The sequence below is a fragment of the Wolffia australiana genome, chromosome 15 (genome assembly GCF_029677425.1).
Source record: "Wolffia australiana isolate 7733 chromosome 15, ASM2967742v1".
Lineage (NCBI taxonomy): Eukaryota > Viridiplantae > Streptophyta > Magnoliopsida > Alismatales > Araceae > Wolffia > Wolffia australiana.
Genome location: NC_135849.1, coordinates 8326821 through 8450000, shown reverse-complemented (window position 1 = coordinate 8450000; position 123180 = coordinate 8326821). Strand labels below are relative to the sequence as shown.

General features: G+C 44.6%; 5 protein-coding genes across 7 annotated transcripts; 2 read left to right on the top strand and 3 right to left on the bottom strand.

Annotated features, from left to right (window-relative positions):
* Positions 1 to 1618: 1618 nt before the first annotated feature.
* On the top strand, positions 1619 to 4072 carry NTT (C2H2-type zinc finger family protein). The gene is made up of 2 exons (XM_078587825.1): positions 1619 to 2600; positions 3457 to 4072. The coding sequence occupies exons 1-2, from the start codon at positions 2049 to 2051 to the stop codon at positions 3892 to 3894; spliced, it is 990 nt and encodes a 329-aa protein (XP_078443951.1). The 5' UTR covers positions 1619 to 2048; the 3' UTR covers positions 3895 to 4072.
* Positions 4073 to 7667: 3595 nt separating this feature from the next.
* On the bottom strand, positions 7668 to 60020 carry LOC144712824 (ZIP metal ion transporter family). Of its 3 annotated transcripts, none has more exons than XM_078587157.1 (12): positions 59903 to 60020; positions 59112 to 59170; positions 58950 to 59042; positions 57709 to 57798; positions 57533 to 57617; positions 35266 to 35321; positions 17376 to 17432; positions 17085 to 17125; positions 16798 to 16865; positions 8561 to 8617; positions 7906 to 8023; positions 7668 to 7837 (listed from the first exon to the last, which is right to left on the bottom strand). In XM_078587157.1, the coding sequence occupies exons 1-12, from the start codon at positions 59964 to 59966 to the stop codon at positions 7792 to 7794; spliced, it is 834 nt and encodes a 277-aa protein (XP_078443283.1). In that variant the 5' UTR covers positions 59967 to 60020; the 3' UTR covers positions 7668 to 7791. The 3 variants fall into 3 exon arrangements, with proteins under 3 accessions (XP_078443283.1, XP_078443284.1, XP_078443282.1); XM_078587158.1 differs by having other exon boundaries at positions 57533 to 57614; positions 59903 to 60019; XM_078587156.1 differs by lacking the exons at positions 7668 to 7837; positions 7906 to 8023; positions 8561 to 8617; ... (5 more) ...; positions 59112 to 59170; positions 59903 to 60020 and adding an exon at positions 51575 to 55625 and having other exon boundaries at positions 57533 to 57614; positions 57709 to 57749.
* A 9502-nt stretch (positions 60021 to 69522) lies between these two features.
* On the top strand, positions 69523 to 70131 carry LOC144713247 (uncharacterized). The gene is made up of 2 exons (XM_078587778.1): positions 69523 to 69749; positions 69829 to 70131. The coding sequence occupies exons 1-2, from the start codon at positions 69557 to 69559 to the stop codon at positions 70056 to 70058; spliced, it is 423 nt and encodes a 140-aa protein (XP_078443904.1). The 5' UTR covers positions 69523 to 69556; the 3' UTR covers positions 70059 to 70131.
* An 18880-nt stretch (positions 70132 to 89011) lies between these two features.
* On the bottom strand, positions 89012 to 90009 carry LOC144713109 (thylakoid lumenal protein (Mog1/PsbP/DUF1795-like photosystem II reaction center PsbP family protein)). Its single transcript, XM_078587603.1, has 2 exons — positions 89445 to 90009; positions 89012 to 89374 (listed from the first exon to the last, which is right to left on the bottom strand). The coding sequence occupies exons 1-2, from the start codon at positions 89922 to 89924 to the stop codon at positions 89147 to 89149; spliced, it is 708 nt and encodes a 235-aa protein (XP_078443729.1). The 5' UTR covers positions 89925 to 90009; the 3' UTR covers positions 89012 to 89146.
* Positions 90010 to 109255: 19246 nt separating this feature from the next.
* Positions 109256 to 110173, bottom strand: LOC144712646 (uncharacterized). Its single transcript, XM_078586916.1, has one exon. It carries the CDS (start codon positions 110171 to 110173, stop codon positions 109256 to 109258), a length of 918 nt encoding a protein of 305 aa, XP_078443042.1.
* Positions 110174 to 123180: the final 13007 nt, after the last annotated feature.

Genomic DNA, 123180 nt, shown 5'->3' with positions numbered 1-123180 from the left:
CCGCCATGGGAGCTTCAGAGCTCCTCTGGGATTGGATATTTAGAGCCTCTTGTAGGCCATGCAAACCCTACAATACGAATACTGCGATGGCCGTCCACAGTGCCTCAAACATGAGCAACTGTTAGCCATTAATGGCGCTAGCGTGTGGTGCCACCGCAGACCAGAATGCCAGTAAGAGGACTGAATGAACAAGACCGTTGTTCCTCGAACCGCAGAGGACCCACGCTCCAAAGCTCCACACCCATTTCGTCATTCTTTCTCTCTCTTGATCAGCGCCTGCGCCGAGAAATAATCTGCGTAATTGACGACACGGCATGAAATTTCACGACCGAGAGCGTCGTAATCTAGTGTAATGGATGTCGAACTCGGTGAGTAAATGCCGGGGAAGAGAAACTCCGCGTCACGAAACTCTCCCTCTCTCTCTAGAAATGATAGAGATTTCTTCGACATTCTGCAACACATGGACCCCAGTGCCATAACCATCGGGCCAAGAACAACTGTGGAAGAGGCAGATAATGGCAACAGAGTCGATAGAAGGCACTGTTGGAGTTAAGATGGGGCTGGTGGCAGGAAACGATCCCCTTCCTGCCCCTTCTTGTCTTTCTCTCTCTAAATTTTTTCCCTCTCCCTATCTGTCTCCCCACGTCACGAAAACTCTGTCTGCATGTGTCTCTGCTAATGGCCGTAACTGGGGATAATCGCACCCTAAAACCTAGTATCAGGTGAAATAAACTGAAGGATAGTCTTGTATTGCATTTTTAAGAACGAGTCAAGTAAAATACAGATGATTAAGAAATTATCTGAGACCACTGAAATGGACTGATCATGAAGTATTTAGATCCAACAAGTTGGAACCTGCTTAATCTATGAGCGATGAGAGCTCCCAAAGAAGTTCAACGTTACATCTGACCCAACATTATAATTGGGATATACTTAGACTCCAAACACTGGTTTAAACCCATACAATGAAATTATCTTCATCCCAAATTTATCATTGCGAATCATTATCATAGGGATAAACTAATGATTAAGTATCTAAAGCAGTGCATATCGTTGTCCATTAGGGAATTCAAACTCAACACTCAGCGGATCACAGTGCAGAGCGGGAACCCTAATAGAAGCTGGAGAGGAGGGTCGATTGGACGGCGGAGTGTGATGGGAAAGGTGACAGTGGTAACAGTGGGCCGTGGGGTTTGCATGTTCTCTGAGGCCTTGTTGAGGCGATGGCGGAGAAGGAGAGAAGGGAAAGGACAAGAGAGAAGGATGACCTAGAGAGAGATGGAGAGAGAAAGATAGCGAGATGGAGAACGAGTGAGAGACGGATAGAGAGAGAGAGAGGCTCGCGGTGGTCGAGCCAAGCGACAGCGAAGCTCACCCACCGAAGCAAGTGCCGGGACGAGACCACGCCCTTCTCTCCTTAAGCCTAGTCATCGTAGCGCTTCACAACCCCTTTTTTTTTCTCTTGCTCTACTGTGCATTCTCATATCCCCCCCTCTCTCTCTCTCTCTCTCTCTCTCTCTCTCTCTCTCCCCCTCTCTCTCTTCCTAGAGCTCCAGAAAACTCTCTCACATTGTCATGTTTGAAGGGTAGGCAGAGTCCTAGGTCGAGTGCCAATATAGATCAGGGGAGTCATATCATATTTTTTCGTAGTCTTGAACATTATCCCGTACATGAGGCCGATTTATTATGCGCTCGTGTTGGTGGGTACGCAAAAGGTTCTGCAACTCTTGCTACTCTCTTTCTTTCATCTAATTCACGTTGAGAGGGGAATTAAATACTTTGCGCCCTGGTTGAGTTCTCTCCCTTCTGCCAGTCTCCCTCATTCATTCCCTTTGTCCATCTCCCCCTCTTCCTTCACTTTCTCCCCTTTTTGTCAGCCAGGTGATATGCTCTCCCCCCTTCAGTTCACCCAAGTTACTCTTTCTTTGTGACCTCTCTAATCTCTCCCCAACTTTCTCCTCTTCCTCTCTGACTTCTCTCTATAATACAGGGCCCTCTTGCCATACCCACAAACCTTTCTCCTCTTCTCTCACCTTGTTAGGGCGACCATGGCGGATCCCTACACAAACTTCTTCAGAGGTTACTTCAATTACTACGCTTTCTCAGCGAACCCTTCTCTTCCTCCTCCTCTGGCGCAGCCCAGCTACAACTTCTGCCCAGTGAATTACACCATAACGCCGCCAGCTGAGCCACCGTCCTCTCCACCGCTGAGAGAAGCCCTCCCTCTTCTCAGCCTCAGCCCTACAAAGAACCTCGACGACGAAGAAGACTTAGTCGGCGTCGAAGAAGTCGTCGGCGATGAAAAGACTAAAGAGATGGACGCCGAGACTGACGCGGTGACGGTGGCGCTTCACATCGGTCTGCCCAGCCCGAGCGCTGCTGATCTGATCTCGAGAGTTTCGTCGTCGGCCGCTGAGCCTGCCGAGAGCGAGGGCGATGGCGGCGACGACGGGATCTCGGCCACATACCCCCCAGCTGCGATCGGACGGCTCAACAAGGGCCAGTACTGGATTCCCACGCCGTCGCAGATCCTCATCGGCCCGACTCAGTTCGCTTGCCCTGTTTGTTGCAAGACTTTCAACAGATACAATAACATGCAGGTAACCATAGTTTCTTCTAATTTTATTTTGATAATCTTTCGGTTTCTGCGTGGCTTGTCCTTCTCCCTGCTTCGATCCGCTTTCGCTGGCGATCTCTGATCCGTATATCTCTCTCTTTAGCTTGGTTTTTTGTCTTCATTTCTCTCTCTTTCTGGATGTGGATTGAACAAAGCAACGCCTGTTTTCCTCCGTAACTTCAGAAAAACTGGAGAGATTTCTGGTGATTTCAGAGAGAGTCACATCTGATTTCTGCCAAGCATCTCTCTCCTTCTCTCACAGTCTCTCTCGTGAACCTGAGCCTTCACTACACGGAACAAGAGAGAGAGAGAAAGAAATCTGTCTTCTATTGTCTTGTGGGCAGGTGACTGACTGAAGAGCAAATCTTCCCTCTCGAAGGATAATGTGTCAGAAAGTGCCTAACTTTTCGCCGATGTCTCTAGATTTCATGTTCTTTGCCGCAATAATTTTTCACAACTCGGTGACTGCACCCAAGAGCCCCACAACAATCAGATCCATTTCCTGTTTCCCTCTCCCAAACCCTAATTTCTTCCTTCTCATCTCAACCATCACCCACAGAAAGAAGAAAGCAAGAAAATAAGACCTTTTTCTCTAGCAACCTGTTCTTTCCCGTTCAGAACAATCATCGTTTCGACGTTCATCTTTCTCATAAGATTCATCGTTCGACCCGTTTAGCGGAAGCGGTTTTATCGTAAAAATCTCCTCTGAAATCCCTCAGAAAAAAAAATCGTTCGACCGTTATCCGTTCAGCGGAAGCGATTTTATTGTTGAGTTCTTCATTTTTTTTATTTGGTGATACGGGGAAAACGGCTAAGTGTTTTTCCGGGTATAAGAACAGATGCACATGTGGGGGCACGGATCTCAGTACAGAAAAGGCCCCGAATCTTTGCGAGGAACGCAGCCGACGGCGATGCTCAGATTACCTTGTTACTGCTGCGCCCCCGGCTGCAGAAACAACATCGATCATCCAAGATCGAAGCCTTTGAAGGATTTTCGAACTCTTCAAACCCATTATAAGAGAAAGCACGGTATTAAGCCCTTCATGTGTCGCAAATGCGGGAAGGCGTTCGCCGTTAAAGGTGATTGGAGGACGCACGAGAAGAACTGCGGTAAGCTCTGGTACTGCATTTGTGGATCAGACTTCAAGCACAAGAGGTCTCTCAAAGACCACATTAAGGCCTTCGGCCATGGCCATGGCGCCTTCGGAATAGACTGCTTTGAAGAGGAAGACGACCCCTCTTCTGAGATCGAGCATGACGGGGATCAAGCTCGTTGAAGAACGTCTGATGAAGCTCGTTTCAATGTCTTGCTCTGTGCGCTTTGACAATTCGCACCTATCATATATTTCTATTTTACTCTTCCATTTCGTTACCCGTCTCTTATTGTATATGAATTGCTGGAGTTTGTCCGGTGCAACTTTCTCTTACGACTTTTTTATCCGCTTCCTTCCTAAACGTTAAGAAGATTAGAAGTGCCAGTGCTTTTAGCACAGTGGTAAGCGGCAGTCAAATGCTAACCGCAGGGCCTATTTTTCTGCTGCAAGAGAGAAGAGAAGTAAAAGAAGAGGAATAGTGTGAGAAAGAGAAGAAGAATAGTAGTGATAAGAATAAGAAGAAGAAAAGAACAGCAACGATAAGTTGCTGTAGCGCGAGGCTGTTGCAGCGATCATCCGTTTCCAAGGCTTCAATTTTACTAGCCCCGGCGTGCCTTTGTTTTTCGCTCCCATTGAATGCCTTAGTTTTTCTGGTTTAAGTCGCTAATCATGCAGCCAATAATACTACAAAATTCGTCGCACGTCGAACTTCTCTGATTCCTCGCCCATCCCTAACTGGTGATCTCCTGTCAAATTTCTCGCCTCGTCGCGCGGGCCGCGGCCATGACAGCGCAGCGACACGTCATGATTTGGGGGGTCGATCCCCCTTCAACTCCCACGTTCATTGCTTTCATCGATCTATCCCCATCACAGCGAAAAGCCTCTTCCTTCACGTCCCTTAGATTCTTCCGCCAGCCCATCTTTCTTCTGTCACGTTACAAGGCCACAATCCCATCTCTGATCTGACGCTCTTCAACTCCTGAATCCCGATCCATGGGTTTTCTACTTGAGTTGATTAGCCCAGGCGGGATGGCATCTCTCTCCTTCCAATTTTCCACGCTTCCCTTCTTCTCTGGCCATGAGAATTTTACGTTTAACAAAGAAATTGTTTTAGGGTTTCTCCGTCTTTAACGATAGGCAAATACCCTTGACCCAAATTAAAATTTTAATTTATTAGAACGTGTTTAAGGGTTTGTCGGCCTTTTAAAGATGGAGAAAGACCCTTGACTATTTTTTTAATTATGACTATTTTCTGGCCATGAGAATTTTACGTTTATCGAGGAAATTGTTTTAGGGTTTGTCCGTCTTTAACGATAGACAAATACCCTTGACCCAATTTAAAATTTTAATTTATTAGAATATGTTTAGGGTTTGTCGGCCTTTTAAAGATGGAGAAACACGCTTGACCAATTTTTAATGATGACTATTTACTCTTTCTTCGAACGCCATGAGAATGATTTTAGGGTTTCTCAGCCTATGAAAGTGGAAGAACTTCTTACAAACACGCGTATAATTCTAAATAATGGATATTTTCGGCTGCTTCTGCTGTTCATCCCGGGGGACGAAGAATTCAACGCACCTTCCACGGCTGTGGGCTTATCAATGACTGTAAAGGAGCGAAGCTTCAGGCGCAAATGATTCCTGGTTGCGTCGGGATGGTCGACAGACGTGATCCGTTTCATCCTTTGATGGACAGAACATATACTAGGTGACGTGTGATGCAAATCAAATGATTAGCTTACCTCCTGGAGAGCAAGAAGAGATAGAGAGAGAACACCAGAGTCATTTATGAAGTGTCATAACTGATGAATCCGTGTTTTCCGAGGTTCCGCAGAGTTAAAACGCGAAGGACGGATGAGTAGAGAGAGAAAGAGAGGAAAGAGAAGCCACGGAGAGGGAGATGCTGCAGTCAAAAGAGCGATGATTGGTCTTTTCAGTAGCTACGATCTATCCTCTCTGCAGGGCGACCGATGAATGTGGCAAGAAACCTGCGAGATCAAGACTCCCGCTTTCTGAGCCGGCCCTAAAATCTCCTCCTCGTTTACCCTAATTACTATTCCCTGTCAGTTTAAAACAGGGGTTGTTCTTCTTTGATTTTACGTCGATAATTAGGAAAAAAAACGCCCGTCTCTTCTCATTATCCCTGGAGGGAAACAGAGAAGAAGCCCTTTTGTGGTCGTCTGCGATGTTTACCGCGTTCGAAGTAGAGAAATTAGACTATTGCCAAGGCACGAGCAAATCAGGAGGAGTTCAAAAAACCACGTAGATAAACCTTTCAAAATTATCTTTTTTCTGAGTAGAGAAAAAAAAACTGATGAGTTGTGTTTGATTAGACTATTGCCCAAGGCACGAGCAATGGCAGGGAGAGTTCAAAAACCCCACGTAGATAAACCTTTCAAAATTATCTTTTTTTTTCTTCTGGTTTTTTTAGGGTTTCGAAGTAGAGAAAAAGAAACTGATGAGTTGTGTTTGATTAGACTATTGCCCATGGCACGAGCAATGGAGGGTAGAACTCAAAATCCCACGTGGATAAACCTTTCAAAATTCTCTTTTTTTTCTTCTGGTTTTTTTAGGGTTTCGAAGTAGAGAAAAAGAAACTGATGAGTTGTGTTTGATTAGACTATTGCCCATGGCACGAGCAATGGAGGGTAGAACTCAAAATCCCACGTGGATAAACCTTTCAAAATTCTCTTTTTTTTTTCTTCTGGTTTTTTAGGGTTTTCCCCATGCAGAACTGTGTACTAGAACAGGAGACTTGGCGTTCTTTCAAGGAGGACTGGAGGACAGGGTTGTGTGCTATTCAGTTCTCCTATTTCTTCTCTTCCTGCAGAGGGGAGGCAGCGATGTCTCCTCCAGTGTTAATCCTAATTTCCAATTGTAAATATGTATTTAGCACAGTGACAGGAAGCTTGAGTAGTTCATAAAACCCTAAACTCAGTTTCTTTAAACCTCACTCTCTTTCCCCCTCTCTGACGTAATTAGGGATGACCTAGAGTAAGAGGAAAGGACAGGGATGAGTTGTTTGATGGTTCCCTCGGTTGTACCATCATCTTTCTTCTTGCTCTATCTTGTTCACTTTGAGAATTAAGCTGGAGATCACAGAGAAAATAAAATAGAGAAATTATCCTAAGATCATACTTATTATTGCCTTCTATTGCATTCTTGAAACTAGATTGGAAATCAAGAGAGAGAAAATGAAGAGATCTCTCATCGGGCTCCTTAACTTACATCGCTCTCTCTCTCACTTGCTCTGAGAGTTTGAAGAGAGAGAGAGAGAGAGAATGATGAGTAGCAATTGTTTCTCTTTCTTCTTTCTCTCTCTTAATCTTTCTCTCTCTAGATTTCAGCTGGCAATCATGAAGACGGCGGCTGTTGGGGAGGACCTCACCCAACCTCCCCAAAACAAGGGGGTGAAATAAATGCGACGGCCGAGATCATCCCCTTTGCAGGGCCTCTGATCAGATGCTCGGTCGTGATCCCTAGATCTCCTCCGCCACGTGGCCACCTCCCATTGGACGACACAAGTACGGCCCCCCAGGATGGGACAAAATGCAAGTCAAAAGAATCCCCTACCCCCCTATTAAATGACTTAGGAACAGGCTAAGCCCGAGGGTACAACTCACCCCGAGTTAATGCAGACTAACTTACTCTGCCAGTCCTTTTCTCCTCGTAGTCCGCAATTCCCACGCCCAGAAGAGAGAGAAAGAAGAGAGAGAAAGGAACAGTTTAGGAGCAGGCTGATAATTCAGTTTGCCGAGCTCAGACTGGGCCGAGCTCGCAGGGTGGCAGAGATCAGAATTGAATGAGAAGGCCCACTAGGCCCATTATTGTGCTAACTCCTGCACTTAATGCCGTTCTCGGCCCATGCCTTTTTCTTCTTTGGTTCTGTCAGGGCATGGGTGGGGGGTCTCCCTCTTTCTCTCTCTACGCTTCTAGAGAGAGAGATGAAACATGAATGAAGAGAATGGCGGTATCTATCTGTTCCCGAGACAATCATGGAAAATGCCTCAACAATCGGAATGATTTAACGGGTGGGAATCTGAGGGTATGTGGGAGGAGGGGGAGAGAGATGGATGAGATTTATAGGGTGATGTCCTCCGGCAGGCTGATCTGCAACAGGTACAGGCTGGGGAGAAGAGAGAGAGATGAGAGTCGATGAGAGAGAGTGAGTGAGAGAGAGAAAAGTGAACGCACCTGGCGGACATGAAGGCCATGCCAAAGAACACCGCCTTCACGGCTTGCTTCTGACCCGCGTAATCGAAGGCCAGCGGTAGCATTTCGTGCAGAGTTAGGAATGCCATGACTCCGCCCACTGCACAGAAAGAGAAAACATGGTTCAGATTGATGCCATGCATCATCATATTCCCCATGATGTTGATCATCATCATCATCATCATCATCATCATCATCATCATCATCATTATCATCATCATCATCATCATCATTATCATCATCATCATCATCATCATTATCATCATCATCATCTTCATCATCATAATAGTTCAAAAAAAAAAATCATCAACATCATACATATTGTCTGTCACCGAGGCATCATCATATTCATCGTCACCCCATGATGATGATGATCATCATCATCATCGTTTTCAACGAATCCCCTCCTATCTTCATCATAACAGTTGTAATTTCCATCTATTACTTAGATCGTCATTATCATAATCAACAAATCCCCGTTCCTATCATCAACGTCATCATCATCACAGTAGTTATTTCCATCCGATGATGAACATTATCATACTCATTATGATCCCATGATCAACATTTATCATATTCATTAAGGTCGGGGCTAAATAAATGACCAAGATGAAGACGTGGGTGTATAGAACCGAACCAGATCCCAGTAAACCCTCGAGGATTTCAGGGCTCAGACTGCTTGGGAAGAGATATGCTGCAACCACAAGGAAAATAATCCAGTGAGAAACTCTATCAAAAAAAAAAAGATGTCCCATTAGTATCATCATCCAACACCAAATGCTGTTCCAAATTAAAAAAAAATGAATTTTAATGATTGTCGTTTCTCTGCGAGGTTGTTCAGTTCGTACATCAATAGACTTGTTCGCTTTGGATTGTTCTAATGAACTGTTTAGAGAGCATTAACCATTGCTTACAATAATAAACGATGCTTTCAAGTGACAATTGGGTAAAATTTTTACTCCATCTTCAAAATTCTGGGTTTTCATCATGCTAAGCTCTCCAGAAAAAAAATTTGAAAGGGGAAGATCACCCAGAACCGGTGATCAGCCCAATGCAATATAGATATAAACACATGTTACAAGCATGGACTAACTCATCCCTTCATGTCTTTCTAAACCAGTATGCAACAAGACACTCCACTTCGTGAATGACGCTGTCTGTCAAAGCTGACGTCCACTTGATAAGAAATATCATTACGACGCAGCAATATGACCCATAGCACTGCAGATATCTTTCCCACTCGGCCTATCTCGTGAATGTTCCGAACCCCAGAGAGATCAAGAAGGCCTTGTCTGAAGTAACAACCACCCCTGTAGTCTGTTGACTGGCCCACATCGCTCGAGCTGATGGGCACTGAAAGAAAAGATCTTCTTCACTATCTGTACACAGAGCACACGTGGTCGGAGTGTGCGAGAGTAGTTTATATCTGAAGATTCCCCTGACAAGCCTTTGCCTGAGTAGCAAACAATCAAAAATTCTCATCTTGGAAGGGAATCTTCCACTTTTGTATGATCTTGCACACGAGAAGGGTTGCCATGCCTTTCTCAGTCTGACCGTCTCTATGGTTTGTATAATCCCCCCTCCCTGTGCAAAAAAAAAGAGGCACCCTCCCACTCCCCCACTGATATGTCGAATACGGTTAAGAGAATTTTGCAGACACATGGGATATTCCACCCTTCATCCAACAGAGCCCCTTCAAAGATCAGATTCCACATGCCATCCCAGCAATCCCCAACCGTGGCTAGACGTGGTCGTTCGGTTCTTTTTGTGCGAATTTGTGTGAATTGTTCATTCTGTTAGGTATTTCGAACAGAACAAAAAACGAATTTGAAGAGAACATCGCACAGACCCGTGTGCAGTTCTTTTGTTCGCTTTGTGTGAATTTTGCTCTAATTTTGTTCGACTGTGCGAATTTTGTTCGTTTTTGAAAATAAAAAAAAAACAGAACAAGGCCCTGTGCGGTTCTTTTGTGCAAATTTTTTGTTCGTTTTAAACAAAAAGAACAGAACAACCATGTCTAATTGTGGCCATAGAGTCCCTGAGATGGCAAAAATCCGGGGATACTTTTCTTGCAGAACGCTCCTAGCCTACCAATCCTCTGGCCAATAACAAAAGAATAAACCATCCCCGAGTATGGCATTGCAGAACATCCAAACATGGGGAAGACCTACCTCACACGTTGCCAAATGCCTCTCTGACCAGAGCCACCCACCCCTCACAAGCTAGCTGTTTGCATGGTGTCCTTCAGGACTTTCAATGCCAGATCCTCCCCAGATGTCATTACTAGGCCCACCCACATTTTCATAAGTGCCAGGTTCATTTTTTGCGACTGCAAATCACCCAATCCCCCTTGGTTCATAGATTTGCAACGATATCCCCCTACTCTATCCAGACTATAAGCATTTCTGGAAAGACGTTCACATCAAAGCTTCATGATGCTTTCTTGCTCTTGCCTGTAGCTTAAAGATTGCGAGCAGTAATATAAGAAATGCAGAGAACACTGACCGCAGTAGCACCAGACCCTGGCCTGCCACCACTCCAGCCTCCTCTCTACCTTGATCGCTGTTTGCCAATCTATGCCGGAAAGTCAACTGCTCATTAATACCAGACCCAAATAGCGCATGGGCAATGTCCCAATCGTTATCCCCAAGACCTCAAAATAAAACGAAGGAAAGCTCGAACCCGTGAAGGCTGATTTGGCACTGTTATTTTCAACATCTGAGAAATCCAAAAAAAGATCCAACAGTGTGGAGAGATTCATAATTGTTGTCAGCATATTGCAGTTATAGTATACCCTTTGGGAAGTTTGCCGTGTGGAAACTCTTAATTGGCCATGTGGGCAGGCCTTAGTCATACAAATATCAAGGATGTCTACAGCTAGGACGAAGAGCAACGTTCCCACAGAACAGCACTGCCTAACCTCTCTTTGTGGGTGAATCCACCCTCCCTCTGGACGCCCATTTACCAAAACCGACAACGAGTGCAAGGTAATACATCTCCTGACCCAGGCTTCCATTCAGCAAAAACTACATGAAATCCCAATCCAGAGAATCATATGCTTTTGCAAAATCTATCACCTGAATTTCCTAATCCTCTTCCTCTGCCACGTGTTTATTATCTTTGCCCCCAATGATGAGGTATATGGAGTTGGACAGTGAAATGGCCAAAATTTTCTTTCTCTAATTTCCCCCAGTAGCTTTCACGGAAAGAAAAGTGTGTGGTTGAGTCTCTCCGTGTTATAATTGCCTCTCCTGCACTCTTCTAACATGGTCATCACCTCTGTTTTGACTAACTCCCAAAATTCACTGAAGAAATGCACAGGAAAGTCTTCTGGTCCTGGAGCCCCATCTCCATTTAACTGTTTGATGGCTGCCTGTACCTCACCTGCTGAGAATGGCCTCACCAGCTCCACCATCTGCTCCCGGAACATTGTGGCCCTCATTTGGAGAGGGTCTTAAAATTATCAACCAAAGCTCGACCAACAGCATGTATGCCACTGATAAGAATCTCTGGAGGAGGGATAAGGCTCTGACGAAGACTTGCCAAAGCAAGAGGAGACGCAAGACTGCCTCTGCACGTGCAATTTGACGCTGCACGTGCGACCTTTCTAATAAGCATGGGAGTCTCTATATAAAAGAAGGTGCCGGCATTCTATAGGGGCATCAAGAAGCAGTTAAGCGAAAAGAGCTGCGGCAGGAGATTCTCCACCGATGGAGCTGGCGACGTCCGATTGGGCCGCCAGACTCCAGATCTCATTTAGGACATTCTAGCACTTCCATTCCTCGTAATTGTTTCTACTAATCAAAATCTTGCAGGCGACTTCATCCATCTACTGGAAGATTGGATCTCCTTATCGGCGACTCACTATATCCAGATATCTCACAATTCCAATCTTGTATTTAGTCCATTTCCTATAACTCAAGATCTTGATAGTTAAGATTACTCCGGTATCTTAACAGCCACCGTACTCGTAACTTCTAAAATTATCAATATCTCATTCAACCATCTCCTGCCATTTTCTGTTAGACGAAAGACTCTCCTGTTTGCATGACTCTCTCAGCCACATCTTCCAATCCATCTCCACCTTCTGGTTTTCATATGGACCACATCTTTATATTCCTCTCTCCTTCGCTTTGTCTTCTGTTAAAGTTCTTGTATCATCCCTCTGTTTTATTTTGGATAAAGCATCTGTCCTGTCTATTCCTTCCTTCTCAAATATGCTTCCTAAGCCCAACGAGCTGCCTCTGTGGCACTATGATTTTCTTAGCCAACCGTCCTGTAGACAATCTCTGCTCGGATTGTCCAGATCACCGTGCTCCTCTGAGTATAAGAATCTATCTAGACGAGCAAGGGTGATGTACCATCTATTATCTTATTGTTTTTCTTCTTTTGTTCGAGTGAAATTGGCACCATTCGCTGTTATTCTGGATTCTAGTATGGCTTATGCCCTAGCGGAATTGCAATTCAAGATCTATTCAAGATTGTCGTTGGGCTTTGATACACTGAGTGTGTGTCACTCCTCAAATTCGCTGCCGCCACAAGCTGGCCTGTCCATGAATCCTCCTTTGAGAACAGTCTCTAATTCCAGGCAACCAGCAAGCCCCTAAAGAAACCAACTGCATACACAACCAAATAACCTTCTAGGAAGCCTCTACCCCCACATAGGGAATGGCACGTCTCGGATGTAACAGCCCAGGCGTGACGGGACAGATGACCTGTGGTGACGGACAAGAGCGCAACGAGAAGTTTGTCACGTCTCCTGTCCCGTCACACGTCCCAGGATTTTGAAAAAAATCCATCACATATGCTTCATGCATCACCACATCTATCGTCCCGTCACCAGACGCCTTCCCTATCACAGGTGACGAAAATATATGAATAGTCATAAGTAGTTTTATCGCCGGGAAGTCTGAGAAAAATTCAAGATATATGTCGGACTGCACCGCCTGCCGCAACGTGACATTCCGCTAACTTCTGAGAGAGGAAGATATAGAAGGAGAGGGGGGAGTAGAGAGACTTGGGCAGGAGGGCTGCTTCGTTGGTGAGCAGAAAAGATCATTTTGGAAGGTTTGGAGACGAAGTTGCAGAGCTGGATTTAGGGAAGATGATACTCAGTCAGGGAGGCGGGCCTGAGGACAATGAAGGGCTTGGACGGATCATGGAGGCACTGCTGCTCTACGGCGGCGAGATGTCGGGAGTCGCCAGTGGTATGGGGCTACCGCCGCCGCTGCGAAAGGGCGAGGATGGATGAAGTTTAAATTTTAATGATTTAAAATTTTCGTCACAAACGTCATCCGTGACGTACTTCCAGTCCATCACCCATCAGAGACCCTCTGTCACCGTCACGCCTGCCGTCACAGGTATTATGTCACCGTCACCATCACCGTCGCGGGTCCATCATCGTGATGAATGACGTGACGGATGACGTTTGCCGTTCCCTACTCCCATATTCCAATCTTGTGTCTTGCAACTCACTAGCATAATTACTAACAAACACACCACCGTGGACCCCACTGACTGTTACCTTCCTCTGACACCTCCTTTTGGCTAATCCCAAAGCCCCTAAATGTTCCACAAAACACACTTCATCAGTGATCCAAGTTCATCCCCCCTAGCACTTGCACCCTTTGCAACTTTGCTACCACTGTCATTACCACTTCTCGAGAGTTTTTGAAAGGATCCTCCTCCCCCTTACAATCCACCCCTCCGCCCTCAACCTACCATGCATCATTCACCATCTGGATTCCTTCCCATTTCCAGCCATGATGCATTATGACACCTTTCTCGGTATCCCTGTCTCTCAGATCCGCAGTCTTCCACATTTCCCAGCAACCACCCTAGCCTATACCCCCTTTGTGTCCCTCAGCCCCAATTTTCTCCTTGTGTACACTTAGCATGTGCAGTGCAGAGCTTGCCCCAATTTTCTCCTTGTGTACACTTAGCATGTGCAGTGCAGAGCTTGCCCCAATTTTCTCCTTGTGTACACTTAGCATGTGCAGTGCAGAGCTTCTTTTCAATTGGCCTGGCCCACCTGAGATGGTTGTAGTCTCCTGTGTCTGTGGCCCCTCTTCAACCTACACTTCACCATTTTTTCCACCACCAAGGAAGGCAGTTCTCACTGGGAGTCCGTCACCGAGCTTCCCTCTTGCTGCCCCATCAGTCGGGAGAACACGACGTCACTGTACCATTGCATTCTCACTTTCTCATTCCCTGCAAACCGCAACATATGCCACGATGGATACCCATCTAACGAACAAGGCACCTGTATCCCAACTTCGTTCACAGACCGCTCTGGACCTCCTCCCTTGGGAGACCACTCATAACGATCCCCACTAAGCACCCCCAAAGGAGGCTGCTGCATGGATCCACATCCCTCTCTACCACAGAATTGGCCAGTGACCCTCCGAACTCCCCTGTTCCTTCCACTTCTCATGGACTCTCTTCCCCTCTTGTTGTTCTCCCCTCAAGCATGCAAAATGATGATAGCCTACACCTCTACATCTCCGGCAGACCGGAGGGTTCAGGCAATCCCGTGTGTAGTGCCCCCATGCCCAACAAGAGAAACATATTTCAACCCATCCATGTTGTGGCATTGTGCCCTGATAAGATCCAAGAAGATCTTCCAAGAAATAGTAACCTAAACCAGTGATAGTCTATCTCCCGAACAAACGCTCGTTTGAAAATAAGCAATGTCGACAACAGACAGTGTCGAACAATGTTGTAATCCAAGTCACAGGGAGAAAGAAGAAGAGAAGAAGAGAAATGAATATAACAAAGAGGAGACAGGATTGGTTCTCCCTCATCACCAGATCCAGATAGCTCTTCCAAATTCCAGCCCGCCGAAGAGACAATCAACTTTTCTGGTATCTTCTTGACCAGGGCTTTCTTCCTTTCTTAGTCATGCTGGTCAACAATGTCTGACCCCACATATCCCAGATGGTTGTCATTGGAGCCAGGCAGCATTCTAGCACACTTGCTATGATACGAACGAGCAAGGTTCTTATCATGCTACTTTAGTCTGCGCATGTTACCAGAAATTGGCATGACCCTTCTTCACTAATCTCTCATTCACAATCCTTACAAATCCGCTGCTATATCTCTGAACAGCCCCCATGGGCTCATGATGGTAATGTCCAACAGGCTAACCCGGCCTTGCTTATGCCTGGCCCGCCAACCCTTACCTTTTGGACCCCTTGAATCCTGCGATCATTCCTGGCCAGCCTCATCATGATAAAGGGATCCCCACTGCCCCACCACAATATGTGGTTCTTTGCCAGTGCCAACAGCCCGAGAATAGTCAGGTTCTCCACCCCTGCCCTGACCACTGCTGCCACCGCTTAGTGTGGGGCCTCCCTTTGTTGTGGAAGCTATTGCCCCTATGACCCTAAGACCTACAGTGCTGCTTTGCCAACAGTCCTGCCCACCAGGAATACACTCTCAGGCAGTATCCTCTCCTTCGGTCTCTGCTACTCCTCTCCATTGTTCCTTCCTGATGCAGGACTTGCTTGATACAAACAGAGTGCTTCCACTGTGGGTTAAACCTCCAGGATATCATACCTCCTTTCAACCTTGAAGCTATGTGTTTGGCCGATTCTTTCTGGATATAATATTTGTCAAGGGTTCTGCCATCCTTGAGCTGTTTGCCAGAGAAAATGAGACATTACCGATCTTGGGGAATCCCTTGGCGTAGATCTTTGCCTCCACACTCTTGCTTTATCACTGCTCTTGACTACTAGAGTGATGGTCTTTCCAGTCAGCGTCTACAAGAAGATCTACATTTTCCCCAATCCTCCAGTTGCTCTGGTTGATTTGAACCATACAATTATAACAGTTTCACTACAATTCAAGCCAACCGACAGCTAATGGTGACCCTACTCTTTCCCAGGAGTCCACATCATTCTAAATAACCTGAAGGTCGATGAGTTTTTTCTACAGAGACTAGTGTCGAGTATACTGTTGGTTGCGTGGGCGAAAGAAGACTATTATCTAATAACTAATAAACAAGTTTCTCACAAACCCAAGCCATGGCCTTTTCTGCATAAAATATTTTCACAATACCCCAAGCTCTCACAGTCGTGTTGTTCCCTATAGGCTTGATGACGATTTTTAGATCTTCAAAGACTGCATAAAATAATCAGCTATTTGGCTACTGAAATTTGCGATATCTTGCCACCCCTCGACAATTGAAAAAGAGAACCACGTTCTGAAGGCGCAATCAAAGCATTCTTCCTGCCCTGAACCAACATGAATGCGAGAATTGACCTGTAAGCCATCCCGCATCCCTGGGTTTCCATACTCACCCCTGTTGTGTTCCCTTGGGATTGGACTTCAACAATAGCCCCACCCGCTTGATCCTCTCCATGCCAAAAAGCATCATCTGCTTCTGCTCTCACAGGCATGCTCTCGCACAGCAAGTCATGTGGAGGATGTTTCCCATCGACTAAGCAACATATACATGGAATATTGGGGGCGTGAGGCCACGGTGGTCAGTGAACTTGATGGGGTTGTTGATCTGCGATGAGCTAGGGACCACGGCGTTGCTTGGCTGAGAAAGACGCCCTGGCCTTGGCAATGAGCCACTAAATCTGAATCTAATGGTCTTGGAATCTGTAAAAAACAGCCACGTGCATAGCACTTTGCCAGGAAAATCATTATCAAGATGAACTGAGAGGCCCCCCATGCCTTGTCCAGCAGCCTCTAATAGAAATTGTGAATGAGCTCATGTACTTCGGGGACAATAATATTGGTCATACTTTTGAAAAATAGTATCTAGATTCAAGTCATAAAAATAATGAAAATTGTATTGACTGTTAAAGAGTTTTTTGTCAAAGATGATTAACGTATAAAGAGTTAGTTAGAAACATGCTTCCTTACCAACGATTATCACTCCTAGCGGTTCAGCAAAACCAGAAAAAGTTGCCAGTTTAAATGCCTGCCATTTACTGCAATAAAAAGATAAAATCAAATTGCAATAAAAAGATAAAATGTATGGAATAGGTTTGATGTAGTCAACGTATAGGAGTTGAAACCAATTTATCCTAATATCAGGACAATCCGCAGAAGTTCAAGGAAATAAAAGCAAATGTTTATGGATTGTTACTGGCCCGGAAGATTTCTCTGTATGTGAAAATCAAGGCTTAAGATTTGATTTCCAGCCTCACCTTTGGGTTGCAAAATAAACAGGAAGCGCAACAGCAATGCCCTGCAAGGAGAAAAGCAAACATGAACAAAATCCACCCAAATGATGCAGAAACTCATGAATGCTTCTTTTTAGATAATTTTAGAGTATTAATTTCACACAGTTCTATGAAATAAAATTTCAAAAAATTAGTCCGTAAAGACATTAAAATAATAACTCATATATTTATAATATAACCGGGAAATAAGATTCTACTTCATCTGAAAATATCCAGCTTTATACACATCATCAAAGAGAGTAATAATAGGAATACCTCAGGAATATTGTGCAAAGCAATGGCCAATGCCAGGTTGATACCGACTCGAATACCCTGAAAAACAAAACAACTGTATATCAAATGTATAAAATTCATGATAGTTGAATAATACGAAATCATTCAAAAGTGCAATGCCAGATTTCAGTAAAAATGAAAAAGTATATACAACCAAACCCCTGTAGGCACAAAATCTGGAAAGAGATATCCAAGATCACCGGAAGTTATCAGGCTGGTAACGTTAATGTTCTTCTGATGTAGATCTCCTCAAGATCCAATCAAATGACAATGATTCTTGAAAGAAACAATTTCCAGTAGAACATACTTCGAAATGTTGTGTGATCGTTGTCTTTACACAAAAGTAAATCTAAGTACTAAGCTGAGTTCGCCGTAGAGAGAGAGAGAGAGAGAGAGATATCGATACACATCAGATAATGTTGAATAGCAGGAGCTTGCCAGATCAGCTCCCTCCTCAATAGGTTTGGAGAATCTCCTCGTCTCCCCCCCTCTCATCCAACCAGGTAAAGATTTTCGGATGTCTTCCTGAAGGTTATCATCCCTCTTTATTTAAAAATTCGTGGGCCCTGTGATTAATAGGGGCCCACACATGCTCCCCCTCCTCCAGGCCCTGTGCTTGGCTTTTATTGACCACTGATAGTGATGGCAAAAAAAGCTAGACTTGGCAATCTGCCGTCGAAGGTGATCTGTTAAGACCCTGTTTCCCTCTTTACTAGGAGTAGAGATTTCAGGGATAATTTCAACTAAACCATTACGTTGCCACCCACAACGTTCAGAACAAAAGAGAAGAGAGAAGAAGATGTTCAGGGAAGGGAGGAGGGAATGAAGCCTGTGGTTCAGCGAGCCCATCTCCTGCGTAGCTAGTCTGCTGGCAGCTAAGATGCCTGGAGGAGGGGGAGGGAAACATGGAAATGAAGAGGATGGTTAGGGCACCAAGGGCCGGTTTAGGAGAAGGGGAAAGGAAAGAGTACCGATTCTTCTGCATCGCCATCCTCCTCGACCCCTCCTCTTAAGGTGGGTATCGCTCCCGTGATCTCCACCCTAATGGGCTCTGTTCCAAGTTGAGGGCCCAGATGTGGTGCGCGGCTTCCTCTGGTATACTCGTAATGGAGTCCTAACAATACTCCCCCCTTGAAGAGCCAACTTGTCCACAAGCTGGAAATCTGGGAAGCATTCATCAATCTTGATTGCATCCTCCCATGTTGTCTCAAAGTTCGGAAGGCGATGCCACTTGATAAGCACCTGGGTACCGGATACTGTTGCTTATAGCGAAGCAGGGCTTTGGGTGTGACCTGCCACTCCAGATCTTCGGAAAGTGTGGGGGAGAACTTGTTGTGGGGTCACTGCTGCCCCCACCGCGTTGCGGAGCTGGGTGACATGAAACACCGGGTGAATGGTGGTATGGGTCCCCAGGTCCAATTTGTAAGCCACGGGGTCCCACCCGCTGCAAGATGCAGTAGGGACCAAAATATTTTGGCCCAAGCTTCTCGTTCGGTCTGCGAGCCAAGGAGCACATGCGGTAGGGCCGCATTTGACGTATACCCTATCATCCACCTCGTAGGTCATATCCTGCAATGCTTATTCGCAGCAAGCTTCATTTGGGTCTTTGTGCGAGCGAAGTTAGTCTTCAGAATGTCCAGCATTTGATCGCGGCTTTCTAGCAAATGATCCACATCCGCTACTGGTGATGGGGGAGACCCATAACGAACAAGTGTGGGGGGTTCTCAGCCATAGACCAGTCAAAATGGAGAGGTCTTGAGAGACAAGTGATAGGCCGTATTGTAGCTATACTCTGCCCATGGTAACTACTGGTGCCACTCCAGAGGTTTCTCGCCAGCAACACAACGGAGATATGTCTCTAGGCTGCGGTTGACCACTTCGGTCTGACCATCAGTCTCCGGATGATAGCTGAGCTCATGGGGAGTTGAGTCCCTTGGTGGCAATGTAATTCTTTCTAGAAGGTGCTGATGAACACTTGACCTCGGTCGGACAACAAGGAACTGGGTATGCCGTGAAGTCAGACCACTTCGCGAATGAATATGACAGCAATGTCTTTTAATGTAAAAGGATGTTGAACTGGGATGTAATGGTTGCACTTGCTCAACCTATCCACCATGACCATGATGGAATTGAAACCCCCAGAGCCGGGAAGGCCATCTATGAAATCCATAGAGAGATCCTCCCAGACCTGGCTTGGAATCGGTAGCGGTTGCAGAAGACCCGCAGGGGCAAGATGAGATGCTTTGTTCATGAGACACATGTGGCACTGCTTAACACACTATTAGACATCTCGTTTCATGCTCTGCCAATAGAATTGCTGCTTGAGCCGTTGGTAAGTTTGCAGAAATCCCGCATACCCCCCTTCTGCCTGAGAATGGAATGCCGCCAAGATCGCTGGGATGAGCTTGGACGAGGATGATTAGACAATACGTCCCTTGAATAGCAGTAATCCATCTTTAATGTTGTAGCCTTGAATGGTGTGACTCGCGTCTTTGATATTGGTCATAAGTTTCTGAAGAGCTGTGTCTCTATATGACTCGCATCTTTAATGTCCAAATTGGTGTTGATATTGAGCACAGTGTAGCTTCTTCCATGGCTGGAGAATGTGATAATGCATTGGCCACCTTGTTCAATCTGCCTTCCTTGTGAAAGGATATCAAACGAAAAACCCATCAACTTTAAAACCCACTTATGAAAAGGACCTGGTACCTCTCATTACTCGAATAGGTACTTCAAGCTGTATTGATCAGTGTGGATCGTAAAACGCGGAAACAGAAGATAATGCCGCCACTTTTGTACTGCCCACACAATGGCAATGAGCTCTCTCTCATATGTGAAGCAGGCCCGTACTGTGATGGGATGCACCTTGCTGAAGTAGGCAATTGGATGTCCCTACTGCATGAGGACTGCACCCATGCCGAGCCCTGAAGCATCGGTTTCAATGCAGAAGTTCTGGGAGAAATTCGGCAGAATAGAGACGGGGGCTGACCAGAGTGCTGCTTGGAGTGTGACGAAAGCGTGTTGTCTCTCCTCATCCCACTTGAAAGCGTCTTTCTTTAGCAGTTGTGAGAAAGGCCAAGCAAGGGATGCATAATTTGCCAGACCGCCAGTAATAGCCGGTTAAGTCCAAGAAGCCCTGCAACTGGCGCATGTTGCAGGGAGTCGCCCACTCCAGAATAGCCACAATCTTGTTGGGGTCAGTCGCGACCCCTTGAGCGATTACCACGTGATGCAAATATTCCAACTGACCTTGGGCACAGTGACATTTCTTTGCATTCACATAGAGTTGGTGGTCTGATAGGACCTTGAAGATGGTGTGGAGGTGGTGCCTGTGAGAAGCGAGATCCCTGCTGTGCACCAAAATGTCATAAAAACAGTACAGACCTGCACAGGAAGGGCTGGAGGATACGGTTCATGAGGGCTTGGAAGGTGGCGGGTGCATTGGTGAGGTCCAAGGCCATCACGTGGAACTCAAAATAACCGTGGCGCGCGCGGAAAGTTGTCTTGGAAATGTCCTCCTCGTGCATGCATATCTGATGAAAGCCAGATTATAAATCCAGTTTGGAGAAAACAGCCATCCCATGGAATATTTGTATTATCCCCTTCGTGAGCTGCTCTTGAATGACACGCGCCAACTCATCCTTCCGAGTGTGGGAAATAGCAGTAGGGTTGTACATTGACTGGAGCTACTCTGGGGTGGAGTACGATGCGATGATCCACCTCCCGTGCGGGTGGCAGACCCGCCATCTCTTGAAAGACGCCGGGAAATGTGCCTCTTAGTGGGACCTCGATGGGATCTGTTCGGTCCTGCAAAAGGCCAATAGAAACTCGGGCCGTTAGATGGAATTCGGCAGGAGGTGCCCCCCCTGTCGACTTCACCTACAGTTTGTCAGTGCAGATGATACCTCGTGATCCCGTGCAGCATATGGAGTACACCGTCCATGCTAAAGCACAGCATCAACAAGTCATAATTTGCTTCCATCCATCCCAATATATGCAGCCATTGAATTCCCAAGATGACTTCAACCCCGATTCTTTCCAGTGGTAAGAAGTCTTGAACAACGATAAGGCCTTGAACCAAAACCTGCAGTCCTCGACACATCTGATGCCTTGTAGTCGATGTGCATCGCCCAAGACAATGTCGTATGGAGGAACGTCTGTCAATGGTGTGCCGAGGTCCTGCAACAATTGCAGACAAATGAAATTGTGGGTTACGCCACCGTCAATCAAAATCGCAACCTGTCGCTTCTGGATGGTCCCCATCACTCTCAATGTGCCCTGGGATGCTACTCCCAACAAGGCATTTAGCCCCGTCTTAGCTATAATGGGCAGATCCCCAGGTGCGGGACCCTTGGGAGTCTCGTCGTCATCTGACGAAGGGTGGAAGTCCTCTCCTTGAACCAGGTAGAGTCTCAGTTCTCGTTTACAATGATGACCAGGTGTAAATTTTTCGTCACAATGGAAACAAGGTCCATTCTCCTTGCGACTCTTCCATTCATCTTCAGTGAGTCCAACATTGCATGAGGATTCTCACATGTGTCCCGCCATTGCAGCGGCCGGGGTGGTGCAGTCCCTGTGGATGGACAATGGTTGACATTCCCGAAAGCCACCCTTCAGGCCCATAGGAAGATTATTTTGGATGCTCTCCATAACGCTGCCAGTTGTTCTGCTTCAGGTCGTCCATTCCTTAGGGAACCCCCTTCTCTTCATGGAGGCCCACAAGAAATCCCAATCGATTGTGTCATATGCCTTTGCAAAGTCGACCTTCCACATGAATCCCTTGGTTCTGTTCCGCTTCCATGCTGCCAATATTTCTCCCGCTGTTACTGCACTGTCCATATTAGTAGCCTACCGGGGATGAATGCTGATTGCGCAGGTTCAATCAACTCTCCTATCCTTGCCCTGAGTCTGTTTGCGAGCACCTTCGCAATAATCAAATAGATTGAGTTTGACAAAGAGATGGGCCGAAAATCTTCAATTTTTTCCCCCCTTTTGACATTTCGGCAGGAGGAGTAGATGGGACCTGTTAATCTTCTCCATGCTCCCTCGACCTTCTCGGAAGTCATCAATCTTGGCCATCACATCTGACCCGACCCAATCCCAGCATTCCTTATAAAAGAACACTGGGATGCCATCAGGTCCTGGAGCTCCCTCTCCGTTCAGCCCCGTAATTGCTGCCTTCACCTCCTCTCAGAGAAAGGTCGGATCAGTTCCATTTGATGCTCCCGACTCACCTTCTGTGCCCCCCATCCACACCACTTCCATCTGCTCTTTTTCCCTTTTTTGTAGAAAGATCGAAAATGATCTGCAATGGCTCGTCCCACTGCCTGCACTCCTGTGTGTATCTGATTTCCCACTTTTATCTTCAATATCTGATTAATTCGCCTCCTGCCATTTGCCACAAGGTGAAAAAATCTTGTGTTTGCATCGCCTTCACGAAGCCACAATTGTCTTTATCTCTGTCTCCAGTCCATCTCCAATTTCCTGTCTTCCTCAGCAACCACACCCTGCCATTTCTTGAGTTCTAGGGCCTCATCTCCCTGTAGGTTTCTGGTGTCTTCCAACTCATCCAGTTGTTGTATCTGAGACAGGACCTCATTCCTCTTCTTCTTCCTATTTTCCCGAACTTGGAGGCGATAACCCATCAAATGTTGGCGAAGACCTTTCACTCTCTCAGCCAGTGTCTCTATGTCCGACCCTGCTTTGTGAATTGCCAACCATGCATTCTCTATCGTCTCTTTGAACTTGTCCTCATGAAACCACGATCTATCCAATTTAAAGTATGTGGCCCGTCTGTGTCCTTCATTCGTTGCCCACACTATGGGAGTGTGATCTGATAGCCGCATTGGCAGCGCTCTTACGTCTGCGTTTGGGAAGTTTTCCGCCAACTCTACTGAGCATAGGAATCTGTCAAGTCTAGATTTTCTCCCTCCACCTGCCATGCTCCTCCATGTGTCAGTACAGTCCACGGGCCCCATTTCTTGCATCTGTGCTTCTGCAATGAGTGACCAGAAATTTGATGAGTCGTAATCTAGGCCTCCCCTGCCATTTGGTCTGTCTCCGGCCTCTAATGTCACGTTGAAATCTCCCCCAATCAGCATTGGCAGTCGAGCTCACCTCTGCGAGCTCCTCCCATAGCCCACTTCTTCCGGCTGGATTTGCTGCCCCATACACTAAGGCTATTACCATTTCAAAATCATCGCTTGTCCTTCTTAGTTTGAATGCTGCCGTCGCCTCCCCCGACTATGTCTCTACTTTAGAGAACACTGTATCATTCCAGGCTACCACCACCCCCCCTGATCTTCCAACAGCATTTATCGCCAGAAATCCCTCGAGACAACCTCGACCTACTGTGTTCCACACTCTAGCTTCGCAGCTTTCCAACATTGTTTCCTGCAAACAGGCTATTGTGACCCCCCACTCCATCATATAGCTTCTGATTATCCCTCTTCTCCGCTCATCGCGGAGCCCTCGTACGTTCCATGAGAGACACTTCATGACTGACTGTTTGGTTCCCCTCTCCCCCCTGGGTACGCTGCAGTCCCACTTCCACCGCAACCTCTTCTATCTGCTTATTCAATACTGGGTATAGTTAGGAAATTGATCACTGCCCAATTCTATTCCTTTGAATATCTCTCCAAGTTTGGGTCATTTCTGACTTCTCGAATGAGCTTTACCTTGTCCAACCAATGAGTCACATAGATAGACTTGCACTCCCCGTCGGCATTTTTTTTGGGATCTTGACAAAGCATCAGCAACTATATTCTTCTTCTCAGCTTTATATTGTATGATAAAATCATATCCCAAGAGTTTTGATGCCCATCGATGATACTGAATTGGTCAGAGAGAAATCATAGACTAAATTGGTCAGTGTAAATTGTGAACTTGTTGAACATTAAATAATTCCTCCATTTTTTAACAGCCCATATCAGCTCTCTTTCATATGCTGATTTGAATCTGGTTTGGCAGTGGAATGCTTCGCTAAAGTAGGCAACTGGGTGGTTCTCTTGTAACAATACTGCTCCTACGGCCCTATGGGATGCATCTGTCTCAGTACTGAAAGGTAGAGAGAAATTTGGCAATCGCAAAACTGGGGTTTCAGACAATGCTTGCTTTAATTTGAGAAATGATTTATCGGCTTCTTCAGTCCATGCAAAAGATTTCTTCTACAAAAGTGCTGTCAATGGTTGGGCAATGGCAGCGTACTGGGATACAAACCGCCAATAATATCCTGTAAGCCCAAAGAATCCTCTCAATTCTTTCACGGTAGAGTGTTTTATCCATTGCTTGATGGCATCAATCTTAGATGGATCAGTTGAAACCCCTTCAGCAGAGATACCATGTCCTAGGAATTCAATATAGTGGCACCCAAACTTGCATTTCTTTGGGTTAATATGAAGACTATGTTTTGAAAGTAATTCATATACAACGGCAAGATGTTGTTCATACTGTTGAAGATCCTTGCTGTATATAAGTATACCATCGAAGAATACCAGTATAAATTTGATAGGACAAAAGACATCACTCTGAATTCAAAATGTCCATGATGTGTTTTAAAAGCAGTTTTATTAATGTCACTCGGGTGCATTCTCACTTGGTAATACCCTGACTTCAAATCAATTTTGGAAAAATAATCATCCCATGTAGTTCATCAACCATGGGTATTGGAAATCTATTAGGAATGGTCATCTGATTAAGAGATCTGTAGTCAATGCAGAGACAGAACCCTCCATCTTTTTTCTTGACTAGTAGGGCTGAGCTTGAGAAACAACTAATGGAGTGGTCAATAACAGTTATCTCCAGAAAATTCCTGAATCAGTTCCTCCAAAATATTATTGTGTATGTATGAGTATCTATAAGATCTTTTGTTGACAGGTTTTGACCCTGGGATCAGATGTATCTGGTGATCACAATCTCTGGGGGTGGTACAGTATTCGTTTGCTCAAAAACATGAGGATAGTTTCTTTTTATCCAATATAAGCAGTGAGCAAGTGAAAGAGCATGTACCTCAAGCTAATTTGTGGTTGGTTGGCCCTTGAGATTGTTGATATGGTGAATGGACTCCTCCCACTCTGGGTGTGCTTGATCTACATCAAATTGAGAAGATCTGAGGACATTCAATTCTGGGCCAGATTGTATGGTATGTATCTTGTTAGTGATATATTCCTATATCGGGCTAATGGGCCCTGTTCTATAAGCCCATTAGCCCTTTATCTCTCTTCTCTCACTTAGGGTATATATATATACCCTCTTCTTGTAACATCTTTGGTACATTATTCTATTTTCCTTCTCACTCCATCTCTCTTGATCCACTTCCCCCTCCTAGGGTTAACATGGTATCAGAGCCAATGGCTCTCTAAGGAGTGAGATCCTCACGGACGAACATTCCCGCGCAGACTATCTTCGCCACGCGAACTTCGTCTCCATTCTCTTGCGGAACTTCCCTTCCGCTTCGCAATTTCTTCTTCATTCCAGTCATTTTTTCGGTTTAAAATCGCCTCTTCCGATTTTCATCCTCAAAATCTTCCATACCGCCTTCCTCCTTCGATTTCCGGCGTCTGACGGCCGTTCCGAGCCCGCAGCCGGCAGCCGCAGCAAGCGCCGAACCGTCATCCCGGCGCGTCATCCCGAAGTCGATCCGTCAACCGATCCCGTCCGAACCGTCATCCGATCCCGTCCGACCCGCTATTCGATCCGATCCGATCGATCACCGTCGAACCGTCAACCGACCCGTCGAACCGTCATCCGGACGATTTTTCCGTCATCCTCTTCATCTGTGCGTCATCCCGAGACTGTTTTTCGTCATCCATTCCGTCATCCGCCCCTGGACGGCCCCATTACGCCCTCCAGGCCCTGTTCTGGCTGTCTGCCTCCGACGCCGGTCGCCTCTAACCGGTTGCCGCCCCGCACCCAAAACTTGACATCATGCCGCTCGAAGATGCCGATTTCCTCGAGAAGCCTCTCTCCTACAAAATTGTGAGTCCTCCCAGCGGTCCCCGAATCTACTCTTCTTGGGCCCGAATCTACTGGAATGGACCCGCACGCCCAAACCACCCTGGAATCACGCTTCCTGTTCAAGCACTGCACCGAGGCTCTGCTCCAACCGACGCATGTCCACTACGCCACGTGGAATGCGGAAGAGAAGTTTGTCCTGGGGTGGTTTCTACACGCATACGCTGTCCCATGATTTTCGCAGCGCTTTTCCTTACCCGACGACGGTGAAGGGGTTCTGGGATCAAGCGAAGACGCGTACTGTGGTCGAGACAACGACTACTGGCGACTGTTTGCGTTAGTGGGACAGGCATACAACCTTCGCCAAGACACAATGAGCATCTCCGACATGCCTTAGCCCACAAGAAATTGTGGGACGAAGTGATCACTACTTACCGCCTGACGATGTGACGTGCAAAATTTGGAAAGATGTTCTTCTTTGCGACTCATGGGGTTCCTCAATGGCCTCAACCGCGAGTATCATGACATTCGCCGCAACGCCCTACATCGCAAAGAAGGCTTCCCGACCATCGACGAGCTCCTCCGGAACTCCTAGAGGAGGAAAGTCATTTTGCACTCCATGGGACTCCGGCGCCGGCCCTTGACTCGGCGGCCCTCTTGGCGACACCTTCCGACTCCACGACTCGCCCCAGTTGTACCTACTGCAAGAAGGTGGGGCATACTCGTGACCGCTGCTGGAAACTCCATGGTGTTCCCCCGAAGTTCCAGCACAAGCAGAAGAAGAAGGAAGTCGCCGACGGACAGGCCCTGGTTGCCGCCACGTCCACCAGCACGAGCAGTTCCGCTTCCACCATCGATCAACTCCAGGCTGACTTCACTCGTCTCCGTGACCAAATGGAGTCCCAGATGGCTGCCCTTCAGACTCAGACCCAGACCCAGTCCACGTCCTACTTCGGCGGTTTTGGTGCGTTTCAGCCCTCTCCTTCCTCTGAGTGGTACTGTGGTCATACGGCTCTTCACTCACCTCTCGTCTCTGATACTACGTGGGTTCTTGATTCGGGGGCCACCGAGCATATGACCCCCTTCAATGACCGGTTTGTATCGTACGAGAGGCATCGTGAGAGCCGTACCGTTCTTACGGCGGGCGGTGGACGTCTCCGGTGGCGGAATCGGGCAGTTTTTGTGGATGGCCTCGGTGGTCAACAACGCCCTCCATGTGCCTGATTTGCGGGCCATTCTCATGTCTCCGCAACGCCTTGTTGATGCCCTTATGTGCTCCTTTCACCTCCAACCTGACGGCATGTTTCTGTCTGACAAGGTGGGAAGGACTACACCGATTAGGCGGGAACATGGACTGCTACTGTTGGACGACGGGGCGCTCTTCTACTTTCTTGGTGCACCGGCACTTCGACCAGCCGACGAGCAGTGTAGAGGACGCCTCCAGTTGGCTCACCAGCGCTTGGCCACCCTCCTTTTTCTACTATGCAGCGAGTTTTCCCTTCTTTATGTACTGGACTCGACTTATCGAGTGTTGTTTGCGGCCTGTCAGTTGGCCAAGCATCGCCGATCTTCCTTTACTCCTCTGAAATGCATACGAAGAGTCCGCTGTATCGGGTTCACAGTGATGTTTGGGGACCGCCCCGCAGCCTAGTCTGAGGGGGCACCGCTACTCGTGATTTTTGTGGATGAGGCCACCCGGTATCGTGGGTCTATTTGCTGACCACGGTCAGAGGTCACATCCACCGTCCGACATTTCTGCGCTATGGTCCAGACTCAGTTTGGTCGTGGTATCCAGCGGTTCCGGTCGGACAATGCCCGCGACCGCCAATACCGCACTTGCCTCATTTTTGCGGATCGTGGAATCCTCCACGAAACTTCGCGTGTAGCTACGCCAGAGCAGAACGGTATGGCAGAACGCCGCATTGGGTATGTCACTTCCACCGCCCGACGCTGTTGGTGAACTACCAGGTGCCTTGGCAGTATTGGGGTGAGGCGATTTTGACGAGTACCCACCTCATCAATCGCCTTCCTTCCCCTACATTGGAGTTCTCCTGCCCCTGGACCGGATGAATGCGACTTTTTGGATATTTCTCTGCGGACGGTCTCCTTCCTCGGTCTTCGGCTGCACCGCCACGCCCACGATACCTCTCCATCACGGACGGTTCGATGCTCGTGCTCTGAGGTGCATCTTCGCCGGCCACGCATCCTCCAGAAGGGATACAGGTGCTACCATCCGCCCACAAGGCGTTTCTTCATCTCGGCAAATGTCACCTTTGCCGAGCATGAACCCTATTTCGGGACTACTCTTCCTCATCCCGCCTCCCGTTGGATGAGGCTCCTTCGGCTCCCACTTGGGGCCTGTTCAGTGTGGAGCCCACTGCTCCAACGCCACCCTCGTCTCCATGATCCTTTTCCCGTTGATGTCCTTTCTTCTCCGCCGGTGACACCTGAGGGGTCCTTGGACGTGCTGTCCACTCCTCCTTCGCCTCGGCACCCTTGCCGCCTCCTCCCGGGCATTCTCACTGGCCAGGATTCTCCAGCTCCGTCCTCACAGGATCTCCTCTTCGGGTGAGTCCTCTTCCTCTCCTCCCGGTGAGTTGGCTTCTTTCTTCCCATCCGAGGATGATCCTATCCTCCCTTGTGCGGGTGACTCCACTTCCCTTCCCGCACCTTTGTCTCCCCCACCTCTCGCTTCCGCTCATCCTCCGTCGGACGATTCCGCTCAGCCCTCTATCGATGATGAGGAACAGCTGGGTTGGCCTATCGCCTTCGGAAGGGGGTTCGCCAGTGCACTCGCACACCCCGCTATCCTCTATCTCATTTTCTCTCATTCGACCGCTGAGTACTCCCTACCGGCTGTTTCTCACTGCATCGAGTCGGATCCCATTCCTCGCCGTAGCCGATGCTATCGCTTCTCCTCATTGGAAAGCGGCGATGGACGAGGAGATGCAATCTTTGCTCAAGAACCACACGTGGGATGTGGTCCCCTTCCTCCTGGCAAGAGGGTGGTGGATTGCAAGTGGATCCACACCAAGAAACATCATGCGGATGGCACCCGGGAGCGGTACAAGTCTCGCCTGCCGCCGGGGTTCACCCAATCATATGGAGTGGATTATTTCGAGACCTTTTCCCGGTGGCGAAGATGGAAACGGTTCGCCTTCTCTTGGCATTGGCAGCTCACTTCCATTGGGGGATTCGGCAGGTTGATGTGAAGAACGCCTTCCGACATGGCGATCTGGAGGAGGTGGTGTATATGAAGCAGCCCGAGGGGTACACCCTTGGTCCTCCCGGCACCGTCTGTCGATTGCGGAAGTCCCTCTATGGACTGAAGCAGTCACCTCGGATGTGGTTCGCCGCTTTCTCCTCCGCTCTGAACGCCGACGGGTATACTCAGAGCAACGGTGATGCCTCATCGTTCTTCCGTCATCAGCCGACCGGTGTATCTCTCCTGGCAGTGTATGTCGATGATATTTTGCCCACGGGTTCCGATGCTGCCGCAGCCGTCCGTCTCAGTGCTGCCCTGGCCAAGGAGTTTGAGATTAAGACTCTCGGCCTCCTCAGATATTTCCTTGGCCTTGAGGTGGCTTATTCCCCGGGGATCTTCGCCTCGCAGCAGAAGTATGCCGTTGACCTGCTCACCCTGACTGGTATGACTGAGTGTGCTCCGGTGAGCACTCCATTGATCCCAACATCAAATTGGGCAAAGGGAGGACTCTCCACTGGTGAATCCTTATCATTATCAGCAGCTGGTGGGGAAATTGCTCTATTTGACACACACTCGGCCCGACCTCAGCTTTGCAGTCAGCTGACTTAGTCAGGTTGTGCACTCGCCGCGTGAGGTGCGTCGCCAGGCCGCCCACCGGGTACGTGCATACCTAAAGGTTGCCGGGAAGGGACTGCTCTTCCTCGGAGTTCGGACAGAAAAGTGAAAGTGTACACTGATGCAGATTTCGCTGCTCGATTGTGGATTGCCGATCCACCACCGGGTACTGCACGCTCATCTTTGGCAGCCTAGTCAGCTGGAAGAGCAGCAAGCAAGACAAGGTATCTCGCCTGCGCGAAGCTGAGTTCCGCGCGCTAGCCGATGGGGCATCCGAAGGTCAGTGGATTTACGGGATCCTTCACGATCTTCGGGTGGAGTATTCCCGTCCCATCCATTTTTACTGTGACAACAAGTCAGCGATTGCACTGGCCTTAAATCCGGGCCAGCAGGGACGGATAAAGCACATGGAGCGTGATCGCTACTTCTTTAAGGAGCGTGTTGACGAAGGGATTTTTGATCTTGACTTCGTTGCATCCGCTGATCAGGCGCGGACGCCCTCACCAAGGGACTTTCGCCCACTTCTCCAACGCAGGGTGTCCAAGCTCGGTATGGAAGACATCCATACTTCGCCATGGGGGTGTTAGTGATATATTCCTATATCGGGCTAATGGGCCCTGTTCTATAAGCCCATTAGCCCTTTATCTCTCTTCTCTCACTTAGGGTATATATATATACCCTTTTCTTGTAACATCTTTGGTACATTATTCTATTTTCCTTCTCACTCCATCTCTCTTGATCCACTTCCCCCTCCTAGGGTTAACATATCTGTCCCTCCCAATAGACCTTGAGCATCAAATGATGATAGTTGTAATGCAACCATCCTACGGTCTTTAGCCAAGGAATTCCCAAAATCATATCACAACTGCCCAGTGGAAAAGGAATAAAATTTTGTTTGAATGTAAGTCCCTGGAAGGTTATAGGGATATTAAGGCAAATCCCATCTGTTTGTCTGCAATATCCGTCTCCTAACATAATGCTGAATTTGTGATATGGATAAATCAGTATGCTGAGCATTTGGATTACCTTCGGACTGATAAAATTATAGGTGACTCCCCCATCAATGAGAATCCTTACCCTGTGGTCAAACAGAATTTTCCTCAGTGATCGGTTGATCTTCTTCATCTATGTCTTCTTGAAGCATGCAGATACTTAGCTTCTTATGGCATCAATGACCAGGAGTTTACTTTTCATTACAGCTGTCACATAGACCTTTTTCTTTTCTTTGCAAAAACTCCTCTGTACATAACCTGATGGTCTTCTTCTTGTTCCCTCTTTGAGAAAATTCATTCCTGACCGGATTCTGAGTAATCCGGAGTTGTTGATTCTGAAATGAGCTATCTCCCCGATTTGAATAAGTTGCTCTCTGCTGGTTATGGTGGACGATCTTGGAAGGTACTGTAGTGATGAGAGCCTGTTGATCCTGTTCATCCAGGATGGCTAAATTACTCTCAGCTTCAATAGAGTAATCCATGATTTCTTGAATACCATAAGGTCTGTATTTGTTCACCTCTACCCTGACCTCTGGTTTCAAACCCCTTAGATATGCAGTTTCTCGAACATCTGCCAGTATATGACAAAGAAAAGCAGCCAGATCTTCAAACTCAGATTTATGCTCTGACATGGTGCCTGTTTGTTTGAGGTTCATTATTTGTGTACATAAAGATCTTGAAGAGAAGTTGTACCTTTTCTCAAAATGCTGGCAGAACACTAGCCAGTGATCAAATCCAAAATTCTTCTCTGTATATATGAATCACCCTTGTGCTGGCCCCTCCATATGCAACGAAACCAATCGTAGCTTCTCTTCATCTGTTAACCTATTCATTTTGAAAAACCTTTCTACACAATTCAACCACATTTTCACATTCAATCCATTAAAATATGGAAGATCTCCTTTACAAAAGAAACCTTTCTGCTCTGACGCAGAATCTTGAGTCGTTAGAACATGGCCATACCTTGAAGAGTCCCTTTGGACAGCTCTAGATGTGGATGACAGATTTGCTTCTAACTTGGAATTCATAGATTGAAGTTGCTGAAGAATACCAGATAATATTTTGGCTGTAACTGGCATGTCATCACTTCTTGATTTTCCTCTATCAACTTGATCTCCCATGTCGATGATCAGCAAACGACCTCGGCTCCCTCCCGATCGAAGCGGAGATCTGATACCAGATTGATACACCACCTTGGTATCAATTAACAATTCTAATCAATTTCCAATTGTTCTGATATGGAATCCAATTTGAGTTCAGTGCTTGACAAATGTAACTTGGTAAAAGGGGATGGGGTAGATCTGGACGGCTCTTCCACTCTCCACGGCAAAGCTACTTCATCAGATTTCGGGTGGCTCCTCCTTCCCTGGCGAAGCCCCTACTTCCAGATCAGCAGACAACGACTCCTCCCTGCTGCCCCAGCCTTGCCGACAGAATAACTGTCGGACATTTCTTTGCAAGAAAGGAATAAGGTGACTTACCAAATTTTCCCATCATTATTTATAGGGAACTGTCTCTCCCCTCCGTTCTTGGTCAACACATACAGTCAACTACCCGTTGACCCGCCCTTTGTTTTCCCCTTCTATTGTACTTCTTTGAATAGAGACTATCAGATTACCGTTTGAAGTCATCCCAAACCTGGAATCATACTCAATCATCCTTGAAGTAGAACCATGCTAAAGCGAAGCCCTCCAATATGAGGAAAATGCTCCAAAGTTGTTTCCCTTTCATGCACCAGGTATGGCCAGAAATGATGCCCAACCTTCTGCACCAAAAGTTATGGGTCTCCCCCGAGAATGAGGAGATCTCAGAATTATACAATCCTGGGCGGTCACCATTCCTACAATCCTGGGTGTTCACCTGAATAGGAGAGTTAGACCAGCTTGAGATCCAGCAAGGGAGGGTGTCTGATAGATGCAGTCTATCAATGTCATCTGTGGATGCAAATATCAACAAAGTGGAATACGAAAAAAGATAGTATTGTACCGCCAAAGTAGAGTTCTGACAATCACAGTTGGGAACAGAAGTATAAAAGAAGTATATTGAAGGACCGGTTGGGAGTAGCCTGAAGTTGCCCTTGCCTTCTCCCTCTAATAGTGGATCACTCCATGATCAGCCTGGGTTGTGTCTGACCCTTTCCTGAATGGGAACCACCTTTTCTTGCAAAGGATTCTGATCTATATTCCTCAGACTTTAGCCATATATATAGGCTTGCTACATGGGCCCCGTCATGTGCAGGACCTGCTCACAGCCTGGCAGATAATGCTTTTTTTCGATGATACGTTCTGGTAAAAAACTTATCAGTGTCCTGGGAGATCCAAGGGGACAGATGCAAGTGAAGGCTAAAACTGCACCTTCATTTCACACTTCTTTGCTGCCCTCCTTGGGGGAGGCCTGCCCAACTTAAAAGGGAAATACACAAAAAAAGACTGAAATTCCCCTACAGAGCTGAAAAGTAAAAATATCCTTAGGAAAAATGGGGATAGTATCATGCACCCTGGAAGAAACCTTGACTTAAGTTTTTGTCAATGAAAAGGTTAGAGGGGTTGAACGGAGGTAGGGACCAATCCAAGATGTTCCACCCATAAATGAGGTGAGGGGTGAAAATCAATTGGGAAAGTAATTGCCGAGGGTTGAGGGATAAACTGACTGGAGAAGAGTAGGGATTGACTGAGGACAACCCACCTGTAGATGTGGTGAGCGAGTGACAGCCTGATATGATACTCATACTGTCACAGTATCTTATAGGTAACAATTTCTTGTAGAACTGCCTTTCAGAAGTTCAGGATCACATTGAATACATTTGAGTTCTTGAACAATATCATAGAATGGGAGAGAATAATGGAAGAGAGATGACAGATGCGAGAGTGGAGAAGAAGATACAAACAGAAGGATCAAAGGATCATTCCCTCCAGGCCCAGGCTTCTCCTGCTCTGCAGCCGTATCTCACGTTGCCAGAACGAGACCATTGACTTCGTGAAAGGACAGTTTATTTCTTTCACCCCATCCTTATCCATACGATGTAGGTCTTTCTTAACTTGCTGCATTCTGATGCGGTTCTCCTCCATTTCTTGGTTCACCTCCGGTACTGGACCCGAGAAACCCCAACCTTGTAACAACCCATCCTGCAATTCAATGTGGTGGCTTCACAAGGAGAAGAATAGCCAAGAATGAACTGTGAGTTCTCAAGCTCTCCTTACCATATCTCTCTCTCCTCACGCTGTGAACCCTCCCACGGCGATTCTGCTTCTCTATGGCCAATCTAACTGCAATGTGAGGCTCAGGTCGCTGCTTGTTTATCAACTTCTCCAGAGCCAGTCGTTGTACTTGGGGCCAAGTCTGGGAGATCTTACAAGTTGCAGCAGTGGAGACTTTCTCCTACAGCTCAGTAATGAGAGACTCCATTTCTTCCATGGTTGCATTGGTCACACCCATGGTCGCACAGCTTTTCTCAGGGTTATCCGGGCTCTGAAACCTAATTGATACAACCCTGTGGTTGTATCAATGCACATCAGTGATCTATAATATACTTTAATGCAATGCTCAAGCCTTCCAATGTTAAGATGAACGAGAGGAACAATCAGAAAGAGTATGAGGATAAAGGATGTCAACTGAAATGACATGGCTGGGACAAGAGGAGCGGTTTGTGCACCAGGCTGGGTTCATCTATCCACCTGCAGGAGCTGGGTGCCTAAGCTCTAAACAATATGTCCACATGGGCTTTGGTCCCCTTTCTTAAGCCAAAACAAGCAGGTGCCTCTAATAGACCCCTCTTGCTATAGTACCATTTTCATCAATAATTAATGAAAACTTTGGCATATTGAATTTCCGAATCACTCCAATGAACAAGCAGAAAATGCAAAAGACCATGTTACATGCATGAGATATGTGTTAAAATGGGCTTCGCCCATGTACGTAGAGAGTTATAAAAAAATAAAAATGATAATCAAATCGGAGATCAAAAAATAAAATGACATGAGATATTTGACAGAGATTTTTCTTTTTTGAAAGAAATATTTGACAGAGATTGAAGATTGCCTTTATCATCTAATCGGACTAAAATTTCGATTGCAGATGTATTTGTGTGAATCACAAATCAGGAAATCACCTTAATTGATCCAAGAAACACAGCCATTCCCTCAGGAAAATTGTGCAAACTTATCCCTAGAAATTGGAAAAAAAAACAAAACCACATTTATTAGAACAGGAAATCAGGGTAAAACTCTGAATTTGAAATGACAGAGCACCTCATGTAAGAACATGAATGATATTACATCACAGTTATTAAGAGGAAGAAGACTGATACAATCCCGATACAGATGTTTTTTTCCCTGAAATACATCCCGATAAGGATGTATCGAGATGAGTCAAAAAAAAGGAAAACAGAGGATAAAAGTGGGTAGTCACCCCAATCAGTACGTGATGAGGGTACTGATTGTCTATAAAGATGAAAGGTATCACTATGAAAAGGTTAGTATCACTTCCTGCCTGTTGAATAACAACACCCTGCTTAAAGATGAAAGGTAGCGCCCATGCTATCAGCTATAGCTTTTAGCATAGTTGGTAAGCACTTGAATCCAACATGGTATCAGAAAAAGTGGCATGTTTAAGTCTAATATGTTCTCAAAAAAAATTCTTCCTGTTGCCCCCTGGGGGATGAAGGAGTGGACACGACGGCGATCCCCCGCGGTGACGGCGATCCCCGCCGCGGCCTGCGACGGCGGTCGGGACAGAAGAATACCCGCGACGGAGGGAAAAAGGCCTGCGACGGCGATCCCCGCTGCGGTGATGGAAGGAGCCCCCGCGGGCGACAGAAAAACCCCCCCGCGGGCGACGGAAAAACCCCCTGCGGGCGACGGAGAAACCTCCCGCGGCGATGCCTGCGACGGAAAAACCCCCGCGGCGATGACTGCGACCGCAACCCCTGCCGCGGTGATCCCCGCGGGAAGGGGGAAAGGGAGTAAGCGTGCGGCGGCGATTCCCGCCGCCGCACAGGACGTATTACTCGGGCGGATCCCCAACCTCCCCGTCCCTACTCCGGCGACAGCGGAATCCCCCGCCGAGCCCCACTCCTCATCCTATGGCCGAAGGCAACAGCGACGTCGCCGGCGTCCCCGACCGCGTGATGTCGCCCGCGCGAGAAGCGGTCATGGGGCGGTCCTCGAGCACCCACGCCACCCGGCGTGGGCCACGGTGTCCACAGCGGTCCACGTGCCGCGGGCCGGGGCGAGACAGGAGCCGACCGAGCATAGTCCTCTCGCCCAGGGACCGCGGCATCGCAGGCACAGTCCCTGCCTGTGTCGTGGCCGGAAAAGCCCGACGCGTAGACAGGCACAATACTCAGCTTCGCCGCGGCGACACCCGTCGCGGAAACGGCCATCCCCCCCGACGACCGTGGCACCTGATCGGGCAAGGCCAGGGCGGCGACAAGCCCACCCGACCCGGCCAAGGCGATACAGTCCTCTGGCACCTGCACGCAGCCCTTCGCGTACACGTCCGCAACGCCGGCCTACACCGCCCTCCGCCCCAGCCGAGCGCACCGGGGTAGTTTCGGTTTCAACCGCCGCACCGGCGCAGGCGGTGTCATCACAGCGGCGTCAATCCTATGCAGAAGCAGCTAGTGCAGCCCTGGACATCGTGGGCGATGGGGACGAGGAAGCGGGATGGACTAGAGTACAACGCCGTCGACGTCGCCACCCGCCGGTCGATCTCCGGGTGTTAACAGAGTGGGCTAACAGCGATGTTTTCGGTGCTTCTCACGGGGTCATATGATCCGGGAGTCCGGGAACCGGTTGTCTACCGCCTATGCCTCCGTTCGGGGCACTGCCAGGCTGCCTGCCCGCACGCGCGGATACCCCACCTAGCGCCTGCCTCGATATGGCCCCCACCAGACCTGCCTATATTCTGTCTGGTCGGGGTGGTGCTTAGTGGCCGACAAAAGGAGGAAAAAGTGCTGCAACACCTCCAGTCCCAATGGCCAGACACGGAGAGCGCTGATCTTCATCAACTATCCTCAGGGGATTTCTTCCTGCGCAATCTGACGAGGGCCAGCTTCCAGGCATTACGGGGACGGGAAGAGGAAGTCAACGGAGGCGGCCGAATTCTCTGGCGCAAGCCGACTCCTGCTGATGGGGCGAACAAACCCAGCCAACATACCGTGCATCTTGAACTTCGGGGGATCCCCTTCGGACGCCGGGCATGGGTGCACTTAGAGAAGATTACACGGCCTATTGGCTCCCTACGACGGATCATCTCCACCGGCCTCAAGTCAGGCGACCCGAACAGCGTTGCGGTAGAGATTGCAGTCCCCGCAGGGGCGGTCATCCCGCCAGCAGTCGCCATTGAAGGAGATGAGACCGCCTTCATGGCTCAGATTGTAGTACCCCCTCCCCCTCCGCCGCCACAGTCAAGACCCGGTCGCCAGCCTCATCTAACTCAAGCAGCCCAAGACTGTGGCCCCCTGGGCCAGTCGCTGGAGGCGGACAGTTCCATCTCCAATGGGAAGGGAGCAATCCCACCCCTGCGGCAACTCATCGGAGCAAGACGGCGGCGCCCCATAACACCCCGACAACAGCGACCTCGCTTCCAGCGGCTGCAGTCCATACACCCCGGACGGAATCGTCGCCACTAGCGATGGACCAGTCGCCGCCCGTCCAAGTGATGCAGCAGTATAGCACGGACGCGGTGCGAGTGACTCCCGCTCCATCAGCCGTCACGGGTCTGTCGGCCTCCCCCACCACGGAGACTGAGATCCCCATCGTCGCCAGGGGGACAGTAATATTGGAGGGGGGCACGGTGACGGCTCCCCCACGAGTGCTGCCGCCGGCACCTTCGCCGGGGCCAAGCTCAGTCCTTGCTCCCGGGGACTCGGACCATGCTCAGCCCCCGGTGATGGTCAGCGATCAGAGCCCCGCGTCGATCCAGCCAGCAGGCTCGACCGATGCAGATGAATGCCTCTACGGGGAGGGTCGGGACCACGGCAACAGGGTCATCCGAGCGGTGAACGTGGGGCACGCAAAGCGAATGCTAGAGGCGCAGCATTGCTTCTACAAGCGAAAGGGCAGCAACAGGAAGCGGCGCACGATCATGTCATGACAGGAAGTCACCACTTACCTGGAAGAGATCAACGGGACCACGGTCCCGTCTGCAATAACTCCAGGCGCGGAAAAGATCGCTAAGGAGGCAGGGGTACACCTGGTGCCCCAGGTCGACGAGGTCTGACCGGTTTCTCTATGAAGTGCGTCTCGTGGAATGTTCGTGGGCTCCGGGATGCTCGAAGGCGAAGGATCATCGGCCAGTATCTCCGGGAATGGGGAACTACAGCAGTCTACCTTCAGGAAACCATGCTGGAAATGTGTGATCCGCACACTTGGAATGCCGTGGGGCAGGGACATCTCCAGGGCTTCGCGGCTCTACCGGCCACGGGCCGAGCCGGAGGTGTGATGGTGGCATGGTCAGAGGACCATTACGAAGAAGCTGATCAGTGGTGCAGGCGACATCTAGTGGCTGTAAACTTGACACGCCGCACGGACGGATGGCAATGGGTGATCATATCGGTGAACGGTCCGGCGTCTCCATCCAACCGAGCAGAGCTATGGGAGGACCTGGAGTTGGTGGCGGGGCGATTCCGGGGGCTACCCCTACTCTTCGGGGGGGACTTCAATGTCACCTTAGAAGCTGGAGATCGGCCGAATGGCGGGGATGGGCGCGACTACGGGTCACAACAGCTCTGGGACTTCATCTCCACCGAAGGGCTCCAGGAAATGGGCCCGTCAGATTGCACATATACGTGACGCAGCTTGGCCCAACCACACTCTCTATCGAGGCTGGACAGATTCCTCTGCTCGACGGAACTCATGGAGACCTACCCGTCGGCCGGAGTTGTGGCGTTGCCACGACCGTTGTCCGATCATTCGCCTATTGTGTGGCGGCCAAGGGCGGATGGTCGGCAATCCACGTATTTCAAGCTCGATAGATCAATGCTACGAGAAGACGGGTTCCGGAGCGAAGTCCAGGGTTGGTGGGAGGCATGGCCGCACCCCTCAGTTGTAGCTCGGGATCTCTCTGCCAAGCTGCGCGATCTCCGCTCGTTTCTAAAGTCGACTCAGAGGCAGAGTAGAGTGGAACGGAGCCGCCGTAGAGATGCATCCTTGGTACAGATAAAGCAGTGGGATGCCATCGAAGATAGCAGGCCCCTCACGGGGGAGGAGATGCAGGAATGGCGCCAGCACAAATCCATAGTGACGGAAGAGGACTACAAGCAGGAAATGGATCGGCGGCAACACTCGAGGCAACTTTGGCTAAAAGAGGGGGATGCTAACACTAGATTCTTCCACATGTGCGCCAGTGGGCGGCGGAGGAGGAACCGGATCGCCAGAGTCCGTGTGGGGGGCACGATACACACAGAGGCGACAGAGATAGGCCAGGCTCTTGCACGCCATTTCTTCGCCGTCTCTCGAAAGGGACCTAAGTATGTATGGCGATGGTCGGGCCGCGGCGCAGCCACGCTGACGGAGCCCCAAAAACAAGGGCTGACCATCCCATTCACGTAGGTCGAAGTTGTGGCGGCTATACGAGGCCTCAATGCCGAGGGGGCCCCCGGACCCGACGGCATTCCGGTATTTTTCTACAAAGAGTTTTGGCCAACTGTTGGCCCGGATCTGATGCAAACCATGGCACAATTCTGGAGGGGGGAGGCCAACATGGCTCGGCTTAACCGATCCCACGTCGTGTTATTGCCTAAAAAGCAAGGAGCGGAAGATATTGGTGATTTTTGGCCCATCTCCCTCTCTAACTCCATCTATCTCATCATGGCCAAAGTGCTGGCTAATCGCTTGCGGGAAGTGATTGATGGACTCGTCAACCCCTGTCAGTCCGCCTTCATTCCGGGCAGGATGATGACGGACAGCACCGTCCTGGCGGGGGAAATAGTGGCGGCATGGAAGCGCTGAGGAACCACTGCATTCCTATGGAAGGTGGATTTCGCTAAGGCGTATGATTCCTTGGACTGGGGTTTTTTGTGGCCGGTGCTGCATCGGCGAAACTTTCCTGAGATGTGGATCCGGTGGGTGAAAAAATGCGTGACAGCTCACTCGTTCTCCATATTGCTTGACGGGCGACCCGAAGGGGGCTGGATCCAGTCACAACGTGAGGTTCGACAGGGATGCCCGTTGGCGCCACTGCTATTCGTCCTCGCTGTGGACGCCTTAGCCGTATGCACTCAGCACCTTTGTGGGAGGGGATTGCTCCGGGGATTCCAATCTCCTAGCCAGGCCCAGGGAATCCCGCTATTGCAGTACGCCGACGACACGATATTCTTCATCGAGGGATCGGCTGAGGCGGCGGAGACCGTCTCACCTTTACTTGACTTATTTGCTGATTTTGCAGGTCTTCGTCTCAATCAGCTTAAATCGTCGTTTGTAGGATTTGGCATGACACCGGAGATGGAGCGAAGGTGTGCCGCCACCCTCGTTACCGCCATCGAGACCCTCCCCATCCGCTATTTGGGGCTTCCGCTCTCTGGGGGGCAGATCCGGGCCCGAGACTGGCAACCAGTTATTGATAACATGGAGAGGCGCCTGGAAGGATGGAAGTCAAGGCTGTTGTCCAAGGGGGGGTGGCTGGTTCTCATCAAGGTGGTGCTCTCGGCCATCCCAACCTTCTACTTATCAGTATTCCGAGTCCCGGGGGCTGTTCAGACCCGCATGGAGTCCCTTATGCGGCGATTCTTCTGGAAAGGAAGCCAGCCAGGGGATTGCCGGGGAACGGCGCGGGTGGCTTGGAAGGAAGTATGCCGACCTACCAGAGCCGGAGGCCTCGGCATTCGAGACCTGCAGCTCTCCAATCAGGCACTCCTGTCTAAATGGGTATGCCGGTTGCTCCAGCCATCGGAAAGTCTAGCGCCTCAGATCCTTCGAGATGCTTATTGCACCAGCCTGGATTGGCACAACCTGGGTGGCCGCCAACGCAGGCCGTCTGCGTTCTGGCGAGGTGTGGCACAGGTCGCTCAACTGACTCGGCAGTACTACGCCCCCTAGATTGGCGATGGGAGGACATTTCGATTCTGGCTCGATGATTGGTCGGGTCAAGGGAGGCTAAAGGAGACATACCCCCGTCTGTTCGCACTAGCACAGGAGCCGGGTGCTACGGTCCGGGAGTGCTGGCGCGGGGGGTGGTCGCCGACCTTTCGAGGGCAGCTGTCAGATCAACGACAGCGGGACCTCCTCGAGCTGCGGCTCCCTTTGGGGCAGCTTACGCCCATTGAGGACGAGGCTGACCGAGTCGTATGGCGGGGAGCAGTTTTTTCCGCAAGAACGGCATGCACACGACTATGTCAGTCTCAGTCCCTGACTGCCTCAAATCTCCCTGGTGGGTGCAGTCTAGTATGGAAGCGGAAGATTCCTCTGACAGTGAAGGTATTTGGATGGCTGCTGCAGAGATGTCGACTCACTACGCGCTGTGTAAGGCAACGCTGGCTCCCACGGGAATCAGCCGAGTGTGCCCTGTGCATGGGTGAAATTGAGGACTGCGACCATCTTTTTTTCCGTTGTCCCCTGGCACAGGAGGTGTGGACTACGGAAGACGTCCCTGGAGTGGTCACCCGATCAGTTGAGTCCTTCTGGACATCGCTCCGGGGAGGACCATACCGGAGTGAAGCTGAATGGCAAAAACTTTTTGCCATCCTATGGGCTTTGTGGCTTCACTGAAATGAGGTCATCTTTCGGCGTCGCCCACCAGTAGCTCTGGCTGTCTTACAAAACGCCAAGGCTATTGCTTTGATGTGGCATCGCAGCATGTAGCCGTGTTTTGGTTTCTTGTTTTGCCGTACAATGTAATGATTTACATCGTAATGGCAACGGGGGCACTGATTTACTGGTGACTCCCTTTTTCTATTCAAAAAAAAAAAGTCTAATATGTTCTACTCAAAGAAATATAAAAGAAGGAATAAGAAGGAAGCTGGTCTACAGCCGTTGACCGCATGTGCTGACTAAGGGGGGACGAAACCCCTATAAATAAGAGAAGAGGAGAGCAGGAAAGGCAGGAGGTCTATTCTTGAATCAAAAGCTGACGGTTACGACCCATCAGAAGGCTGGAGCAGAGGGAGTCGGCCTCCTGATCCAGAAGAGGGAAGCTCCTATTTGGAGGGGAGGAACCTTCTCTTTGGCTGTCTCATTCTTCGTATTGATCTAGTCCAGACCTACATTGATGGAGGGCCATCCAGCTTCGAAAACCCTGTCGAACCAGTTCATCGAGCGAGGGCTTACGCGCGAGACCCAGCCTTCATAGTCCCGGCCTCGTCAATGGGCCACAACATTTTGATGTTATCTTTCCTTGCATTTTCCTTGTTTAGTAGGCCATGTATGTCGGCTGCGTATGTGCTTGTTTTTGTTTGTTCGCACGTGGTTAGACTGCTGTATGGACTTACACGTTTGCGCGTATGTGAGCCCATGTGTGGCCGTGTTAGTGGGTTTCTCTCTCCTATTAGGGGGCCCTAATTACTCTTAATTTAGCATTCTCTTTTTTATTTCTAAGGGATAGGCCTATATTTGCCCGTATAAAAGGTGGGGCCTGCCCATAGGAAGAGATGAGAAAAACAGATTGAAGAAAATGTGATTTTAAGGATTTTTCCTGTTTTTTAGTGTTTTATTGAGTTGTTGCCATATTTACGAAAATGCCACCGCACGGCCGTCCTTCGACCACCCCCGTAGCCGCCCTCTGCCGCCCTCTGCCGCCCGCACTGCCCTGCCTCGGCTGCCCGTGCGGCCACCCTTCAGCCGCTCCATGGTCGCCCAGCACTACCCATGGCTGCCCTTGCCGCCCTAGGACGCCCTCGGCCGAACCCAGCCGCCTTCAACTGCCCGTCGCCTCCCCGCGCTGCCTTTGGGCTCCCCGCAACCGCCCAACGCCGCCCTTGCAGCTCCCACGGCCACCATCGATTGCCCTCACCGCTCCCGTGGCCATCAGCGGCCGTGGCTGCCTTTGCTGCTTCTGCGGATTCATCACCGCTCCCGTGACCGCGAGCAACTGCTTGTGCCGCTCACGCTGCTCCTGCAATCACCATCCACCGACCGTCACCGCATCGTCGCTGTTGTTCTATCATGTTGCCACGCCGCCGTAATGCCCGTTGCCACACTATCGCGCCTCATCACGTTGTTGCATCCGCCTGCGGCATCATCGTGCCTACGTGTGGCTCGCCACCCGCTGCTGCCAAACTAGTCATCGCCTCGCCAACTGCTACTGGTATGCTCATAAAATCCTTCTCGACGTTATATTATTTATTTTAGTGCCTCCCGAGCATGTCTCCATAGCCGGGCTTTGTTAGTGATAGATAGGGATATATCAGTGGGAATAGGTTTCCATCGGTACGATCTTGGTTGGCTCTTTGAACAGTGCACGCACGAGCGACAATACTCGTACTCGCACTGTCAGCCCGCACCCCGTCGTCTGGGTCATCGGGAGCCTAGTGGCATTCCCAGGTCACACTTACCGTAGCTTAGTGGTCATTGGTGTCCGTCAACGTCGGATTCATTTTTTTTTTTTTTCGAATTCATACTTCTCAGTGATTTTATCATTGCATCCTCACTTGCACTAAGTCCCCGTTAGTGGTCTCCACTTCACGACATGACTGCACTCGTTCTCCCTGTATATAACACGAGCCGTTCAATCCCGATGTCCATCGTGTTACATCATACATTGTTGATTTCTAGTGTTTTCTTGAATTCGAAATTTTGAAATATTTCATTGATAATACCAAGGTGTATCAAAGTCCCAGAAGCAACACATTGCATGCTGGGGTCAATAGGCCAGCGGCAATTGTTGTGGGGAGGTGTAGAAGAACAACATCATACTTAAAGATGAAATGTAGCACCCATGCTATCAACTATAGCTTTTAGCATTTATGGTAAGAGCTTTAACACTACCCAAAGAAGGCTGTGTCAAGCATGACATGACTGCACTCGCTCTCCATGTGTATAACACGAGCCATTCGATCCCAGCATCCGTTGTGTTACATTATGCATTGTTGATTTCTACTGTTTTCTTGAATTCAAAATTGAGAAATATTTCATTGATACTACCAAGGTGTATCAAAGTCTCAAAAGCAACACACTGCATGCTGGGGTCAATAGGCCAGCGGCAATTGTTGTGGGGAGGTGTAGAAGAACAACATCATACTTAAAGATGAAATGTAGCACCCATGCTATCAACTATAGCTTTTAGCATTTATGGTAAGAGCTTTAATCTAACACTGCCCGAAGAAGGCTATGTCAAGCATGCCAAGGATGTGTAGTGCTCTAACACCGCTCCTGTGAAACCCTAGAAGGGTTGAGGGAGAGGAGAAGATCCTAGATTGAAGGAGGAAGAAGATAATGACATAAGGGACCCAAAGGGGTACATAGAGGGTATTTATACCCTAGGAGAGTAAGTAGGAGAGAGAGTACATAATAGGGAAGAAGTCCACACTAACACCCCGCATGGCGAAGTATGGATGTCGTCCATGCCGAGCTTGGACACCGCACGTTGAAGCAGGGGCCGGGACAGTCCTTTGGTGAGGACATCCGCGGCTTGATCCGCGGAGGCAACAAAGTCAAGGTCGAAGATGCCTTCGTCCATCCGCTCCTTGAAGAAGTAGCGGTTGCGCTCCATGTGCTTGATCTTTCCCTGCTGGCCAGGGTTCTGGGCCAACGCAATCGCCGACTTGTTGTCGCAGTAGAAATGGATCGGGCCGGAGTACTCCACCCGAAGGTCATGGAGAATGCCGTAGATCCATTGGCCCTCAGAGGCCCCATCGGCGAGTGCCCGGTACTCGGCTTCAGCACTGGAGCGGGACACCTTGTCCTGCTTGCTGCTCTTCCACGTGACAAGACTGCCAAACAGAAAAATGCAGTACCCAGTCGTGGAGCGATAATCCACAATCGAACCGGCGAAATCAGCGTCGGTGTACACCTTCACTGTCCGATCCGTACTCCGTGGGAAGAGCAATCCCTTCCCGGGGCAACCTTTAAGGTACGCAAGTACCCGATATGCTGCCTGGCGATGGATCTCCCGCGGTGAGTGCATAAACTGGCTGAGAAGGTTGACGGCGAAGCTGATATCCGGTCTGGTGTGCGTCAAATAGAGGAGTTTCCCCACCAGCTGCTGATACTGGAAGGAATTCACCACAGGCGAGTCGTCCCCTGCACCCAACTTCACGTTTGGGTCAATGGGAGTACTCACTGGCGCACACTCCGTCATGCCCGCAAGGGCCAGCAAGTCAACGGCGTACTTCTGCTGAGACACAAAGATGCCCCGGGGGGCGTATGCCACCTCAAGGCCGAGGAAGTAGCGGAGAGGCCCAAGGGCCTTAACCTCGAACTCCTTGGCCAGAGCAATACCAAGGCGAGTCGCCTCTGCAGAATCGGAGCCGGTGATAAGAATATCGTCAACATATACAGCCAGGATTGAGACGCGGCGGGAGAATGGCGGAAGAACAGCGACGCATCGCCGTTGCTCTGGGTGTAGCCCTCGGTCTTCATCACGGAAGAGAACCGTCCGAACCACATCCGCGGAGACTGCTTGAGTCCATAAAGAGACTTCCGCAGTCGGCAGACGGTGCCAGGAGGGCCGAGGGCATACCCCGGAGGTGGCTGCATGTAAACTTCTTCCGTCAAGTCGCCATGGAGAAAAGCGTTCTTCACGTCGAACTGTCGGATACCCCAGTGGAAGTGAGCAGCCACTGCCAAGATAAGACGGACGGTGTCCATCTTCGCCACGGGTGAGAATGTCTCGAAGTAGTCCACGCCGTAGGACTGAGTGAACCCTCGGGCCACGAGACGCGACTTGTAGCGCTCGAGGGTGCCATCAGCATGATGTTTCTTGGTGTGAATCCACTTGCAACCCACCGCCCGCTTGCCAGGAGGGAGTGGGACAACATCCCAAGTGTGGTTCTTGAGCAGGGACTGCATCTCCTCGTCCATCGCCGCTTTCCAATGAGGAGAAGCGATAGCATCGGCTAGGCGGCGTGGAATGGGGTCCGACTCGATGCGAGTGAGAAACAGCCGGTAGGAAGTACTCAGCCGGTCGAAGGAGATATAGTGGGACAGGGGATAGCGCGGAGTGCGGGTGCACTCGCGCACTCCTTCCGGCGGGCGATAGGCCATCCCAACTGATCGTCATCATCGGGAGGAGACAGGGAAGGATCGTCCGATGGTAGAGCGGAAGCGAGTGGAGACGGAGACTCCTCGGGGAATGGAGAAGAATCCGCAGGAGGGAGAGAGGGCGACTCCCCAAGAGGTGTGGATGACGACACACCGGGGGAGAGGGGAGCCGCGGGGGAGGGAGGTGTCGGCGGTAGTGGCGGAACCGCTAACGGGGTAGGCGAGGGTGGCAAGGATGCCGGGAGGGGCAAGGGGGAAGTGGAGGGGTGCTCCGACCCCGTAGGAGAAGAAGCCACTGGAATGGAAGGCCGATCAAGTGGGGGAGAAACAATGGAGGAGGGCAAGGGAGCAGTGGGCCCCGCAATAGGAAACGGCTCTAAGTGGGGAGCCGCAAGAGCCTCATCCAACGAGAGGCGGGATGAGGGGTCACCGAAATAGGACTCATGTTCGGCAAAGGTGACGTTTGCCGAGATGAAATACCTCCGAGAAGGTGGGTGATAACACCGGTAGCCTTTTTGAAGGGAGGCATAACCCACAAACACGCACCGGAGGGCACGAGCGTCGAGCTTCGTGCGGGAAGGAGACGTGTCATGCACATAGGCAGTGCAGCCGAAGACGCGAGGGAGCAGGCCGGTCCGAAGAGGCACGCCGGGGAAGGCCTCAATCATCCGATCAAGGGGACTGTGGAACCCCAAGATATCGGAGGGAATGCGGTTGACGAGTTGCGTGCTCGTTAACACCGCATCACCCCAATACGACCAGGGTACCTGGTAGTTCAGCAAGAGTGTCCGGGCCGTGGAGGTGACATAGCCAATGCGACGCTCAGCCATGCCGTTCTGCTCCGGGGTCGCCACACACGAGGATTCATGAAGAATACCCCGTTCGGCAAAGTAGGAGGCGAGATCGGCATTGACGAAATCGCGGGCGTTGTCGGACCGACCGCTGAATGCCGCGGCGAACTGAGTCTGGACGACGGCACAGAAGTGACGGACGGAGGCAGGAACCTCAGATTTCGCCGCCAGCAGGTAGGTCCACGTGTAGCGGGTCGCCTCATCGACGAGAATCAAAAAATAGCGATGGCCCTTTAGGCTCGCCTGTGGGGCCGGTCCCCAAACATCACTATGAACGCGAAAACGGGCGCCGAGCTGTGGGACACAGACGGAGAAACGTGGATCGCCGATGCTTGGCCAACTGACAAGCCGCAAACAACGGTCTGTAGGTCTAGTCCAGTACACAACGACGGAAATAAACGCTTCAAAGTGGAAAACGGAGGATGACCCAGGCGCTGATGAGCCAACTGGAGCCGTGCACGGCGCTGCTCGTCAACCGGACGGAGGCTACGAGGTACCAAGAAGCACTGCGAGCGGCCCCCATCGTCCAACAGCAGCAGCCCATTCTCGCGTCTAATGGCTGTAGTCCGCCCCCCCTTGTCAGAAAGGAACATGCCGTCAGGTTGGAGGTGAAACGAACAAAAAACTGAATCAACCAGACGCTGCGGTGACATGAGGACGGCTCGCAGGTCGGGGACGTGAAGGACGTTGCGGACAACACCGAGGCCGTCAACATAGACTGCCCCGATACCAGCCACGCGGAGACGTCCACCACCGGCCGTGAGAACCGTACGACTCCCACTATGCCTCTCGTAGGATACAAACCGGTCGTTGAACGGGGTCATGTGATCGGTAGCCCCCGAATCAAGCACCCAGGTTGTATCCGAGACCAGAGGTGAGTGGAGAGCCGTATGACCACAGTACCACTGATCAGACACCGGAGAGGAGTACGCACCGAAACCGCCAAAATGGGCGGAAGACTGGGACTGCATGGCGGCCAGCTGCTCGCGGAGAAGGGCCACATCAGCCTGAAGCTGATCCATGGGTGACGTGGAGGACGGAGTGGCTGCGACCATGGCCTTCGGGTCGGCTGCCTTCTTCTTCGTTATCTAACTTGGCGCCGGCAGAAACGACTGCGGTGGCGGGCTTGTTGCAGTAGTTGCATACCACTGCGGAGGCCGGCGGATCGGAAGTAGAGGCGGAAGAGGAAGTGGAGGAGGAAGTCGATGGCCGAGTGAGAAGAGCCGTCGAGTCGGGAGAGGGCTCGACGGAAGCCTGCTGCAGCTGGAAGTGACTTTCCTCCTCCTGGAGTTCCTTGACGAGATCATCGATTGACGGGAGTCCTTCGCGTCGATGGAGGGCGCGACGACGAATGTCATCGTATTCTTTGTTGAGGCCGTTTAGGAATCCCAGGAGCCGGATGCGGAGTGTATTCTGATAGGACACGGAAGCCGGGTCATCCGTTGGCAGGTAGTAGTCAACTTCCTCCCACAGCTTCTTGTGGGCCAAGGCATAGTCCGAAATGGACAATTGGCCTTGACGGAGGTTTTGGGCGCGCTGGACAAGGCTAAACAGGCGCCAGTTGTCGCCATCACGGCCACAGTAGGCAGCGGCCTGGTCCCAAAACCCTTCACAGTCGTCCGGTGCGGGAACTTGTCACGGAACTCGGGAGCAAGAGTGTGAATGTACAGCCAGCCCATGATAAAATTTTCCTCGGCTTCCCATGCCGCGAAGTGTGGATGGGTCGGCGGTAGCGGTCCGGCTATGCAGTGTTTGAACAATTGGCGCGCCTTGAGGGTGGTCTCGATGTACCGACGCCAGTTAAGGATGTTCGGGCCGCGGAGAAGGGTCGACTCCGGGACCATCGGGAGAGGATGGACCACCTTGTGCGACAGCGGTTCCCGCTGAAAATCAGCGTCGGAAAAATCACTAGCAGGCGTCGGCACTAGCGGGGCCACTGTGGTGCTGGCATTGCCGGAGACGGGAGGGTCAACACTGTCGTCCGCCATCAGGCAGGCAGTTGACTGTCAGGGGTCCGCTCGGGGCTGGCTGCTCAGGCAGTTCCGCGGTCGGGGCTGCTCGGGCTGCTGGACCGTGCAGGTCTGGCTGCTCGGGCGGCTGGTCCTCTCGGGTCTGGCGGCTCGGGCGGCTGGTCCGCTCGGATCGGCTGCTCGGGCTGCGGGACCGTGCAGGGCTGGCGGCTCGGGCGGCTGGTCCGCTCGGGGCTGGCGGCTCGGGCGGCTGGTCCGCTCGGATCGGCTGTTCGGGCTGCTGGACCGTGCAGGGCTGGCTGCGCGGGCGGCTGGTCCGCTCAGGGCTGGCGGCTCGGGCGGCTGGTCCGCTCGGGGCTGGCGGCTCGGGCGGCTGGTCCGCTCGGATCGGCTGCTCGGGCGGCTGGTCCGCGCGGGGCTGGCGGCTCGGGCGGCTGGTCCGCTCGGGGCTAGCAGCTCGGGCGGCTGGTCCGCTCGGATCGGCTGCTCGGGCGGCTGGTCCGCGCGGAAGCGACTGGTCCGCTCGGGCTGCTGGACCGTGCAGGGCTGGCGGCTCGGGCGGCTGGTCCGCTCGGGGCTGGCTGCTCGGGCGGCTGGTCCGCTCGGAGCTGGCGGCTCGGGCGGCTGGTCCGCTCGGATCGGCTGCTCGGGCGGCTGGTCCGCGCGGAACTGGCGGCTCGGGCGGCTGGTCCGCTGGGCTGCTGCTCGGGCGGCTGGTCCGCTCGGATCTGGCGGCTCGGGCGGCGTTTCCGCGGTGGGAGACGGTCTTCGGCAAAACCGGTGGTCGTCGGTGGAACCAGGGTCGATTCTGCAGGAAGTTAGGGTTTCCCTTCCTGCAGATTCGAACAGGGCTTTGGTTCACCGGAGTTCCGCCGGGATTAGGGTGATGTCAAGCCCTATACTCAGATGCCCAAGGGCTCTGATACCATGTGAAACCCTAGAAGGGTTGAGGGAGAGGAGAAGATCCTAGATTGAAGGAGGAAGAAGATAATGACATAAGGGACCCAAAGGGGTACATAGAGGGTATTTATACCCTAGGAGAGTAAGTAGGAGAGAGAGTACATAATAGGGAAGAAGTCCACACTAACAGCTCCAAATCAGAGCTTTAAATCAAATGCACAGAGCTTTGAACCGACAATCCACCCGAAGCCTTGTGAAGCATCAATCAAGTGTATTCATGTGATTTCAGTTTATTTTGTCTTTATACCCTATGCTTTTATATCAGTGTAACTACCATTATGAAGTTAACGTTCAAGGTGTCCCTTTGAAAGGCCCAGGAAGGACCATTCGATATGAGAGGCCCCCAATGTAACCCTACATATTTTCATAGGGACCTTTTAGAGTGGATGAGATCATTTTTCATTTCTTCCCACTGTCAGATAGGGTTTCCGCAGGTTGCACCAACAGAGCTGTTATTACAGATTCCAGCCATTAACACAAATACACCAGCTGTCTGAGCACCAGAATCAATTCCAACCAGAGCAAGAAGACAAGCCTGGATCTCCGGTATGTAAACTACCGAGTTCTATGAAATAAGCAAAGCAAAGCAAAACAAGTCAATGGTCACAATATAATTCCATAGGCTGTAGACAAGTTAATCCAGCACTTAATGAGAGTCACGAACCTGATATGTTCCCTAGCTGTCTTGAGGGGCAGTTTCATCTTTTGACCATTCAGGGCATTTAGGCCCCTCTCCTTACATGTTTCCTTTAAATAGCATAGCCCTCCCTTTAGGAGGACAGAGTGGAAGTTGATAAATTTGAGAATCCAGAGAGAGAGAGAGAGAGTGACCAGGATGAAAGAAGAAAGATAGTTAATTTCACTCAAAAAAAACATTACAATGTACACTGTTTGGAGTTTATAAAGAGCTGTCTAACGGCTATTTCCTAACGGCTGGTTTGACTAGCCGTTAGCTAGCCATAGTGGGCCCGATAGGAAGTCAAGTAGGGCCCGATAAGCTTGGAGAATAAACCCGATATGCCCGCATCTTTTAGCTTGTATCTTCAACACTCTCCCTCAAGCGCAGGAATGTATATTTACCATTCCAAGCTTGGATTGCAGATATTGAGTTCGCTTGATCGGCAGACCTTTGGTAAAAATATCAGCACACTGTTCTTCAGAACTCACATACTCTGTCTTCAAGTTTTCTTGTTCCAAGTGGTCTTGCATATAGAATCTGTCAATATTAACATGCTTCATCCTATCATGATCAACTGGATCGTGAGCTATGCTAATTGCTGATTTATTGTGGCAGCGGATAATAATTGGTCTTAGAAATGTGATCTTCAAATCTTCTAATAAATTCTTGATCCATATTGCTTCGTCAATTCCTTTTGACATGGCTCGAAATTCAGCTTCCATACTGGATTTTGATACCACGCTTTGTTTTTTACTTCTCCATGTAACCAAGTTCCCTCCTAGCATTGTGCAATATCCAGTAGTAGACCTGTAGTCAAGTCGAGAACCAGCAAAGTCAGAATCAGTGTATAGGATAAGGTCAAGTTTACCTGTTTTTCTGTGTACAATGCCGAGTCCTGGTGTTCCTTTTAGATACCTGAGGATTCTGTTAGCAGCTTGAAAATGAGAGCTTCTAGGTGAGTGAATGAATTGACTTAAAACATTCACAGCATAACATATATCTGGTCGCGTGTGGGATAAATAAAGCAATTTTCCAATTAGTCTTTGATATGAATCAATCTCTATCTTAGGGTCACTTTCACTTAGAGTTAACCTATGATTTACGTCCATTGGTGTCTCATTCACGTGACAGTTTGTGTGTTTGGTTTCTCTTAAGAGATCCAAAACATACTTTTGTTGTGTCATTAAAATACCCTCACTTGATCTTGCAAACTCTATGCCTAGGAAGTAACTTAAGGGTCCTAGATGTTTAACTTGAAAATTCCTACTCAAGTGTTCTTTGAGGTTCTTTATTTCTTCTAGGTTGTTCCCAGTAATTATTATATCATCTACATATACTATTAAAATAGTTAGTAAATCCTTGGAAAAATGTTTAAAAAACATAGTGTGTTCTCCATTACTTTGCTTATATCCTAGTATTTTCATGGTTTGGGTAAATCGTCCAAACCATGACCGAGGTGATTGTTTTAACCCATAAAGGGCCTTTCGAAGTCTACATACTTTTCCTCTGTTGTGTTGATTTTCATACCCTGGAGGAATATTCATGTAGATTTCCTCCTTCACGTCACCATGTAAAAAGGCATTTTTGATATCATATTGATTTAGTGGCCAGTCTAGATTCACTGCTAATGAAATTAGGATTCTAATAGTATTAATCTTTGCAACTGGAGCAAATGTCTCCTGATAATCAATCCCATAGGTTTGAGTATATCCTCTAGCTACTAGTCTTCCTTTATATCTGTCTAAGTTTCCATCTGATTTACTCTTTATAGTAAAAACCCATCTACATCCCACAGATTTCTTATCCTTGGGTCTATCCACGATTTCCCAAGTATTATTCTGTATGAGGGCCTTCATTTCTTCATCCATAGCTTCTTTCCAATTAATATTCTTCAGTGCTTCCTGTGGGGATTTGGGAATAACTATTTCTTGAATTTTCGTTAGAAACAATTGATATTGGGTGACACTTTTGTGTAATTCAGGTAGTTGGTCATTGGATATAGTGGGAGTTTCACACACTTTCGGGTACCCTTTCTCAGGGCAATTGGCCAATGGCTTTCTTCAGCTTCTGACAAAGTATTAGTTTCCTCGTCAGATGCTACTCCCCCTTCAGTGGATACTCCTTCCCCTCCATTAGGCTGCTCTCCCCCTCTATCCAAATCCATGACCTCTAACTGTTTGCCCTTGTTCCTCCTTTGGTAATACTTCGGATATGGTGTAAGTTGGGATGATTCTCCAGTTCTTTCAGCTGCTTGCTCTGTTACCGAATCAGGTTCCTGCAAATTATCCTGAAAAGATGTGTCTACTTTGTTTTCAAATGACTGGTACCTGGGAGTTCCAGATTCCAGTTCAGATTGTGGCTCAAGTAGTGTTTTTTCACTATTGAGTATAGATCTAGTGTCTAAATGTGATTCAGTGCCCCTTGGTTTGTAATAAAAAGACTTCTCATCAAATATTACATCCTTAGTGACAACGTATTTGCGAGTAACGGGATGATAAAATTTATAACCCTTTTGTGTAACTGAATATCCCACGAATACACACTTTAATCCTTTGGTAGACCATTTATTCTGTTTGTGTGTATGATTGTATACATAACCAACACAAACAAAGATTTTAGGAGGTAATCCAGTTTTCAGTCTCACATTTGGATAATATGATTCAAGTAAGTCAAGTGGACTTTGAAAGGATAGACTACTTGATGGGAGTCGATTTATAAGATGTGTAGAAGTCATGACAGCAAAACCCCATAAATTTGTAGGGACATTCCCTTGGATTAAGAGTGTTCTTCCTGTGTCCACAATGTCCCCTATTTTCCTTTCAGCAACTCCGTTTTGTTGTGGAGTGTATGGACATGATGTTTCATGTTTTATTCCTTCAGTCATGATAAACTCAGCAAGTTCATTATTGAGGAAACCCTTTGCATTGTCTGTTCTCAGTCCTTTGACTTGATCACCAAACTGTCTTTTGATAAGATTACATAACCCTTTTAGGTTCTTTGTAACCTCATACTTGTGTTTTTGTAAGAAAATCCAACTGTATCTACTATAGTCATCTGTACATACTAGAAAATATCGATTTCCTAGTATATCTGTTTGGGGAGATGGCCCCCAGACATCACAATGAATGATCTGAAAAGGTCTTTTCATTCAAGTATGACTTGGAGAATATGTTGCTCTTTTAAACTTGTCTAATTGGCATGCTTCACAAACTAATTTTTCAACAAGGATGTTTTCAAATAAGTTTGGGTACAAATGTTTAAGAAGGTGATAGGACGGATGACCCATTCGTTGGTGAGTCTCTATAATCCTTTCCTCAGGAGATATCTTCACTGCTGCCACCTTGGATCCATCTCCTGGGCATTCCATAGGTAAGTAGTAAAGTCCTTGATGGACTCTAGCTAGTCCAGTCCTCCACCCGAGCTCCTTATGACATAAATAAGCATCCGAATTATCAAAAAGAATATTATACTCCCTACATTTTGCTAATTGCTGTACCGATATTAGGTTTATAGATAATTTAGGAATATGCAACACATTTTGTAACTGACCAATTGGCTTAACGTTCAATTTTCCAATGTCCATTACTGGAAGTACATGTACCATCGGCTGTTTGAACGTACTTGCCAGGATGAACTTCCTCTTATGTTATAAAGAATTCCTTTCTAAATGACATATGGTCAGTTGCACCGGAGTCAAGGATCCATGCTATAGATGGACCCTTAGCAAGTAAGGCTATATTATGAAATATTTCTTTCATACCAGAGTTGACCAAGGAAGCTGATCCAATGACTGCTCCAGAGTTGATGAATGACTTGATACTCTGTAGTTCCTGCATCATCTTCTGGAAGTCTTGGAGTGATGGTGTACACCTCTGAGAATTTGGATTTCCACTTCCATCTCCTGCTTGTAACATATGCGCTCTGGCAATGTGAGGTGGCTTGCCATGAAGCTTCCAACATTTGTCCTTCATGTGTCCCTTCTTTTTACAATAGTTGCACACTATGTCTTCCTTGCTCAGTTTGCCTGAATCGTGTTTTTGTTGATTCTGAGCTTTGGCGACATAGGAGGTGTTTTCAATAGCTCCTTTGGTGGAGTTAAGCCTACTTTCTTCCTGCATAACTTTGGAAACAGCTTCATCAAATGTAGGCTCTTCTTCTCGGTTGTAGAGTTGACTTCTGACCATTTCAAATTCTGGTCGAAGTCCTTGTAGAAATTGGCACAATCGATTTGTTGCCTTGTGAGCTCTTGCCACTGGATCATTGGAGGGTGGCCTACAATGATCCAATTCATTATGAATATCTCTCAACTTATTTGAGTAAGTTAGCACATACATATCTCCTTGCTTGAGAGTGTAGCATTGTACAATGAGATCAATAATCTTACCTCTGTCATTCTTCATGGAATGATTCTGATGAATAGCTTCCCACAAAGTTCTGGCTGTTCCATAAGAAGAATACTGAACTAGTTGCTCTGCAGAGATGGAGTCGAGCATCCATCCAAATACATACTCTTCTTCTACTACCCATCTTGGATAGTTTGGATGAGTCTCTTGTGGGCAATTTTCTGTAAGATGATATGCAAGCTTTCTTGGCTTTAAAGCAGCTTGAATCGTTCTTTCCCACAATAACATATTATTGCCGTTGAAAATATTGCATTTAGCAATAACTGGAAGTGTAGTAATCCATCTATCGGTAATAACTAATTGATTTCCCGATGATGGCGTTACTGCTTCAGCAGAGATCTTAGCCATGTCTTCTGCCATGACTTATATAACTAATAATACCAAGATACTGACCTTCAACAGGTTTGAACGAGTCCTCCCAGGGGATGAACTTTATGCCGACGAGCTCTTCAGATGATTATGTCGTAGGCTCTGATACCATGAAAAATTTGAGAATCCAGCGAGAGAGAGAGAGTGACCAGGATGAAAGAAGAAAGATAGTTAATTTCACTCAAAAAAAAACATTACAATGTACACTGTTTGGAGTTCATAAAGAGCTGTCTAACGGCTATTTCCTAATGGCTAGTTAACGGCTAGTTTGACTAGCCGTTAGCTGGCGATAGTGGGCCCGATAGAGCCCGATAGGGAGTCTAGTAGGGCCCGATAAGCTTGGAGAATAAACCCGATATGCCCGCATCTTTTAGCTCGTATCTTCAACAGAAGTTATCATATTTGGCTACTGGGGTCCTCCTCTCTTATTATGTCCTAGCTCTGTCTTCCCTCCTTGATCCTCGTCCTTGTGATCGCCTTTACCTCACACCGCATCTTCAGGCGGCTCATCCCCGGCCGATCCCTAGCCCTCTGCTCGGCCTCTTCCCCCCACTCCCGTTCTTCCCTTCCTTCTCGGGAACCTCTCTCCCTCACTGATCCTCAGTGAACATTTGGTGGAAGACGTGAATTATCATTTCATTTCGAACAATTGAGTTAAAGCAACCCAATTACGATCTGGACTGAGCAGGACTGCATCAGAACCCAACTGACTTGACATCAGAGATGACCCATAATTCAAGATTCTGCATTGACACTCGAGCGAACAACTACAGATTACTTAAATACTTAATGCTCTTCTTTGATATGAGGTTCACCCAAGGAAAACACAATATTAGGAAATCAGTAGCTGAAGTTATGTAGTGGGCAGTCAATATAATAGGATCCTTGATAGGATCCTCAACCTATCTAGGGGTTAGTTTCATCATGTTCGCCCACGACGGCATTTTTGTCATTTGGCTATTGCGTATTTCCTTTAAATAGGGATGCCCATTCTTTAGGAGGGCAGCCAAGAAGAATGAAGTAGATCTATTGTCTCCCCTCTCCACGTCCAGGTCTCCTCCCTCTCTCCCTCTACGATCCCTGTCCCTCGTGATCATCTGTTCCTCACCGCATCTTCAGCCGGCTCATCCCCGGTCGATCCCTGCCCCATCCGTTCGGCCCTTCCTCAGATCATTCCCGTTTCGCCTCTCAACCCCTGGAACTTCTACCTTGCCTCTCCCTCTACTCTCCTTTCGATATGGACCTAGATCCGGGAATTGTATCAAATAGCCAAACGACTGAAAGGCCCTTGTGGGCTAACATGAGGAAACTACCCCCTAGATAGGTTGAGGATCCTATCAAGGATCCTACCACAACACAAGATTATTCCTTGAGTCTGAGCTTAACAAAACAAGGCGCTGATAAGGTGCCCCTCGAATAAGAATGGATTAGTTATTTCCCTGGAACCATTTCTTGGATGATCAACCCTGTGTTTGACCTGGGTTTAAGTCAGGATACTACCCATTTGCCTCATAAAGAATTGCCTGAGCTCAGGAGGACACACTTCATATCAGAAAATTTGGTGCCCCTTTTTGTCCCCTTTCTCTTTGTCTCCCGATTTCTGACTCAATCCTTCTTCTCCTCCTGATCCATTAGTGGACCAGATTTCTTGACTTGGTGTGCCGGAAGATTCCCTTTTCCAGATCGTGGTATGATCAAGCAAGAAGATCGTGCAGGTCATTTGCATAAGTTTTAAAAGGGAAAAACACAGTTTGACATTACCATTACAAGAAGCAACCATATAGTGTGGGCCAGAGCTTACTGCGCTGTGATTATTGGTTTACCGGCAGTCATTATAACTCTAATGGTGTTAACATATTTCTGATGTATAATATTTATAAATCTTATGTTTCAGAAGACAGAGTGTTATATCTTAACATTTTGAGGAAGCCAAAAGAAATAAATCGATTTGAATGACTTCTTAGGCATGGATACAGATGCCTACAGAAGAGAAAAAAGACAAGGCGTACCTATTGCTGTAATAATTCCGCTGAAAAGAACTTGACGCCGATGTTTTTTCATTACATCCTTATCTGATCCATCATCATCTTTCTGCTATCATAAATTACAACCTCATAAAAAAACATTTAAGCATGGTGGAAATTCAATCAACAAGCTAATGAAACACATGTAGGTGGCTACTAACCTTTTTTGTGCTTACATGATTGTTTGAAAGAAGAGTAGGCTCTGGAATAAAATTCACAATGAACGCAAAAAAGAGGACTCCAGCAAAAAACTACGAGAAGAAAAATGGAAATTAACCGAGGAATTTTCAGTGCAAGGGATAGAAATAAACCAAATAAACCACAAAGATAGAATACCAATGGCCCAAATACAAGATACTGTCATCATAACCAGACTGATTTCACAGATAAAACACCCTCATCACAGAAGCGCTGGTTTTAGCTCTACCAAACATATTAACAGCATCCAGAGGAATTTCGCTTTATGATTTTTTTAAGAAAGATAGGAGAGACCACCCAAAATCAGTGATCCTCCCCATTTCATTTTGATTAGTATTTCAGCAAAGACGTACATTAGGAGAAGGTTCTGAAGGGCGGGAAAAGGAATGGCACATGCCATTTAAAGAAGAGTCCAGCTATAAATAACACTGAGATGGAGGAAGACAGTTATGCTGGTCTTTTTCTGTCTTCAAATGTCCCATTCGCAGGACGGGAAGCTGGAATAGTTAAAAGGTAAATTCCAAACCGCCAGGAGGGAGATCCAGATTGGATCTCATCCCGTTTTTTTTTCTGCATCTATTCTCTGGACGATTGTATGAAGATTCTTGTGTTTCAATCGTGTTTGTCAAGTTCCATCTTACACCATAACAGATAGACAAAAAGTTTAAGATATTTAAACAATATTTAACATCAAGCCAAAGTTTTTCAAACGATATTTTTGTACCCCAAAATTGAAAACGTAGACAATTTTTAAACAGTAATGTATTTCATTAAGACCCCACCAGAAGAGTGTCTTGAAAAGAGGGGAGAAAGAGAGGAACATTGGAACGATTCCAATTCTATAACAGCCATCCATCGTTTGGTCCTTGATCTTGTGCTCACAGCAGGTGTACCTCTCCAGAACAATCTAACTTCTCCAAATATCCAACCCCATCTTAAATCGTGTTCTACTTCCTTTATCCGTTGTTCCCATAGATTATGCCCCCCTGACTTGGCTGGCCCTTAAGATAAATTTGACTTGGATATGGTTATACTGATTTATCTTTGAAACATAGTTTTCATAAGAATCAAATTTTTTTCCGCTCAATCAGTTTACACCTAAGACACAATATTCTCCAATCCCATCGTCTAGCATGCCGAACTTTGGCATTCTGATCTAACCCAATATTTATCTTTGAAGAAAAAACTAAAGAATGTTGCTCACCCAAAGGTTGCCTTTTAAGAAGCCGAGAGAATTAATGGCATTGTGAGCCAAGTCAAAAAACGAAATACTCAGCATCAGACCAGAAGCAAAACCCTGAAACAAGTGATTACAATATTATATAGAATAATTTTGGAGAAAAAAATCTTTAGGAAGGAACTAAACCTGTAAGAGGCCTAATGCCTTCAGGTTCGGAGCTTGATTTATCACAACGAAAAGTGCACCTACGAAAGAAGTATCCAGGTTATGTTCAGTTCAGATTGTTTACTCCATACGAGATTTCTGAGGGAACCTACAATTTAGAAAAATCAAGAGCTAGTAGATTACCTGACTTCTTCAAAGTCTCAATGGACTCAGAAAAAGTAACATTGTGATTATTTCTAGGAAAAAAGGTGCAGAATTTTCTCAAATATACAGCCTCCAATTGTACAACTACGCTGCTTTTTCGGTTATAGTTCTTGTGAATTGGTGATCGACGATACGTCTGGCCTCTCTATGCGAGGAAGACGGAAAGTTATGCACTATCAAGCAAAACCGTCCGGAATGTTGCGCGATCTCAGCCAAGGAAATTTGGCATAATAAAGGGCAACATTCTATATCGGACACGCTCGGATAAAATCTTTGCTAACCCAAATTCATGGATTCCTCGGATAACAGGTAAATCTTTTAAAGAGGACCGCGATCGAGCAAAAACGTATGAGAGCAACACCGCCCGAGGTAGAACGCGGATTCAAGGATTTCAGCAACAAGTAGAACCGTCGTAGAGAAAAAACCAGGCAGACTCCCTAGATCAAAATCGAGTTGAAATCTCTCTTCTGGGAGGCGAGGCCAGAAGTTAATCACAATTAAAGCCTTTGCTAAACTAATTATCCTAAGAACGGATTAAGGAACAGAGTATCAGTCTAATTTGAAATCAGGTGATATTGAACTTTGGCACCGATTAGAAATTAGCTCACCGAGGGAAGTGCTCAAACCGCCAACGAGGGAGAGACCGAGCGCGACGAGAATCTGGGAATCCATGGCGAAGAGCAAGTAGGCGGGAATCTCAACTAAGATAACAACTTAAATAGCCTCGCGGACAAGTGGAGGTGAGAGTAAGCGGTAACGGTAAAGAAGGTGACCGCATCCCCGACATTCGGTTGAGATTTGGATGGGACTCCTGGCCCGATCTTTCCTATTTTAATTACTTTCTCTAATTCGTTACCTCCCATAATTAGAGCTGTAGGACGGATGATGTTTCGTCATCCGTCCGTTCAAAACGTCATCCGTCGTCCGTGCGGTGGACGGATGACTGAACGGAGAGCTTTCAGTCATCCGTCATCCGTGACGGATGATGGATGACGAAAATGACAAACGGATGACAGAACTGACGGATGACTTTCAGTGGACGGAAATATTTATCTCTCAGTTGATTCCTATCCCTCTCTCTCTATGGCTCCCTCTCCTCTCTCCTTCTCATGATCACTCTCTCTCCCTCTCCCGCTCTCTCTCAATCGCTCACTCCTTCTCCCTCTCCCTCGATCACTCCTTCCTCTCTCTCTCTCGATGGTTCCATCTCTTTCTCCCTCTCTTTCTCTCTCGATCGCTCCCTCTTCCTCTCTCTCTTTCTTTTTCTCTGGATCGCTCCCTCTCCTTCTCCCTCTCTCTCAATCGATCACTTCCTCGCCCTCTCTCTCTCGATCTCGATTACTCCCTCGTCCTCTCGATAACGAAACCTTGACAGATGATGAAATGGACGAAACAAAATTCCCTGGACGGATAATGGAACGGAAGTCCGTTCAGTCCCATCCCTCTATTAAAAAACGTCATCCGTTTTCGTCCAACAGCTCTACCCATAATATGGTTCTGCTGGTACTTCTTCGTAGTCGTGCTCCGTACTTCTTTGTGATCTTATCAGTGGGGGCCATGATCTGGCAGTTCAGATCAAATCTCTGGCCAGATCTATCACATGTCTAAACTGATGTAATAACCAAGTGCTAGATTATCTCTCTTCTTCATCTCTTCCTCTCATTATATCTCCCTCTCTCTCCCTTGGTAGTTCTCTCTCCCGCTCTTCCTCTTTCCCTATCTGTCTTGTTCGCTCTCCCTCTTTCTCTCTCTCTCTCTCCCTCTCTTCCCCTCTTCCCCTCTTCCTCTTTCCCTCTCTCTCACCCTCTTCCGCTCCTCTTTCTATAAGAATTCTTGGAGAGGGATGAGGATGAAGAAGGAGACAGAAGAGACGGAGAAGAAGAAGTAAGAGAAGAGACACTAAGGTTGTGATAAGAGAATCCTTGTATTTCCTCAAGCATTATTGTTGACATTGGTTGGTAATTTATAGCATCATATAGTAATATAATTATATAAACTTACCATTTTCAACCATAGACATTATAATGGTTATAACGGATATATGTGCAACAATCCTAGCCATTAGTTCTGCATTTTAATCATGTCTGTTATAACTAGTTAAAATGAACATGTTTATTTGAATCCAGACCGTTGATGTGTTTCCTATCTACGATTTAATCCTAGCCATCTATCTTTTATCCTGTCTATATTTGAACTTATATTTAATCCTGACCGCTAAATCTCATAAAGTGTACAGGGGTACGTGTTGAATTCCTACTAGCTAATCTTGTTAAGTCCCTATCGATTTGGCTGTTGACGAGGCCGTCAACGTGGCGAGTTGGCTGACTCATTAGAGGAGTTTGTTGACTCCTCAACACCCCCCCTTAAGCGCAACGACGAGGAGGAGATGTTAAGTTTGCTTTGTAGGAAGTTGAATCTGGTTGGTAGGAGGGCTTTAGTGAGAATATCAGCTAGTTGCCCTTCATTGTTGACAAACCGAATGGAGAGCAATTTGGCTGCGACCTGTTCACAGACAAAATGGAAGTCTATCTCAATGTGCTTCGTCCGTGCATAAAATACTGGGTTTGCAGCAGGTAGGTAGCTCTAATGTTATCACACCACAAAGTTGGAGGAGATTGAATCCATAGGACTTCAGTAGCTGCGTTTGCTAATGCCTTGTACTAAGCTTTGGTACTGCAATGGGCTATAGTTGGCTGCTTTTTGGAGCTCCAAGAGATTAGATTACTGCCAAGAAAGACCATGAAGCCTCTTGTAGATCTTCTGTATCTTGGTCGTCTGCCCAATATGCATCACTAAATACACTGATGGAAAATGTTGACTTGTTATGAATAAAAAGACCATGTAAAATTGTTCCTTTCAGATATCGAATAAGATGTTTTAAAATTTTCCAATCATTAATTGTGGGGATGTGCATTTTCTGGCACACTTTATTCACAGCAAACGAAATGCCATGTCTAGTTAATGTAAGGCATTGAAGAGATCCAACAATTTTACTGTATAGAGTGGGATCAGAAAAGAGGTCAGTTTGATAAGAAGACTTGGAAAAACTATATGGAGTAGAAGATGGTTTGCAATTTTCCATGTTTGTATTGTGAATAATTCGAGAGAGATATTTAGACTATGACAGAAGATAACCTTCACTATGTTGGAATAATTCAATGCCTAAAAAGTAGTTATCTGGTCCTAGATTTTTTATCGCAAAATTATTTTTGTAATTGTTGAACTAAGTCGCTAATTATGGACGAAGAAGGAGATATGTTAAGTATATCATTGACATAGATTAAAATAAAAATGGGTTTAGTTTGGGATATTTTGAAGAACAATGATATATCAGTCTTAGATCCTATAAAATCAATGTATTAAGGAATTGAGTCAGCTTGGTGAACCAAGCCCGTGGTGATGATAAGTCCAAATTTAAGTTTTTATGTCGTTGTTTTGATTCAGACTTAGCCAACAACATTTATGAAAATTTTCCACTTAAATACTCTATAATCAATATAGCGAAATTAAGGGGTCGATCCCTAGAGAGGCAGAAATTAAGGGGTCGATCCCCCCCCCCCCATTGGGCTGGCCTTAGTGAGTCAGCCCACTAAGGCTTCGCCCAGTTTGGCTAAGTGGGGACTTAGCCAAATGGGCTTAAAGCCAATTGGGCTTCAACCAATGGTCAGGACTTGACTGATTCGGCTAAGTCCTGCACAGGGCTACCCTGTGCCCTGTGGTCGTGTGCGCTGCCCCCGCACAGACCGGTGGGCAGAGAGCTGTCCCTGCCGCACAAGCACCGCACAGCAGCGCACGACGGCTGCTAGAAGAGGGAAATTTGATTTTTGAGATGATAAAAAGCGATATTTAAATGCAACTTATTTTGGGATTCAAAGTGGGGAATGCCTGAGTGTCTGGAAAGAGATAAGGAGATATTTTAGAGGGAGAAATAAAAGTGTTTAGAGAGAGAAAATGTCGAAATGAGAGGATAGAGAGAGAAAATAAAGAGATAGAGAGAGAAAATGATGAGATAGTGTAGAGAGAGTTTGAGAGGGAATTTGAAGGTTAAATGAAGGTTTTTTTATGAAAAATTTAGGGGATGAACTATGGATATTGATGAAGGTCTAGAGAGATAAATAACTAATTCTAGAGAGAGAAAGGGCCAAAATGAGGAAATAGAGAGAGAAAATGAAGAGAGAGTGTAGAAGGAGTTTGAGATAGAATTTGAAAGTGCAAGTGAAGAATATTTTTTTATGAAATTTTTAGGGGAGGTACTAGGGATATAGATAAAGGTTTATTGAGAGAGAAAACCTATTCTAGAGAGAGAAAGTAGAGAAAATAAGTGTTTAGAGTGGGAAAAGGATGGATTTTAAGAGTAAATGGATGGGAAATGAAGGAGAAAGTAGAAATCTAATATCCTAAAGCCTCAATGCAAGCTTACTGAGCCCTCAATGCTTCCTCTCAAGTGCTTATCCTTATATTTTGCTAGGATCAGGTTTTTTTCAATGCAAACAAGAGATGAAATTAAGAGAAAACTTCAATAAACTTACATTAAGCAGGTTGAACAACCTGGATTCTGAAAAATGTCTTGTCCTGCTGGCCAGCTGCTTGCTAGAGCACATCCAGAATGAGAGGAAATGAGGGAGAAAAATTCTATTTAAACATTGGGAGAATTATTAAAAATACACGTTTGGGCTTTTTCTATTATCTTTCTTGTCATTTTGCCTCTTTTTCTCCATTGGTTGGGAGCTTCCCCTTGTAATCTTTAGCTTCTTTCTTTATAAGGCTTTTGAGAGCCCAATGGACAGGTCAGGTAGTGGCCCATATTCCTCAAATTTCTCTTTTGAAGGTCAACAACTCCACTTGATCCTTTCAAGCCTCTTTGTAAAATCACTAAGTTCACATAAATTATCCAACTCTTTAAGAGTTACCATCTTCTCATTCCTTTAAATTTCTGTACATGTGAAACTACATAATACTCATCAGTACTACAATTGCTTGACTTCAAAGAAGTCAAGGAGTTTAGTAAAAAATAACCGCAATGTGCAAAAATTAGAATTTATAGCTGGTGCATAAATATTTAGTTAATTAGAGTGATAACATGATAATTTATAAATTAATAATACCAAAAATATCTAAAATCTATGAAAATATACATGCAGTTATCACGTTCTCAGGTGACTGTTTTAAACCATAGATAGATTTGCGAAGGCGACAAACATGATCTGGAAGATTGTGATCTTTGAAGCCCATGGGTAGTTCCTTTCTCCCTCTTGTCCTCACTCTCGTCTCTCCCTCTGGTTTTCTCACTCTCATTCTCACCCTCTCTCACAGACTCCCTCTCTTCCCCCCCCCCCAGTCTCTCCCTCTTTCCCATCCTCTCTCTCTCTCCCCCCTCTTAATTCTCTCTCTTCCACTCTCCCACTCTCCCACTCTTCCTCTCTCCTTTTCTCACTCTATCCCATTCTCCCTCTCTCATTCTCTCTCTCTCACTCAATCTCTCCCTCTAGCATCGCCTCCTTCTCTCTCTCCCATTCTCACTCTCTCCCTCTCTCTCCCATTCTCACTCTCTTCCTCTCTCCCTCTACCTTGCTCCCTCTCCCTCTCAAACTTGTTCCTGTCGCATGCTCCCTCTCCCTCTCTCAGTCTCTCACTCTCCCTTCCCTCTCTGTATCTCTCTTTTTCTCACTCTCTCCCTCGCTATGTCTCACTCTCTCCCTCTCCCCTTCCTCTCTCTCTGTCCCTTTCTCACCCTCTCCCTCTCTCCCTCACTATGTCTTGTTGGTTTTAGAGGCCTAGATCTGGATGAAGAAATGGAAACGATCCGCAACGGAAGACTTAAGAAAAATCGTATGGCATTGATAAAACCATGAAACGAAGTACCTTTGCACATATTGCATCTGTGATTCTTTGGATCCCGGAGTAAGACGAGTCAAGCTGCTAAAGTGTGCAGCCTCTAGACATATTTACGCAATCCTCGGCACGTCGAATCTCCTCCTTCTCATTGACAAGTCCCGTTCTTTGTGCATTGTTGTCGTTTCGTCGCATCGGGAGTGGAGAGGAGTTGTGGGTAGAAGGGCGAAGAAGGAAAAGGCCCCTAAAAAATTATGACCTGGGTGAATTTCGTTCATGGCCTTCCCCTATTTATAATAAGTGGGTATTTTTTTTATAGAAACACCCAAAACTTAAGTATATCTTTTGACATCCAAAAGACCATTAGCTTGTGACCCTCTAGGCCCATGTATAAGTCTAGTTAATGAATCCATCGGCCCAAAAATCTTTATTGGCCTTATAAATTAATTAATTATATCATCATATAGATTATATTAATGTCAGATCGATTTAACTCAATCGATAGGTCGAGTCTCCAACACATGGGGTGCCAAGCTACACCTCGTGTTCTAGAAGATACAAAGGAGTGTGCATCGACTCACTCATAAAAACTGTTTGTCATCAATTACCATGTATGTATAGTCCCTCATCCACTTGATACTCTTTTGACGACTTAGGATATGGTCAACTATCAAACCCTAATCGGTCATCTGAGTTAGTACGGATGCATTCAGAAATCATCAGAGAACTCTTTTATAATATTTCACTTCCTTGGCCAAGGACTTAATTGCATCATCTTCCTTGAGCTTTTATCTCTTATATCGAGGGTGAACGATCCCATCTTGACCACTCAATCGTCTTCGTGAACTTTTTGATGCACCAGAACTAAGACCATTTAGAATCGCATGATTAGAGACTTATTCACCATAATCAAAGCACAATCGTCCATCCACAACACGTCTTTGGTGTCTCACGTCTAAGGACCACTTACACAATCGTGACGTGACTCAACCTGATTGACAGTTTGGTATAATATATTCAGGAATTTATACAGATCAATTCAATGAACTCTCTCCACTAAAGAGCACCCACTATCTATCCTTAGTGTCTCCACAATAATGGTTACAGGACCGGCCATACTCATCGTATGAGTGAGGCTTGATAGTGTTATTCTATCTAGATACTTTGATGTCCTTCTTGTGTATCCTTCGAATAGGAATGTTTAGAACACATGCTGAAATACTAGTGATCTCCGTATTACGATCTCATCATAATTCACTAAGTCCGATCATGTATTCGTGGACTTCCTTTTAAGCATCACACGTGCACTATAGTGAATATGTTCTATTAATGAACATGGAACGAGATGTGGAATGTGTGATTAGTTTGCCGGCCACATATATTTCCACCATGTCTCACTCTCACTCTCTCCCTCTCGTACTCCTTTCCTTTTGCACTCTCTCCAACTCTCAATCTCTCCCTTGCACACACTCTCTCCCCCTCACACTCTATCTCTTAGTATCACCCTCTCATTCTGCCCCTCTCATATTCTCTCCATCTTGCTCTATCTCAGTCTTTTTCATTCTCCCTATCTCTTTCTCCCACTATCTCTGTTTCTCACTGTTATTCTCTCCCTCTTTCGCTCTCTCACTCTCTCGTTATCTGCCTCTCACCCTCCATCTCATTCTTTCCCCTTTTTACTTCCCTACTCGCTCCCTCTCTCTACACATACTTTCACCCTCTAATTATAGTATTGTCACTCTTTCTCTCTCCCTCTCTCACTCTCTCATTATCAAACACCACTTCGGCACCCATGGTGACATTCAGATGGGGTTTATTTAGATGCATTGAATAGAACAAGACAACTTGACATTGATTTTCACATTGACTAGTCAAAAATACCGGCTGAGACCTCACCAGACCGAGACCGAGACCAAACCAAACTTCAGGTCTAGGTTTAGGTTTCAGTAAAACCAACCTAGATCGGACCGTGTTCTTCCTTAACTGTGTGCATGTAGGTCTTCGGGAAATGATGCACTCCAATACCTCCTCCGGATATTATGCCTGATGCGCAACATCTGGAGGTTGTCATTAGGGTCTGTACGTCTGATATCTGGTATCAGACATTCGATATCCAATATCTAAAAAAAACGGCGGTGTCTGCTATCGGATATCAGATATCAGACGATATCCATCTGATAGGTGAAAACGGATATCGGAGACGGATATCAAATGGGTAAAGACAAGATTATATCGGATACCGAATATCGGATTTTGATATTTGGATATCAAAATTGGTATTCGAATATCGATAACCAATTTCGACATAAAAAATAAGTATTGAACATCATTTTTGGTGGTTTATGTTAATTATGCCATGTGTTTTTTATATGTATCTTAGCTCGTTTAATATATACAGATTAAACCTTTTGTTTTCTTCATTATCCCATATGGAAGAAAACAAAAATATTGGGTTGTATATGCGAAACGAGCTACTTCATAACTTGAAAAGCTCTCTGCTTACCCGCTGGCCCACTTAATTCCTCTCCAAACCATTGCACGATAACGATTACGATGATTAAATTATATTTTTAACAACCCTTCTATATTGGATATCAAAATTTGATATCCAACTCCAATATCCGATATCGTCATCCTCCCCAACACACGAAGGCGGATGACGACATCGAGACAGATAGCAATATTGGATATCGATATTGTAGTAACCGATATCTGATATTGTTATTCGATATCCAGATATCGGAAAAAATGACTACCAAAAATTTGATTTCCAGTATCCAGTATAGCATCCGTCCCGATACCGTAATCCAGTGTCTGTATTGGGACCGGCGATCCCTAGTTTTCATACCGAGCCTGAGGTCTCCCTACCCCCATATGCCGATGCTTTGTGAAAATACCAGCATCTATTGGGTAATTTGTTGCCAATGTGGATGGGCATCATCACTCAGACGTTGTGTGCTTGCGTATGTAGCCCACGCACATGTCCACCATCAGGCATGGTGTGCCTGTTGTTACTGATATGAACTAGGCACATGCACATTCCTGCAGTACATGTACTACAATGTTGACCACCACTATCACCAAGAGCGTGTGTAACGTGTCTCTATTGTGAACTAGTAGCAAGACACCATGTTTGTGTGGGATGCCTCCAAGAGTGCGCCTAATTGGCGCCTTGTCGCCATTCACAATGCTGTCAGAGAGCGTGCTTGTAGGCAACCCAAGTTCCTGCGCAGTCGCCGCACCGTTGGTCCCTTACCTTATCTCTCTCCAAATATTCCTATCCCTTCCAATCTCGTGATGATTCTCACTCATCCTCTGTTGCTCTCAATCTCTCTATCCATCCTCCCCTCTTCAAATTCTCTCACTTTGGAATCTGGTCTGATTGTTCGAACATTAATGTTCGTTCATGTCAAGCATTTAGTCAGGCAAAGACATTCCTCAATCATTAGGGGCCAGTACTCAATTCAGACAAGACCAACCATTGGTTTATCTCGTTCAAATTCAATTCAGACACAATATGGCCCGATAGGTAGAATTTAAAAACCTGCCCCAATTTGTTTCATGCCAAACTGTTCAAATCACATCAGGTCAAACCTGGTCTACTCTCTCTCTCTCTATTTGTCTCTCTTTAAGTTTCACTCTCAGTTCAACATGTTCAATTTGTTAGAATCTGTTTGAAAATATCAAGGATCAATGTCAATTGCACTGGGGGATTGTTGGAGTAATTCAATCGCATCTAATCAAATTGGATTCGGTCAATCAAATAATTTGACCAAAATTTGATCAATTAGGCTCAATTTCAATTCCTGGTGTATACTGTTTTCGCCCCTTTTCTCCCGTGCGATCTATTTCTTTCTCTTCAATTCCTGGTGTATACGGTTTCTGGTCTCCTTTTCTCTCCAGATCTATATGTCTCTCCCACTTTCAGGTTCTATTATCCCTTAGCTTCTTTTGATTTTATCTATCTCTCTATCCCTCTCATGTGCTCTCTCTATCTTTATTTCTTTTGATACTTACATCTTTCTCTTGTTTTGTCTTTTTCTCTTGATCCCTTTCTATTTGATGCATGATGGATATTTTTTAATATTGTGCTCTTACTCTGGTTCTTCCCTAAATTCACATCCGTTTATCTTCATATCTTCCACTAAGATACTTTAATTCCCACTGGCAAGACATTTTCTTGTTTATTTTACATGTCAGTTACTACAGTTCTTTAATACAGTTCATTCAAATTTTATTTTTTGAATGAAGGTTTAATATATAATTAATCCCATCAGAGTAGTCATAAATGAAACCATCTGCCATGAATACTCACAACATCATTAATCACATATATTTAATTGCATACATTTCTCTAATTGAAATCCTTATCTGAAGCCTACACGACTATAAAAGCGGACACGCTCAAGAACTTCAGATATTCACAAAGCATGGCTTCCTTCAGCGTGGCGTCGTGGATTGCCCTCCCTCCCGCTAGGGCACGGCGGAGAAGAGAGATCAGATCCTCTTGTTCTTCTTCATCTTCTCCGAGAGGAGCTCAGAAGCGTTGCCTGAGATGCAATTCTCTCTACTACGAGGAGGAAAACTCTCCCACGGCGTGCTCCTTCCACGGCCACATCACAGGTACCGGAGTTGGCGATCGATCCGAGCTCTCCACCGAGAGATGCGGCGATCTTCATCGAATCTTGCGAGGTTTTTGCAGGCGAGAGAGGGCTTTTCGCCATGGCGCCTCCACACCAGGGGATCGACGGCGAGTGGACTGATGGCAGCGGAGTGATCGTCTACAAGTGGAACGACAAGGAGCAGAGGCCGAACACGGGGCGGGCCAACTGGAAGAAGAGGTGGAGTTGCTGCTCCGAGTACGACGAGCTCGCCGTTCCCTGCCGCCGCGGGCATCACGTCAGCTACGACGACGGATTCACCCTTTTCTAGCTCGATCAATCCGATGAAATCAATCTCATTCTCGGATGAAATCAATCTCATTCTTGGAGTTGAGATTGTAGAATTTGATCATCCGCGACGCAGAGAGTCAGAGACGGAAGCTCAGATTAGGGATAACGAAAACGGTTGAAGTCCACGAACGGACGACCAAACAATGAGGATGCGTCATCGTCATCCTCGTCGTAAGACAGTCATCTGAGTCTTTGTTATTTCATTGTCTGCTGGCGACACTGGTTGACGGATGGCAGACTACCAGACCAGGGATAATCCCTTGATCAGACTGGACTAATTTTGGATGATGGACGGTTGACGGAGACCACAGTGATGCATTTGGGATATACTAAAGGGTAAATAGCACGGTACATCCCAAACCATGTCCAAAATCTGCGAGTCAACCTTAGCTTTTTTTTTTTGGCACGGTATATCCCAAACTCGCTAAGTCGACAGTGATATATCCCAGTGATGACGTGGAATCCATCGTGGCTGCCAGGTGGATCTCCGGCCAGATTTTGACCTGGCGGAACCCACCTGGCAGCCACGCTGGATTCCACGTCATATGGGGATATGTCGACCTGCCAAGGGTTTAACTTAAAGAGAGAGAGAGGCATTCTAGAGAGAGAGAAGGAGAGAGAGGCATTCTAGAGAGAGAAAGAGAGGTGTTCTAGAGACAGGCGTTCTAGAGAGACCTGACCGAATCAAATCACGCAGGAGAGTGAGGCGTTCTTGAACAGAGACATAGACAGGGACAGAGGGGAAGGTTATCGGCGATCGTCGTAGATATTGGAGAGAGAGAAAGAGAGTGAGAGGGGGGGTTCTGCCAAGAGCTCGCGGGCCTTGGCGGCCGGCGGCAGAGGTGGTTTCGCCTCACTCTCCTGTGCGATTTGATTCGGTCGGGTCTCTCTAGAGCGCCTCTCTCTCCCTTTCTCTCTCTATAGAACGCCTCTCTCTCTAGAACACCTCTCTTTCTCTCTCTAGAACATCTCTCTCTCCTTCTCTCTCTCTAGCCCGCCTCTCTCTCTCTAGAATGGCTCTCTCTCTCTCTCTTTAAGTTAAACCCTTGGCAGGTCGACATATCCTATGACGTGGAATCCAGCCTGGCTGCCAGGTGGGTTCCGCCAGGTCAAAATCTGGCCGGAGATCCACCTGGCAGCCACGATGGATTCCACGTCATCACTGGGATATATCACTGTCGACTTAGCGAGTTTGGGATATACCGTGCCAAAAAAAAAAAGCTAAGGTTGACTCGCAGATTTTGGACATGGTTTGGGATGTACCGTGCTATTTACCCAATACTAAATACCAATCTCTGGACGGGATGTTTTTCTCGTCCATGGACGAAGAAACTGTCCCTTCCAGAGCACTTGACGGTGGACGGGACAAGGCGAGACAGGACGAACTGGATGATGCAAGTTACATTCATATGGAGTGTATTTGGTCTTCAATTCTTTGGACTTTAAGAAGATATATGTTGGTGTATCTTGTTCTATCTAGTGCTGTGCTACTTTGTTGAAAATTTTGACCCAAATGAAAATGGTTTGCAAAGGATATTCATAAAGTTCCATACAAAATAAAATTTGCACAAGGGTGAAAGTCAAGGGTGGTTCTAGGAAAACTTGCAATTTCAGTATTTACTTAAAACCCACAAAGCAATCTTCCAAACGAAGGGGAAAGAGAATAAATGAACAAGTGAAGAACAGAGAAGAGAAAAAAGAAGAACAGTGGAATAAAAAAGACGGAAAAACTGGAAAAATGAAAAAAATAATAAATGAAGAAGGATAATAAATGAGAAGAAAAAGATGGAAAGAATAAAAATTTAAATTAAGGAAGAACAAGAGAAACAAGACAGAAAGAATAAACAAGAGAGCAAAAAGCTGAAGAACAGAAGAAAAAATGACTCAGAATTGCAAAAGAAAATAGTATGTGAAGGGGAAAGAGAAGAAATGAACAAGTGAAGAACGGAGAAGAGAAAAAAAAGACCTGGGGAATAAAAAAGACAGAAAAACTGGAAAAAATGAAAAAATAATAAATGAAGAAGATGGAAAGAATAATAAATAAATAAAGGAAGAACAAGAGAATAAAAGAGAAGACTAAATCCGTAGGAATGAAGAACTCTAGATGAAAATAAGAAGGCAAGAATATGAAAATAGGAAGTGGAGGGAGATGGGAGAGAGGGGAGGGGAGAAAAAAGAAGATATGAAGAAATGAATAATGAAGAAGGAAAAAACAGAAAATAAGAAAGGCAAGAGACAGACTGAAATATGTTTGAAACTATGTGTCGCATCCCACACAATGCTTTCTGAGTGATCTCATTGGTTACTCTGTTGGATGGAATAACAATTACTCCATGGAGAAAAATAAGCGATTAAATGAAATAACCAATGGATTGTATATAACTTACTAGGACGTAAAATGTCTTCATCATTACCATTGTCATCAGAATCTGAGGAGCATTGGTCAAGACGATGAAACCGTGCACGGAACATCATCAGAACCTCAATACTTTCTACATCAAGGCATGATCTGCAATACATGGTGATATCTCGATCGATGCAAAATAGTTGTTCCACTAGTGCGCTTGTCAGGCTCACGACAAATACTCAAGAGCAATTTTTGACAACTTGGAAAAGCATTGTGTCACGACCTCCTTCCACCATCTTCCTCCTTGCTAGTGCAGGGGATGTTGAGGTACTTCTCCTGCTCCTGCAGGAGTATTGATTGCAGTCGATGACGATGGCCCAACTGCAAAAGCCGGTGTATAGAGTTGACATATGTTGTTGGTCATCAGTCTTGTGAAAGTTTTCCCTGGTCGTACTCATCATCGTCTGCATCTAGGTCTGATGGATACTCTAAGATATTCCCAAGATAGGAGAGCAAATTTTGGTGGCACGACGGGTCCACTGTGTCCAGTTTTGAAAATGGATCCAACATAACAGCACTAGCAAAGGATTGATTGCGCCAAAGCATGTTTGCATATTGCATGAGCTTTTCATGCATTACACTGCACGTTGTCCTCAATGCATCCCTCTGATCTAATGTCAATATTGCTTTTAAATTCCACCTTGCATCTTCAAGGTGGGTTGTGAGTGCACCGACTAATGATGTCACTTTAGTGATAGGTAATTTTTTGTTGAGTAAACAAATTCTAACTCATTGCATAGTGGATGGAGAATTACGACATATTCATCAAGCATGGCCTAGTCGTTGGGACAAATGACGTAGTCCTTCATTTGTGTATCTATGTACCATAGACCCATGTTCTCAAGGACTTCCCTCTTTGTGAGCACCCTCTAACATATCAAGTGTGGAGTTCCGATGCATTGGACAGTCAGTCACAATTTTGTTAGAATTTGTCATTTCAAACTTCTGGCAAAGGTCGACATATTTTTTCATTCGTTGCATAGAGCCCTGAATGGCATTGATGATAGCTCTCACTTGAGCAACAGTTGATCCTAAAGGGGCCAACTTTAATGATGTAAGCTCATCAATGGTGATTCAAATGGATCTTTGACATATCATATTGCTTCTGTATTTTGATCTCGTGCACAGAGGACACTGCTTCCTAGTGCCTTTGGATTACATATAATCTTGAGTCTAGCCTGGACGAAGAGGTTGAGGATGTGGGTGATGCAAACTACATGTCGCTCAATGAATCCATAATAGACGCTAACATTGTTTTGTTATTAGATGCATTGTCCGTTGTTATGGAACATATCTTTGACTCAATGCCATACTCATAGATGACTTCCATCACTATCCGTGCAAGGTTTGCGCCGCTATGTGTTCCTTTGATTTGTCATATGCCAAGAAGAATCTCACAAAGCTTCCACTCGCATTCAATTCAGTGGACTGTGGCCCCTAGCAAGGCGATTTTGTTCCACGATGTCCAGGCATCTACAATGAGAGAGACGCTATGGATGCCAGCAAAAATGGTCACCAGTTTTCCTTGTAGCTCTTTGTACATCCTTCCCACTGTTTCTTTCTCTACATCCAGACCCATGACCTCCCCCATCAATTGTCTCCTGTAGAACCACAATTGCTGGAAGAACTTCTTCTTGACAAGTCTCCATGGTAGATCATTATCACAGATAAATCTAAAAAAATCCTCCTTTGCTTGCTTGTAGGTGACACCACAAAGATACAGCTTATTTGACTGTAATTCATATTGAAACAATGTTACTTGATTGTTCAATACACCCTGATTTCATCCTGGAGTTTATGGTGAGCTTTCTCCAAATGCCTCTAGAACATGTATGTGCTCTTATCCGTATGTCTCTTGATGACAACCTTGTGGGTGGGGTTCTGCGCTTCAACAAAGTACACATCGGTACTCATCTGGGCCCATCTCAATGAACTTGTCCAAAATTTTGGACTGAGTTCACCTAGTGGTTCGGGAGATGTTGTCATCAACATCTATCCCCATGCATTCACCCAATACTTCGGGCGTAACCCCCTGTGATGCTGGACGTCGTCACGACGTCGTCCGGTCGTCACCGAGGGTATGGGTTCGGTGTCGTATCGCTAACTAATCGGACTACGTCAAAGGACGTCGTCCGATGGATGCGAGTGAACAGGTATAAATGACGATATGAATGAATGAAAGTCCTAATATCGTACGTGCGTGCGTCGACAAACAGTGATTGCCGTTCCAGAGAAATGACAGGTCGCCTGAGTGAAGCCCGACGGGCCTCCTGAACCTCGCCCGAGAGGGTCGAGGGCGAGTACGTCACCGAACGGGAAATTCCCGCTGAAGTGCTCACACACGTTGGGTGTTCCCGACTCGTACCGGACGGGTAAAGACTCTCGTGAAATGTCGTCGTTGTCTCAACCTGTCTCACGCTCAACTATCTAACCTGAGCGCGGTAGAGGCAAACCGAAAGTGCACTGAAGAAGGTAAAGGACGTATGGAGAGCGGGTGTAAGGGATACCTTCGTCGCGCTGGCGACTAATATTCGTAGTCTGGATCTCCATAGGGAAGTGGGAGTCTGAGGCGGCAGGCAGATGTAGGCGAGGGTGCGGGCGTTGGAGTAGTTGTCGCCGGCGGCAGCTCGAACGCTGACGGGGTCGCTCGATCGATGCAACGCCGATCGCTGGAATCGAGGATGTGGCACGGAACCGCGCTCACTAAACGTCTGCCAACCGGAATGGGTCGCCACAGGTGGGAAGATGGGGATATCGGTCGATGGCGTGTTCGGCGGTGGGATGGGCCGGAGGATGGATGATGGAGGGGAAAAGGGCGATGCGGCAGAAGGGGTGAGTAGTTGGCGAGCATGGGGGGAATTCACCGGCGGGTGAAGGGCGCGCGCGCCTCTGGGAGGGGGCAGATGGCAGGAACGGACGGGAAATGGGGAGTGAGAGCGCGACAGGGAGAAGCGGTAGAAGGGGTTAACGCGGCGGGGAAGAAAGGAGGGGCGCGAGAGCGAGCGGCGCGGGGGAGGGGAAGTGGTTATGAAGCCAGAGAAGTGGAGTGGACGACGAGAGGGAGGGGGAGGGACGATGACAGATGCGGGAAGTGGACAGAATGCACGGCCGAGCGGGTACAATGGCCGCGCGGGGAGGGGAAGGATGAGGAACGGAGGTACGGCTGCGGGATGAGAAAGAGGGCGGTGATAGGAGATGGAGAGGGAGAAGGGGCGGCGGTGGGACGTGCGGGAACGGCGGGGACGGTGACAAAGCTGGCAGGAGCGGCGCCGGCGGTTTCTACGGCCGCGGGCGGCGGTCGGGCGGCGAACGGCGGTGGGCGTCCGGCGGGTGGTGCTCCTCTTCCTCTTTCTTCCTTTCCTCTTCTCCTTCTCCTCCTCCTTTCCCTTCTTCTCCTCCTCCTTCTTCTCCCTTCTTCTTCTTCTTCCTCTTCTTCTTCTCCCTTCTTCTTCTTCTTCCTCTTCTTCTTCTTCTCCTTCTTCTTTCCTTCTTCCTCTCTGCGAACGTGACTCTTCGACTCCACGTAGAAAATAACTTCCCAATTTGTTCAAAGAGTGGTCTTGGACGCCCACCTCTTCCCCTTATATAATGGGTGAAGGTGGGCCCCCCTTTCAACAACAAAGAAAAAGATAAGAAAATAGGAAAAGAAAGATAATGGGCTTGTCAGGCCCATGTGAGGGGAAGATGTCCTCATATGGGCTCTTCCCCTCACTACACGACGACACGTAAGACACAGAGACGAAAAATAAAAGATGTAAAGAGACGAAAGATAAGATACGAAACGAAAGCGAAGGGGAAAAGTGGGCTGCTCCGATGATGATGTGCGCGTACGTCATGCCGAGTATTTGAACTCGGGGTCGCGCGTCGCTTCGGCGGCTCGTCGTGTCGGCTGGACACGTGACGGTGGCGGGCTCGATGACGATGGTGGCTCCTCGCGATCTGGCTCGATGACGTCCGGTGGCTCCTCGCGCGCTGGCTCGATGACGTCCGGTGAGGCTGCGCCATCACCTTGCCGGTGACGTCCGGTGAGGTACACGATGTGGCCTCCATTGGTCTATTGTGTTATGATGTAAGACAATACGTTGAGAAATTCAGATTCAAGAATTTTGTAACCTCAGACATTCAGGATCAATGAAAATTGTACCCATCTTATAACCATTTCATATATGATTTAGGAGACAAGTCATGTGAAAATGGAAATAAGTAAATCAAATTATGAGATCTTATGAACACCTTAAACAAAAAGCTTTTCAAGAGGCCAAAACATATTTAATTCACCTAATTTAGCAAAGGGTATGAAGAGGGATGGAGAGATTGGACAGGTGGATAAAGAGAGAAGTCAGAGAGAGAGCTAAGCACACAAAGAAAGACATTTAAAGAGAGAGACACGCAAAGGAAGAGAGACATGAGAAGGGGAAATGCTGATAGATTGGTGGGGAAAAAAGATGCAGGGAGTAGAGAGAGCGATGCAGAGACAGAGAGCTATGTAGAAAGAGATTCATATAGGAACGGAGAAATATGCAGGGGATGAGAGAGGTGTAGAGCAGAGATAGATATGGAGTGATGAAGCAAGTGGTATGGAGATAGATATGTAGTGAGAGATGAAGGGAGCGAGAGAGAATGAGAGAGCCATGTAGATGAAGTTATTACTCACCATATTGCCCTTAATTACTAAATCTAGAAGGTCATCCTAGAAGAGAAAGAGAGGGAGAGAAAGAGATTCATTCAGAGACAGAGAGATATGCAGGGAGTGAGAGAGATGCAGATCAGAGAGAGATAAACAAAGGGAGAAAAATACAGAGTGAGAGAGAAAGAGATGGGAAGACTAAAAGAGAGAGACATGCAGGGACTTCCTGCCAGGGAGAGAGATGGAAAGACACACATATGCGGAGACATAGAGTTTCAGAACGCGAGAGAGGTAAATATAAGAATGAAAATATAGTTGTTGAGAGATATGGCATATATGTAGGGAACCAGAGATGTAGATAGGAAGGTATATAAGAGATATTTAACGATGAAAAGAGAGTGGGAGAGATACAAAAAAGCGAAGAGTAAAAATACAGACTATCTATTAGAGAGAGGGCCGCAAACAGAGAGCGAAACAAAGATGCAGGGAGAGAGAGAAGCAGAATTAGACAGACACGTAGAAAATGATGAGAATACCTGAAACAGAAATCTACAAATGCAAAGGCAAGGAGAGGGAGAGAGAGAAAAGCAAAGAGAGTGGACGAGAAAGGGAGTTGCAGAGAGAACGAGGGAGACATAGATGCAGGGAGAGAGAGAAGGAGAATTAGATAGACATGTATAAAATTGTGAGAGAAACTAAAACAGAGAGCAAGAGATGGATCGGCAAGGAGAGGGAGAGAAATAAAAATAAAGAGAGTGGATGAGAAAGGGAGTCGTAGAGAGAGGGCTGCAGAGAGAGAGAGAGAGAGAGAGAGAGAGAGAGAGAGAGAGAGAGAGAGAGAGAGAGAGAGAGAGAGAGAGAGAGAGAGAGAGAGAGAGAGAGAGAGAGGAGCATTAGACTATAGAGTGAGAGATAGGTAAAAAGATTTAGATATATGCATAACGAGTCAGTTTATCAGATATATACATCAAAAGATAGAGAGGTATAAAGGAAGAGAGACAGAGTTTCATATATATATATATACACACAAATCTATATGTTCATATTTATCTAGAACGAAAGAGAGCAGCGGAGAGTCAGAGACACAGGAAAAGAGAACACATGCGTGCCTCTCTGTACGTCTCTGCTACGAATGAGAAACTGAGCAAAGAATGAAGGAATAGATAAACAAAAAAGAGACAGTGTAGAGTGAATATTTGGGGAGAGAAACATGCAGAAAGGCAGAAAGACGGAGAGAGAGAGACATCCAAAGCAAGGATATGTGTCGACACTCGATAGAGAACTATGGAGGGCTAGGGAGATTTGCAGCGTGTGAGAGAGATACCTGTCCTAGGAGATAGAGAGATATGCAGGGAAAGGATGAGAGATACAGAGGGTTAAAGAGCACTGTAGGAAACAAGAGAGACATGCCATAAGAGGGAGGGAGACAGCAACGAAGAAACTGAAAGAGATATGCAATAAGAGAGATGGAGACAGAGATACATCGCCCATGGAATCCACAATTGACGCACAATGAGTGAAATATGCTAACAAGATTGAGTGTTGTCATCAGTATCAAATATGCACACCACGCAAAATATGTTGAGCGAGAGAATCCGATCACCAACGAGATCAATGCCCATACGAGAGATAATTGATGGCAGTAAAAACTCAAAGCTAATAGGAGGTTACATATACTCACCGATAGTCTAAATCTGAGAGAAGAGGATCTCATGCAAGAGCAAATCAAGAGCTGATCATCCTGGAGCAAAATCGTCATGAGAGAGAACCAGAGAGGTTGATTGTCTGACGACTCGGGGGCGGCGGGAAATGCTTGTATGGGCGAGATTCATGAACCATTATTTACATTGTAACTAGTAGCCTATTTTACTGTCTCGGACATCCAACGGGATGATACTCCCCCGGACAGGACAACTTCCGGACGAGATGGGACGTGGAAAAAAATCTCCAGGACTGAGCAAAGTTGGATGGGATGAGGCGAAAAACTGCTAAAAATGGGACATGGGATGGGACAATGTTCATCCTGTCCCATCCTTCATCCACGTCCTGGATGATTGTGCACTATAGTGCCAGTTGCCCAACGGGCTGGTTCCTTGACCGAGTGGTTTCCGATGAGATGATTCCTGAATGAGGTTGTTCCAGACGGGATGGATCTGGGATGGGACGGTTTTAGACAGCCCCAAAATAGAAAAATAGTATGGGATGAAAACCGTCCCAAACTGTCGAACAGTCACCAATTAAAACTATGATTTTGGATGACACAAGGTTGACCGTTGATGGGTGTTGGGAATGATTGATGCTTCCTGTTAATGTAAGATATTTTTTTGCTAAATTGTGTTTAGATGATGTAAATTTTGAGATTGGACAGAAGAACATAGGTCAAGATGACAAGAATGGAAAGGAGAGAGAATCTATCATGACCATAGGTCTGAATAATCTTGAAGGTCATTGAGAATCTATCATGACCAGTCTATTCCTCTGTGAAATTCAAAGGATTGTTTCCTTAATCGGTCGTGTCATCTATTGCTCATTCTAGAGTTTCTTTAAATTAGTCATACAATTCATTACTTGACATCACATCCATTAAACGTCATTATTGTGTTGTAACAGGTACCGCCGACCCCGGTAGGACTCGTATTACATCAGAAAATTTTTCAACTCAACGAATGTTTCAAGGTTTTGATAATTATTTTGTATTTATGATGTTAGTGATTTTGAAATATAAAAAGTTTTAAAAGAAAATAAAATCAAGCAATGAAAATATATCAGTCTTAAAATTTATTTCATGGATTTTCATACAGGATTTGGGGTTTTAAAATTCTGAAAATCCTTAAAAGGTTTAAGGGATGTCAATCAGCTGTTTTACTATATATAAATATATCATACCGATACATCAAAATAACTAATGTTAGATCCAAGTAAATTATTCATAGAATGTTGTAAAGTACAAGGGCATGGATCTCCATTGATATGATCTCTCCCTAATTCTTAATGCGATACTTACCTCATACCCATGTTGAATAATTATTTGGTGCCATTTTTTTATTAAATGACCTAAAATCTAGTTTCACATTGATGTTTTGTTTGTATTCATTAATACAAAATATATCTTCTTTTTTTCTTTTTGATTACTTCCATTGTTGTGCCTCGTGGCATGGAAGCATCCATACTTTTGAAATGGTTCTTCAGTATTTTTGATTGGATAAAAGTCCCCAATCACATGGTTCTTAACAAGTCCATAAATATCATTGTGGGATCAATATGGAATCAACTGTCCTAGGTATAATACGAGACATATGCAAGGAAGATGATGTGATGAAATCCCTGGAAATAATAGTGGAAATATTATATTATTATTATTCATCAATTTTCTATACATCACCCCCAAATTAAGTAATGATAAAAAGGTTCTGTAAAAAGGTTAATTAAAACCCTTGTATCTTTTGTAACACACGGTGTAACCTGTCACTACACGTGCTGGTGATTTGGCCCACTAATTTTAGTTAAAATCAATATGTGATTAATCACATATATGTTGGATATAGTTAAATAACGTGGTTAGCCAATAAATAGATATTGGGGTTGCAGAATCATTAACTAGACTGGCACATGGGACAAGAGGGTCACATGCCCAATGTTTATGATATGTCAAAAGAAAAAATATGAAGTAGAACAATGTTTATAAAAGGAATTAAAGTCCCAATTGAGAAATGCCCATTGCACATTTCTCATTGGATTCCACTTATTTTCCTTAATTTCTGAGTCTCTTCCTCTCCTGGTGTGACTGGAATGGTGAGAATATCTTTTCAGATATATCACACTGAACACAAAAAGGATGAGGAGATCTAACATGCCACGGACAATGTGGATACATCTCAAGGCCAGGAATATCTGAGGTTTGAGATGACCCATTCAAGGATTTACAAATCTGTGGATTTGAATATATGCGAGGTAACTTAGTCCTCAACGAAATAAATCTTTGTATTAAATGTCGTATTCTCTTCAAGTTTCTTCCTTTACATGAATATTCTCTCAAATAATTGATCCTCACAATAAACAAAATTGTAAAATAAACCTCTTAAATTGGTTTATTATACCTATTATTAATCAATATATGACAGCAAAATTTAATTAATTTGTGTATTCAATCAAGGGTTTTACTAGGATAAGAGAGTCATTAACTAGACAAGTAGATGGGCCTAAAGGGTCACATGCAAAACTTCATAACAAAAAATCTTGAGTGAAAAATGCCATTGAAATTTTCTACTTTGGTGTTCCCTTTTCTATCTTGAGAACCCTCGCCTCCTAGTCTGACCAGAATTTCATATCTCTGGTGATGCTTATCAATAATAAGACCACAAGATTATACATATTGAGGACTACACGGATATGTCTAGAGGCTTCAAACTACACGTCTTAGGAGGAATTTTGATGGAACATGCCAACCCGTTCCACCGGAGACGTCTTCAAAATCCCCATCGTTTTCATTGACAGCCCCATCGGTTCGTGTCCAGCCCGATCAGCATGCCAAGGCGCACGTGACGACACCCGGGTTCAAATACCCTGGGTAGAGCACGTCTGCATGTGTCCATTATGATTGTCATTTTATCGAATTCGTATTAGTCGTGCTCGGTTTATCATGTTCGTGTGTTATGTTCTTGTCATGTCTGTATCCAACCTGTCGAGTGTTGTGATGTTTTCTTATCGTAATGGATTGCATATCGAGTCATTTTATTTTCATTTTGTGCTTTAAAAGGGGTCCCTTTGTATGACCCCTTGTTAGACCAAGCTTTTGGACCCTAAGTAAGGGCCCATCATGGCCCTATATTTTAGGTCCAGATCTGGATTTTCTATTGTGGAAGTTACGTTTGTCCAGAAGTCACCAAGAAGAAGAAAAAAGAAGGGAAAAGAGGAGGAACCACTGCCTATTTCTCTTGCCGTTGGCACCCTGCTCGTGTGCGTGCATCACCGGACCTGCATACGGAGTTACCGAAGACTTTGTCTCCTTGCACCGTTCTAGTGCGCACATCTTTCCTCCCCACGTATGGTTGCACTACCTGCCTCTCGACTACCATCGCCGGCAGCTCATCACCGTGGGTGTGCCGCCTCCCCGAATCGCCTCCCTACCAGCGGATCACGACCGCACCACTGCAGATTCTGTCATCATGCGTGGAAAAGCCTAGTCACATGAGCGCATCACCACCTTCCGTGCGTGACTCCATCTCAGCACCGGGGCCCATCGGCGGTCAACCCTCATGCCACGAGTGCCCGTGGTTGCAGCCCTCGCGTCAAGCCTCCACACGTGTCATGCTGCACGGTTTCCACAAACCTGGTGTGGCTGGGAGTAACCTGTTGGAATGTCATGCGAGGACCACGACAGAGCAAGAGCGACTCACACTGTGGTCAACGTACATAGGAGGGGGAAGATATCCCTGCATCCATTGAGCAATCCACAGTCACGTACCGCCCTACGACCACACTAGCCGCCTAGGCACCAATCATCTAGCTGATACACCACGATGCCAACTTGCCTGGTCATCGCGATGATCTGTGCTCGTGCATGTGCCGCATCTACACCACAACATCCGTAATCGCTATTGCCGCCACTATACTTGACCTTGCTGAAGAAGTACGTGACAACTGTGCCGCATTACGATACGTCCTCCGCCACGCTCGACCATGCCTCTACCCAAAACGGTTGCGTCCCCGAGTTTTGGCTGAACCCAAGTCGTCTTTCTTGATCCACCTCTTGGCCTTGAGCTTTGCCTCTTGCCATCGGCATCACGCCCTATGTCATGACACCGCCGCCAGTCAACCAAGCCGTGCCTGACCATGGCACGCCGCCACCTTCCTGCCCGCATCGGCCCATGCATCAACGACAATCCCGCCACCGACAAGGTACGTTGTTCCCCTTGCTCATCAGTTAAATTACGTCTTCCAGTATATCTTTCGACTGCACTCCACCGCGCTCGGGTTAGTTTAGGTGAGAGAATATATTGAGAAAACTATGAATTGAGTTAATTCTTTGGTACGGGCCGAGCCCGTCCATTACGTGTGAGCGCGAACGGAATTCTTCCGTTCGAGGCCGTAGTCACCATCATCGCTCTAATGAGGGTCAGAAGGTTACTGTCACCGTCACCGGTCGTCCACCCGAAACTTAGAGCTTGGCGAATCCCCACGAGTGGGGGCCTGCACGTACATCCACCGAGGGTTCACGTCGTCACGTAGTTACATATCCAAAGAAATTTACTCATCGGACGACGTCATTGATGACGTCCGACATCAAATTGTTTTAGGAACCAAAAAATATAGGATTTTATTGCTTTAATCGTCAAGGTGTTCGAGTTTCATTTTTAAAGGTTCAGTTCAATTCATATTTCTTTCACTGCGTGAATTTCTTCTTGGAAGTCAATCATGATAAAAAACAACAATATAAACAAGGAATAATGAATGTATATTAAATATTTATTTGAATGAGGGTTGAAATATCAACACATATAAGCCACATGCAATATTTTGTTGAGGCTAGAGGCTAAAGCTATTCAAGAACTATGACTCTACATAATGAAAGCCTTTTTTGCAAAATACATGAACTTGAATCTAAAGTGACTTATACAGGATTAGATACATGAAATAGATTTTTATGTTAGAATACTAGAATCCAAATTCAAATTTCCCTGCTCACTTATTTTAAATGCAAATAAAAAAAAATAATAACTATGACAGGTGATAGATAAGGGAGAAATTTGATAAGGGTTGCATTTTATCTTTTTCCAGATGTGCAATATTGTATTTTTTAAAAATATATATGCACATAATTTTCACAAAGCCAGAGTCGCCCTAAATAATTTTTGTTTCAAAATAATTATAAAAAAGATTTCGCTTTGTAGGCACGGAGGGATGTGGGCTCTACCTAAGAAACCTAGTATGGATTAAGCCATGAATACTACCAAGAACGATGTTCATAAAACTCCCAAATATGGATAATAGTTTCCTACCTTTTTCTCAATTATAATTTAGGTAAAAAATATAAATATTCTTACTTATTTTCTTTACTTTGTTGTTGGTTGATAATGAAGTTAACTCCTATTGAACATGAAGTAATGCAAATAACAGAAGAGGTAGGGCCATGATACTATCAAGTGAATATGAGATCTTTGAAGACTTTTAGATGACTCAAGGGGGTTCTAGACTTGAGATGAGGACTTCTGGTGGGTTTGTGTTGTGTAGCTTTTGGTTTGGTTCAACATTAAGATTGTAGATGTATATTAAAATTCATTAAAAGAGAATGTAGAAGTTATAGACTTGATACTTTGAATTTCAAACCTTGACATATTTTGAAGTTTTTCACTATTGCTAACAAGAAGCCCTTTCTCTAGATAGCCATTCATTTGGTTTTCATTTGAGATTTGATTACTTGAGGATATTTTGTAACCTTACAGCATCAATAATGTTAAAACTGAAAATATGCCTACTCACAAATTGATTTGCTTGGGATAATTTATGTCATTTATCTAGGTTTTTATCTTTTATAAAATGGAGATATATATCCTTCATTTAAGTCATGCCTCAATTCATTCTTACTCTTGATTCAAGAGGGATGACTCGGCATTCGCTTTATATATTTTTGCTAGATTGTCTTAACGAAAAAATATGTGGCCGAAAAGCCAATCACACATTCCGCATCTTTTTTATTGTTCATTAATATGATGTATTTATTAGTGTGGACATGTGATGATTATAATGAAGTCCATGCATACATGATTTGACGTAATGAATTATGATGAGATTATAATAAAGAATCACAAGTCTTTAAGCACATGTTCTGAATATCCTTTTTCAAAGATAGTTGATAAGGACATCAAAGTATCCAGATAGAATAACACTATATATTCTCACTCGTATGATGAGTATGGCTGGTCTTGTAGCCATTAGTGTGGAGACTCTAAATATAGATAGTGGGCTATCTGTATTGGAAAGAGTTCGTTGCATTGATCCGTACAAATCCCGTAATGATATGATACAAAACTGTCAATCAGGTTGATACACATCACACTTGGGTAAGTGTTCCTTTAACTTGAGATACCAAAGATGTCTTGTGTATGGAAGGTTATACTTTGATTGTGGTCTACGAGTTCCTAATTACGGAATTCTAAACATTCTTATTTTGGGCAAGCAAGAAGTTCACAAAGATGATTGAGTTGTCAATATGAAATCATTCACCCTTGGTATAAGAGGAGACAACTCAAGGAAGAGGATGTGATAAAGTCCTTAGCCAAGGAAGTGGAATACTAGTGAAGAACTATCCAATGATTTCTAAAATGCATCAATACTAACTTCAATGACCTATAAGGGCTTGACAGTTGACCATACCCTAAGTCATTCTAGGAGCATCAAGGGGATGATGGACTCTACATACACCGTAACCGATGACAGACATGTTCCATGAGTGAGTCGATAGACACTCCTTGGTATCTTCTAGAGAACAAGGCGTAGTTTGGCACCCCACGGGTTGGATACTTGACCTATCGATTGAGTTAAATTGATCTATCATTAACTAATATACATAATGATATAGTGATGGAGAACGCCCATCCAAGATCACCGCCACATCATCGAAACCATCATCATCGTCACTGACAACCAGCCGGCTTGCGCACCGCACGACCAACATGCCAAGGCTATGGTGAAGAATCCAGATTTAACACCCTGGTGTGAGAAGTACGACCACGCATCGACTGATTTGAATTTCTTGTCGGCTCGTGCTCGCTTCATTCGTCAATTTATCGCGTTTTCATTTTTGTCGTCTGCATCGTCATGTTCTTCAGTATCGTCATGTTCGTATCCATCTGTATCATTTATTTCCACGTCGTTTTAATTTACCTAGTTCCTTTATTTGTCTGTAAAAGGGAGTCACTTAATGGACCTCCCTTATTAGACTCTTTGTAAGGGGCCCATCATGGCCCTATATAAGGCCATGATGGGCAACAATTCTCGTCAGATTTGGTTGTTTTGTTGGCAGCTACGCATTCCAGGTCTCATGAGAGAAGTAGAGGGAAGGAAGAGGAGAATGAAGAAGAAGGGGGGAAGAAAGGAGGAAGCTTCACCGTGCGCCGCCTAGGTCTCCGTGTACCACCATCTGGTGGCCCGTTGCACACCCTCGACCTATCGACAGTGCGTAGAGAACCTGTGCCTGCCTCTGGCATCTTCGCTGACCACTCGCGCTTGCCGACTGCACCACGCTACAATGGTTCGACCGCTCGCGCGGTTTTCGCCATTCACTGGCTGATCGACGTGGTCCTCCAGAGACTGCACCTCGCCCATAACATCGTCAAGGTTGTCAAGTGCTGTTCTCCTTCGGCTCGTGGGGCTCATGACCAGTCGATGATACACTGCGACCGTTGCGCTACGTCACCGACATCCTCACGAGCCATCCAAGCTCACTGACTGCACTGTACCGAGATACATCATCCGCCCCACGCGGTCAATGCCCTCCACCGGCTGCCTCGTGCAGACTTCCAGTGCCTCCACCACCCCTCAGCGTTGCTCGATTGAACCCATTGGAAGGTCTCGCCCATCGCCCATGCGAGAGGCCTACCTTTGCGCATGCACGTCCCCTACGACGAACGTACCCAACTGCTCCTTGCGCTTTGCGCCGCTGTAGGCTACATGTGAGTTACCATCCAACCAAGACGCATCCCTGCGGGATTATTGCACGCCTCTGCGCGCCGCCGAATGGTCACACACGCCACGATGACGATGCGGGATGCCACTGCCTAGCTGTTGCCCTTGTGCAGCCACGCAACTGGTTAGTTGTGCTATCGCGCCACCAACTGTGTGCAGCTACACCAGCCACATAGCGTTGCGATCGGCTAGTCACACGTTCACGCTGGTCACTCTGCTGAGCTCTTGAACAGTTGCACCGCCACGAGACGTGCCGACCATCACCAGTGCCGTAGTCGCTAGGTGTGTTCCGCACGTCGCCACCACACACGCTCGTGCTCTCCAAGTGGTACTCCATGCTGCGTTTCCCGTGTCGTAGACGACGCGAGCTGCAACACTGCGCCGCTCATCGCCATTGCCGCCGCGTGTGCTCCTTGAGTCATGTCGGCAACTGACGTCGAGTTCGTGCCCCAACCTCGCCGGTGCATTCCCGCTCTCGGAGTCCTTTTGCTGTTCCTCCTTCCACTTTGCCCTCGCCTTCCAATGTCACGCTCCAGCACGCGCCTCCGTCGTCCATCGGGCTACACCATGCCCACCTCCGGCACACCTCCACTGCACCTACTCATATCTGCTGCTGCATCGACGAAGGTCTTGACAACGAGCAGTTCACCGACAAGGTGCGTCGCTCGCTCGCTCACTTGTTATACATTGATGAAGATAATATATCTTCGACTGCACTCTTCTGCGCTCGGGTTAGAATAGGTGAGAGAAATTATAGAGAAAACTACAAATTTGAGTGAATTCTTTGGTACAGGTCGAGCCCGTCCGTTACATGTGAGCCTACGGAATTCTTCCGTTCGGCTTCGTAGTCGCCGTCGTTGCTCCGACGAGGGTCAGAAAGTCACAGTCATCGTCATCGGTCGCCTGCTTCGGTGCTCAGAACTCAGCGAATTCCCACAGTCGGACCTGCACACACACTCCGCCTAGGAGTCATCGCATCACGTAGTTACATTCCCCACTAGGGAATTACCCGTCGGACGACATCATCGACGACGCCTGACATCATATAGGCAAACATTATTGAGCAACTAGAATTGTTAACTAGACTCATACATGGGCATAGAGGCTCATACGCGAATGATCTTTTGGCATCAAAAGGTATACTTAAAGTTTAGAAGTTTCTATGAAAAATTCCCATTAAATATAAATTGGGAAAAGCCTTGAAAAATTTAGCCTATGACAAATTGTTCATGCGCCCCATTCTTATTCTTCCTTCTCACCTCAGCTCATCTTTTCTCTTTATGTAATTTGAGCAATGTAATGATGATGATGGTGGAATAACAGGATTCATCAAGGTAGAGGATATCTGACAGAGTGGGGGTCGCGTGGATACATCTAACAGCTGGACACTTGAACTACTCAATCCATCTCACTTGAGGGACTGAGAAATCACAAATTTGAGCAGTTTTAGAATGACATTGCAATACTGAAAGTACTCTATCTTGTTGAAGCTCTTCAAATATTAAAGTGAAAATCAAGGTGCACTGTAGCTAGGGACTACTACACTGACTTTGCAGGTTGAAGCACCGAGGCTGGGAGGCCTATCTCAGGAAGTCTCTAAAGAGGATTGGAGACATTGAATCTTCAAGGACCTTTAACACCCTAAGCAAATAAGGAGCAACTAACAATGCCAATGGAGAATACTCCAAACGGAAGAGTTGAAGATGTCCCATTTATAGAGAAACCTCAGATTGTGTTGTAAGACAAGTGTGCTAGGTACAGATCTAATCTGCAGTCTCAGTCGATGATAGCTTTTGACTAAAGATTGTTCAAGAGTCTTAACCAGTCTTTTTGGCTGGATTACAGAACCAAGTAGGCTGGTTCCAGAACCAGGGTAAATTATAAACATCCGATAAAATTAGGACCCTCCAACAATAAATAAATCAAATACCCATTCCAGAAGAGTGGTGAGTGTTGATCCATGAATATAAAAGCTAAAGCTAAAAACAAAAATAGAGAATCATTAACCACAGAAGACACAAATTCAACCCCCTTCTTGGTATTCATTCACTACCCATGGATCCAAAATGCTCAACAGTTCCCATAACCCCATCAGCAACCCCCCAACAAGCTAAAAAAAATGTTACACAGACAATCATACACATACCATTAGACATCTATATAAATATATATCCAAATACTTTGATATTCCTCTATACGAGCATCAATCGTCCCCTTTCACCGTCTTCAAGCTATCCGTCTCATTCATGGAGTTCCAAGTATGGATTCAGTACAACACGGGTGAGAAATCAGGCGAGGAAGAAGAAGAAGAAGAAGAAGAAGAAGAAGGAGAGATCCGAGCTCGAAATCTTCAGATCGTGGTGAAGGATTCGTGGATCCGGCGAAGAACAGCCTCGTCGCGATCCCACTCGGGCTTCGGCGCGTTGACGAAGTGCGCGTAGAGCTTGTTCCGCGCGCAAGTCACAGAGATCAAGCTATGCGCGCCCCCTGCGCCTTCAATCTCGTAAACGTAGTACAGCTGCCCGCTCTCGCTCCGGCGCTCCGTCGTCTTCACGCTCTCCGCGCTCCCGATCAGATCCTGCAACTCGATTCCCCTCAATTCCACCCCCGATCACGCTCAATTTCGCTCAAATTGGGCGTCGATCTACCTGCAAATTGACGTCGGAGAGGGCGAGATTGCCGAGAACGGCGTCGACGGGGGCGAGGCTGCGGAATCCGGAGAGGAAGGTGAGGTACTCCTTCTCGGATCGCTTCTTGGGGTTGTAGAACTCGCTGTCGGTGCCATTGGTGCCCTTCTCGACCTTGGAGACGAGCCGCTCGGCCCAGCCCTCGGGCACCTCGTAGGTGTACTCGGCCGAGTCCTTCTTGCTGGAGTTGCCGCCGTAGCCGCCGTAGTTGGCGGCGCTGGCCGCCGTGCCGTAGTAGAGGCGGAAGGCGGGGGAGTCGGCCACGGCGGCGGGCGGCGAGGCGAGGACGACGGCGGCGGCGGCGGCGGCGGCGGCGGCGGCGGAGGAGAGGGATCGGAGGCGGAGAGAGACGGGGTGGGGGGGTTTGGACGTGGGTTTGGGGGAGTTTGAGGAGGCGGAGGAGGAGAGCACGGCGGTGCAGGGGGAGAAGGCGGCCGCCATGGCTGAGCAGGGGAGGCTTCTCTCAAGCTCCTGGGTTGTGGTCTGTGAGAGTCCCTGGCTGATCTTGTTATCCCAGTTGTGGCTTATTATTACTGGGCTATATGGTATGGTAGGCCTGCCCTCCAATGAATAATTTTGGAGAGATTTTTGGTATGAATTTTGGGGGCATCTAGTGTTTAAGATATGCTTGATATATATATATATATATATATATATAGAGAGAGAGAGAGAGAGAGAGAGAGAGAGAGAGAGAGAGAGAGAGAGAGAGAGAGAGAGAGAGAGAGAGAGAGAGAGAGAGAGAGAGGAGTGTGTGTTGGGATGAATAAATTTGAAGAGATTTTTGGGATGAATTTTGGGGACATCTAGTGTTTAAGATATGGTTAAGAGTGAGTGTGTGTGTGTGTGTTTTTTATGTTGTGTGGGTGTCCAAGTTTGTGTTGTTTATGATTAGTGGGCATAGGCTTTGGCTTGGATAGTTTCTTGTTGTTGAATTTGCTTTGATCTGTGAGTTGAATTTTCTTGACATGAGGGAGTTTAGTTTTTGCTCTTCCTATGAGATTGTGTTGATGGTAAATGTCAATAGTTGTTATCTTATCCCAGTTGGCGATGGTATGGTAGGGCTACCCCCTAACTACCCTCCAATGAAAAATTTTGGAGACATTTTTGGGACGAATTTTGGAGGCATCTAGTGTTCAAGATATGCTTAAGAGTGTTTGTGTTTTTTTTTCTGTTGTCTGGGTGTCAAAGTTTGTGTTGTTTATGATTAGTGGGCATAAGCTTTGGCTTGGATAGTTTCTTGTTGTTGAATTTTCTTTGATCTGTAAGTTGAATTCTGTTGACATCAGGGAGTTCAGTTTTTCCTTCCGCTAAGAGATTTTATTGATGGTAAATGTCACCAGTTGTTATGTTATCCCAGTTGGCCTATTACTTGGCTATGGTATGGTAGATATTTTTGGAGAGTTTTTTGGGATGAATTTTGGGGGCATCTAGTGTTTAAGATATGTTTACTCTGTGTGTGTGTGTGTGTTTTTTTTTTTCTGTTGTCTGGGTGTCAAAGTTTGTGTTGTTTATGATTAGTGGGCATAAGCTTTGGCTTCGATAGTTTCTTGTTGTTGAATTTATATTTGATCTGTGAGTTGAATTTTGTTGACATCAGGGTGTTCAGTTCTTGCTTCCCCTATGAGATTGTATTGATGGTAAATGTAAATCTTTTCATGGTATCCCGGTCGGCTATGGTATGGTTAGCTACCCCCTAACTACCCTCAAATGAATAATTTTGGAGAGATTTTTTGGATGAATTATGGAGGCATCTCGTGTTTAAGATATGCATAAGAGTGTTTGTGTGTTTTTTTGTCTGGGTGTCAGAATTTCTGTTGTTTATTTGGTCACACTTGGTCTTGATTAGTGGGCATAAGATGGGGCTAGAATGGTTTCAACTCCTGTTGTTGAATTTTTTTTTATCTGCGAGTTTTCTTTTCCAATGCCATTTTATTGATTATAAATGTTGTCACAATGATAATTGGATTTACTCTTGAATTAACGGTAGGTACATGTGCACAATAGAGAAACTGTGCCTTCACTGTTAAGCCAAGGGGTAGTTTACTATTTTATCCACAAAATCCAAAAAATCAATACAAAATTAACTTGCATGTGGTTTATCGGACTCAAAAATTATTTTTTTGATATGTTAAATTATAAAATTGCATCACTATTTTAACCCCCATTCCCTCCAATGAATAATTTTGTAGAGATTTTTATGAAATTAACTCGGCATTCACATTTTGATTTCATGATGATCACTTATGATCTGGTTTTCACACATGGTTCATATCCTGATGGTATATGTTTTAGCCATCAAATTTTGATTTGATGAGTATGCTTTGTATTATGATTTTTACCACCTATTTAAGTCTGTACAATTTTGAGCCCTGACATGAACGTATTATGATTGGCTTCCACACAATGTATAATTTTTAATTCATTATATTCAACATTTTTTTGTTCACAATACTTTTTTACAAATTATTATTTTAGGTCGCAAAATTAGAATGTTACTGATAACATAGCATGACATCCACATATATTTTTAAAAATTCTCATTATAACATGATTTCAATATACATCTTAGAATAAGTATTAGTGATTTTTAGTCTTAGATAATTAATTTTTGTTTTGATAATTCACTATCTTTCGCATGGTTATTTTAAACTTACTTGGACTGAAGCCCAATGAATATATTAAGTTTGGATTCCACATATTATATTGATGTTATATATATATTTGTACATCAGAATATTTCTCTCGTGATTACATGTATTATCTTAACCTGCTGATCCAAAGCATCCCAGTAGAGAATTCATCTCTCAAATTTCAATAATTAAATTATGATAATTTACTGTTTTGGAGATATCTAAGAGAAGAATGAATTTGGGGTGCATCAAGTTGGGGGAGATTTTAATATATAGTCATAACTGTCATAGTTTTAATGTCAAGTTAAGATGAAAATGGAAATTTGAAATTCAAGAAAATATGGAATGGTGATGCATCAAAACATGATGGGAGATGACCTGATTTATTTATTTATCCCCCTTTTTCAAATTCATCAAAAAGATTTAACCATAACCATGTGATGAATGAAATCAAGCCAATGTCAGGGGGAATATTTCCCTAAGACAGTTATACTTTCATTAAGGGTGATGACCTGATTTATTTATTTCATCTCTTTTTTTGAAATTCATCAAAAAGCACGAACCATGACCTTGTGATGAATGAGATCACATCAATGTAAGGGGGAAGATCTCCCTATTTTATTACTTTAATTAAATTGCACAATTGCACACAAGTAAATAGGACCCCCTTTGAAAGTCTGGATCAGTCTACGTATGTGGAATGTTATTTTTGAAAGCAATGGCATAAAGCTCTTGGCCAAACTGGATGCTTTTTGTGTGATTCCTAGAAACTAAAGGGAAAAGTTACCTTTCGCATACTTTTGAGCTCTTGGTGGTCTGGATTCTGAAAATTTCAGCTGAGATTTCAAAATATTATTCCAAACATCAATAAAAATCCATAACCATCTAGATCACCTACATACTCTTTCTGAGTTGGAGCTGTGGAAACTCAGTGCATTTGAGTTAAGGCAAGTCTGTACTCACATTATTTACTGGTAAAAAATTAAGAATATGTGGTACATTGATATGGACATGAGCCTGTTGGGAAAATAAGCCAAAATGCGTAAATAAGCCACATCTTTTTCAAGTAGGTGGGAACAATGAAGTCTAGTCACCGCCATAAAGGCCTGTATATCAGATGTGAAGATGACCTAAAATATAAATACCAGAGGAAATGCTAGTGCTACAAGCATGAATAATTGTAATTCATCTGAAACCTGTGAATACCATCAAGGGTGACGGACTAAGAGATAGTGCAATGACTACTTTGGTCAACCATGTTAGGATACCAAGGGTGTGTGATACAAACTGATCTTTGCATGGCTGAGGTTATAGGTGAATTTACAGGAGTTTGGCAATTGGTTCACAAAGATTTGGAAAGTAAGAGCACAAGGACCTAATATGGAAGAGTTTCTCCTGAAATTGGATAGAAAAATGCTTATGTAAATTTTTTGTCTCAACCTTGTTCCCTAAATAGAAAATTATAGGTTTAATTTGGTCAAAATTAAGAAATTCAAAATTCATACATTTTATAAATTTATTTAACATAAAAGGAATCGAAATTCAGACTACTAATAACATCCATACTTACTATCAATCTGCTCGTAATGAATCCCCAACTTATGCATTTAATCGATTCAAATAAGACATGTTATCATTTATTTTATTTATAGATTCAATTATCCATGCTGACATTTTAGGTTTCTTAACTTCACAGTAATTAAGGATAATTCACATTCAGACTACTCAAAGCACAAGTACTGCATGCACCAAGTTGAAAGAAAACACATCATTATGGAACTTTTAAAATAACTTAATGCTTTACTTAAAACGCATGCAACATGTGGTGATTCAACGACTTTCAGGCTAAAAATTCCATGCACAACCTGAATGGAAGCCTTGGAATAAAAATATTTTGGTACACCTAATAGATGTTTTTCATTCCAAATCATGGACGATGATGGGAACATTCACGAGGACAAAGGACACTCCCATGGATCAAATTTAACTAACTTAATATCTGATTATCTATAAGATGTAGGGGATCAAATTTTTGGGCTTGATTTTATTTATTTTTTCTACCCATATATACCCCAAATGTAAAAATTAATATCTGAACATTGTAAAAAATCTTTAACTTGCCGCAAGATTCCTCTACCAAATGAAAGAATATGTTTCATTCATTGCATATTATTGAGTCCATGAAACTACGAAACCCTTACCCTCCGTATACTGCTTTGACATTTTTCCTTAAAAATAAAGAGGATAAACCTGGGTTTATAATGTGGATTCTATTGCTTCAGGAATTTTCCAAAATAACTAAAAGGGATGTGAAAATGTTTTACCCGATCACCTATCTATGGTAAACACTAAATACTATATTTCTTTTGAAGAGTAATTCCCTCATGACCATTTACTAACCATTTAAAGAAATAAATTACATTGGTAGTCGCATACGTTCAATTTTCTTCTTGATAAGACACAAATTAGTTGGTTCATTGTATGCAATTTACATTTTTATGCATTAATATATATGTGTGTGTGTGTTAGAAACCTGAGAATGATTAAATATATTACTAGAGAGATATTATATTTTTATGAACTTTTGGTATTTTTAAGGATTTTTCTAACATCATATTATTAATGAATTTAATTTCGGTGTCCAAGCATATTTGTATGAATTTCTTAACATTACATTCAGTAATATATTAAGATTTGAACTCTTGGTATTTTCAAGGAGTTTTCTAACATCATATTATTAATGAATTAAATTTTCAGTGTCCAAGCTTATTTGTATGATTTTCTTGACATTATATTCAGTAATATATTAAGTTTTGAAGTCATAGTATATATTTTTATGGTTTATATCTGAGTTAAATTGAGTTTATTTAATATTTTCTATCTGATAACTGTGCCCTCACATGTCGCCTTTCAGTTGGATCGAATGCCAACCAATCAAGAGTTTGGGAAATGATTAACAGTAGAGATGCTGATATCAAGAGGATTAGCACATCTAATCATTGCAAAAAGGTACCAGAATTCCCAATCATTGACTGATGTCATTTTAATATTTTATTTGCAGAAATGATGTGGCCTAGTGATAAAATAGAATGGGTTTAAATCACAAAAACTGTACTGAAAAGATCAAGAGAACGAATAATAAAAATCCTTTAGATCCTGAAAATTCAAAAGTTGTGGGGGTACACGTGGTGCACAATTGGAATGCCAGCATTGGTTAAAAACTAATGTGGCATGCAGAGATAGGTCGCCACATGGATCAATCGTCTGGAGTCTTTTTATCTTTTTTGATGTGCATGGCATTTATTAATGTGTTGTTTGAAGAATAAAAGATGTTGACAAGCCATGTGACAACACATTGCAATGCCACATAATCATTAATTAATAAGAAAAAAACATCTTTTTTCTCACTGTTTTGTTTTTCAATGCAAGACACGAGACATTCTCAAAGTAAGTGTTCACAAAAAATGAGGAGATAATGCGAATAACTAAATGAGGAATATTTAGGATCTTTTAACTTTACTAAAATACAAGCAAGAAACAATGTTATTTATGAGGAAAGAGAAAAGTGGAAAACCAAGATTTATCCATCTAGAGAGCTTGATATTTGATGATCCAGATGGCCAATTAAGTCAAAATTTCGAGAGTAGCTTCGTCTTAACCTGCTCGTTCCATCCATGCTCTCCAATCTATACATTGAGATGAATATTTGTAAAAAATCTTCCTTAAACTTAATCCCTAAATTTGTGGGCTAATCGAAAGATTGTGAACTTGTGAGATCCATCAAGCTGTTCTTAGTGTCTTGGGCATTTGAGAAGAGGTATCAGAGAAGAGGGGGACCTACACTTTTGAATTGTAGTGATCTTGGTGGGACAATAATTTATGGTAAGAATCACTGCTTTACATTTGTACTTTTGAGCGTCAACATTAGCTTAGATCTTTCTTTTAATCTACTTCTACCATCACATGTCTTTATACATTTCAATTATGTCTTTATGCATTTCAATGATGTCTTTATGCATTTCAGTCATGTCTTACCTCTTTCATGGACTATCTGTTTGTCATCTTTCTATTGTTTCCCTTACACAAATCATCATTTTCATAATATCACCTGGTCTACTCACTCTATTATCTCATAACATAAATCATCACTGCGTTCTCACTCTAACTTATTCTTCTAATATCCTCATTATCCCTATCAACTGGAATCATATTAATTTTATTAATTTTTATCACCCTCTTGCCTTACATTTTCTCATCTCTTGGCCATTTATTTTTATATGTATTATAATCTGATTAATCACTATTTAAAAATTATTAAATTCTTAATTATCATTCTGTGTGGAGATTGTCCGTATTAATTGCTAGATTTACTTGAGCGAGTAAATGTTTAAATATTTATTGATTAAACTTAATAGCACCAATGATGAATATAAACCCTAATTTTGATATTTTTCAAAGGAAACAAACCCCAATAATGGATGTCTAATCAGAAGAAGTTCCTAGTAGACATTTTATTCAACTATTTGAAGGAACCAAAGCTATTTTACTAAGGAATTAGCCCTATTTTCGTGAGATGTATTCTAGAAGAAGCGCAAATGAAGGTCCTCGAGTTTTGTCACTCTGTCTAGATGGGGGCCATTTCTCATAAATGGTCACCTCTTACTAGGTACTTGAAAGTGTATTATATTGGCCTTCATTAAATATGCCCATGACTTTTATTTGAAATGCCTAAAATTCCAATCATCTTTAAACATAATTAAGAAATACCATATTCCTTTAAAACCCATCATACAAGTATAAAACTTTAATGTATGGGATATTGGTTTCATGGGACCTTCCCTAATTGTTGTGGTTTTGAGAAAATTATAATGGTTGTTGATTATGTTTCTTGATGGGCAGAAGCCATAACCATTGGAACTAATGATGTTAAAGTAGTTACTAATTTCATTAAAAAATATTTTTACCTGATTTTTTGTCCTAGGGCTACTATTAATGATAATGGTTCTCATTTTACTCTACTTCATAAATTTTTAAGACATTCTGTGTCCAGCATAGAGTCAACAAATCCTACCATCCCCATGGCAATGGACAGGTCGATAAATGCAACAGGGAAGCCACGAAGATTTTCAAGAAAATTTTGAGGCCTGATGGAGAAGATTGGTCAAGAAGATTGGACAAGGCACTATGGGATACAAAACTGTATACAAGACCCCTTAGGAAAAATTAAAATTCCAACTCCATGAATTACATGAAATTTGAAACAAAGCTTGTGAGAAATCTAGGATTTTTCTGGGCCAAAATGGTATTCCATTACTAATAACCTGAGCAGGATGAATTTTGTGTAACATGAAAGAGTTTTAGACTGGGAAAATTGTAGTCAAGATGAGGGGTCCTTTTCTTATCTCTCTAGTATTTGAATATGGAGCTGTGTTGTTTGCTAACTGTAAGACATGAAAAGGCTTCAAAGTCAATGGACAAAGGCTCAAACCATTTATAGAACCTGAACCCCATCATCAAACCATCTCCATCAACCTAGAGAAATTCCTTTATGAAGAGAAAAAAGCCACCTAACCATTATTCTGAACTTTTTTTCTTCTTTTAATTTATTATTTTATTCTGTTCTTCTGTATTTTTTAAAATTTTCTTTTCAGAAATTTTATCTTTATAGTAACAGAAAATCACTAGGAAGCTAGGAAACCATCAAGAAAAGGGCTCAATGCATAGCGAAGAAAAACTAATGCCTTGGTTTAAAATTGTTTTATTTTTTGAACTAACCTATTTCTTTAGCATTGTGCGCCATGCATGAAATAGTGGGGGGGAGTTGTTCCATAAATTTCCAAAAAATTTTTAAACGTAATGCATCAGTCAAACTCTGGGATAACTTTTTTTAATGCGCCTGAGTAATACTACAACCTCAGCATAGCAAGTCGATTAATCTTTGAAGATGAGGGTACGTGTGGACGATTTAGGCTCCTAGAGCAGATCATGAACATGTTTTATATGGTACAAACTATGATTTTAGACATTGTATGGATGAGACTGGGAAAGATAAGGTATCTGGTAGGGTAATGGAACATACATGAAAATCAAAGAGTTGAAGAACTATAGTCTTGGATGGAGTGATGAATGAGTTGTGTGAACCCCCACTTCCCAACCACCTTATATGACCCGACCCTATAGATGCGTCGTGGTTACCCACTATATGAATCTTATTTTTGGATAAGGGTATGGATTTCATTTATTCCTAAATCACAGAATCCCCCTTAATTTAGTCACCCGAATGTCATTTTTGAAACCTATATATGTAGCTTCTTCATCCATTTTCCCTAGTTTACTAAACATCATTTCACTACCATAGGATGAGTTATATAATATCTTTATATTTTATTAACATTTACTCAATTATAAGAATACAAGCTTCAAATTGTTTTTCACCATTTAAAAAAACAAAATAACATAGAAAACTAAAAGGAAAAAAGCTAAACAAAATTAAAATAAAAAGGCAAGGGGTCTCTTTTTTTAGAATAACATTTAGTTATTTTCTCTAATGGATGTGTTGATCATTAGATGGACACATGCCTATATTGTCCACCATCCTCATATTCTGCTCATTCGTCTATTCTTGGGAGTAACCTAAGTATTCTTTACTTATCCTAACACTTTCTTTTGTGTCATCCCTATTCTGTTCTCTCTGAACCCATAGTTAGCTAAGAGCCTCATCACCCATGTTTCATTGATACACATTTGATTTACAAAAGAGAATAAGGATGCACATTCTCTATTCATTTATATTATAATACTTGATGGAGTGTGCCAGCCCACTCCATCGAAGACGTCTTCGGAGCCTTCATCAGCGTCATCGATGGCCCCACTGGTTCGCATCCAGCCCGACTGGCATGCCAAGGTGAAGTTGAAGACGCCCGGGTTCAAATACCATGGGTAAAAAATGTCTGCGTATTCGACCGTTTTGATTTTCATCATTACGTGTGTGTTTGTTCATCATTTTACCGTGCTTGTGTCTTCGTGTTCGTTGTGTCGTGTTTGTCATGTGTTGTGTTGTTTTGTGTCGCCAAATTTGCATCAGATATCTGTTTTATCTTTGTGTTAAAAAGGGGGTCCCTATGTATAAGACCCCCCCCCCCCCGGTAAGGGCACTTGGACCCTTACCAAGGGATAGTGTACCCTTGGTAAGGGCCATCTTGCCCCTATATAAGGGGCACGATAGTGCCCTAACCACCTTAGACCAGGTAATTGTTTTGAAAGGTGATGTCGGACAACGTCTAGGACGTCGTCAGGTTGGCACCGAGTATGATGGCTTAGTGCCAATAAATGATGATGGTATCAAACGTCGACATTGTCATCGTCCGACGAAAGAAACCCTAACGGGTTATGTAACTACCATGTGATGAGATGCGTCCTACGAGTCGTACGTGTAGGCTCCGACTCGAGGGAGGCGACGAGCTCCAAGCTGGGACGGGGTCGCCGAGTGATGGCGACGGTGGCCTCTCGAACCTCGTCAGAGCGACTAAGGCATCTACGGCTGAACAGAATCTACCCGTAGGGCTCGCACATAACGGACATACTCGTCCGTAATGGTAAGACACTCAAAAGTTGTAGTTACTCTCAATTTATCTCTTTCACCTACCTAGCCCGAGCACGGTGGAGTCGAATCAAAATTATACTGAAAGTGATAATTAAACGAGCCAAGTGAGAGGGCGGCGTACCTTGTCGCTATGGCTCGTGGTGCAAGGTTTCATCGACGTCGGCGGTGATTCAAAGCGGGTTGAGCGGAGAGACGCCAGAGAGCATACGGCGGCTCGACGAGCAATCGATGATGTCGGAGCTTTTAGTAAAGGTCAGAGAGGAGAGGAAGACAAGGGCAGCGGTGTCCGCGGCTCAAGCCGACAGCTGCCTCTCGTTGGCATGACCCTAGTGGTGGCGCTGCACCAACGTTGGTGGCAGTTACGACAAGCAGAGCGATCACGGGATGGTCCACCCTTGGGGCAGACGGTTGATCGATAACACGACGACTGTTGGGGTGTGGTCGATCGACCGAGCTCACACTAGTGAGCAGTGTCACAGGCGGTGGCTTTCTGAACACCAGCAGCAGAAATGATTTTTTTCAGGCTCTAGGAGCGTCAAGAGAAACAAGCGTCAACAGAATTAGCCCACTAGGAAGTTCTTGGAGCGATGGCTGGAATGGCGGCAACAGAATTCGTCCGCGAACACCAGTGGCGCCAGCAGGAGGTTTTGGAGTGATAGCTGAAATGGCAGCAGTAAATTCGTCCACGGACACCAGCTGCGGCGGTAGGAGATTCCCGAGGCGATAGCTGAAATGGCGACAGCAAATTCGTCCATGACACCAACGACAATAGTAGGGGTGGGTTCTTGAATCGTCAACTGAATTGGTAGTAGCAAAGTGACTTCTTGGACACTAGCAATGGTAGTAGAGCTATCTCACGATTCTCGCCAGACCAATGGTGGTCAACGGCGATGAGGAAACGGCGACAGGTAATTCCCGTGGTTTATGTTTGTTATCACGGGGTTAAAATCCCACGACAGCCTGGGCCGACCGTCGATGAGCGACCTCGGGGTCGTTTGATCGTGCTGTGACAACAGGAGGACACTCGATCACGGTTGAGGGTTGTTCTTCTGGCGGCCACCGTCGGTTCCCCTGTCTGTTGGAGCCCGACGTTCACCAACTGGGGGGGTGGATTTCACTATTGAGGAGTTTTACTCGCCGAACAGCAGCTGTGAAGACAGCGTGGGAGGCGACTCAAGCAGTTGTCTCTTCAATCAGCTCGGCAGACATCTCCAGCAATCGTCTCTTCAGTCAGCCCATTGATTCTTCTGATAGGGGACTTAAGAAGATTAGTTAGTAAAATTGAATATGTAATATATACTCGTTAGAGATTAGATAATAGGATTCAATATAGGTTGAAACATAGAATATGATTCAATATAGTTAGGATCAAACAATAGACGGTCAGGATTAAACACTAAGGAGTTATAACGGTCAGGATTAATTGTGATATATCCGTTATACACGATGGGTCTATAGCACCGATCAACAGCTGTGATCGGTGCACCCAATATGATATAATGGTCAAGATTAGTTTGTTATAAAGTCGGGTATAAGGCATCGATCAACGGCTGTGATCGATGCTCCCAATCTGTTATAACGATCGAGATTAAAACAACATTTGAACTTATATATCCGTTGTAAACTGTTACAACGGATATGTATACGATAACTAATTATTACATATAAATATACAACCAATGTTCTAGGAAAAAACTTGCGGGTTAATACGACGATCTTGATCTACCTCTGAGTCTTTTCTTCTTCTCCTTCTTCGTCTTTTCTCTTTCTTTCCCTTCGCCTCTGTATACGGTGATTCTAGAAGATCAAACATTCACCCCAGTGATTAGGGGTTCGGGAGAAAATTCCGACCTGCGAACAGGTAGAACTCTCCGTTTCCCTTTCTTCCTCATTTTCCTCTTCTCCCTTTCCTTTGTGCAATTTCTTCTTTGAAGAAGGGGGGAGACCAGATGAAACAGCAACGATCCTTTCCTTTGTCTTTCTGGTCTGTTTGTCTAGGGCGCCCTCTCTTCCCTTATAAAGGGGAAGGGATGGGCCCTTAAGTATGCAACAAAAAGGGGATTGGGTCCATTAAGGGGAACTTATAAATTGGGCCCCCTCATTACAAGGTAAAAGAGGGGAAACTAAAATAAAAGGAAGGAAGAGAAACAAGGGAAAAGGGTCAAAGGAAGGCCCCTCTCCTTGACGATAAAACGATGGATGGATGAAACACGTACCGAACACGATGAAAACATAACGACGAGAACGAGAAAACATAAAACACGAGAGATAGAGAGCGATGAGAACGAAAACAATAACGAGCATCTTCACCCGGTCTTCGATGCGGTGGCGGGTGGCATGGACGGCATCATTGATGATCTTTGATGGCGTGTGCCGTCAAAAGGTTTTGTTCAACTTTGGTCTCATGAACGAAGAAGGGGAATGGAAGGAGAAGGAGAAGAAGAGGGAGGAAGAGGAGAGGGAAGATAGGAGGAGCGCCACCAGCCCATGTCTCCACGTATCGCCCTCCCAACCTCCAAGCAGCACGCGTGCGACCATCCGAGGCTGCCCAGAGTTAACTGCATTTCCTATTTGTGTAACCACGCCTGGTCCACCTGACCTCCGCACAGCCCATGTGCAACCAGTCAAAGCCACACAGGGTTGACCGCGACGCTTCGCTGGTACTTCTGTGATCCTTAGACCATTGCCAAACACCATTGACGCCGACCTGTGCGGGTGCCACACTCAACATGCCCGTCGATCATCCTGCCGCCCAGTCGCGCCGAGCGCCGCTCACGCCGCTGGTGTGCATTGCCTGCCCGTGGCGTCTCACCCGTCACGCTGCTGGTTGCTCCGCGCCCTGAAAAGCTACACCCTTCGTGCACCTGTGCTCCAACCACCCTCGTCGCCAAAGTTCAGTGTCACTTGGCCGTTGTGCCTGCCAATCTCGGCCCTGCCAGAGACACCACGCCGCATGCTAGGAACACCAACTGTTCTCACGTTACTTGCACGCTAGCACCGCCGGTCGCACTCGGCTCAGGGGCACCAATGCTGCTCAACCCTGCATCACTTGCTGGTCTACCATCTTGCCCACACGCTAGGGTCATCAACTACGTACGGTGTTGGTGCATCATTACCGCCCAGCCTCCGCCCGTAGTGGTGCTCATGCACTCACGTTATTCAGCTCATGCCCATGCCTGCACGGCGCCCTGCGCTGCCTGCATTTGGCGTTGTCGCCGCCTACACCCGCTGCTACTACCTCTCGCACCCGCGCCCACATTGTAACTGGTGCCACTACTACTGCCACTACCACTGCCCGAGGCTGAGTTCTGCACGATGTCTGCTCTCGCGCCGACAAACGTCATCCGACCCCCTCTGGCCGCACTGATCCACCGATATGGACACACCCATCGAGCTTTGGTCATTCGCTCGAGCCGCTTCTTTGCCGCACCTCACTCATCCTCGCCTCTAACCTCCGATGTCACCTCTTGTGCCGCATCTCGCCGCCAGCCAAGCGACATCTAGCCATCTCTAACGCGCTCCCATTGCACTCGCCCTCGCACCAAAGAAGGCACGACGACGAGCAACACCACCAACAAGGTACGTCATTCTATTTGCCTATCAGTTATATTACCTTATTCAGTATATTGTCGGCTGCACTCCATGCGCTTGGGATAGATTTGGTGAGAGTTTATATGTCGAGAACTACGAATCGAGTGAATTCCTAGGTACCGATTGAGCCCGTCTGTTACGTGTGAGCGCCAACAGAATTATTCCATTCAACATTGTAGTCGCCATTGTCACTTCGACAAGGGTTAGAACGTCACCATCATTGCAACAGGTTGCCTGCCCTGGAGCTCGGAGCTCGGCAAAACCGCACAAGTCGAGGCCTGCACGTACATCCACCTAGGACATTGCATCACGTAGTTTCATTCCCGTAGGAATTTACCCATCGAAGGACATCACCGATGACGTCAGACATCATCTTGATATCAGAGCATCTTTTCAGTACCCTTCAAATGACATCATCTTGGTATCAGAGCATCTTCTCGGTAACCCATTGGACGACGTCCCCGACGATGTTCAAAATCAGTACTCTTAGTTATCACGGTTTGATGAGTCCTTTCTTCCATGATGAATTGTCGTTACCAGTCCAATATTTTTTCACTATGGATCAAACATAGAGGGGGCTATATGGAGGGTTGTACCATGAAGAGAAGCACATAGGTCAACCTGTTTAAAAATCTTCAATGCGGATTCTAATATTGTAATTGACTTAGACCTTCATGTGAATCTGAATTACTATATACAGTAAATATTTGTTATTATATACAGTAAATATTTCACGTTTTAATTTCCATCACAAATATTTTTTGTCATATACAGTAAATATTTCACGTTCCATGAGTAAATGTTTTATAACTATGAAATTATGAAAATAAAAATAGTTTATCGTCATTAGGTATCTAATCGATAATTATTGGGAAATAAAAGATTTATTATTATATACAGTAAATATTTCATGTTTTAATTTCCATCACAAATATTTTTAGTAATATACAGTAAATATTTCATGTTCCATGAGTAAATTTGTTATAACAATGAAAATTTCACAATAAATTGAGTTTATCGTCAATAGGTATTTACTCGATAATTATTCCAAATAAATGATCAATTACTCTGAAATTAACACTTACTAATTAGGTGACAATAATAATAGTTTATGTCATCAGATTTGTGGACTGTAATAATAATTTATTGTATATAAGTCAATCCTCTTAATTTAACTAATTGGCATAAATAAATATATTAAGATTTCCTTGAAGTATAAATGTCATAACTAGTTTCAATACTTGGGTCTTTGTCACTATCTTCGTTTGTTTGTTTGATAGCATTGTCGTCATCATCATCCGCTTGCCACCAACACTTGAGTGTCATTAGTAATTCCATGCTCTCTGTTGTCAACCTGGAACACTTGTAGTTGATGACGTCATGATCGGTAGAGAAGAATCTTTCAGAGGGCGCACTCGTCGCGGAGACCAATAGGAATTCCTTCGCAACTATTGCCAACCTTGGATATGAGTGTTTTCATGTTACTTTCCACCAATTCAATGGTTATTTCCCCTTGAGAGGAGGTGAGCTCATGTACACATCTAGGTCATGCCCTGGACTAATGGTTGGTGCCTGCTCATTGTCTGGTAACAACTCATTCAGTGCTTCACTAAAGAAAGTAGTAGACGTCCACTCCGGTCAAAAACATCTCGAAGAATTTGAAAAAATTATGCGTCCATCGTCATGAATTGTATGACCTCGAGGGTATGCAATAAGCTTTGCACATACGCAATTATTTCATCCCAGTGGTCGTGGTCAAGAAACCATAACTTCATGGAGGGATGAACAAGGGCAGCAACCGTGAAGGTCTGGTTGCGAGTGAGGACTGATGCACATCTGCTGATCTTGGTCTTCATTGCTTCACAAGCCTTGTACACTAATGTCTGTTCTTCGGTGGATATAACATTGTTGTCTCGTAACATCCTTCCCTCTCTGATACCACTCATGACACCATTCAAGTGTCTTGTTACTACTCCGATGATAACAATGTCCTCATTTGCAGTGGATGCGTTTGATTGGCATGAGACTGTAGTAGCAATTTGAAGGGGTTGTAATATACCCATAAACTCCTCAAATCATTGCCCATTCCTCATCACATAACATTTGTTTCTTTAAAACATTGTAACGCACTATAACATCCCTTTTCTCTATAGCATCTTCTAGCATGGTGAACATAGAATTCCATCTTTTTGGGCAGTCCAAGGGAACCTTTCTACGGTCAGGGAGGCCACACTATTTGCATAACGCTGCATAGCGTTATTCACATTGTGTTGAATCCCATATTCTTGTGACTATCTCGCGGGGTCGAAGTACGACATCACCTAGTGTAGATGTAGTGAATGCATCAAGTGTGTTGCCTTGTCCTATATCATTCATACCAACCATATCATCCTCGTCTATAATTAGTGACTTTAATGGTGTCTGTGTCACACGTAGGGAGCTCATCCGGGCTTGGACTACAAGGTTTATCACGTGCCCAATGCAAAGCACATGTCTATTTACACTGAATTGAGGGTTCACTAACTTTAGATGTTCATCCAGAATACTCATCATCTTTATGTTATTCGATGGGTTGTCTGTGGTCACTGCACACACCAGCGTAAAATTGCATCATCAATATAATGGAACGGAGAAGAAATCAGTGATGCCCTATTTATTGATGTAACCCCTACCTTTCTATTCAAGTGAAACTCCTCCAGGATTTCACGGATGCGTGGACTCATGTTTTCACCAGTGTGGGACCCATTCAATTGGCGTATTCCCATAACACGCTGGCACATCTTCCACTCAGAGTCCACCCAATGCATAGTCACACCTAAGAATGCAATATTGTTTCATGAAGTCCATGAGTCAAATGTTAATGACACTCAAGCAACACTAGCTAATCTTCTTTGAATGATTTTCTTCATATCTTAGTAGAGAGAAAACGCTTTCGCCTTGATAGCCCTAACTGATGGGACTGATAATTCTTCTTGGGCAATGTAATGAAGTAGTCGTATGAAGTAATTCTTCCTAACAATCGCCCATGACAAATAAGACAGACATATGAAGCGCACCAGCTCTTCTTTGGTATTCTCCGTTGTACGCCCAATATAATATTGTTTGTTACTATCCCTAGTGTCAAACAAGTCTACTATTGACCTCTCTTCTGTAACTTGACTTGTCTTTGCTTTCAAAGTTTTGTACATTTTGCGGTGTAACTTTTGTTGATTCTGCCACAATAGAGTGATGTTTTGATTCTTGTTATGGTTTACAATGATACCACACACGTTGCATTCAAATTTTTTCCACCCAAATCTGTGTACTGCCTTAGCGACATCACATGCATAAAGGCGAGTCTTTTTCTGTTTGGTGTTTGGGCTATTGTGATATGATTCATCTTCTGTAGACATTTCTGCAGCATTAGGTACATGAGAAGACGTAGCAACTTCCATCTTACAATTCACAGGATCATAATGTGGATGGTGAGAAAAAATAAATTCACGAGATCTTGAGCTCATAAAGGAAATGGTGAACAGAAAACTACATTAACAACATCACAACGAGGAAATATACATAATCAGTCCAAGAGATTGGGACAAACAATCATAATTTGAATGAAATTAGGCATTCATATTATTTTTAAACCAATGAAATCAATGAGCAATTTGCACATATATATATATATATAAATCAATTGATTAGTTTTATGACTTCAATATCAAAACATTATCTACATTTAATTCCAAACTGAAACAATGAAATGCCGATTCCATAATGTGGACATGTAACCATGAGCCTTCAAAAAATAATTAAAATAATTATATCAAAAAATTGTATCTCTATCTTTATCTTTACATACATTTTATCTCTCTCTTTATCTTTATCTCTATCTCTATATCAAATAACTCACAAGAGGGTGCACCGCACAATCAAGGCTGACCACAATAGGAAAGAACATCTGATATTCGTCAAACTGATGATATATACCACTCACTTTTAAGAATTCTCAACTATTTCTAAATCTGAGTATTGCGGTCGGCGCCTGCGAACAAAGAAAAAACAAGGAAATGTAAGTTTAGTTCATTAAAACAAGGATATAGCTCGTATGATGTGATGAACAATGACAATTACTTTGAAACATTGGCATCGATGTCCTATGACTAACATAAACATGCCCATGAACTCGAAGTGCTCGAACAACATCACAATTATGAAATTATCTATATTTTTGGATATTATGATCCTATGACATGAACAAGAATATGAAACTCAACACAATTATTTGTCTAGAATATGATTTTGTATGATTCCAAACTCAGCCTTCATTAAACAATAAAAAACATTCAATTCGACATCTATCATTACTATACCTATCTCTATTTCCATATACATCGTCATCTCTATCCTCATCTCCATTTCTAACTCAAATATCTATCTTTATATGCTATGCTACCGCAGAGGGCTGAGTGGAAAGTCCGATTTATCTGACACGAAGACAAAGGGAAGAAGAAAAAAATATAAAAAAGTTGATAAAAATTTTGAATTATATTTATCATGACCGAAGGCTATGCATCATTTATAAATAACGAGGTTGATGTACTTTTAAATATTGAAGATGATGATCAGTCCCACCCATATTGATTGCCTTATAGAAGATGAAAATCTAAAAAAAATCTCCAATTTCCATTTAGTGTCTGCGAATAGTTGAAGCATCAAGACTCCTTAATGATAGATTAATTAAGTAGTAAAGCAATTGACAAATACAACTTTATCAGATGACTGTCCCACACGACTCTTCTATTGTCAGCTTATAAGGAAAAATGAGTCTTCCAAGAAATTCAGAGTGTTCAAGGTAAATGGGGCCGACGCAATGGCATTGTATTAAGTGATCAAAAAGTTGATGACGGTACAAGAAAGGCTGGCCAGCATGCCAATTTGAAATTGTACCTTGGTGAGGATTTGTGGTCGAGGAATCTGATTGTCATAAACGACGGGTCCAAATATATAAAGAAATCTCGAGATATTCGAATGAGACAATTACATAATGAATCTCACGTCCGATAACATATACAAGAGAGGAGAGGAGATATCTGAAGAACCAAGAGAGATAGATAGATAGATATACAAATATACATAGAGAGACACATAAGTAAGAGAGAGGAAAGGAGATATCTGAAGAACCAAGAGAGATAGATAAATGGATAGATATTGAAGAGATATATACATAGAGATGTGAGAAAGGGGAGAATTAGTCTGAGGAAGATTCAATAGAACATATACATAGATAGATAGATAGATAGATAGATAGATAGAGAGATCAATAGATGGATGGATATATTACAGAGATAGATAGATTGATAAAGACGAGAGGGGACACATAGATGCACGGATAGACAGAGAGAGATGCATATAAATAAGTAGACAAATAGATTGATATGTTACTGAAGAGGAACCAAGAGAGATAGATAGAGATTGGTGAGATGAGAGTCTTTATGTCCCAAAGGAAGAAAAAGACAGAGAGAGAGAGAGAGGAAACGGCCCACGCATACGAAGAGAAATCAAAGGATAGCGGAAATCAAACGTAAAAAAACTGCACATTCGCATCGCACAATTGGACCAGACGAATCCGCACAAAAGGACCATCTCTATCTACGAATGTAATTCAAATAAGTATCAGCACAAATGTGTTAAGATTGAGTCAAATAAGTATAAGAAGGCGATTGAGTCTCAAACCATTTCTTTCTTGCACATAAAAAAATAATGCACCAGCTCGCCAATTGAGAAGACGAAGGTAACATTAAGCCAAAGGATTATAGATGACAAGAACGAACCGAACACGAACACGAGAAGAAATCTTTGGCTGCTCATTCATGGACCAAAACTAAACTTCCCTTTCTAGTCTGTCTCGGGAGGCACAAGCTAGCTTAACCTACACCATCAGCTCCGCAGAAACCAAAAAAAAAAAATCAATCTTTCAAAAATCTATGATCAGGGGCAGATCCAGACTCGAGCTCGGCCTCGATCTGCCGGAGCTGCAAGGACATGCGCTTGTTCTCCAAGCTCGCGCGCTCATTGGCCAGCCGCAAGCGCTCCAGCTCGCGGTCCTTGTTGCTGCAAAACCTCTGCCACTTGAACCGTCGCTTCTCGAGATCGAACCCCCGGAGCTCGATCTCGATCCGCTCCTCCTCGATCTGCAGCCTCCGCTTCCTCAACCAATCCCTCCGCTCCCAGATCGACCGGCCCCCGTCGAGCAGAACCCCGTCGATCTCGGCCTGGAAACCCTCGAAATTGGGCCCGAAATTGGGGTCGGGGTGGCTGAGGTCGTCGTCGTCGTCGTGGGGGGGGGAAGGGGGGGGGGCGTGGGAGTGGCCGCTGTGGAAGGCGCACATCTCGCGGTAGAAGAGGTGCTTGGAGGCGAGGATCTTGCGGGCGTCGTCCTTGGCCTTGGCGGAGAGGTGGGGGAGGGAGTCGAGGAGGGAGGGGTTGTCGGCGATGTCGCAGGAGGCGGGGCGGCCGAGGAGGTCGGTGAGGCGCTTGTAGCGCTTGTTGAGGTCGTTGAACTTGTCCTCGCACTGCTGCGGAGAGACGGAGCAGCCGCGGAGGAGCATGGCCTTGGACACCGCCTTCCACTTGCCCTTCTTCTGGAGGAGGCCGCCGGCGGCGCCGTCGTCGTCCACGGCGGAGACGGCGGAGATGAGGAGGCGGACCATGTCGTCGGACCACTTCATGCGCTGCCATGGGAGGCCCCCCTTCTTGTCCTCGTCTTCGTCTTCCTCCTCCCCCTCGGAGAAGGCCGCGGCCATGGCCGCCGGGAGGGGCTGCTCGAAGAGGGGCTCCTCCGCCTCCAGGCCCAGCACGCTCGCCAGCATCGACTCGTCGTCCATGGAGGTCCTTGCTTGATTGATCGATGGATTGATCGGTTGCTTGCTCTCCGGGAAGGAAGGCGATTGATAGATCTTTGCCGTGTCTCTCTCTCTTTCTCTCTTTCTTTTTTTTTTGTTCTCTTTCTTTCCTCTCTTTCTCACACATGCTCTCTCTCTCTTTCTCACACATGCTCTCTCTCTCTTTCTCACCGTGTCTCCCACGCATACACACTCCCTTTCTTTATCGCACACACTCGTTATATCTCTCTTCTCTCTCTTTACAATTCTCTCTCTCTCTCCAATACTCTCTTTTTATTTCACTCTCTCTCCAATACTCTCTCTCTCTCACACACATACACGCTCCCTTTCTTTATCGCACACACTCGTTATCTCTCTCTTTCTCTCTCTCTCTACAATTCTCTCTCTCTCTCTCCAATACTCTTTTTTTATTTCACTCTCTCCCTCCAATACTATCTCTCTCTCTCTCACACACTCTCTCTCTCCAATACTCTCTCTCTCTCTAACACACACACGCTCTCTCTCCAATACTCTCTCTCTCTCTAACACACACACGCTCTCTCCAATACTCTCTCTCTCTCTAACACACACACGCTCTCTCCAATACTCTCTCTCTCTCACACACACACGCTCTCTCTCCAATACTCTCTCTCTCACACACACTTTCTCTCTCCAATACTCTCTCTCTCTCTCTCACACACACTCTCTCTCTCCAATACTCTCTCTCTCTCTCACACACACACTTTCTCTCTCCAATACTCTCTCTCTCTCTCACACACACACACTCTCTCTCTCCAATACTCTCTCTCTCTCACACACACACTCTCTCTCCAATACTCTCTCTCTCTCTCTCTCACACCGACACACACACTCTCTCTCTCTCCAATACTCTCTCTTTCTCTCTCTCTCACCCACACACACTCTCTCTCTCCAATATTCTCTCTCTCTCTCACACTTTCTCTCGCCAATACTTACTCTCTCTCTCTCTCACTTTCTCTCTCCAATACTCTCTCTCCAATACTCTCTCTCTCTCTCTTTCTCTTTCTCTCACACACATACACACACTCTCTCTCTCTCTCTTTCTCTTTCTCTCACACACATACACACACTCTCTCTTTCTCTCACACACATACACGCTCTCTCCTCTATCTCATTCTCATACCTCTCTTCTTCTTATTCTCTCTCATTCTCACTCCTCTCTCGCCCTCTCTCTTTCTCACTCTCTTTTTTCACTCCTTTCTCTCATTGTCACTAGTCTATTACTTTTCTCGCTCTATCTCTCTCATTGTCACTAGTCTATTTCTTTTCTCGCTCTATCTCTCTCATTGTCACTAGTTTATTTATTTTCTAACTCTATCTATCTCTCATTGTCACTAGTTTATTTATTTTCTAACTCTATCTCTCTCTCATTGTCACTAGTCTATGTCTTTTCTCGTTCTATCTCTCTCTCATTGTCAATAGTCTATTTCTTCTTTTTCACTGTCTCTCTCATGGTCACTATTCTATTTTCGTCTGTCTCTCTCTCCTTTCTCTTTCATTGTCTCTAATCCACTTCTTTCTCTCTTTTTCTCCCTCTTCTCTCACTTTATCTCTCTCCTCTCTCTCATCCTTTATCTCTTTCTTCTCTCCCTCTTTTTTCTCTCTCCTCTCATACTCTATTTCTCTTTCTCATCTAGCATTCTTTCATGACTGTTAGATTACCATCTAATGGTAATATTTATAATACATTTGAAAGACTAATAATCTCTAAATTATGATCTCATCATAAATTACCACAGACTTTATAATAAATATCACATCAAAATAATAGAGAATATGACACCAAAGTGTGGTCGACCTGACATTCACTTCATATCCATCATATGTAAAGTAAATATAGCATATTTAAACTAATTTCAAATTATGGGAACATGTTTTGGCCAACTTAGGATATTTCCAAATTTTGAAATCACTTTGGAGCAAAATGGAATGAATTGTTAGATAGTATATTCATGATTTATAACATATGTGACTTTTGATAATAAAGTCAATATGTCGAAAACCAAAATATTCACACATGGAAATTTCAGTACATGAATACTTTTTACAAATATTTAGATTAGTGGTAACTTGCTCAGAATGTCAAATAACAACGTCAAGATTCATATGAACAAAGCACTCAAGTTTGAGTAATTATTTACTTTTAAAAAATAAAATATTGGGAAATTTTTTGTTTCTTGAAGTGATATGTTATGAAAATTGACTCAAAAGCAGGTTGGAAACTTAGCGGTGTAGACTCCTAAGAGATATAATATAGGTTTTATTTACCTAATTCACAGGGTTTGTGGATATCTAAACCCTATTTGATAAAGTAAATAAATTTGTGGTTTTAGGTACATTTTATTATTTTCACTCATGCATAAAAATATATATATTGGAATTTGTGAAAATGTGACTTATCAAAAGGGCAAAGTTTTCCTGATTTTCAACAAATAAATAAAAAAAATACCCAGGGTGGGATGATTGGGATTGCTCCTAAATTCTTGTTGAATGATCAATGACGTTTCAGCCTTTATTTAGCCAATATTAAATTTTATTGGGCGGACAGTGATTCTTGGTCTTTGGCCAATGGTGGGCCTTAAGAGTGTTTATAATGGTCCTTTATTAAGCCGATAGTGGTTCTTTATTGGGCTGAGAGTGGGCAGTAATTAGGATGCCACTTGGCTTTTGTTGGACTCATAATGGGCTTCTATCTACGGATTGTGGGCACCTATTAGGCAGAAAATTCACCAAAACTGGACAAATACACATTGTCATCAATATCTGAATGTTTATGGCTTTGATTTGACTTATTTTTAATCGTTACATTGCCACATTTAGCACAAAAAATACCCCAAGGGTGTAGTGCTTGGGATGATGGAGAGAATATGCTTCACAAACTTTTTCAGGTTAGGGGAAAACTTTTTTTGGACTAACTGCCACCACGGAAATGAGTCTCTGGTTTGGTAGTAATGGTCACAGTAATAATGATACTGGGATAAATTTTCTTGGAGAAGGCTTAAGAGACTAAGATATTAGGTTCAACAACGACCAATTTTTTGATACGAGATTCACATGACAAAATACATGTGAACTGGATCAAACAAATAAAACGGAAAACAAAAATACTGGATGATTGGTAAACCATAGGTTGAGTTAAACTATGTCATTCTATAGATAATGTATATGCAAAATAAATTATATATTCTTCTTAGTAGAAAGTAAGTTTCAAATACATAGGGAACAAATATTTAGCTATTTTTAGAGTTATTTATATTTTTGGATTTATGTATTTTCTAGGAAGACAATACACAGAATTAGTAAAAATTATTTAACCACAAAATATATTTTATTTTAAAAATATTTTATTATAATTATATATAAGGACAATTTAATTTTAAATCAGAAATACTTGGAAATTAGCTTAGTCAACTCCTGATGGCTCACTAGTAGAGTTAGAGAGGGAGATGTGGGGCATTCTAGTCATCAATACACCAGCAAGCAGATTTTCAACTGCATGGGACAAACACACATGATGGATACTTCATCAATGAAAATAAAATTTTAAATGGGCTAGAATGAACATGCACGATGAAAATTAAGATAAACTGATCAATAAATTCCTAGAGTCAAAAGATAATGCATATCAATTTGCATGCATCAAAGCATAAAATGTACAAAGTGCCCTTGTCATGTTTAATGAATTGCCCAATATCACAAGGAGCAGTGGGAGAGATGTCCCTAGTTGCATGGCATTATTTTAAATCAAGATAAGAAAAAAACTATTGTTAGTGAAAGATAAACAAATAGAAATGGAAGAATATTCTTGAGAAGATAAAAAGTGAAAGCAAAAAGAGGGTTAACATGTAAAATATCTATGAGGTAATCTCAATGGGGGAGCTAAATTAAATTTGGAGATAAGTATATCACCATTAACAATTGGAAAATTTTAGAGACGGGTTCTCACAAAAAATAAAGATTCAAGGTAATGGTGTAAAGTAGGATAGGTTAGGGAGTGAATAGGATAAAGATATACATATCAAAGATAGGACTTAGATGGGAAAATACTGTCTTTATTTGGCTGATTCAAGGCCTTTATAGAACATATAACCGGCCTTTATTTGGCACATAAGAGCCCATGAATGGGATGATAAAATACTCTATTTGACTGTTATTAGGTTGCCACTTGGCCTTTGTTGGACTCATAATGGGCTTCTATCGACGGATTGTGGCCAAAATTGCACCAAAACTGGGCAGATACACATTTTCATCAATATCTGAATGTTCATGGCTTTGATTTGACATATTTTTAATCGTTACATTGCCACATTTAGCACAAAAATACCCCAAGAGTGTAGTGCTTGGGATGATGGAGAGAATATGCTTCACAAACTTTTTCAGGTTAGGGATAACTTTTTTTAGACTAACTGCCACAACGGTAATGAGTCTCTGGTTTGGTAGTAATGGTCGCTTAAGCAACCTTCCAGCTCTTTTGTTAATGATACTTTGATAATTTTTCTTGGAGAAGGCTTAAGAGACAAGGATATTAGGTTCAGCAATGACCAATAGTCTGATATGAAATTCACATGACAAAAGAAATATGAATTGGATCAAATAAATAAAACACAAAAAAAAATACTCGTTGGTTGGTAAACCATAGTTTGAGTTAAACTAAGTCATTCTATTGATTTGATTTATGCAAGATACATCATATATTTTTCTTAGTAGAGATTAAGTTTCAAATACATAGAAAAAATATTTTTATATTTTTAGATTTGTTTTATATTTTTTGATTTATGTATTTTCTAGGAAGATAATACACAAAATTAGTTAAAAATTATTCAACCTGAAAATATATTTTATTTTAATTAATACAAGATTGTATTATAATTATATAAGGATAATTTAAAGAAAATTTTTTGGGTTGTGAAGGCCTTGATGAGGACGAAGGCGAGAATTCTGCACAATGGATGACTCATAACAAAATCAAATGCCATCATTAAAATCATTTAATGAAGTACCCCGGCATGGATCACATCCGTGAATTCTTGGGACCCCGAGCGAGACGAGTCGAGCTGCTCAAGTGTACAGCCTCTAGAAATATCCACCCGATCCTTGGCAAGTCATATCTACTCCTTTTCATTGACGAGATCCGTTCATGCTCTATCATAGTCGTTACGCAATCGCGATCACATCAAACGTGGAGAGGAGGTGTGGGGGGAAGGGAGAAGAAAGGGAAGGCCCCTGAACTATTATGGCGTGGGTGAATTTTATTCAGGGCCTTATTCTATTTATACTAAGTAGGTATTTTCATAAAAAAACCCCAAAAACTTAAGTATATCTTCCGACATCCAAAAGATCATTTGCGTGTAACCCTCGAGGTCATGTATCAGTCTAGTTAACAACTCAAGCTGCCCAATAACTTTATTGGCTTTCCAAATTGATTAACTATATCATCATATAAATTAATTAACCTTGGTCAATTTGACCCAATCGATTCATTGAGTCTCCAACACGTGGTGTGCTAAGCTACAACTCATGCTCTAGAAGATACAAAAGAGTGTGTATCGACTCATCATGGAACTTGTTCATCATCATGTATCGTGTACAATGGACAATTGTCAAAAGCTAATCGGTCATTCGAGTTTGCATTCGGAAATCATCAGAGAACTCTTCTCCAATATTTCCCTGCCTTGGCCAATGACTTCATCGCATCATCTTCCTTGAGTGATCACCTTTTATACCGAGGGTGGACTATCCCATCTTGACCACTCAATCATCTTCATGAATTTCTTGATGCACTCGAACTAAGACTATTTAGAATACCATGATTAGGGACACGTCGGTCATAGTCAAAGTACAACTCTCCGTCCATAAGATGTCTTTGGTGTCTCAAGCCTAAGGACCACTTACACAACCATGGCGTGAATCAACCTGATTGACAATTTGGTATAATGCCATTCAGGGATTTGTACGGATCAATTCAGTGAACTCTTTCCACTAAAGAACACCCACTATCTATCCTTAGTGTCTCCACACTAATGGCTACGGGACAGGCCGTACACATCATATGAGTGAGGCTAGATAGCGCTAGATAGTGCTTTTTGAGTATTCTTCAAATAAGAATATTTAGAACACATGCATAATGAATGATATGTGGAATGTGTGATTGGCTTGCCGGCCACATATATTTCCATCAAATTTTAGATCAGAAATACTTGGAAATTAGCTTAGCCAACTCCTGACCGCTCATTACTGGAGTCAGAGAGGGAGAATGGGGGCATTCTAGTCATCAATACAACAGTAAGCACATTTTCAACTGCATGGGAGAAACACAAGTGATGAATAATTTATCAATGAAATTAACGTTTAAGTTTTAAATGGGCTAGAACGAACATGCAGAATGAAAGTCAAGATAAACTGATCAACAAATTGCCACAGTCTAAAAATAATGCATATCAATTTGCATGACCATCGAAACATAAATTGTACAAAGTGTCCTTGTCATGTTTAATGAATTGCCCAAAATCGAGAGGAGCTGTGGGAGAGATGTCCCTAGGTGCATGATATTTTTTGGAATCAACATAAGACAAAATTATTGCTGGTGAGAAATAAAAAAATAGAGATGGAAGCATATGCTTGACAAGATAAAGAGTGAAAATAAAAAGAAGGTAAACATGAAAAATACATCACTGGGTTATCTCAATGGGGGGGGGGGGTTAAATTAAATTTGGAGATAAATATATCACCATTAACAATTGGAAATGTTTAGAGATGGGCTCTTATAATTGTGTAAAGTAGGCCAGGTTAGGGAGTGAAGAGGATATATATAGCTATCAAAGACAGCATTTAGGTAGATCAAGAAAAATGGATTTGCATTGCCCCTTTCCTATTCAAGATTCCTTTTAATAAATGAACTAGACACTCAAGTGGGGTGGACTATCCATAAAATAAGGTGGAGGCTTATTTTGTATGTCATCCACTCACTCTCATCACTCATACCTACATAATGTTAAGCTTTTGACTTTTCAAACCCCCAAACTCTGTCCACTAGTTATCCTTACTATTTAAGAAGGCTCATACATACTCTAAAAAATCAGGGTTTACACCATTTGAAAATCTCATGATGTTCTTAAATAGTCTAGGTTCTAAATCAAAACTCCATAGATCAAGGATAGAATGCATTTCTCAAAATGGGGTTCTTAACAGTTTTGATTTTCAGAAAATTTTCCCAAACTAAGTGTGATGTATGGATAGAAATCATTGAAAAATAGAATGAATTTCATGCCCCCAAAAACAATAAGCATGTTCCCAATGCATAAAAAAATAAATCAACATAGGTTATACATGAAAACTGAGGGTTCATCCTATTCTTCTTATTCATGCATATTTTTCTAATGTATTCATAGTCATAGCTCCAAACACATTACATGCCTCTATCAGAGTAATACGTCAATATAGAAACACAAATAATACAAATAAAAATAAGAGAAAAATGTTAAGATAAGAAATGACTAAATCTCAATGGTCATTTTATATTTTTCCAAAATGATATTATAGGTGGATAGAAAGGTTCATCTTGAAGGTGGGGATTCAGACTTTGTCATTTGACTTTTAATTTCTTCCCTCTCTTGGGGTTCCTAATGTCACATGTCCCTTTCAATCATTTTAGTCACAATAAAAGATACATAGCACCTGTATTCAAATTTACAAGGAAAAAATATCATATAGGATATATGTAATATTTTAAATTTGTTTCAAATGTCTTCTTCTTAGTCTCTAATCATGGAAGGCGTTCATCGTGTCCTTTTATAAGTTAGAGTTTTTAGGCCAGATTCTTTATTTCTTGTAATTTATAGAGTTGGAATTCTTTTTCATACATCATGTAGATAAAATTTGGCCTTTTATTAACCCAAATGCTTTATGATCAAGCTCTACATGTAAATGACATGGCCTACCAAAAATTCCAAACGGACACATACCCAAACTATTTTTTATAAGAGGTCATGTAAATAGACACATATTCATTTAATTCACATGAAAAATAATTACCATCTGGTATTAATAATTTTTTTAGGATCTCTTTAATTTCCATGTTGCAAGATCAACCTATCTATTTTACTTGGGATCATAGGGTAAAAAAACCCTGTTCTCTATACTAAATCTCTCTACAAAGGTTCACAATTTTAAATTTATTTAAATAATGACATCCATCACAACTCATAGCTCTAGGACCACCTGATGAAATGATATTTAGCCATAAAATATAATCTGATGGCGACAACGTCAACACGACTTCTATGGACACGCTGCCGACGTTAACCGACCAAGTCAACGCACTGGCATCAAGCACGCCTCCATCTACGCATGCCCCGTCAAGCACGCCTCCATCTACGCATGCCCCGTCAAGCACGTCTCCACCTACGCACGCCCCGTCAAGCACGTCTCCACCTACGCACGCCCCGTCACGCATCATGACACGTCGTCAATGCCAGATATCACGTCGTCTACCTTTACTTTTCTTTTTATCTCTCGCATTTTCTTTTTCCTCGAAGGCCTATATATATAGGCCAATGCTGCAAGAAACATTTGGCAAGTTTTATTTCAAGAATTGAGTTTTCTTCTAGGAGGACTTGCCCTAGCCCTCTTTCCATCGGACCGTCACAACCACGGCTGCCCCCGCCGTCGTCGTCGCCATCGCCCCGAGCCGTCAACCATCGCTCCTTCTCCGTGCTTGTTCGTGTCCTGCTGTCCGTTGTCAGGATTGCCCAAGCGCCAGGCCGCCAACTCTAGGGCCGCCTAGTGCTCAGGCCGCCTGGCCATCCAAGCGCCATGCCGCCCGCCAGCACCGCCCAGCGCCCGGCCGCTCGAGTTCCCGGCCACCCACGCTAGGGCCGCCCAGCATCCGGCCATCAAAGTGCCAGGCCGCCCAGTGTCCAGCCATCAATGCCCCGGTCGCCAAGCGCCTAACGCTGGCCGCCCAGCGCCTGGCCGCCCCAGCGCCAGGCCACCCTCGCCAGGGTCGCCCAACGCCCAGGCCACCGAGTCCCCAGTGCCAGCGTGCGCTCGCCGTGCTCCGGGATGCCCTCGCAACCACTGGTCGCCGTGCATACCGTCTAGGTGTCGGGGCGTTGCCCCGCACCCCGCAAGGGGGCGGCTCCCCCTTGACCGCCTGCCAACTGACCGCATAGTTGGATACGCGACACCCTATCAAAGCGCACGTCAATCGTCCCGCCAACGGTACGATCAGAATTCCCCGCATCCTCGTCACACACTCCTGGTGCAGAGGTACCCTGCAAACTCTTTGGTGTATGTGTTCTTCATCCAGTGTTCCGCAAGAAGTTCTTCCACCGCCATCAGATTTGTTTTAGGTTTTCTAGAAGTTTCAATGACTAGTGGATTAGGTATTTCTTGAGTTTTCCCGTGAGCGTGAATTTGATAGTATTGATTTTGGTGCTTGGCATCATCGCGGTGGTTGAAGACATTACTCCCGCCCTCGATGAGGAAAGGGGCTGCACCACTACTATTTCATCGGATTTAAATCTTTCGAAATCGATCGTGAGAATTGTGGTCAGTTTTATCCATCCCCTCTCCAAACCAGCCCAATATTTGGCATTACACGTCGTCCCTTTTCCCGTCACCAAAGTCGTCCTACATCCATCATCTCCTGTTGTCCTGCATAGTTGTCCTGCATCATAATCACTCCCTCCACAACTCATCCAATATTCAAGGATGTAATATATTCATTCACTTATTGTGTGATGCTTATAATGAATTTCATGAATACATGATCCGAATCAAGAAACTTTGATGAGATCACGTTCGACTTTGTAGAAATAATAATAAATAGTGGGTTCTCTTTAGGGGAATGACTACATTGAACTGATCTGTATGAATTCTTGAAATTTTATGACATGATTTAAGTCAGGTTGATTCATGTCATGATTGTGTAAGTGGTCTGTTGACATGAGATGCCAAAAACATCATGTAGATGGTCAGTTCTATTTTATCTTTGACCTACGAGTTCATATTCATGGAAATGAAGATTATTTTAGCTCAAATTTAGACATAAGTTCAAGAAGATGATTATGTGATCAAGATGAGTTCATCTACCCTTGCAATAAGAAAATACAAATCAATGAAGCCAATGAGATCTAATCCTTAACTAGAGTACTGGAATGTCCAAGAAGAGTTCTTTGATGATTTCTAAATCTATTAGTACTAGCTAAGATCATTTTTTAGGGTTTAAGAGTTGTCCATGCCCTAAATCAAGCAGATGATATTATATTTACAAGATAATTGATGACATTAAGGTTTATGACAAAGTTATAGTACTCTGATATATCTTCTGGAGAATGAGGTGTATTTGGCACCCTGATAACTCCCAAAATTCCATCTTTATTTCAAGAAATTAGCACAAATTTATGCATTTAAATAGTTTGAAATGGGATTGTTATCATATATTACATGTTAATTAATTTTAATTTTTCCCTAATTTTCTGTTAATTTGAGAATTTTAGGGAATTTATTTCAGCTTGGAAAAATTCTGTATAAATATAAATAGAATCAGGTTTAAAATTTTGTTTAAATTTTAATTTATGTGGGGATGAATTGCTGAATTTTCTAGATTTTCTTGGATTTTATTGGATTTTTTGGGAATTTATTCGAGGAAGAAATAGGAAAATGATATATTATACGAAAAATATGAGTTTTTAAGCAATTTGTAAAGTTAAAAGGGTTTTTCTTAAATTTGTGTTGCAATTATGCCCTTAAAAATAGCTCTCGGTCGTGTGTGCATACGTAAAAATATTATTTATATAATTACAGGGTTTTATTACAATTAATCAGCAATTTTTGAATGGTTTTTATTAGAATAAGGAGAGAGAAAGCAAAAAGGCTATATACACAAAAAGTTTCCCAGTGGCATCAGTTTGCATGCACTCATTTAATCAGGGACATAATTGGAAAATTCAAGGCCAGCCTCTCTCTGGGAGGTAAGCTCACCTCTCATGCTGTGCATGCAAAGTGCATGCACGATAGGTGACGTGGCATCTTATGACTGGGTTAAATTATAAAGAGCTTATAGGTTCATGCAAATTGCTTTGTTCCATGTTGTTTTATATTGTTTTTCTTTATTTTTGGTTCCAGGCCAGGGGGTACATGGCGCAACGAGAACGAACCCGCCGTTTGAGGTTCAAATGTCATCAGCCAATGATAAAATGACACATCATTATGTGTTTAAGAAGAAAAGTAATAAATAAATGGATTTAAATCCAATGGCTAAAAATTGATTTAAATTAATTTATTCATAACTTTTTATCCTGAAATCAGATTGAGATGATTTTTTTATGGATTTGCTCTTTTTGACCTCCTCTGTTGATTAGTATGGTTGGATCATTCAGATAAAGCCTATATTGATAGATAAAAATTAATTACTAAATGGGGGTAAAATGGTAATTTGTACCATGTAACCTAAGTATAACACTGAATTTCGTGAGGGGGAGCTCATTTTGGATGGTGCTCTATCACAGCTGCAAGACAGAGAGGAGCTCCATCTTGGATCAACCTATTTGGTTACTTTTTTCTTCTTTGTGTTCGAACTTTTAGTGTATTTTGGATGATGTTTTAGTTAAATTTCTTCTTGTTCTTCTTGATCTTGGTCTGAACTTCTAAATCACTAGGCTTGAGCAAAATCTAAAAGCCCTTAATGAGATTGAGAGGAAAGATTGAGAGATTTACCTAGCTATTCCAAGTGCGCATTAAGAAAAAGAACTTATAAAAAAAAACTTCAATTTCTAGGAGATTAAATTTCCTTTTTTATTATCTCATAGTGTAGTTATTTCTGAATTATCAAACCTACAAAACCAACCAATACACAGTCAAATTTTCTTATGAATCCTTCTAATTGACTACTTTGATCCTCTAAATTGGATCAAATAATTCAATTCAGAGCCCCACATTTCTTCTATTCCTCTTATCTCTCTTACCTCCCTTTCTGAATTCCTCATCTAATTATTGTGATTTGATCTTCATTGAAGGTCAAATTAACTCTAATTAGGGTCAAATTACTGAAGCAGATCATCAAATTGGATTCCTTACTAGCTTCCCTTGGACAATACCTCTACTTATCATTATACATCTAAAGGAAGGTTTTATAAATTTTATTGTATAAGCCAAAATTGACTACGACAAGGGATTAAATTTGGTAAAATTGACCCCTTTTTTGGCTTATCACACCCCATGTTCTAGAAACTCAACCTATGAGTTGGTTTAAATGGAAACTTTATTAATTACTTTATATGTTGAGTTAGACAATTATTAAGGTTGGAAAATAAATGTAATTGGGCCATCATAATCACTAACTAGATGGATCTATGGGCCTAAAGGGTCGCATGAAATGATCTTTTGGATGTCCAAAATAATACTTTAAATTAGGGGTCTATGAAAATTATAGGTACTTATAAATAACATAAAATCCTGAATGAAATAAAACCATATGAAATTTCCGTAGGTGTTATTGATACATGGCTGACAAGCCAACTTCACATTCTATATATCATTCCATGTTCATTAGTAGAACATATCCATTATAGTACATTAGTGATGCTCATGATGAAGTCCATGAGTACATGATCGGACATAGTTAGTTATGATGAGATTGTAATATGGGATCACTGGTCTTTAAGTATGTGATCTAAATATCTCTATTTGAATAATAGTTGAGAAGAACATCAAAGTATCTGAATAGAATATCACTATCTAGCGTCATTCATATGATGATTATGGTCGGACCTTTAGCCATTATTGTGGAGACAATAAGGATAGATAGTAGGTTCTCTTTAGAGAAAATAGTTCGCTAAATTGATTTGTAAAAATCCCTGAATGGTGTTATATTGAACTGCTAGTCAGGTTTATGATGGATATTAGGTGGCCGTCAAGCCAAATCACAGCACCATATTTATTTAAGTTCATTGAATAAAATATTACGTTCA

Bases quoted from the DNA above. Each gene is read 5' to 3' on its own strand.
- LOC144712824 (XM_078587156.1), bottom strand. From the start codon at position 55,514: ATGGCAGAAGACATGGCTAAGATCTCTGCTGAAGCAGTAACGCCATCA.
- NTT (XM_078587825.1), top strand. From the start codon at position 2,049: ATGGCGGATCCCTACACAAACTTCTTCAGAGGTTACTTCAATTACTAC. The intron at 2,601-3,456 runs GTAACCATAGTT...GTATAAGAACAG, and splicing joins ACAGATACAATAACATGCAG to ATGCACATGTGGGGGCACGG.
- LOC144713109 (XM_078587603.1), bottom strand. From the start codon at position 89,924: ATGGCGGCCGCCTTCTCCCCCTGCACCGCCGTGCTCTCCTCCTCCGCC. The intron at 89,375-89,444 runs GTAGATCGACGC...ATCGAGTTGCAG, and splicing joins TCTCCGACGTCAATTTGCAG to GATCTGATCGGGAGCGCGGA.
- LOC144713247 (XM_078587778.1), top strand. From the start codon at position 69,557: ATGGCTTCCTTCAGCGTGGCGTCGTGGATTGCCCTCCCTCCCGCTAGG. The intron at 69,750-69,828 runs GTACCGGAGTTG...AGGTTTTTGCAG, and splicing joins CTTCCACGGCCACATCACAG to GCGAGAGAGGGCTTTTCGCC.
- LOC144712646 (XM_078586916.1), bottom strand. From the start codon at position 110,173: ATGGACGACGAGTCGATGCTGGCGAGCGTGCTGGGCCTGGAGGCGGAG.